At 41.0% G+C, this 144,179-nt stretch overlaps 2 protein-coding genes, 2 long non-coding RNA genes and 1 pseudogene across 5 annotated transcripts; 3 read left to right on the top strand and 2 right to left on the bottom strand.

The window, feature by feature from the left end:
• The first annotated feature begins 40,581 nt into the window (after window positions 1-40,581).
• LOC145435408 (uncharacterized) lies at window positions 40,582-43,670 on the top strand (annotated as a pseudogene).
• Window positions 43,671-82,437: 38,767 nt separating this feature from the next.
• LOC145436132 (fibrinogen-like protein A) lies at window positions 82,438-119,352 on the bottom strand. Of its 2 annotated transcripts, none has more exons than XM_080313419.1 (7): window positions 118,648-119,352; window positions 98,132-98,190; window positions 98,005-98,059; window positions 93,443-93,672; window positions 87,406-87,502; window positions 85,859-85,955; window positions 82,438-82,840 (listed from the first exon to the last, which is right to left on the bottom strand). In XM_080313419.1, exons 1-7 carry the CDS (start codon window positions 118,703-118,705, stop codon window positions 82,660-82,662), a joined length of 777 nt encoding a protein of 258 aa, XP_080169545.1. In that variant the 5' UTR covers window positions 118,706-119,352; the 3' UTR covers window positions 82,438-82,659. The 2 variants fall into 2 exon arrangements, with proteins under 2 accessions (XP_080169545.1, XP_080169544.1); XM_080313418.1 differs by lacking the exons at window positions 82,438-82,840; window positions 85,859-85,955; window positions 87,406-87,502; ... (1 more) ...; window positions 98,005-98,059; window positions 98,132-98,190 and adding exons at window positions 101,554-102,507; window positions 106,774-106,870; window positions 108,082-108,178; ... (1 more) ...; window positions 117,490-117,562; window positions 117,626-117,684 and having other exon boundaries at window positions 118,648-119,330.
• LOC145436140 (uncharacterized) lies at window positions 93,969-95,047 on the top strand. The gene is made up of 2 exons (XR_013914187.1): window positions 93,969-94,446; window positions 94,857-95,047. It is a non-coding gene; the product is annotated as an uncharacterized LOC145436140 (long non-coding RNA).
• A 5,535-nt stretch (window positions 119,353-124,887) lies between the features above and the next one.
• On the top strand, window positions 124,888-126,729 carry LOC145436137 (uncharacterized). The gene is made up of 2 exons (XR_013914185.1): window positions 124,888-125,927; window positions 126,614-126,729. It is a non-coding gene; the product is annotated as an uncharacterized LOC145436137 (long non-coding RNA).
• A 2,143-nt stretch (window positions 126,730-128,872) lies between these two features.
• On the bottom strand, window positions 128,873-140,917 carry LOC145436129 (FAS-associated factor 1-like). Its single transcript, XM_080313416.1, has 9 exons — window positions 140,798-140,917; window positions 139,051-139,209; window positions 138,104-138,245; window positions 135,426-135,562; window positions 135,275-135,363; window positions 134,065-134,145; window positions 133,011-133,163; window positions 129,557-129,712; window positions 128,873-128,979 (listed from the first exon to the last, which is right to left on the bottom strand). Exons 1-9 carry the CDS (start codon window positions 140,898-140,900, stop codon window positions 128,899-128,901), a joined length of 1,101 nt encoding a protein of 366 aa, XP_080169542.1. The 5' UTR covers window positions 140,901-140,917; the 3' UTR covers window positions 128,873-128,898.
• Window positions 140,918-144,179: the final 3,262 nt, after the last annotated feature.

Genomic DNA, 144,179 nt, shown 5'->3' with positions numbered 1-144,179 from the left:
ACGCACGCGAGGTACGTAGGCTGTGCATGTGCCGTGTGTAAACGCGGCATAATGATGAACGGGCTTGAAAGTAAACGAATGTTAGGTTCAGTTTATACAGTTTTATACTCGAAGCAGCAACATTAAAATGTCGGTTTCATATTTTGGATTCCGAAAAACATTTCACGGGTCGCTCAGAATCGCTCCGCGATCCGCATTTGGCCCGCGGGCCGCACTTTGCCCAGATGTGTTATTGAAAGAAGACATATGATATAGGCCTAAGTAACGGTGACTACTTTGACCATCTCGATCGTATATGTAGTAGGCTGTTCCTTGCCGCGCTTGTCTAAACCAAGTCGTCGTCAAATGAGTGGTTTTAAAACTGTTATTTCGCGAGAAACTTCCAGGTAACGTTTAACTATGAATTCAGTCAATCGATGAAGCAAGATGTGTATAGTTATTGTGGAGTTTACATATCCGGGCTATTGTGGAGTTTACATATCCGGGCTAACTTCTGCCTTTAGTTTCTAGGATTCTTTCAGGGATATGACTAAGATTCTACAATCAGTACACGTTGGCTTCTCAAAAAATGCGCCGATCAACTTCCATGAGTATGGTGTTCTTCTTGCTTATGACCCGAAGATCATCTCATTTTCTTATTAACGGATTCGCATGTATCCCAGGTGGCCGGCTACGAAGCACTTTTACGCTTTAGCGGCACTCAGGTGGCATTTACGTGCTTGTCCTCGTGACTATATTGTTAGACCATTTCCAGTTTTACTTATCAAGTCTAGTAGGCTACCTAACTTTTACACTTTGGATTTCGTGAAGAAAAAAATTGTTTTACCATATATTTGCAACCCAGTTATGGGTGAAATCCTAACGGAAACTGCATCAAATTGCTCTTGGATCATCGTAACCAGACATGGGGTGATTACTTCATGAATGTAATCGATTGCGATTACGATTACTTCTGAATGACGCGATTACGATTACGATTACGATTACAGCAAAATCAGGAAGTAGTCGATTACGATTACGATTACATTGGAAAAGTAATCACGATTACTCACGATTACATTTATTTTGTATCTTACAAGTTATATCGAATGACAACATATGGATTGCGCTGAAAAGGCCTAATGAGATAACAAACTTCCTTTAAAAAAAGATGCGTCATTTTCTTGTTACGCCATAATGTACCGATTGCCCATTTTTATAGAGGTCGACTTATCCCACCCAACAATTTGTATTCTTGCCAGGTCCATAACCGCCGCCCCCCAAATTTCCCAATAGGGTGGAGAGCGATATCGAAGGGGACTCAAAAGTATTTCGTAAACCAACATAAATTATAGAGTCTTTTCGAGAGATTTAATTAACTTGAAAATTCTCTCTGGATAGCTTGATTTTGAAATGCATACGTCTCCCCCTAAAAAAAGCATACATAATTTATAGTAGGGATGCATTTAAAACAAATGGTTGTTTAAAACATGTTTTAAAGGGTGTTTTGGAAACAGGGGCTTTAAAAGAAAAACTAAATTGTGTTTTTTAAGTTGTAACATTATGCCATAATTGTGTAAACACTTTCCAAAAAAACATGTTGTATGAGCCTACGGACAATTACCATCCGATTTGGCCGACGTACATCGATACGGAATGGATGGAACCCTCAAAATATTCTGTTAACAGTTATAGTCCAGATATTTCGTCAAAGGTGCTATATTTACCCTATATTTTCAATTGTCAATCTCAATCCACTAGGACATGCGACTTCAGTGTGCTACTAAAGACCTTGGCCGAAACTTTGCGTATGTGTCCATTGTCATTAGCCACGCTGGATGGACGTGACTAATAGTCCGGTCCTTCTAATCTGAGCCCATAATGCAAATGCCACCCGGGGCACCCACGGAGTAATAAAGACATAGACAATTTGTGTGTGCGTCTCACCAAAGTTTTTGCGCCACTTCAATATCTTTTGATTATATAACAGACCGGAGGATACGAATTAACAACATAAACTAAAGTAATTAAAACAAGATACCGAACGTTCTAAATATAAAGAACATGCTCCCAGCTCTACAGGTAAATCGGACAATCGGGGCTGAAAGAGGATTAGAAATTAATAGTAATATGATGCAATTACCAATAATATTGACGAAATTCAATCTTCAACTTGAAAATACCTCCCTATGGGGCCAAAGACCAACGTTTGGACTGGGGGACGAATTGCTGTTTAGGTCCAGATTTTAGCTACAACCCACGCTAACATGGTTTAGAAGCCCATGGCCATGGCGGCAGGTCCCAAGGTTGAGTAAGGAATTGTGAAATAACGATTGACGCCCGTTTCAAGTAGAGTCATATGAGAATAAGATGAAGCTGGGGCCCGATGACGCGAACATGAAATTCTGCCTTCAACTTCATAGAGATAATGTACTGCAAGCTGCCGTTACGAGAAACGGCAAACACGGTTATGATACATATCACCAGCTGTTGATTTTACTGCTTCGTTGTGAAAACCGTATTGTTTTATTTGGCGAGTACAAGATTTCAAATCTTTGTCCGGTGTACGTACTTACGTACTACACAGGCCTACTGCTCGCCAAGTAGCAACGGTCAAACTGCGTTTAACTAAGCATAGCCAAACATCAATACATAAGTTACTATTTTAAACGAGGCAGAATGGAGATTAATTATCGAGCAGCGAGGGAGTGGCGAGTGGAACGTGTTGAAACCTGATATACAGCACGGCGGGTGTTCTTACAATCACATTAATGTAGGCTACGTACATCGAATATCTATTTACTGTGGATACTTCTTACGCAATGACGAGCAAAGCTAATAGGCTACTTCTGACGTAATAATGAGCAATAGCATTTGGAAATCAGACGTGCGTGCTCTCACGAACCTGGAATCTCTTCCTCGTTCACGAATGTTCACTGTTCAGTTTATATCATGGCCCTTGTACAAATAAAAAGTAATCGTTCTTTCACTAAGAAATCGATTAGATATGGGAAGTAGTCGATTACGATTACGATTACTTCGGAATTTTTTCGAATGTAATCGATTACGATTACGATTACTTGGAAATGCTGTAATCGTCGTAATCGATTACGATTACTAATCGTAATCGCCCCATGTCTGATCGTAACTGAATGTATTTTCTGAAATAGCGTCCATTATAATTAGTGGCGTCTGTGTTCATTCTGCATTAGTCACCTGTATGTAGGTTGCATTCAAAATAAACGGTTTTTAAAACACTTTGTTTAAAACATGTTTTACACAGTGTTTATAAAAAAGGCCTTTTTAAAAAATAACAATTTTTTTAAGTTGTAAAATTATGACATAATTGTGTAAATATTTTACAAAAACATGTTGTACGAGCCTATACGGACAACGACCACCCGATATAGCCGACGTACACCATATGGGATGATTGGAAACTCAAAATAGTCAGTTCAACAGCAAGAGTATACATTTATTTCGTCAAAGGAGCTATTTTTACCCTGTATTTTAAATTGTCAATATCAACCCACTATGACGTCACAATTGAATATTTGTGGCGTCACGGCTTGAAAAAACCATAAAAATCATGTTTTAAATTAGGGCCTTGTTTTAAACCTGTTTCTTTTAAATTGATTTTTGTTTTAAGTGCAACCCTATCTGTATGCATCCTGCAATTTCTTCAAGAACTACGTTCAATTGCCCGCTAAAAGTATGAGACCACTGGAGAAAAGCTCATGTTTGAGATTATTTACTTGAATGCTTATCAGAAATTCCTGTTCAACATCCACCTAAAATATTTTCCTCGTATTGTAAATCGTTACTTACGCTTGTATTTGAGTATAAATGTATGGGTCACTTCTACTTGAGTAAATCATCCCAATGCTTTGGCCACCGCTGGCGCTCCATGATATATATTGAAATATATTGGCCTATACAAGAGGACTTATACAACGCCGTCACTCGTGATCAATACCACTTGCTTTAATTCAGTGGTTCTTAACCTTGCCCCCAGCGCCCCCCAGGGGGAGCTGGCAATTTTGAAGGGGGGCGGAAACGCTCAGGGGGCGGTATGGGGGGCACTGGAGAAAAATGGCTTCGCAGTAGATGATGTGGTGATAAGACATATCCTTAATGAGTATTCAGAGCAAATTAACACCGAAAACTTCGTTACATATAGCCTACAAAATAGGTTTAATTGACCATGGGCGCCTAAATGACTGACACCGCGGGTTCCTGTCTTGGCAATCCGAACCCCAGAAGACGAATTCCATCTAGCAGGGAAAAATTATATGTCAGTGAAGAAATACCAATCTGAAATCGTGTGCGTCTTTTAGTTTAGTACGATTGGGCGACAGGGATATTTCTGATGGGCAATATCCCCGTTGAGCGATTCTGTATTTTTGATATTGCGGACAGGGGGTCACGAAATAACATCATGCACTGAAGTCATACCAACGGGTTCGCCCGCCCGAATATGTTTAATTATTAGTAACGGGCCCTACAGTTTCCAAGAAACTTCACAATGTTCGCTTTAAGTTTTGATGAGTCTGCACACACTCAACAACTCACTGCGTTGACCCCTGGACAAAAGTGCGTATCGATTAAAAAAAGGTAATAACTTCGGATTTGCTGTGCGCAACGTAGATTTTCTGTGCGCAGACACCGTGTCAGCACTGCGCACGTGCGCAGCTTAGAGGCAACATTGCACCTCACTCAGATCTACCGGTAAATGTGTTTACGTGAGCAGAGAGAGGATAAAAATTAATCTCAATTAACATGCAATTCCCGATAATATTGACCAAATCAATCATTAATCAGTTAAATTTTTCGCGCTTCGCACGACTATCGAGGATAGCTGCCTCAGTAAATGGACACCCAATGTAGATACCTAACAGGCTTTCAGCAAATAGAGGACAGCCTAATGGGATTCTGGGAGTGAAGTCCCCCGGAAGCTTGGTTTATCACCCGATGGGGGCCCAGGACCAACGTTTTTTTGTTTGGGGGGGGGGGGGCTGACGAAGTGCTGTTACCAGGGCTTTGGAGCCGGAGCCGGAGCCCGGAGCCGGAGCCCCGGAGCCGTGCATTTTTGCCGGAGCTGGAGCCGGAGCCGGAGCTCTACATAAAATTAAGCCGGAGCCGGAGCTGGAGCTGGAGCCAGTTATTTGAGGGGTAGCTCCGGCTCCGACGTATTTCATAAGATGCTATTATCATCATCAGCACATTGCTGGCCAATTGTATACGGCTCGAAAATAATGATCACTATGTATTACGCGAAACGGGAGAGGGGATAAAAACGTGATTTCGTTGGACGTGTCCATATGACGAGCACGAGCCGAAAATTCTATCTTATAGTTGCTATGAATCGGATGAGCAAATACTCGTTCTTTCGTGATAGTTCTTTAATCGGGCCGCGAAATTGGACAGTGTTATTGAGTATGCAATTATGCATGCTAATTGAAATTCATTACTGCGCATCATCGTCATTCACTCCAGTAAGGATTTTCGAGCGTAAATAGGGGATGGCAGAAGAGTAGCCCAAAACCCCATGGTATTTTATGTTGGAGACAAATTACTGATTTGATACGCGATCTCCAATTTGTAATCATCTGTACCGTTAATTCATTCTTGATGTCTGCTTGATACTCTATTCCCGGATTATCGCGCACTTTGACTTGTAAATGTGTAATGTGCATATACCTACTGCATATTTTAATTGGTTTTAGGCATGGCGCAATGTGCATGGCACAGTGTTAAATTCGATTATTCGATTTGTTTCAACCGGAAAATATTATATTCAGATAAACTTGATCGGCACCGGATGGACTGGTAACGAGTGCACCAATATCGAACGTCAAACCATTGGCCATTTGGTACAAATCGAATTTCTATTGATCACGTCGTAATATCCGGCCATATTGCTCTTACTACAGTTACAGTTGAATAACAATCGCACATTTAAAAATTGAATTGAGCTGTATGGCTTAAAGTTAACGAGTAGGCCTACAGTGCCAGTGTTAAAACGCCGCATCTGAATTTTAATGCTGTGTACACAGCAATGGCACGGAGTAAAGTGCGTTCTAGTGCAACTATGATGTTATCGACAATTGACAAGTATTCATTATGTCGTCACAAGCCGGTACGGCGGCACCTATGTCTTCGTTGCTGCTTCCGATGTTACTGACGGCTGACAGACTCTAGATTGCTATAGATAACTAACCTACGGGTAAATTAGTAATCTATATAGACCAGGGGCGGCGCACCTTTTCGGCTAAAGGGCCACATGAAATTGACGAACGAGTGCGCTGCCCACTAGCCGCGCCAGGCGCGCAGAATTTTTAAAGTTATAATATTATTATTACTTGGGTATATCGAGGGTCGACTGTATACCGCCCGCTGGACACAGTTTGCAAGGACAGGACTATTCGGCATCTGGACATATCGATATCGAAGATTTCCGCTAATATACGACAATCATTTTGTGCCTACATTTAATCGCCGACGATCTTCCTGCAAGCGCAAACGCGAAAATACTTTCTCTCGAAATTACGAATATAGTTAGGCTCAATCGGCTAAATCAGGCGTTTTTCCATTTCCAGGTGGGGGTAGGCTACAAAGAAAGAAATCGTGTAACAATTAAACACGCGAAGCGTGAAGAAAAATATTACTACTATTTTAGTTTATTGTCATGTACGACGATTTACTAAAAATGTGACTGGACCCTGGATCTGCCAATGCGTCGAAACTGATATTTTAGTCATCAACATCCCAAGTGTCGCTGGCAGACTAATCATATTTTTGGTTGGCCTTCGAAGTTCACAATCTGAGCAATTCAATTCCGATGATATAACAGAATTTAGATAATATACTGCGAAATTAGCTCGCGGGCTATTCTAAACCTTCTCGCGGGCCATATATGGCCCGCAGGCCGCGAGTTGCCCACCCCTGACATAGACAGACAACTTCGATAGTTTTCAGAGCCGGAGCCGGAGCTGGAGCCGGAGCAGTGGTAATAATGCGGCTCCGGAGCTGGAGCCGGAGCTAATGTATGATAGAAGAAAGCTCCGGAGCCGGAGCTGGAGCAATGCAAATTTACGGCGGCTCCGAAGCCCTGGCTGTTACGGCCCTCGTAACGAATAATTGTACCTGCGGGCACGCCCGAATATGTTTAATTATTAATTACGTGCCCGTTATCTTCCTATACAACAGCTCACTCAGTTTATCGCGACTTATATATGTAATTACCACCTATTCATTCATGCATTATAGAAAATTTTGGTACCTAGGGCGATCAGGCCACACAAACTTTGCTGACCATCGAAATCACGATAGGGGGTTCGTGGGGGTGAAGCCCTCAGAAGTTCGGTTTACCACGCTATGGGTGCGCAAGGCAGTCGTTTTTAGGGGGTTGACGAAGTGCTGTTACGACCCTCCCTCTTACTGATTGTCTTCATTACATTCCTTACATTATGAAGTTGGGGGGCGCTGGAGCACGATAATATTTGAAAGGGGGCGCTGGACGAAAAAAGGTTAAGGACCACTGCTTTAATTGAAGCAAAAGCGCTTTCATCCAACATGATATCCAGATAACCTCCTCTTTCCGCGCTTATTTTCTCGCTCGTATCAATGAGTTATTGATCTCATCCAGCAGTCCATTCGCGTGTGCGTCATTCGTGTCGGCTAGGGAAATACAAGCAATTTCTATATAGCTATATACGGAGGGTTCACGTAGTCTTAACCACATCTCATACATAATATTGATTACATCGTTGCTGTAACGTAATGAGCTTGTTGTCAGATTATTCATGGTGTTGTGACCGTTTTGGCCATTTTACACCAGATGGCTATTCCTTTCTGTGATTCCTGGCATAGATAAACCTCTAACATTTCGGCCGTAATTCTAAAGACGGTAAAGAGCTTTTGAAGTAAAGGTCGTATGATAGGCCTACGTGCCACTTTTAGCCTTCACCGACTCTTGCGTTCAACAATTAAAAGACAGATGGAATCCTGATTCCTGATTGCGTTTGCGTTTTTTATCAGCGACCAACAAAAGATTTCAATGAGGCTATTGGTAGGGGAGACCGGGGACAATTGTAACACTTTTCGTATTTTCCAACATTACGTGTTTTTCTCGTGGAAATTTCACTTCCAAAGTTTTATATAAAGAAGCCAAAAACTCGATAGTTGATATGAAAACTAAATTGGAACTCAATCAACAATCAATCATGGAAATTTTGGGTCGCAAAAATCGCTGCTCAAATGTTACAATCGCCCCGTACCCAGGGGCAATTGTACCACCCTTGCGGGGCAATTGTAACAGTGGTATTTATAACTAAACACAAACTAAATGAACAACGAAAACGGAAGCACAAATTGTAATATTGCATGAAACTAAAGGAAGAGACGTTTGAACGCTTCCAGGCTACGCCCCATCGCATTTATGGCATCTGAATGCAATATCACCCTTCGTGTCTTGTTCAAGCTCAAAGTGTACAAGAGACACATTCATTCCATCATCTCCCTGCACATATTCGGCCTCTTCTACCAAGGTTCTGTTGTTCAGCGGGCATAATGGGTTGGTCATTCGGTCACCTGCAAAGGTGCGAAACCGACCTGGCTAACATATCTTGGTTGAATGGGCCGATGATAGTATAGTAAAACGAGGACGCAACATTGTGTGGCGTCAAAGCTATAATGACATTTATCTGTGCTGTAGAAAATTAACATAAATTGTTCACATCAAATATCAAAATGTAAGTGGGCCATGATCAAAGTCAGAGGACGAGAACTAAGCCATGACTATTGAAGTTCGACATACCAAAAGTCGATAAACATGAGAAAAGGTGGTTGAATCACGAAAATAACCGAACCGTCAGATTCACATCACCACTATTGTATGGCCGTTTCGACAGATGATCAATGATCATGTTAGAATTGGTATCGCAAGGCTGTATCTGTTCTGGTGAACTTCTGGCTGTTGCAAGATTATTCTGCAGTAGATGAATGGTAATACCAACATATGAACAAAGACATTCAGAATTGATAACATATTGTAACGGGGCAAAAGTAACAGAGTGTTACGATTGCCCCTGACACGCTCGACCGTGATTAGTGTCTCAGTATGGTACCTTCCCGGCGATGCAAGTCCTATTCTTTCTATTACCACGGTAGACTATGGTAACATTGTTCCAGCTACACAGATTACGTTGTAACTACTTACGGTACTATTCGTCTAGACCAAGGGTTCTCAGCCCTTTCTTGGCTGTGGCTCATTTTCGGGTTTGAAAATGTGCTGTGGCCCACCTCTTATCTTGGAGTCATAATCCTGTTCAATGCGTGGTAATCGACGGCACCGATATACCTATTTCTCTAAAATATACGCATTTTTCTCTTAATTTACACATGATATTCAAATGTAAACCTGCCGGCCCATTCAATCGCGCGAAGCGCGACGAAAAGTCGAATAAATATCCTCCAACAAACGATCAACGAAATAATCTTGGACCCCTTCGAGGTCCCGCAATCGGGGGGTTGGGTGAGATACGGCCCTGGTAGATCATAGGCTGAAGGTCCTGTGTATATTATGATCGTCCGCTGCTCCATTCGCATCGCGAAACACAATGATCAAATCCACGCATCCACTGTGTCATTGGGATTTTAGTTCCACTATTGTTGGGAATGATATAATCATTCTGGGTCAGCTTCAAACAATTCATTGGTGAATTGCGTACTACAGAGAAGTGGAGAAAGATTTTTTCAATGTGCATGCAAAAACACATCTTGTACCAACCCAACTGAAGTTGCGATGTTAGAATATTCAATCCGATGATGCAATCAATTGATGTGACTCTTACATTATGTACAATGATATCAGGGCGGACATTTTAAACCGACTCCGCTTCGCAAAATTCACAATCCATTACGATTCGTTGCGGTGGTGCAGTATACCTCCACCAGAAGTTGCTAATAATTTGCAAATATGGCTATTTTTATCTTACAATAATACGACTGGCCTAAGTACAGTATATCTATACATCAATTACACTTCATTCCGAGTTTATTGCACACCACTTTCAATGGCATACGACGTATGCCCCAGCCGCAGCCGGAATACTTGGCTACTTCAGCATTACCTTCCAGTTATTATATACTCGAAATTATTTTAGTTGCTGTTAGCCGTAGGTTGTCATAGCCAGTGGAAAAAGCCACCGTTTCTCTTTCCCGTTTTGGACTTGTACAATGTTCATTGTTCATGCTGACTCCATGCTTGTCACTACGTCTCATCTGAGTCGGATGAAAAGCTTTACGTAACCTACGTATAATTAGATAATATGAATATATTTTTAGCGATTAACATAACAAATATAACTGAACTTCTAATAATTCTAAAATTTTGTAAATAGCTTTGTGGCCCACCTCAAATGGTCCTGTGACCCACCAGTGGGCCATGGCCCACCCTTTGAGAACCCCTGGTCTAGACAAATTATTCCAGACCAGAAAATCTTTACTCGAGGGTCAAAAATTTCGTTTTTATGCAAATTATTCCGGGGTTTCGCATCGTAGCTCAACGTAACTCCAGGTATAATAGGAGAGATAACTACTGCATACGCACTTAAAATATCAAGCTGATTTCTCCATCCTACTAGCGGTGAGGTCGATTGTTACATTTGCCCCTAGTTACATTTGTCCCCGGTCTCCCCTACTCACTCCAGATGCCCTACCTCGCAGCAGGATAATAATCACCAGTCTGCCTAGTTTCAAATATTAACTTATATAGTGATGTTTGGTCATGCTTAGTTAAACGTAGTTTGGCCGTTACTGCTTGGTGAGCAGTAGGCTTATGCAAGAACGTACGTACACCGGACATTGATTTGCAATTTTGTACTCGTCAAACGAATCATTACGATGTCTACAGGGAAGCAATAAAAATCAAAATTTGCTGATATATCATAACCGAGCCGCTCTTTGCCGTTTCTTGTAACGGCAGCTCGCAGTATCTGTATCATGTAGAAAACAGAATTTTGTGTTCATTTTACCTTATTATCATATATGCTTGAAACGGGTGCCAACAGCAATACTTAGATTTTTGGAATCAGCGCGACAATTACATTTGATTAATAACAGTGATTATATATTCTAAGCTATTTACGATGAGTTGCGCTATCGCGGATGAGACTTGGCCCGTCTATGCCTCTTCTGTGTCTTACCTATAATGTCGCGTTTTATTTTCGAACAATAAATATGATAATTCTGTGATTTTGGCAATAAAAATAATCGAAATTTTGTCATTCATAAACATCGACAGAAAAATCACCAATAATCATTGAAGGTTTAGCAATTTTCCTTCACTCTTTTCTGACGACATCTGAGGCACTGCCTCACTTGCCTCCTCGAAGTCCATGCACGTCACTGACGCATCACACACTGCAGTGGGCATGTATGTACTGCTATAGTGACCATGTTTGGCTTTACCTACCTATGTGGACAGAAAAATGTGGCGCATACTACAAAGCCCATATTATATTGGTGCTGCCAATACGTCACTGGTTCTCAATTGTGACGTAACAGCTGATTGGTAGTTAGCAGCACATGTATGATTTTCTAGTAAATGTTTGCCAATAGAAGATTTTTGACTCATGGCCTGGTTATGTTCTAGAACAAGCGTCATAATTAGCGACATATATTGTTGCTGAACATAGTTATTCGAATTCTCGCATTATTGCTGACGATATTCCCCTGACGAGCGTCAGCCGAAAAGCTTCGGGAATAAATATGAATATTTTATTCAAATGTGTCATTATGGTTATTCGTGCTTCTATTGCAATGCTGTCGTTGCTAATGAAGATGATTTAAATATTTTGTCAGACTTATCCGTCCGCCATCATTCACCTCAAGTGAATACATTGATTTGGTCACAGATGGTATCGATTTATTGTTGATTCGCCATCGTTGATCGATAAGCAATGAGCATTCACAGAATACCGTAGTGCCTCTGTGAAAAATACCCTAGACAGGCAGAACAGCGTCGTTTTTAGGGTTCCAGCCTGTCTGATATATTACGGATAAGCCGGCATATCTGTAACGAAATTCACCCCGTCTGTCACGGCAAGATAGCGTAATGGTGTAGCACCTGGTTTCGGGGTCTGGGCTCAGACCGAGTCAGACCAAAGACCTGATCATGATCAGTAAAATAGGGAGATATGGCTTCCTCGCTTGACACTAAGAATTTCAGGAATAGCATGAATGGGTGGTGCAAGACTGAGAAAGCCGTACAAGTTTATATCTGTACCTTACTTGCCCAGCGGCATATGCCAATCATGCACTCATAGTATGCATATATGTACTAATCATGTGTATGCATATCATTAGCCGTTGGATATGCCGTAAAAAGTTAAGGACAAAATATAAAAGGTCCTCTTTCTAAGCAGGCGGCTGGAGAGAGACATACTGAATATGTGGCTAGAGAGCCTATCAGCTTTGAGTTTGTACCGCAATACAATATTTCCCTAGGACTGCAATATTGTAGTGTTGGGAACAAGTCACTACTTTTGAGTCACAAGTCATATTAAGTCACTGCACGTTTTTACGACAGTCACTTGTCTTTTGAAGGTGACTCGAGTCAAGTGAAGTCTAGTCAATTCGAGTCAAGTCAAGACAGGTCTGATTTTGACATATACGGCAATTTTGTTGCTATGCGAGGCGATTTGCAAATGATCTGTTTTCGCAGACAGTCGTTCACAAACACCAACGTTTAACGGTAAAAATTGATTACACCGCATGCAGCATGAGGTCAGCACATGGTGCACAGTAGGGCATTAATGCTTATGTTTTGATTAAAGTGATTAACCTTATTCTCTTTAAATTTTTATCTGTGATCTTGACCCACTATGTTAAAATTAATGGACTTTTCGCGGATCGGCAGTGGTCCGCGGGAGACAGTGGACCGCGTTACGGTTTTACTGGCATGTAAGACTTAGAGAACACGCAGACGACAGTTGTACCCAGCACAGCTCTACGAAACATATCATATTGATGTGAATTTTTTCGTTTGCGCGTCGCATTTTAATTTCTGTCAACTCGGGTCGGGAGGACAGGACTATATTCGGTGCCCACTGCCGACCATTTCGACGTGCAGCGACGGTTATTTTTGGAAAAGGTTTTGTCGCAGCACTTTCCCACTAGTAGGTAGGCCAAAACCTCATGTCTTGATGAGTGCCGACGCAGAAGGCGTTACCCTCGAAATGAATTTGACTTATAGGTCCGCACCTGGTCGTTGCACACCACTGCACTCAAGCATCCCTACGGGGTTCGACGTTGTATTCGAGTAAAACCAGTCGGACAAATCTTATCATGATTTCAATCCAATTTGTGCGATGCAAAGGTCGACTCATTTCCATGATCAAATCATATTTCTGCGTGGCTCGCTTGTTGGCCACTGTACCCTACACAGTAGTGACCTCGAACATGTAAAACTATTCACAGAAAATCGCGCGAAGCGCGAATAAATTATCTATTCATGTTTGTCGGCTTACCATGCACCAATCGTAATGTAACTGTTGTGAAAAATCGGTATCAATAATATTGAGAAATGCGTATGTATTGCTAAAGAATTTTTACCCTCTCTTTTTTCTCTCTGTCCAAGAAATCTTGTTGTGTTGACTAAAAATATAGGTATTCCCTTCATATTTTGCCACTACTTAGCAGCCTGCCGACCCTGGCGCAGAGCCACAACCGCCAAGTGGCTGCTACGCCACTGCATGCTACATGACGTAAAACTTCATGTGTCTTGGTGCGTCGTGGCGAGGTGTTGGTCGACACCGAAATCCCCATTTATATAAATCCTGCGTATTTTTTTTGTCGGGTTGAGGGTATCCAATAATCAAGATATATGCCAACAATAAAAATTGAACAAAGTTGCCTAAATTTAAAAACAACAACCTAATAAGTTATCTTCCATAACGAAATAATTTTTGGTCCCCTTCGAGCTCGTGCCCCCCAAATTAGGTGGCTTGAGGTGTGGCAGTTACGGTCCATATTAGTACATGTATTGATATCGATCCTCTTAACAACAGTCCATACGTCGCAATCCTAGTGGAAAAAGCTTATCGATAATTGCAGAGTCACGCATTCCCCCGACTATACTTACCGGTGTTACCAGCAGACTTATACGATCCAAACGTGATCATTAGCGATTTGTGGAATCAACTAACTGACAGTGGCCTCGGGATAGGTAGTAATTGATTTTGCTCAGTCGCAAACATGAGATCAACCCCATTGTTTTATCAAACGATATTATAATATGGCTTCGAACAATGATGGAAGAGTAGCTTTCGCCCTCTCGTAGTTCAAGGAATGCGATGAAGATAGTAGAAAGCTGTTGACCGTACTAATGTGCGTGTCAAGCAAACCATTCGACTACACGCCAGTCAGTCGTAGAGTGGACTGCAAACGTCTTGAAATGTGGAAGCTCATGGTTAATTACAGTATAGGATAAGGTGTAGTTTCGTGGGCATTGAAATTTAAAATCATGAATGTGAGGGAAGTATGAAACAATGATTCCCATTGCAAATCCCCAATAATGACTTTGAAGGTTTGCTGTAAGTTGGCATAACGTTGTACATCTTTTCGTGCAGTTCAGATTAATTTTGGCGTTGAATCAGGCATAGTTGAAATGTGAAAAATGTTTTGGTACAGGATATTACGATAATAATCATTACTAGGGCAATTTTGCAACTTTTTTACACCTTCCGGCAGCTTCCTAAATACTCGTAAGATAGGTAGAACGCTGTTTTAAACTGTTTGAAGGAATCTTATAGTGCAATTTTTCGCAACTTTTGTCCATTTTTTCATGCAACTTTTTGCAACATTTTGCAACTTTCTCGATTTTGTATGAAAGTATTTTCAATTTTGGTGGAATACACGGCCAAATTCGACTGAAACACCGTAAATCAGCACCGAAGTAACGCTTTTACGGGTATTTCGGGAGCTGAGCCGCACAATTGACCTTTTTTTAGTCTACCGAGCAAAATGTGGTCAAAATGCAACTTTTGCAACTTTTGTTAAAATTTTAAAAAAATGCCTATTTCTCAGGTTTTTAGTGCAACAAAAACTTGCCATAATCATTACCTATTCAAGTTTCCGCGCATGCTATCCACGGCTAATATTTCATTTCCAATTGCAGACCGGTAATATTGATTTCAACATGGATATTATTCCTTATGATGCGTGGATTGAAGTATTCAAAAACATCTCATTCGAAGAACGGATATGCCAACTGCAGCATGTATGCAAAGATTTTGAAAAAGTTTGTGGCGAAGCGGAATTGAACACCAGACTGGATTTCTCAGATTTGGTCTCCGTATCCGACCGGTTGTGTTTGGAGACAATAACGAAAGCTATGGACGCCGTTCGGTATCTGTCGTTTCGCGACTGTACTTGGTTTTCAATGACTGTATTCAAGGACATGCCCACGTTAAGTAACCTGGTAACGCTCGACCTGATTGGTATCGACCCCTCCAGTTACAACTTGTCACCTCTTCTCACAAAAACTCCTTTGCTTAAGAATCTGAGATTGGCAATGTCGGATTGCACGTTGTCTGATTTTGTAAGCCATAATTCAGAGTCAAAGATATTGCATTTGGATGTTCTCCACGTCAATTTGTTCTGCGGCGATCTGCTTACTCAGGAATTGAAAAATCGGTGTATTAACCGATTTGTGGAGCTTTGCTGCCATGGAACACCACGATCTGTTTCAATTGTTGAAAAGGGCTGTTCAGGATCAGATTCAGATTTAGACCTATATGTAGAGAGACCATTTCAAAGAAGTGCGAATACGATATATATCGACGACGATATATTTCAGGGTATGAACGGATTGAACGCGGAGAATGTTACGAAAATGATGAAACACAGCGGCTTGCATTGTATCGAAAACGATGGCAACAACGAATTGAATTTGAGTGAAATAAGATTTATATCTCTTCCTGATGACTGTGAGATGATCGACAATACCATTTGCGCCTGCGATGGGACATTATATCCTTCTTCCCTTCCCGCACTTGAATATCTGTCCGTGTGTCCATCCTCGGACGAAACTGCGTCCGGGTGCTACGCAGACACTATCGGTGGAATTCTGATGGAATGTGAAATGCCCCGATTAACCCATCTGGACTTGACGAAGGGCAGTGCCAATGGCGAAGTGGCACCTGCAAAATTTTACCAACGCCTGCATTCGTTCACCAATTTGGTGGAACTGAATGCATCATGTCTGGACCTCGACTTGTTTATGCTACTAGACGCTACGAAAGACCTGGGTCATTTACGGGCGTTGAGTATATGTGTCAATAATTCGATACTAAATCAAACAAAACCCTTGTCTTTGAGCTCTAACTGTGCTCCGCCTTACAGCGGTGATATTATAAGCACCAGATTATTCGTTGATCTGGTATTTGCCTTTCCTAATCTGGAAAAATTGGAATTGGAAAGTGACGATGACGTTGATGACGTTATCAGCAGTATCGATTTACTACCCATAGCTTCATTGTCCAAGCTTAGAAACTTTTCAATGTGTGGAATTCCTCTCAAAGATGTTCACAAATTCGAATTGATACTGCGTAATTTTGAAAGCCTGAAGTCGTTAGTGCTCGCGGATCTCGATCACGGACATGACTTTGATTTTTCAAAATTGATCAAGTCTTTACAATGGATTCCAAATCTTACTCATCTGCATCTGTCTCAGAAAAAGCCTGTACCTTTAAAAGTTTTGCGAGACCTTACTGCGTGCAAGAAATTGCGAAGTATCTTTATCGGTAACGTATTTACAGATGATATAGATGAGCGCCAAATCACCGTGGTTCTTGATGAAATTTTCGATATTCGCCAGAATATTTCGAAATTTTGTATCACAACGAAATCATTTAACGTTGCTGTTAGTCGTGCAGTTTCAAAGTACAAGCGCAGTGCACGATCAAAGGGCCGAAAGGTGAAAATGTTTTATGGCTCCAATGGCCATTACAATGACGTCGAAGGTTGGTACGATATGTACTTGACACAATCCCAAGTTGCGTGCTGTGATCCATTCGATATATTGGTTTAATTGTTGCAGTATCGAATGAACGATGTTTTATTGTCAGATGTCACCAACGGTATATGTTTTCCATTCTGGTACCATCGGCAGGCGGCTATGTAACCACGCCGTCTTATTTCAGTTTTACGTCTACTTCGTCCTGTGAGTAATTTCCAATTTGCTATACGATATGAATCAATATTAATGGCCCTTCAGCGCCAGAGTTCAGTGATGGAAGTGCGCATATACTGGTATTGTTGTTCACAGAATATGAGTGGGGGTATCGTGATGAAGTCACTGCCTTCATTAGCCTGTGATCCGTATGGCATTGGTTTGATTGTTGTACCGAATAAACGAGGTCATATTGTAATATATCATTGACGCTTGCGTGTTTTCGTTTGTGATACTTTCCGTGATATAACAGCAGGCCACATATAGCCACGCCAATGTACTTTAGCAAGTGTCCCATCATTTTTGCGATTTCTTCTTAATGCGTGATGTTTTACTTATTTTTTAAATGTGATAATTATAGTCCATGTCTAAATACAATTGTACCATTATGTACACTGTACACTACAGTGTATATGTGATTGAGGTGCGCACCGCACAAGCATGAACACTGAACAGGGTGCAGATCGCGGTTTATAATGAAAATGGGTCGTTTCGAAGTCACTGACTTTATCAATGCATATATGACGAATAAGCGTACCTGTCAGGGATCTATCATGCATTGGAAGTCACCTATTGGCCCATGACAAAATTCCAAACTAAACCAAGAGAGCTACGATTTTAAATGAGCATAGCATCTGTTAATTTTTATGCGATATTGTGTTTTCAAATTAACCAAACAATCAATCAAATAACGAATAGACTAAATATTCAGTGGCAGTTGTTGTGTGAAAGTTATGATCACACATTCAACGGCATGTACTGCGAGGACGATCAAGTTTCAAACGAGTATCGCACCAACACGTGCGAGGATCTGGAAGAGAGATGGGCTTGTACGATTGTTTTACCTGATTGTTTCTCTCGTACAAAATTGTGACTCTGACATATAGCATGTAGGCCTAGATCAGTGGTTCTCAACCTTTCTGTCTTCGCGGACCGCTTTTGTACCGTCACGGACCATGCGGACCCCTCAAGTTTCAGTTAAAATTTAGCTCAATTATCGTGCAACCGTCATCTGTCTTGTACAAATATCAACTCAAGGCTAGTGATAAACAGCCACAAAATGACCGTTCTTGAAAACAATATCATACTATATGTAGAAATATGGATAGACTTTTCTTATTTCGAAGGGACTCCTGCAGCTATATTTCTTAATATCTTGAAATATGTGGCCGTGTATTGAAAATTCATGCCTTCGATTTGATATGAACGAGTGCCGAAAATCCATTTCCACAAAGGTAGCTTGCGGCGAATGTAATATTAACAACTGACGCTTCCGATGACACCATTAGCAGCATCGCAACATATATGGTACCAATATCGAGAAACAGATTTTTCAATGAAGTTATCACTTCCAGACTAGTCATTTCTATATAGCATCTCATCTTCAAGATATTCTGGAATTGTGGTTATGTATATCACAGGAGAAAATGGATCCCGTGTTGAGGTTTTAATCCCTTTTTTGAGACAGACTATGGAATTTTTTTTTAACAAACCTCAGCAAAACATCTGTAAGCAGCAATATGTTTGTATCAGTAGGCTATCGGCAACTTGGAAATTAAAATGAGTTTACACCAGGGGTGTCAAACATACGGCCCGCCAGACGATTTTATCCGGCCCGCGAAGCCATTCCGAGTAGATTGAAAAATGCTCGCATCATCCAGCACATTTGTCACAAAAGTTGATTTGTTTGGAAGAAAATAAATCCGTTAAATATCCCCACAAGACAGCAAATGTCGAGTATGTTCGTAGGCCAAATTATAGTCACCAAACCACGGTGTTTTGGTTTCACACTTGTTACCACTAAAGGAACAAATCAGTAACACTGACACACAATTTCGAAAAGGCGAAAAAGCCACACTGAGTTGAGTTTTATGGAATAATGTGCCAAAAAGTAGGTATTCACACAAGTCAAAACAACAATGCCGGACCGTTATATAAAGTTTACAAGGATAATATATTATTAACACAAAAATATAATTCAAATATTAGTGCATGGTTGCGCTGCTGTATCATTTCTGACTTAAAAGGTCCCCGGAATCTAGAGAAACCCGAGTCGTGATTTAATAAGAATACAACAAATTCAAAAGTCCACGTTTATAGTTTAATCTTTTTAATTCCTCACAACGCATACACACGGCTAACACCAGATTACGACTTAAGCAAAGGGAGCATAGAAATAAGTGAACTTGTATCGTCGTTACCGCCACTGTTTTAGCAGCGGTTCATCCGTGTATTCAATCAGCTAATCATCATCGTCAATTCCATCGTTCGCGAATAGGGGTGTTGCTACTTGCTAGAATATAGCCCCTACGATCCGTGATACAATTGTAATATACTATTATCTATATATGCTTGATAATAAGGTGTTCAAGTGAAAAGCAAAGCGTGCGGCCCGCGAGCATTTGAAAGGTTTGAATCCAGCCTGAGACATAATTTGAGTTCGACACCCCTGGTTTACAGAGTAGGACATTTAATCTCATACGGCCATTCTGTTGATGTGCTTCATGAAACATTACCAGTTTGAAGCGAAACTGCTTCGAGATTTTCCTAATTTAAAAAAGTTACAAATTCGTTTCCAATCATTTTCAAATTTTGAGATCTCGCGGACCCCCTGAAAATGCTTCGCGGACCCCCGGTTGAGAACCACTGGCCTAGATGATACATATTGGGCTTTTAGTGAAAGTCTACCCGGCAATGCAGTGACTTTGCATGCACAATGAACCAAACAATTTTTTCGGGAGTAGGAGGGTTTAAGAAGGCGATTAAGAGGGCGTAAGGAGCTCATTGATACCGTTGCTCCGGCTTCAGTTCCAGCTTCTACTATCCAATGGGTAAGTAATGGGCAGTAAGAGCCATCTGTTGCAGCTACGATAATGTAACTGATCTGCTGTCAATTCTTCAGCAACGCGGTTACTTTAAAAGGCATACCAAAAAAAGGCAACAATTCTCAATATTGTGAGGGGTTGCTCTTAAATTATGGGATTCAGACAATGGTGGTGGAATAGCATCATATGAAATACATTGGAGATGGAGCTGCTTTTGAAACAACTGACTCCGGCTCCGACTCCAGCTCCGCTGCAAATGCACGGCTACGTGACTCAACCGTCAAAGCCCTGGTCTTAAGGGTTTCACGGAAGACTAATAAAAATCTAGGGTCGAATTCACAAAGCTGAATATTCAAATCGTAAATTTAAGGCTTCTCTGTGGATTAATGTAACGATTGGGATTTTCGATAGCTTTCTGCGGATTTTGGCATCCATAAATAAGAGCCCTATTATAAGTGGATTTTGCACAATGCCTAATAACATTTTTGTTTTGTCGCCGACATAATTCCGTCAGATTTCGTAACTTTTCGAAACGGACAGATATTTCACGATATATTGCAATCTATTCCTAGCTAGTTAAAGTGAACTATATTGGCAAAGTGTCGGCAACCCTTTTTATTGCTTTGATAAATATTATTGTGAGCCGTGTCTCTTCCAGTAAGTTTTGCGCGCCTAGCTAATCGATTGTTATTGAGGTATTGGTAATTTTGTCTCGATCGAATTTGCTTTCCAACATCGTTGTCAATTATGAATATATTGATGTCGGGACGTTCCAGCCGCGAGTGAACATTTTACTGTTTTTGTCACGTGAGCGAGCAAAATCATTTATTTGGATTTTACAAATTTATCTTCAATTCTGTGCGTTATCTTCAATCATTAATGCAGATCAAAAGTATTCTCGGACAACGTCGCAACTGGGCTCCGTGTAAACCCTTGAAACCGAGGCTCTGCACTAAAACTGCCTTAGGAACTCCTGGTCTACGTTTTATTTTTGACAAAAACCAACTTTTGCGAATAGCATAGCGACGAGGAGCCTAGATCAGAGCTGGGCGATTTATGGCTCGAGAAAAGTTGCTTGGAATTTAAAATATAGAATCTTATTTTGACTGGTAATGGACAAAAACCATATGCTGTATAAATATAACCGGAAATGAGATACGTTGAAGTAGGTTACCATGTTTCGGAAATCTGAAAACAGGACACTTTTTAAAAATTTCACACATGCAACATCGGAATTAAATCCTGAAAAAATAGTAAATTTTTCCCACGCCGTTGTCGGTTGACCAAAAAAAAAGGTCAACTTCCCGGCTCAGGTCCAGAAATGCCCGCCTGAGTGCTGCTTCAGTGCTGATTTACTGTATCTCAGTATAATTTTGCTCAGTATTTAAACAAAATTCACAAATTAGAGGATAAAATCTCAAAAAAGAGGACATTTGGGCGTCCTCCGAGGACACTTTCAAAAAAGTCAAAAAAGAGGACAAATCCTCTTAAAAGAGGACGTATGGTAACCCTACTTTGAAGTCTGTTCGCTTGTGTATCATGATTGCGTCACCTACGTGCGTCGTATACCACATCCAGAATGACGATAAAGGTAACACTGGCAAAGTCTGCAGTAACCATCGAAGCTATACATTAGGGCTGTTCAAAAATAATCTTTTTTCCTGAATCTTGCTGGTTACTTGATTAAATAGTTAGGTTGCCTTGAAAAACGACGCACACCAAATTTGAATTCATTCCAACCAATATTCGCGGATTTCGTAGAGTTTGAAAATTTTGAATTTGCCTAAAAATGCATAAAAAATATTTTTCAAATTTTTCTGCCAACCCCATGAAATTGTTGCGCTGTCTTCGAAAACGATGCAAAACAAATTTGACTCAATTCGAAGCCGTAGAAGTAGAGTTATTTCAGTTTTTCTTTGATAATTCTGGGATTATCCTTGATTGGTGGATCATCCCAGAATTATCATCAAAAAACTTGAATAACTCCGCTTCTGCAGCTTGGAATTGAGTCAAATTTGTTCTCCATCGTTTTGGAAGACAGCGCAACAATTTCATAAGATTGGAAGGAAAATTTGAAAAAAAATTTTTTTTGCATTTTTAGGCGACTTCAAAATTTTCAAACTCTACGAAATCCGCGAATGTTGGTTGGAACGAATTCAAATTTGGTGTGCGTCGTTTTTTAAGGCAACCTAACGATTTCATCAAGTAACCAGCAAGATTAAGGAAAAAAGGTTATTTTTGAACAGCCCTACTATACATGTCACTGTGTTATTTTTTGTAAATGAATCCTCGCGTTCACATTGACTAATATCAACATATCGGTTAAGAACCTTGAATGCATCCAATCTAATCAACTTGAGTAACGGTGGCTAATTCGACCTTCTCTGATCGTATATGTAGTATTCCTTGCCGCCACTGTCTTGACCAAGTCGTATTGACCATAGGAATGGTTTTGAAATCTTTGTGCGCGAATAACTTCAAGGTAACGTTTAATTATGATTTTAGTCAGTCGATAAAGCAAGATTCGTACTTAATGTGGAGTTTTCATATCCAGGCCAACCTCTGTCCTAGTTGTTTTTGTTGTTTATGTCCTAGTTGTTTGTGTTGTTTATTAAACAAAAAGAATGGCGCTTATCGCCTGACAGCCTTCTGCGCCACAGTCAGTAAACTTGTACGCGAATATTGTCGAAATAACTGAATAAAATGGATACACTCTGACCACAACAGACGGTTTCGCAAAAACATGATGGTAAGGCGATTACACAAAAACACCAATCAAATATCAGAATAGTACGATAAACTCAAGTTACGAATTGCGGTTCCGCGATAACACAAATTCAACAACAAAAGGAGTTATTTGAGGGTCAAGGAGTAAATCGGCAATACAAAAATTCATTTTCAACTGAGCACATTTATCTATAAGAAATTTCCGATGAAAAGCATATTTTGGACCACGGATTAAAAAGTGTTCGACGGTTTCGGGGTAGCGGCAGTAACTACAACAAGAAGATTCAACTATTCCTATTTTTAAAAAATGGACGTTTAATCGGCAATGTACAGATTTCAAACGGAAAATGATGCCATCTATAAGGCGGCTTCCACATGTAGAGGGAGTAACACAAACCGAGGTGTGCAAGGATTTATATTGAAGTCCTCTTTCGGATAGACGGTATTCCTGATCTCACAACGTCATGCACGGACGACGTATGATAGGACGAGCTCCTTGTTCCGAGAGTATCGGCAAATCCCGATAATTCAGCGAGGTGCCAGAGACAGTTTTCGTCAATCTGTCCGCTTTTTCATTGCCGTGAATGTCCTTAGTTGCCATGACTCTTCCATAGGTACATGATTGAGATTCTATACCAGGGGTGTCAAACTCAAATTGCGTCGCGGGCCGGATTCAAGCCTTCAAATCGCCCGGGGGCCGGATAGGTCGTTTGATTCCAAAATGTTACATCATGCTCTTGCTTTTCACTTGAATACCTTGAAGCATATATAGATAATACACGGATCATAGGGTTTTCAAAGTAGCAAGTCCCAACACCTTTGTTGGCGAACAATTAATTGGCACAATACCATGATTGTTAGGTTGCATTATTACTCACCTACGGTTGTAGTCTATACTTGAATACAGTTAAGAACCGCTCAGACAGTGGCGCTAACGACGATAAAAGTTGGTATATTCTATGCTGCCTTTGATATAGTCGTAATCTGGAGTTTGCGCTGCATATGCGTTGTGAGGAATACACGATATTTAATTGGAAACGCGAACGTTGGATTCTGGTTTATTGTTATTGAACCGCGAGTCGGGTTTTTCTTATATCTGGGGATCTATGGGGTCGAAAAGTGACACAGCAGTGCGACCATAGACATTTCAATTAGGCTATATATTTGTGTGATACTACGGCACTGTAGTCGGATGGTTATAATGGGGCCTATGGCCCTGGAAGTAGTTTGTGCAAAAATTCTCACCATATGTTACAAATTTGCTGGAAAATATAGGAATTTCTCAATCTACTCCGAATTGCTTCGCGGGTCGGATGCAGCCCGCGGGCCGTATGCTTGACACCCCTGTTCTATACAATCAATTCACGTTGCCTTCTCAAAAGTGCCGTTCCTAAATGCGCCGATCAACTGCCATGAATTTGGTGTTCCTATTACTCACGACCTGAAACTCATTAAATTGTCTTATTACCGGATTCACAAGTTCCCAAGGTGGTCAGCAACGAAGTACTTATACGCTTCATCATCATTGGTTGGTTCATCATTGGTTTGTAAGCAATTTTTATCAGTTCAATACACCACAAAAATGTGATACAGTGAAAAGATAGGAAGGTGTCGAAGCGACTTGGAGTAGTCTATGGAATCAGACACCCACCTTGGCCTAGGTGATGTAAAGAGGAGGCATGCAAACTAAATGAAAAGTAAAAGTAGATAATCCAGAAAAAAAGCAAGCGACAAAAATGGGGTGGCATGTCATGGAAGGCGAGATCAATAGGTCGTGGTCCGGTAATCTTCATACGTTTTACAATTTAGATCTTGCGAAGAAAGGAGTAGTTTTAACATATGTTTGCAGGGCTGATATTGGTGAAATTCTAATGCAAACTGTATCAAATTGTAACTGTGTCATCGTAACTGAATGTATTTCCGGACATAGCGCCCATTATAATTAGTAGCGTCATTAGTCATTCTACATAAATCTCAAGGATACATCTTGCAATTTCTTCAGTAACTACCTTCAATTAACCATTAAAAGTATGAGACCACTGGTGAAAAGCTTGAAAACAACATGAAATTCATGTTTATAACATCCACCTAAAATATTTTTTCTCGTTTTGGTTATCTTTGCTTCGGCTTGTCTTAGAGCAGGGGTGGACAAACTTTTGAGCTCACGGGCCGCACTCAACATTTAAATCCATTCGCGTGCCGCACTATATAACTTTGGGATTATAAACCAAAGCGCAATATTGGTATTTGGCTATATAGTGAGGACATGGAGATAATATATATGCTTATTTAAAACAAAACAAACAATACTTTGATGATATCGTACACGCGTCAGAAAAAGTGGCGAGATTTTATAGGCAGGTCGACCTCAACAACCAAGTTGTCAAAACTATAGTCTATACCAGTGGTTCTCAACCGGTGTGCCAATTGGACTGCTCAGGTGTGCCGCGAGCAAATGTGGTAAACTATGTCGAAGTATAACAAAAATCCCAATTTTGAGTGTGTCATTGTTGGTTTTTCTATTGGATTTACCCGATCAAGACACGCGATGCACAGTCCGACGCAGTGAACAGATATAAGGATGCCGAGGCGGCCGTAGTTACGGTATCTCAATCGAGTATTTCAATCTGGCATCCCCATTAGATAATGGATTGGGTCTTCCTCTAGGCTTTTTATTGTAAAGATGCTCTGAGCACAGCAACGTATAGGGGCAGATAATCTAATAAATTTCAACGCTTAGTAACTTGCTACTGCACTGCCATGAATCAAACTGGGGCCTCCACCGTCAATGGGTGTGATATGCTAGTTTGCCCACATAGTAGCATCAGTAGCATTTAGGACGGTGATAACTAAACTCGGGTAATTGGACCGTGATATTGAGGTGTGGTCGAAGTGTTCGCCTTTTACTTGTCTCCCATCAGAACCGTAGGCAGAACAGGGACATGACGCAGGTTGATAACCTTTTTATGTATCTATATGTAGTCGTATTCTTGCCATGTCTTCGTCATCGATGATCATTTTACACCATGCCGATAATACATATTTTGATTCCTGAGGTGCCAACTTATAGCACGGTACACTTTTTGCAAGACACTGCTTTTGCAGATCGCGGGACAAAACACCTAGGAAGGCATTCTCACCATCGAGAAATGAACTCATTTGAAAGTGATGTTCACGTTTAGAAATTAGAATCGCCAACATAACCATTCACATTGCGATTGTTAGGTAAAATGTAGGCTCCGCGCGCAATGCTATGTTGCAGGCGACAAATTCGAGAATTGAGAAGTAGAGTTGATCAAATTATATCAGTTACAAATTTCCCCGCCGCTGAGGTTTATTATCCCGATTTGTTGGAACTACAATTGAACTGCGGGTGGCTGCCGGTAAGACTATTGAGGTAGACTATCCTCACAGGTGCTATTACACGATCTGCGTGGAAATTCATTTAGCATCCATGTATATTGTATAATACACCTCTGTATTTGTTAGTAGCGATCGTGATGGACTCTTCGATGAGACGGTTAATTACATCGACAATGCGGTAGTGGGCAGACTTTATTGTCAAGTCAATCTCATGAATTTAAGCTGAACCTGAAGTTTAAACGAGATCTCAGCAGGCCAGTTATGTGGTAACAGAGGTAATTGCTGATAATTCAAAACCTCACACGGAAACGGAGAAAGCTCCTCTTCCGCCCCGTAATAAAATTGTAAAAAAATGTTTGGGTAGAACTGAAAACGATTCCCATGTCAAATGATACTATTCGTAGACGTATTTGTGAGATGTACGCATAGATAAAAAAAAAACTCAAGCAGAGAAACGCCTCCTTGAGTGCTCCGAGAAGGTAGCAGTACTTCGTCAGTGTTCACCTCTGTAAAACTATGGTTGCTGCTATACGCATTCTGGTAGTTTGCCTGTGCCGTAAGCCAAAAGAGTTCGGAACCACTGTGCTAGTGTGCCGCGAACTATTTTTAATTTTCAAAGTGTGCCGCGAGGTCAAAAAGGTTGAGAACCACTGGTCTATAGAGATGGAAGTCGGTTGTCCCAATTCTTAGAACAGGATTGAAATTGAAATCTGTGAGCAGCGTTCTGTTCATATATTTACTAAATCCACTATTGGTTCAATTCCAGGACACACAATGCTGATAGTATCATAACCATGTTAGCTTCAAACACACTTCTACTATGTGTAAATAAAACATGAATAAGCTATTTCTACGCATACAGATTACGAATCTACCTTAGACACGCCCGAATCGTTTTTTATAAGCTCATCACTGAAATAATTAAAACTGGAGTGGCCAATTTGAAATCACACTCGTGATGTCAATCTCATTTAGGATTTCTGTGATGTTTAGCAGTCGAAACCTTGCAAACTGCGTGGGCCTTGAGATCGGGCTGTCGCGCTAGAAATTGAACATAAAAAATGACATAGGAAGTATGTACCTTAGAAACGTGGTTCTCAAACTTTTTTTTAAGACACGCCCCCCCCCCCTTATGATAGTGAAAGATTTCGCGCCCCCTTATCGCCATATCACAAAACGCAACCAAGATGCTAGCAAACCTAACGGATAATTTGATGGCATGGAAGGTTGCGACTGTGGACACTGCTGTCATTTCTTCCAAAGGGCAAAGGCTCAAAGAAAATTCTTACCATGTTGAGCAGCCAGCATCACGATGATAAAATTGATGAAAGCTCTGGTGACGCCCGGAAATCAGATATAATAACATTTTATAATCACACCACAGGTGGCGTCGACGTGGCAGACAGAATGGTGGCAAACTATTCCTGTTCTCGCTATAGTCGGCGCTGGCCCCTGACGATCTTCTTTGGATCGATAAACTTGTCTGCATGCAACGGCTTTATATTATCTTTGCTGGCTAAAAAAGGTAACCGCGCGAAGAAACAAACACACAGAGAATTTGTAATGGAAATTGCACTGGCCCTAACAATGAAAAATGCAGTGTCCAGGCAATCAAATACTCACTTGCGCGTCCGCACAAGACTCGCGTCTAAAAGAATTTTTCCGGGAGTAGACAGTAAAATGCCACCAGCAAAACTCTCCAAAGCTGCACGTGGCAGATGCTGTCTTTGCGGTAGAGCACAAGACCAGAAAACAACCGGGAAATGTGGAAAATGTGGAGAATTTGTCTGCCAAGCACACTCTTTGAAAATAGTGACATGTCAAGAGTGTATGGAGCCGGAGGATTCGGATTGAATCTACTTTGTTGTTGTTTTCGTTGTTACTCTGTTGTATTGTTGTATTGTATTGTTGTTATTTCTTTGTTATTATAATTAATTGGTGGGGGGTGTTTGACCCCATATCGCCATTTGCGTATTGGTGTTACGCCTCAGCGGGAACTTTTAAATGGGTAGACAGTAGGGTTCAAAAAGGGAAGATACATTGTCATAACGTCATGCAAGAGGTTATTAGACAGCTGTATAGCGAAATTGGTAAGACAAAAAGCATATTAACTGATGGGGTCTAATCGACCCCACCAGAGCGATCGTGTAACGATATTCCACCTGAGCAGTCTAGGGTTAAAATGGCCCCCTCGACGAAACGGGCTTCCGACCACTGTCATTAACAGACAATAAACATTTTAACCACCAGGACTAAATTGTTAAGCAGCAATTTTACGGTCGGCGGTCATCATCATCAGAACACCCATTCCGTACCAATAATCTATATCTACTTGCTATAACTGTCGAACCGACGATGATTTCGGGGGTTCCAGCCACTCGATATCGTATACGTCGATTATATTGGGTGTAAATCGTCCGTATAGGCTCATACTTTATGTTTTTCGAAAGTATTTATACAATTATGGCAAATTATACAACGTTTAAAAATAAAACATTTTTTTAAATGACATTTGTTTAAAACATTGTTTTAAATGCAACCCAAGCTGCAGCGTTAGACCGGTCAAGGAATCATCTAGGGGCGGCAGAGGAAAAGGATAAATGCTGCTCTTCATCGTTAGCGACAAACATGCATATTGCACAAACATGCAAACACGCATCTTAGCGATTTGTGGGAATATATAATTACCACCCGCAGGCCTACTTTTATATAGGCTGTACCCTGCATCGCATATGCTTTTCGAAACATGTCCAAGTTTTCCGTTGTCGCGTGTCAGTCAGGTAGGTCTATATACAAACTAGCACTCTAACTGTTTTTTACGTTTATAGAGTCATAGCATATTCAAAACGGTGATGGATCAGTCGTAATTCAAATTCAGAAACTTCAAGTTTATAAATATGGATAGTATTGAGGCATGTGGCACTGATTGTTCCCCTCCGGATATGCTATCGCGGGAAACGTGGGCAAATATATTGGGATATGTACCGCTGAAGAAACGGCTGCAGCATGCGCAGTTTGTGTGTAAAATGTTTCACGATCTCTGCAACGATCCGGAATTAACGATAAAATTAAGTTTGACGGATTGCATCTTCTTGCCGGACAAGTTATGCGTACGGACAATAACGAACGCGAAGAATTTCGTTGAGTGTTTGTCCTTTCGAGATTGCACCTGGTTTTCCGAGTATGCGTACGAAAACGTACCTGGGTTGAATAAACTGATGACACTAGATTTAACTGGTGTCTACCTCACGGCAAGTCAGTTGATCGCTCTGTTCCGGAAAACTCCGGTTCTTCAAAGTCTGAATTTGACAATAACGCAAAATACATTGTTACAGCTCAACAGCTGCGAGATGAGTCAGATAATGCAATTGAAAATTCTTCACGTTGAGTTTTATCCCACGAAATACATGTCAGATGGAATGTCAACTCTGCACTCGGAGGTAGAGCTTCCGCGTCAGTTTGCCAAGTTTTGTTGTCAAAAAGAGCCATATGCGATTTCAATCCGTAAACGTTATCATCCGGTAGTCCATTGTTACTCCCATATCGATCTCGTATTTGGGAATATATTTCAAAGAAGCAAGTACACAATGTATTGTCACAGTTCTGCATGAATCGTGTGCAACCGACTTCGGCAATATCCTAATGGAGAGTGGGCTGCATTGCATTCAATTGGATGACGGTGAGAGATGTAAATTGAAGGAAATAAGATATCTATCTCTACCGAATCCTAGATTTAACGATACGTTAGACAGGCATTGCGTATGTGACGGGGCACTATTCCCGACGGCTTTGCCCCATCTTTGATATCTCTCGATGGCTGCCTTCATGGGCGATACTGTTATGCAGTGTTTCGCACACATCTACGCCGGGATACTTTTCGAATGTAAAATGCCGCAATTGACTCATCTTCACTTTAGTGGACGAATCCCTGAATATCAAAGCGTTCATGATGGGATTTATCAAAGGCTTGGATCATTCGTAAATTTGATGGAGCTCAATCTCGTAAGTCTTCGCTTAGACTTGTTCAAGCTCTTGGACTGCATAAAAGATTTGAATCATTTACGAGGCATGGCTATTTCAGTAAATGGTTCCATATTTAACCAAAGTAGACATCGATCTGAATCCTCCTGCTTCGGGAGAGCGGTGTCAAAAATTCGATTTTCAAGCACCACATTTTTCAACAAATTAGTAACCACTTTTCCTAATCTAAAAAAGTTGGAACTGCAGCGCGACAACAATTTTCATGGTCGTATCAAGATAAAGGATTTGATCCCCTTTTCGTCATTGTCACAACTAGAGCACTTAGTCTTTAGTGAACTTGAACTGACAAATAGTTTTCATTTCAAGGAAATATGTCGTAATTCTTCCAATGTCAAGTCACTCATATTGCTTGCTGATCCATTTGCAATATGGGTCTGGAATTGTGCGACCTTCGCCAGATATTTTTGCTTAATGGAAAGTCTTACCAACGTTGAACTGAGACATCCGAAGCTACCAATTTGTAAAACTTTGAAGCACCTGCGCCATTGCAAGCTATTGAGGAAAATAGTCCTCATTAGCGAGATGACAGATTTTTCTGACATTCCAAACATATGCATTGTGAGTAAAATGAATAAGGTGTTTGACGAAGTTTTTGGTGGGTGCAAGGAACTTTGTGTCCTTCGTATCTACTCTGAATTTATAAATGACACCGTTCGGATTGCTGTTTCAAATTATGAACGGGATATGCGAGCGAAGGGGCGGAGTGTTGTCTTATCGTATACACGCAACAATTGCGATTTTATCAAAAATCTCTTCTCCGGGATTTCACCATTATCCAATGTTGCTACCTGCAGTCCGTTCGATTAATTTGTAGGGTAGTGATTTCTTATTCTTTTTATATGATGCTCGAAACCGTCTCCAATTGATTAAGTTTGTATAGCTAATTTATCTCAGATGATTAATCGCATATCACATGTCAATACATTAAATACAGATATTGCATACGAAATGAAATCGAAGATTAGAAAACCGAGCTCGATGCCTAAATAACCACGTTGTTGCGAAATAAAGATTCAGAACGGACATTGGACTACGTAATTTTGACCTCATCATTTGCAGAAGAAACATGCTGGACTCGCTGTTAGAATACTGCATAGTTTTAAACAAATATTTTTTATTATCGCGCATGGGTACTGTAATGTTTCGATTCGTTGGCACATTGAGGATGAAATACGGTATTGACAGTATATGGAGAAGTATGACCAGTATCAACTAGTAGCAACCGCTCGAAAGTCATCTTGACTTTCACTTACAGCTCTTGTGTCGACATGACAGTGCGAGGATTTTCGTGTCGTGATTCGGCCCAGGACAGCGTCTATATCAGTGTGGTGATATCTACAATCATCGACTAGAGATTACCCATCTCAGTGTGTCATGATGCGGTAATGTCCTGCATGCGCCGAAATGCCTATTTTTATAAGTCAGGACTATTTTTGGACAAGGAGGGGTAGCCGTTAGGATTGTCCAAAATCTGAAAGTATTCAAAATGCTGCGTTTTAAAACATTATTTTGTAGATTATTGATAAAAACAAGAATGATGCCGTAAGATGATAATAAAAGAGGCGTGTTCCTTTCACGGATAGCCGTTTGGTAATTGCTGTTCAAGAGTGGGTGGCCCACCTATGGAATGACAAGTAGACTATCAAACAAGAAATCAGGGTTCGTGATTGACCATTCGGCTATACTTCAATGATTACGACAAAAGCGGCCACTTGATTAGATTTTTTGTTATATTCACAACATTATCTCTTATCGTCTATAAGGTGATTTGCGCACAGCACAGCAATTGCATTGCCATCGTGTCTTTTGCGATCTTTTTGTCACATTACGGACGATTTCCATGCTCACGCTCGCCCACCATCGGTCATTCTCGGTTTTCATGCGTCCGTATCTTGAGTCTTTGCTGCCGAATTTTGGCTCAGCTCAGTTCCACTCTAGGTTTTTTCATACACTGCAATCGCAGCGAGGTTAGCGATGAGAAGGCCAGATAAACTGCCGACACTCGACACATAGAAGTTGGTCCGAACCAGGTCCGAAGCGGCCAAATGATTTGGTGCTTCTATTTTTTACGTAGCCAACCGGCGGCCGTAGAACGAAAATTCTGTATCCGTCGACACGTAATTCAATTGGTATCTGTTGGCGGCTGTCAATATGCAAATTGAACTTACGATTTGACTTATTTAGACGTGAAATTTTCATCGCGCTATGCGCGATTGCATACGACTTGATTTTCGGTTTAAAATCAATCGGAATACCGACTTGACATCGTGTACTCCACATGCAACAAAGGAAGTTGTTTCTGGTAAGTTTGTGCGACTACAATATATTTCGACTATACTAGGGTTACCATATTTCCGTGGCTCACATTCTAGACACTATTTAGCGCCTATATCAGATAATAAAATGATTGACAATATAACGCCACACTATAGCAAAGTTATGCCGTCAATAGTATTCAGAAGTGGATTCTTGAACATGGGTCGTGAATTTACGATGGTTACTAGGCTATTGGTCCAACTTAGTTGGGCCATCTCTAAGTTGAGCTCTGACGATTGCTAGGGTTGGTATTCTCATTTGATCTGCAGCAGACTTCTGCTCGGGTCGAATGTGTTTGACGACCCTGCTATACAATTAGGTTCGTGCAGTGATGTTGTAAACAGGGCATGTTATGGTATGGTATGGGATGGGTGATTTCCATACTCTATACCCGCCACACTTTCAATTTTCCATACCGTGGCAACATACTTCCATACCATATTTGACACGTTTTCCATACTTTCGCAGTTGCCCAGCCTCTCAGATAATGCTCTATTTTAATGTGTGGAATTTTTTCCGGCGTATATATTCTAATTACTTATTATCCAATTAAACAGCTGGGGTGCCCCAATGCCATCCCCAATTTATTTGTGTCGTATGTTAGCCATGTTGGTTGCCTAATCTTCGACGTCGGTACGAAAAATATATGCTAGATTATTTGTGAATCACATCAAAAGCTCATGCCACATGCCAAACTAGTGTGGCAACGTACCGCTAGAAGCAATATGAAGCTACCCTCTACAAAGTTACATGAAACAAGAGACAGAGCCTCAGCAGTCCCGTGGCTACTCACTGGCCACGGATTATGTTGGAGCCAGTCACAAATGCTCCGTAACCGGTCATGAAAGTCGCTATTCTATGGCCGGCAAATGAAATATCGGAATGGCCGGCCATAGAAAATTCATTCTCATTGCCGGCCATAACCAAATAGAATGACCAGCCGAATTATACCAACTGAGCATTGATGATCATTAATGTCCGTGACCCAATCGTGGTCAAACATATGATCTGCTCATTCATGTACGGTTATGGGCTTACAGTCCGCAGCGATAGGTGAGAGCGAGGATGTTTTGGCCCTCTTATCAGCAAAATACCAGACAAAATATAATACAACCAAAAATGTTGGGAAAATTAGAAGCGGCTTCGAAATGAAGATATCAATCAAATAATAGGCCTACATTAAAAACGGGCATGCGCGCTAAATGACAGAACACCACAGAGCTTACCAAACATTTTGTAGCTGGTATTCAAAATGTTTTTAATACTTTGCCGGACTTTTGTATCTGCCCTAATTCACCCCCAAGCGTATAAGTTTATTCTGTCACGAATGGTATCGATTTACTATTGATTCGCCATGTTTGTTCATTTCAGCATCTGTGAAAAATACAAACAACAGAACAGCCAGAACAGAGTCGTTTCCGAGGTTTCATAGTGTCAGATATAACGCGCATAACCCGATGTGACTTATAAGGAATTCACCCGTTCTGTCCCGGCAAGATAGCTTGATGCTGGAGCGCTCGGCTTCGTGGGTTCGATCCTCGGTCGGGTGAGACCAAAGACTTAAAAGTAGGGCAAGTTTCTGTATAGCAAAAGTTGCAAAATCCTGCCTTATCCTACTTATGAATAAAGATGGTATTTCTGTCATCTGCTACAGGCTTGGGAGAGGCTCAATAAATGGTTGGTTGGAAAAGATACCCCACAGTAAAGTTTTCCCGCCAGGACTGTATTTTCGACGCACACACAAGATATCTGGAGGTGGTTAAAGTAGCAGAGGTATACTCATGTATACTCATTACTCAATTACAACTGGAAGTAGCATGTCCAATCACTATCAACACTACTTAAAGGGGTTGTAGAAAATCAAGTATGTAATTTCATATAGCGGTTTTTTCCATGGGTTCCATATACTTTCAGAAGTCAACAGAGCGTGAGACCATATTCGCGACTTACACAGAATAATCAATATTGATCAATAATCGTCGTGCTACATTATCATCTACCTACTCACACTATGTACATGCGACATACAAGACACAATGCCATGTAATGAACAGATAGGATGATATCGAACGACACGTTGCGGTCTCTTGATCTGGCAACCACCTCGGCCTACGGCCCTACGCCCCCCCGCCCCCCTTGGGAGGCGTGAAAGCATCTGAAGGGCGGCGCGAAGCTCCGGTAAACTGAAAAAAAAATGCCGCGCTTGGGGCGATTTACCTCTGTGTCATAGTTATAGCTCTGTGTATAGTCTAGGGCAGGGGCGGGCAAAATGCGGCCCGCGACGGGATTTTGTGCGGCCCGCTGATATTTTGCGGTCTTACGTGATGAAGTGGCCCTCGTCGCCGTCTACAGGCATTTAGGCGCAAACATTTTCGACCATCAACATTAGCAAGACAAAGCGACGTTCCAATACCAATGATGTCCACCGCATTGGCGTAGCCAGGGGCGAATGGGGCCATGCCATACCCAATTTTTTAGAGAATATTCGTAATATCTATAAATAGTAGAGTATTTTCGGGCAGATGGATTCAAACTAAAAAAAATTCGCGCGCTTGGCGCGATTTAGAGTCTCTGCGTACGTGTCTTGATTGTGAGAATACAGTATCATATATACAGCAGAATCGCCCGAGGCCGTTGGGTCGCAGGAGTTTTGAATAAAATAACTAATAAGAATGAACCCGCTCGAAGTGAATCTGCGTCAATATCCTTATGGCATGATAAATGTTCAAAATTATAATTACGTGCCGTAAATTTTCGAGTATTTTTTTATCACATTCAAATCACCGACTTGGGCTCGCCCGCCTAATACCAGATATACTTCGCATCTGCTAGAATGTGTGCGTCTCCTAATTGTAGGTACAAAGGGTAGGATGGACGGATCTGTGGCGCGTCCCCACTGGTGGAATTCCCCCAAACTCATAAAAAAATCCAGGAATCCGGCCCGCCTTATCTTTATGTTCCCCTATCCGGCCCGCCGGGTGGAGAAGTTGCCCGCCCCTGGTCTAGGGTTACAATATTTTGGAAATCTGAAAAAAAGACACTTTTTCAGAATTTTCAGACATGCAAAACTGGTGGAAAATCCTTAAATGATGGTAAATTTTGCACACTAAAAAAAAGGTCAAGTTTCACACTCCGCGCCCAAAATACAGTGTTTCCTGTAGATTATGAGGTGTTTGACTAAAAAAAAGGTAATCTCCGGCTCATCTCCCGAAGTACCCGCCTGAGCGCAACTTCAGTGCTGATTTACGGGATCTCAGTCGATTTTGGCAGTAAATGTGACCAGAATTCTCAAAAAAGAGGACAAACGGGCGTCCTCCGGAGACGCTGTCAAAAAAAGTCAAAAAGGAGGACAAATCCTCTTAAAAAAGAGAACGTATGGTAACCCTAGTATAGCCTTAAAATACATATCGGATAATTCTCTCTTCAACAGTTAAAACCGTCCATACCATCAAACTATCTGTTAGGATTGCTAACATTCTGGTTTCATTGTGTGGTATGGCGATAAGGGGGACACGAAGCATTTCACTGTCATAAAGCGGGGCGTGTCTAAAAAAAAGTTGGAGAACCACTCGGCTAAACTAAATCTTAATATTTCAAAAATGGACGAACGGAAAATAAACCGGTGCTGAACCATTTCCTACACCATGGTGAGAGGTTGTTTAAATTTATGCCTAGTACTGAAGCTTTCTGCAACAATTGCAAAAAGAAATTCAAGTTTCCAATCTAATTTTCATCAATCTTGATCACGCATTTGTAGAGATGTTATCCTAATCTTACATCCAATCTTAGCCAAATTTACGGGGGTCAGATACTTTCCTCACCCTAATGTTCGTCAAATGCAATCTAACAGTTTTTGAGCGAGTGAAAATGTAAATGCGAACCAAAATTTCGTAATTCGTAGTTATCAGGAGCTTTACTTTTGCATTTATTTTGATTTGACACACCCACTGTTGTCAAAGAGCACCTCTCTTCCGAATCAATTACACGTTTAACAGTAGTTGTAATTGTAATCAAATACATGTTTAACAGTTATTGCAATTATAATTTGATAATTTCAGCATTTAGTAATTGTAATTGTAATTGTAATGTAATTGAAACATACACGAGAGTAATTTTAATTGCAATTGTAAGTAAACTGAATTAATGTAATTGATCCAACTCTGATCAACACCAGTGCTTTTCAACTTCAAGCGTGGTACGCACTTGTGCGGATGAAAAATTGCAACGCGGATGACAATTGTGACGTTTTCTGACGTGGAATAATTAAAATATTCCTAATAGAAAATTTAAGTGCACTGGCTGCCTAACTTTTGTCGTTGCGAACATTTCTAAAAACTTGTTTGACTTATCACGCTCCTAGCTTTTCCAATAAGTTTTTCTCGCACCAGCCGTATTGAGTTAATATTTGCGCACAATTATTGTGTCATAATCTAAAGTCGGGTTCAGAAGCGGGAGTAGTGCTAGGCGTACACTCAATCAGTAAGTCTGAGCTTGTAACACGTAGGTAAAATGACGTAAAATAGAATTCTGCTTTCTTCTAACAGTCATCATAATTTCGTAATAACCGTTTGAATGACACAAGGCACGAAGATTGTAATGGCTCGATATCAACTAGCACAGTAACGGTAATAAAACGTTACGTCACTGTTTTAATGCTCTGCGATGTACCAAGTGTACAATGTACAATGTACAATTGTACATGCAATGGCATGGAGTAAATTGCGTTCTCGTGCAGACATGTCGTCATCGATAGACGATATAAAGTCCTTATCACGTCAAAGGACTTTGCATATCCCCACAACATGATGGTTTCGACGGTTACAACCGAACCATAGTTGCCGGTTGCCGGCATCCTTTATTCTTTCCTCTGCCGCCCCTAGAGGATTCCTTGACCGGTAGAATGCTGCAGCCAGAGTTGCATTTAAAACAATGTTTCAAACAAATGCCATTTAATTTTATTTTCAAACGTTGTATAATTATACCATAGTAGTGTAAATACTTTCGAAACACATGTAGTAGGAGCCTAAACCAGTGGTTCTCAAACTTTTCCAGATACGGCCCCACTTTATGATGGTGAAAATGTTCGCATCCCCCCTTGTCGCATATCACAAAATGCAACCATAATACTGGCAATCCCAACGGCTAGTTTGATGGCATGGAAGGTTATGACAGTTGATGAGATAATTCTCAAATACGAAATTCCGACCATAAACAGACCAATAAGCATGATATATAGGTACATCGCGCCCCCTTTGGATGTTCTCACGCCCACCAGTTTGAGAACCATTCCCATTCAATATGACGTCACAATTAAATATTTGTGACGTCATGACAAAACAACAATAAAAAATGTTTTAAACAAGGGCCCTGTCTTAAACATGTTTGTTGTAAATTTAATTTTGTTTTAAATGAAACGCTATACAGCTAAAGCACTGCGGCTGCGATAACGACAAAAACTTTTGCATCTAATAAAAGTGCCTGCCTATCAGCTATACCAAGGTCTGTCATGATCGATTTGCCCAGGCAGACTTAAATAAAGAAGCGTCGAGACCAATTGCACTATTTATCATTCTCATTCTGAATAGAATAACTGGACCGAACATGTTCGATCGTATATAATTCAAACCGTTAACTATAATTATAATTAGTTCACCGAAAATTTCGTGTGAGTCGGTGCATTAAACCAGGTTATTGCATCGGCATCGTGATGCAATAGAATCGAAGACCAGTCTAACTTTAGGGCACCGGAAATCATGCAATGCCTTTGACTGCGTATCTGCTGTTTGTTTTTGTTAATTTTTCTATATATTCATTGGCGTGTTGGGCCTTCCAGTAATACAGTGCCATGCAATGCAAAGTATATTGCGACCCCTATCAGCAAGATGGTCGCTATGCTGCGGGAATGACCAATGCAGTCAGAAAAAGAGCAGGCTCACAGCAGAAACAATACGTTGATAAGCGAACAAGAAATGGTGAGCGTAACATAGAATGAAACTTGATATTTAATTATTTATGGATTAACGACGGAAGATTAATTGTATAAGCTTACTTGTCGCCTCAGGTTGGCTAGTCAGTCTTGGCGACATATCATGGTATTCAAAACAGAAAGTACCATCATTTATCTGGATATCGAAACCCACTGGACATACACATTACGAAGCGTAAGTTATCACTACGGTAGTATTGTGACTTTATTCGTTTGGCGACTTTGGGATTGGAAAATTATCACATGAGTGATCCCATCTCGATTCGCTGACTTCATCGATGGTTCACAAACATTTTGTCTAATCGTCATCTGTATCAGGTTACTGACACATCTTCGCTGTACTCAGGTGGGCTTCGTCTACTTGTGTCACTTCCGCAAGGAGTTATGTTTGCATACTACTTCTGCCTACCCTAGCAGGCCTGGTTGAGCTTAACATTAAGTAAATTTTCTATCAACACCCATCGTATAAACAAAGTGAACTTATCAAGATATAAAACAGTACCAACTAAATATATTTAACGCAACGTTTTACTATTTTCGCCTCCTATCGCCAACATTTTTCTCCGCCTGCCTCACAGCTGCTCCCAGCCTACATAATCTCGGTCATGGGTTACTTCATTACATACTACGCATGAATAGCTACACCACATCCAGTGGCGTGGTCACGGAGCAAACAAAATTTCCGAACTACACCCTACCCGGATTTTGGGGAAGTCAAAAATATTGGTCTCTTCCAAATTTTTACTGGCTTCACCATATTACACCCTGGCTATTCGAATGCCCAGCAATATCCTTTTAATTTTGACAGCCGCTAAGTCAGTGATATTTCGCAGGTATTAATAGCCTCAGAGGAAATCTAATATTGATCGCCGATAAAAACGAAAACGCAATCCGGCATTAACCATGAATAACCAGTCAACAGCATGCTCATAGAGTTACCCCAACCATGTAATCATTATCAATCGTGATATGAGGATAACAATACGTAACAGAATCCGTAGAAAATATAGTTAAGCTTGATATTTTTATTGATGTTGTCTATTATTTGACTTGATTCTGAAAACGTCATTATTTTGCCACTACCTTCGATCATTACCTCTCTGCATAGCTATACAAAACTTGCTTGTATTTCACTAGTCGCCGCGAATGACGCACAGGCGAATGTACCATTGGATGAAATCAATAAGTCATTGATACCATCGAGAAAACAAGCGAGAAAAAAGGAGGTCATCTGGATATCATGTTGGACGACAGAGCTTGTGCTCTACTTTAGGCAATTCTCATTGATTAGGAGTGACGATGTCGTATAAATCATCTCCTGTATGTATTTCAATGTATGTCATGGAGCGCCAGTGGTGGCGAAAGTATTCAGCAGTGGGACTCAAGCAAAAGTGACACGTACATTTATATTCCAATACATGTAAAAATAACGATATCCAAGAAGAGTAAACAGATTTTAAGTGGATGTTGAACATGAATTCCTGATATGAATTCAAGTAAATCATTTCCAACACTACCTTTTCGCCAGTGCTCTCATACTTTTAGATAGGGTTACAATTTATCTTGAAATCCGAAAAGAAGAGGACATTTTCAACAATTCTGAAATGTCTAGTACTGGTTATTATGAACAATGAACGTCTTTCGACAATAGTACTGTGTCGACTAAAAAAGGTCATCTTTGCGATCTTTACTACCGAAATACCCGTCGCGCCATATTTTTCATTGATTGTCTTGGCAACTCTGTCGTTCGCTGTGTCGCAGTCGAGTTTTTTATTGCATTTTATTACTTTATCTAGAAAAATAGGACAAATTTCAAAAGAGAGTACATTTAGACGTACTCCGGAGAAACTTTCAATTTATTGAAAAAAGAGGACAAATCCTCTTAAAAGAGGACATATGTTAACCCTACTTTTAGCGGTTAACTGAACGTAGTTACTGATGAAATTGCAAGATGCATCCAGATGACTACTGTAGAATGACTAATGACGCAACTAATTGTAATGGGCGCTATTTCTGAAAATACATTTAGTAACGATGATACCGTGATTATGTGATACAGTTTGCATTCGAATTTCATCATCACAGAGCTGCAAATATATGTTATTGTGGCGACACCATGCGGCACCACTACTGTGGTCATCGAAGCGTACAGTGCTTTCTCTTATTTTCATGTCGCTTTATATATAAAGCCGTTTGTTTGTGCATTGGTCAGTTCGCCGAAGTGCTTCTTACAATAGACTTGTTATCCGTTCAACTGGTGACCCAGCGAGCCAGAAAATTTTGTGTAGTTCACGAAGCAAGATGAATCTCGACAATCATGCAGGTTTAGATACACCAGCGGAGAACGCAGTAGCTATCAAGCTTCCTTCATTTTGTCCGACACAGCCGCGCACCTGGTTTTGCCAGGCCGAGGCCCAATTCCAGATTCGAGGAATCAAAACAGACAGTACAAAAGCTCTATACTACGTGGTCTCCGCATTAGACCAGGACACAGCAAGTCGACTAATCGACATTTTAGAACGTCTTCCACACGAGAACCAATACGCAGCAATAAAGCAATGCCTTTTTACACTTACGACATTTCACAAGAGCACGCAGCGCGACTAATCAGCATTCCGCGTTCGGGCAATCGCAAGCCTTCCGCACTCATGGACGAGATGCTCTCTTTACTAGGTGATCATCAACCGTGTTTACTATTCGAACACCTCTTCTTGCAGCATATGCGCGAGGATATTCGCCTCGCACTCGTCGAGCATAATATCACAAATCCTAGGGAGTTGGCCAAGGGAGCTGACTTGATATGGCACGCACGTAGCACGGACGCAGAATTTGCGATTAACATCCAAAAGCGCTTGAGACAAGTTAATACAGGTAGCAGCAGTACTTCTGCGGAGATGTGCTACTATCACCATACTTTCGGCGACAAAGCACGCAAATGGGCCGGATGCGGCCCGCCATACGATTTTATCCGGCCCGCATAGCAATTCTGAGTACATTGAAAAAAGATTATATTATCCGTCACATGCACATTAATGAACCAAATTACATCGTCCGTTATGACAGTTAAATATCTTGTATTCATCACAACGCATACGCAGGGATAACGCCAGATTTTTACTAACGCAGGGGTGGCCAACCTTTTTGCCATTCACGGCCGCACTTCGACCACTCGTGAGCCTACGGCCGTATTCCAGGGCATAGTCGTAATGAACGAGCTGGACGTCAAATAACCAGGTTAAAGTGTCTATGTCCATTTCTGGTGCACTCCGGACTAATCTATTTAATGATAGACTTACTATACGCACCAAAACCGCGAGTGGTCACTGGTAATGTTAAGAAAGGAAGTGCTCATAGTCGCGCGAAGCGCTGAAAAAAATTCAGATTCACCAACGAATTTCGTCATTGATATTACCATGAAACCTTTATCCTTTCTCATCCCGTGTGATCAGATTCAATGGTATAGAGTTGATGTAGGGGTGTTTTCGAAAATTTAAAGCAAGTTATAAATTATGATGCATCTTCGGGTGGGCCAATTGGTAATAATCACTTTGTAGCATGCTGTTATTTTCTTGACGTCCCATCAGGATTGTTAGTATAGTGAGAAGCACACGATTCCGAGCCGATATTTCCATGTGAGGTGCATCATTTTCACTGATGTTTGCATGTGTATTGTGGGGCTCTGATTGCAAAGGGTGCTACTATATTAAAATCGAAAAACGTAGTTGCATTGAATCGCGCCCAGCGCGAAGAAAATTTCAAGATTATTTAAAATCTTTCAAGAATTCGGGATTCAATTCGTGAATTCGAATTGCATGTCGACGGCCGCAGGTTGGCCACCCCTGGACCAGAGCAAACGGAGCACTGAAATATGACTACTTGTTTCGCCGGCAATGCCATTGTTTTAGCGCTTCTTAATTGTATTCAACCGGACAAACATCGTATTTTCGACAATTTCATTGCTCGCAAATAATGGCGTTGTGAATCGCTAGAATGAAACCCCTATGGTCCGTGTACTATCTATATATGCTTGATAATAAAGTATTCCAGCGAGAAGCAATGGCACGAGACAACATTTTGGATTCCGTTGACTGGTCCGGCCAGCGAGCGATTTCATGACTTCGATCCGACCCGCGATGCAATTTCAGTTTGACACCTCTGAACTAGGTATTATCAGCCAGAGTTGATGGGATGTATGGAATTGTTTTTTTTCACCACCAGTCACAAGAAGAACAACATATCGAAATAAAAACACACAACAAAAGTTATTTCATTTAATGCGATGGCTGCATTTGTTTACTTTCCACTAGCTTGTCGATGCGTGGCATACGTTTGCTTACAGCGCATCGAAAGTCATGTATGGGCGCAACAAGGCGGTTTCGTTTCTTCGACTTGATAGTCACCAGGGATGAAAATCCTTGCTCGAATTCCCACGTATAAGGGAAAATTATTAGCTGGGGAATAGCGTGAGACGACGGCTTCAAAAAACTCAAAATCAGCCTCACTTTAACTACTTACTCCGTTCGGTCGAAAAACCTGAACTACTTACTACCTTCGGTCGAAAAAAGCAGAATCTACGCGTACCACCTGGAAGACCTTCGCGTACCACTATTGGTACGCGTACCACAGGTTGGGAACCACTGGTATACAAAGATCAGGGAATAAACCTTCGATCCACACTCCTGACTCACTTTTCCCTTTTTAGGTGTACCTCCTCATCTCGATATCTCCGGTATGTTCAATTAGACACAGGCACAAAAAACTTTATTTATGCGATCACATAAAACATAACAAGAGTGAAATCACGTAAAGTGGGTAACCATGTGTTTACCTACGTTGCATTTATGCGCGAAAATCCCACACGAATATTTTTCACACAGATCCCACACGAATATTTTTCGAGTCCTATGTGGGAAGCGATATGCATTTGTAAAGTACTTTTACGAGTGAACGCTTACGCGTGAACGCCTTGCCGCAGATCTGACATTCGTGGTTTATCGCGCCCAAGGTGTTGTTCGATATGCATTTTGAGGTTCCATTTTCTGGCGAAATGACAACCACATATCTCGCAGCCGTGATTCTTGATACCAGCATACAGTCGCAGGTGCTCGTTGAGACGAACGACCTGACCTCTGTTGGCGAATCTTCTCTCACATATCCAGCATTCTTGGAGAGTAACCTCGGCGTTTTCCATTATTAACCACGTAACGATATTTCTGAAATGATAACAGGATAAGTATAAACACATTCTACACTGTCGAAGTCTGAACGAGCGAGATAAGGCTGGTCTTCTCGATCTACGCAATAATATAATTACCCTAACCGCTTAGGTTTGTTATTTACCTACATCATCATCATCATCATTATAGCAGTAAAACAATACTCAACACAATTTATCTACATCATCATTATAGCAGTAAAACAATACTCAACACACTCGCTATCATTGATGAGTATAGTTGGCTTCTAGTCTACAGTTCGATACGTTCAATTCCGACTCAAATAAATGATTATGATCGATTTGATTTCACGCAACAATTTATACCCCGAAGCTTTCTATATACTTTTTTCACAAATCATCAAGGTCAGCTGTCAATATAATCCTCAAGGGTGAAACACACCCAACACCTCGAGCTAGTGCTAAAGCAGACCTGCGATTGGTAACCCGACAAGGTGCGAGAAAGTATTCTGGTCTCGAAGGCGGTGCTTGATTATTACAGTAGATATTCACAGTCTCGCCGCGTTCATGTAGATTCGATTTGAGGTCTATGCCGAACGAATAATCCTGTTGTGGTTAAATATGTTTGTTCGTGTATTGGATCTACAAGTCGTTGAACCTACAGCATTAAAATTATCCAACGGTTATGGGGTAAACAAGCCAATGTTATTTTTTCGCGGAGGTACAACGTGGTGTAAACAAGTTTGAATATTAATCGTTGATTCATAGAGTCAGACAGAGTGAATATCCGGATCCGGTTACACACTTTCTCGTGTCATAGCCGGTAATTTTGATGCAGATCGGGTGACATACCAATAAGACACATTGCAATGACTCTGAGTCTGTAAATAGACACACAAACACGGAACCGTAACATGGGTATTCGCACGACTACCATCGACAGAGAAAGTGAACTGTACAGCATATACCAACAGAGCGTTCACATGTAGTCGAATATGCGAACCGTGCACAATCATATACCCAGATTTTTGTTGGATGTGTACAAATCCGATAAATCGATACATTTCTTTCCTTTTGACGTCAATAATACAAGCGTCAATCATATTCATCGCTCGAATGTGAGGCTCGTCAGGTGTAAAATCCATGTCAAATAGGTGTATGAATGTATTTTAGCGATTATGAATCATTGACGCCAAAATGAATATCCTCGTCTGTACGCCGCCTCGGTATCGAGATGATCTACATTACATGAACCAAACCAAGACCAGACACTACCGAACAGCTGAAAGTTGTATCTGCGACTAATTTGTGAAATTCAGTTCGCGATAGTTTTTAACCAACAGCGCTTTCCGAAAAATCATCCTGAAACACAGTCGACTGATCTCTAAAACCTGTAGAAATAAAAAACAGACCGATGCTATATCACCAAGTACTAAACCAACCCCCCTCAAGACGTAGCACATTCGGTAAGTGATGGAAATAACCCTGTAGTTCGAACTACAGGTGGAGACACGAATCGGGTTAGTTGAATGGAAAATCGCACTTCTACAGAAAATAATCATGCTAACTATTTTCCAGGTTCAATACGACAGCATTAGCAAACTCCGCGACTTTGTTGACTGCTGATAATTCGACAATATCGACCCTCAGAAAGAAAAGAGTGAATTCATACTCGATCATGCTAACAATTCGAGGAAGATGCAATAAAACGATAAGAAAACCCGGTTACATCCGTACTAATCTTAATTTATAAGACTTACTTGATAACTCTGTATAGCAGTGGTTCCCAACCGGAGGGGAATTCCCCCCCTTGGGGAATTCCCTCCTTGAGGGAATATTGAAATCTTTAGGGGGGAATCTGGCTTAGGCATTGTATCGGAAGAAGGCACTGGATTCACAAGGTTTTTTGATTTTGCTCAAGTAAAAATTAGTTCTTTAAAATAGTATGTTTCTTCGGCGGATTTCAAGCTAGGTGTTATGTTTAAATGCTTTCCGTAGATATTACAGCCCCTGATAAAGTGAGGCTCACGAGACGATTTCGTTAGGTCCGCGACAGCCTCTCGACCAAATTACTGTAGGTCCGTGACAGCCTCTCGACCAAATTACTACTAAGCAGGATCACATCAAGTCAAATTCAGCACAAGGGTGCTAGTGAAATTGTTTAACTCTTTAAGCCAATATATGAGCTAACGTGAAAAAATTAATCAATTCAACTCAAGTTCATAGCAAGCGGACTTGATGATTTATTTTTCATCAGCGGCCACCCGACCGGCCAAAAACAGGTCAAATGTGACTGTTTGTTTGTATGGGGCTGTTTGTTTGTATGGGGTATTCATGGTGTTTGACGACTACTATGGTCATTTACACCAGGCCGAGGGGGGCACGAGACGAAAAAGGTTGGGAACCACTGCTGTATAGTAACTATTCTACACTAACAAGTTTGAAAACTATTCTCAACCTGATAAATTGAATGATACGCAAACTAAAATAATTGAGAATTTCCAAATGTTGCTCTCTATATGAAGAAGGGTGCTTGGGCTCGCTCAAATATCGGTAAACTTCTTCGCAATACATTCGGGGCTTTTGATAATATTCAACTTATTTCTGTGGGCAGGCAGCTGGCCGTGTCTTAATCCGACTACTATTCACACCAATAATTTTTTTCTTAAGTCGCCAAAGGTTTGCAATATATTTACCTCTTCTTCGCAACATTCAGCTGTATGAGTTTCATTCCAACGACTATTCACACCAATAAATTCCTTCCCAAGTCACCGAACGTTCGCAATATATTTACCAGTTTCCGCACAACGTTCAGCTGTACGTGAGCTTTAATCCGACGACTAATTGACACTCCGGTAACACTGAACACACGACGCTTACCCTAGTATCAACCATTTTCACTTCGAGGTCCACCGTTACCTGAGTAAAAACACCATTTTCACTTCATGATCGGACAGTGACAATTCGACAATTCATATACCAACTACAACTATCGGCCTGTTGGTGTCGTTAATCGCTATATCTTCTTATTAATCCATAAAATATCGCCGGGGTTCGACTGTCGCCACCGCAGTATGGATGCAGTATAGGCAGAGTTACATTTGTAAACTCGAGTTTCATACATCAAGCCCGTCAACTTTGCCGCGCATTGCGCCGTTTCAAACTCATGAAACTTATTACACAGAATTTGAAATTGCCTCAACGGATCGGTGATCCGCTAAATGAGTACTATACTCATTGAGTAGTGTTTGACGACGGATTTCCGTTTTTGCCGTTACCCTACCAGTTTACCAGGGCTGGATATTGGTACAGGTGTTACACTTGACTGCCAGGAGACAACGAGACTAGACTCACTAGAGCAGTGGTTCTCAACCTTTTTATCTTCGCGGACCCCTTTCGAAACGTCAGGGACCCCGCGGACCCCCACGAAGTTTTACTTGAAATTTAGCTCAATCATCAATCATTGTGCAATCGCCATCTCTGTCTTGTGCAAATGATACTGCAGGCATAGTGATAAACAGTAACAAAATGACTTTTCTTGAAAATAAGATCATACTATTCATCTAGAAAAGTGGTTCCCAACCTGTGGTACGCGAGTAGATTCTGCTTTTTTCGACCGAAGGGAGTAGGTAAGTAGTGTGTATTAAAGCTGTTCATAGCCACCAATGAGCGAGCGCCACGTGTACAGCCACGCCCACTTTCTAATTTGAATATTCCCGCTTAATTTTTTTAATTTACTTTTAATACTCGTCAATGGGTTACGAGAACGGACCCTCGCCTAGAATTGAACCGAGGACCTCACGACTCAGATATGAAAACGCGCCTTCTCCTGGAATCGAGCCGAGAACCTTATGTCTTATAGACCAAAACTGTAACCAAAACTGTAACCATTACACTATCTCACTCGCTGAGATCCACCGTCTGTACTGAAGCTTTTAAAGGCGAATGAAAACGGCTCCTTTCCCTGGAGGACCCTATGACTTGTAGAACAGAACCGTAACCATTACACTATCGCGTTCGCTGCCGATCCCTGTCTGTATTGAAGCTTTTAAAAGGTTGTCTAATGAGGCACAAGCATTGAAAACACATTTGTTATTGTCACCATATATTTTCCGGGATATCAACATGATAATGCTCCCTATAATGTTCCTCATCGGAGGCGCTAAATGGCTCCGACGCAATGTCTGGCCTTAAGAAGACTTCGAGACCGCCGACTTGATTGTACACGACTGGGCTAATTTCCGCAGCCCTTTCAGACGATCTGCGCGAGGCATGATACTCCCTATAGGCTCGCAGTGTTGCATCATCCGATGGAGGTTCTGTTTTTATCCTCACAGCAGAAAAATCCGCTACGCCAGCGCCCGACGAATGAGGTTCTGTTTTATCCTCACAGCAAAAAAATCCGCTTCGCCGGCGCTCGACTCCTCCTCGGCTTCACCCCTCTCAACCTTCATTCCGTTATCTTCGCGAATGATAACCGGAACCTCACTCGCGTCCTCCTCCATCTGCTGGTTCGTACTTGTCTCGGCAGCCCCCTCTTTGCGAGTTTCTGTTATCCCCCGCTCGAGCATAGCGGCTCAACATCTTAAAATTGCATCTTTGTTACGTCTGTATCTCTGCTTCATGAACTCACGATCGTTAGCTCTAGATCTATCTTTTTTCTTCAAACCGTAGGGTTTATAATCTCTCTGGACACAGTCCCACATGCCCGGCGTATCCAGCATACCGTCGTCATATTTGCAGAGCATCTCCGCAAGACGGTCATTGCTAAAATCTTTCCGTGCCTTTCTGGCGGCACCGGGTCTCTTCCTTGTCTTTCTCCCTCTATTCTCCATATTATAGTTTTAAATTACGAATCCTGTAATAGAGATTATTACGATTTAAAATTCGTAACTTATAACACAATTATTCTATCAGTCCGAACAGCTACGAGTTCTCGATGCAACTTCTCAGTGCGGAATGGATATTAATATAAAATATATCTCGTTTTGAAAGATACAAACCGATTATGAGCTACTGATGCATGAACATTTGCAACATCGTATCAGCGGCGTACCATTTCAATGTGCATGGTCGTTAAATAGGGGAGAGAGTATTCATACGATAATTATTCTGCCCCGGTATATATACCTCTGATTATATCTTCGCTGATTCGAAGCGCACATTTGATTTTGTAATTATTAAAATTACTGTCCGTGATTAACCAACTCTAGGAATATACCGTTAGCTTATAATTGCGATTACAATCAGACTTATTTCAGTAAATGATGGCTATTTATAATACTTTCGATTGAATTTTTGGAGAGAGTGATGCCTGGTGCCCATACTAATATCATTATAAGTTGCATTACCTCGCGCGCGGCGCGAAGAACAATTTTGAATAGCATAAATCTGCTTGAAGAAAATACTGTTTGTTGATTTACGAAAAACTATTGAGCCTGCTTCAAGCCTTCAAAATTCCGGACATTTGGGCATATTTTAGAAATTCCTCCCGGACCCAGATTTTTCAGTGAAATTCCGGACATGTCCGGGAAATTCTGGATGTATGGCAACCCTAGCCTAGTCGAGGTGAAATTGCCTTGTCTAGACAATCGTGCTACCACCGAGGGTCGTTTACAGTCTTTCGCATTCGCGGCGAAGGCCGTGGTTTTAACCGACCACGCCAACTCGAATAATATTTTGACAATATCGAGAGAAGGAGCGTCTCGGAGTCGAACCAAGCACCTTGTCGTGCTACCTTGCTCATTGCCCACTACCATAGCTTCATTATGTGTTGGTACGTCGTGGCGCGGTAATCGCTGACGACGAAATGCCCATTTCTATAAATTATGCGTGTTTCTCAGAGAAGGGCATCCAATAAGCAAGAATTAGTGACACTAATTCGCCCAAAGCACGTACGTAAATTGGGAACTGTTGGAAAAAGTTTCAAAAAATACGCTGTGATCTATGTTCGTTTGCAAAATAATTTTGGGCTCTTTTGAAGCTTGGCCCTCTCGAGCGGTTTGGGGTGCCCAGTGACGGTCCTGCACAAAATGAATGAATCGAAAGTGAATGATAGCGTAAACTGCGCTGTTTATTTAGCGCTTGCCTGTCGTCAAATGACACGTCTTGAACTTTAAGTCAAATCGAATATGTTTCCAGCCCTAATGTTACCTCAAGAAATTCTGAATCATTTTAAAATCTCATGTTCTATTTATTTTTATCAATGGACAAGCCTTCAACATTGCATCCTGAAATTAAGGTATAAAATTGTAATATACCTGGCGGACCGGCAGGAATGACATCGCGGACCGGCACTGGTCCGCGGACCGGCGGTTCAGAACCACTGGTGTAGATTATGATATCAGTGCCAACTGTGCTATAGTGTAGATCAGTGGTTCTTAACCTTGCCCCCAGCGCCCCCCAGGGGGCGCTGGCGATTTTGAAGGGGGACGGAAACGCTCAGGGGGCGATATGGGGGGCGCTGGGCTCAGGGGGGCGGTAGGGGGGGGCGCTGGAGAAAAATGACTTCGCAGTAGATGATGTGGTGATAGGACAAATCCTTAATGAGTATTCAGAGCAAATTAACACCGAAAACTTCGTTACATATAGCCTTCAAAATACATATAGGTTTAATTGTCCATGGGCGCCTAAATGACTGGCACCGAATGTTCCTGTCTTGGCAATCTGAACCACAGAAGACGAATTCAATCTGGCAGGGAAAAGTTATATGTCAGTGAAGAAATACCAATCTGAAATCGTGTGCATCTTGTAGTTTAGTACGATTGGGCGACGGGGATATTCCTGCTGGGCGATATCCCCATTGAGCGATTCTACATTTTTTGATATTGCAGACAGGGGGTCACGAAAAAACATCATGCAACGAAATCATACCAACGGGTTCGCCCGCCCGAATATGTTTAATTATTAGTAACGGGCCCTACAGTTTCCAAGAAACCTCACAATGTTCGCTTTAAGTTTTGATGAGTCTGCGCACACTCAACAACTCACTGCGCTGACCCTTGGACAACAGTGCGACGTAACGACTAAAAGGTAATAACTTCGGATTTGTTGTGCGTAACGTAGATTTTCTGTGCGCAGAGACCGTGTCAGCACTGCGCACGTGCGCAGCTTAGCGGGAACATTGCACCTCACTCAGCTCTACCGGTTAATGTGTTTACGTGAGCAGAGACAGGATAAAAATTAATCTCAATTTACATGCAATTCCCGATGATATTGACCAATTCAATCATTAATTAATGAAATTTTGCGCGCTTCGCGCGACTAGGCGAGAATAGCTGCCTCAGTAAATGGACGCCCAATGTATAGATACCTAATAGGCTATCAGCAAATAGCGGACAGCCTAATGGGGGTCTGAGAGCAAAGCCCCCGGAAGTTCGGTTTATCACCCGATGGGGGCCCAGGACCAACGTTTTTTTGGGGGGGGGCTGACGAAGTGCTGCTACGGCCCTGATAACGAATAATTGTACCTGCGGGCACGCCCGAATATGTTTAATTATTAATTTCGTGCCCTTTATTTTCCTATACAACAGCTCAATCAGTGCTACTGGTAAATCTGATTACGTGGGCTGAGAGGATAAAAAGATTATAGCGACTTATATATGTAATTACCACCTATTCATTCATGCATTATAGAAAATTTTGGTACCTAGGGCGACCAGGCCACACAAACTTTGCTGACCATCGAAATCACGATATGGGGTTCGTGGGGCATCAGAAGTTCGGCTTATCACGCTATGGGTGCGCAAGGCAATCGTTTTTAGGGGGGTTGACGAAGTGCTCTTACGGCCCTCCCTCTTACTCATTGTCTTTATTACATTCCTTACAAAATGATGTTGGGGGGGGCGCTGGAGCACGATAATTTTTGAAAGGGGGCGCTGGAGGAAAGGTTACGAACCACTGGTGTAGATTATGATATCAGTGCCAACTGTGCTATACAGAGTGATGACAGCTATTTATGGTACGCATTCAATAGACCCTTTACACCTTTGACACGAACCAATCAGTAAACGAAGAACAAGGAGGGGCAAGCTCACTATGAGCTCTTATGGAAAAGGGTTGAAATATGAAGGTTTCTAGCAAAATTACATTGAATTGTGGATGGCTGGCCTTAATGAATAGTAATAGCGTAGAGTTAGTATGTAGTTGCGTCGTTTTAGTCTAGGATGAACATGAATGGTGGCAAGTAAGCATCAGCGTCCTATGTCTAAATGTATGAATTTTGGACAACTTTTCCGATTAAGCGACGATTGTTGTATACTAGACTACACAGGATTGTGGTAATGCATATTTTGACGATTTCATAGGCTCCAGTTCTCGGGCAAAATTTTCAAGCATATCTCATTTTCAGAAATATATGCTATAAAATATAATAATAATAATAATAATAATATTGGAGTATTTGGTTGTATTAAGAATTAATTCATAATAATTAATTATTACTTTAAATTAACCTAACTTCTGAACTGACGCACCACTGCTGTGGATGCCTGCGAAACGATCTGGATATATTGCACCTGGACGTACCCGCCGTGGGACCAAGCGGATGACCCCAGAGGACTCCTCAACTCCGACCACACAGGAACACCAAAGAGAAGATATTTCTCAACATGGCGCCTGTGCAACACCGAACTGTGGCTCACAAAAAAGCTCTGCTGCAAAAGAAAAAAAGAAGAGACACAGATGGAGTAAAGAAGAGTATAAAGAAATAATGAGATGTTACTTCTTAGCCAAACTTGAAAACTCGGCAGGAGTAACCGAAGGAACTTTTCAAAAATGGAAAGAGAGAACAAACAACTCTCCAACCATGACTGCCAATACCCTGGCAACCATGAGACGCTGTGTAATGAAAAAATTATCAGAACAAGAACTCGCAGAAATCGAGAGCGAAATTTGTAACAAAAACACAGAAAACTCTGAGGCACTAGAACTTCAATTCGGCCAAGATGACCTGTATCCGCAACAACCACTTGAAGACCTGAACATCCCAGAGGTAGAATCACAAAACACCGTCGGGCACTCGAATGAACCAACATCACCTAACGTTGATGACATGGACACGGAATTAGAATTGGAGATCAAAAATCAAATTATCGACCGAATGAACTCCACATTGGATATAAATGACAGAGTGAATTTACCTGACCTACAAATTACAAAGAAACTGAAAACTGATATTGCAGTAGCGAACAAAATTTTGACAGAAACCATACTACCTGCAATAAATGACAAAAAAGGAGAAAGACCACAATGTCCCTTAACGACAATCAACAACCTCATTTACAGCACTGCGGCAGTTATCTCGGAAAGGCACTGCAAAATACCAAGACCTGTCAACAAAAAAAGGGGAAGCCACACGCCAGCTTGGCAACGCAGAATTGAAAACAAAATCGCTAAACTAAGGTGTGATGTTGCGATACTCTCAGAACTAAAAAAAGGAAATGTTTCCCGCAAAGTAAAAAATAAAGTAAAAAAAATAGAACTGGAGCACCAAACAAAACTGCAGTCAAGAGAAAAAGTGACAATGTTGCAAGAGGAATTAAAAATGAGAATATGCGCCAAAGCACAACGATTGAAACGATATAAAAAACGAGAAACACAATATCGCCAAAACTTGTTATTTACTCGCAAACCTGGCCAATTTTTCCGAATGATGAAACAAAAGTCAAACCACAAAATTACCAGCAGCAAAATTCCAGCCACTGCAGATCTGGAATCATTTTGGAAAGAAATATGGGAAACCGAAAAATTGCACAACTCAAATGCAACTTGGATACAAGACCTCCACACTGACCACCTACAAACACCAGAACAACAATGGTCAGAAATCACAAAACAAGAAATCAAGGAGGCCCTAAAAAGTTCACTGAATTGGAAAGCAGCTGGTCCTGACCAGATCAAAAACTTTTGGCTAAAAAAACTAACTGCAACACATAATTACCTAGCGGCGATCTACAATGAGCTTTTATCCTCAACCAACTCGCACGAGATCCCAGCCTGGTTCACACAAGGGATCACCTATCTTATTCCAAAAAATGAAAACACCGGGGACCCCAAGAACTACAGGCCGATAACATGCCTGACAACCATGTACAAAACACTGACCAAAATCCTGGCAAAACGAAGTTACAAACACCTAGAAAACCTCCTTCCGCCTGAGCAGAAAGGATGCAAGGAAGGTGCCCTTGGCTGTAAGGACCACCTGCTCCTTGACAAAACCATTCTTGAAAACTGCAAGAGGAGACACACTAACCTCAGCATGGCATGGATAGACTACAAAAAAGCTTTCGATTCGGTCCCTCACACATGGATACTGAAAACAATGCGTATGTACAAAATGAATCCGATTATCATCAGATTTATTGAAGATTCAATGAAAAATTGGCATACCAAACTGTTGATCAAACATGACCAAGGCGAAACAGAAACCTGTACAATTCAGATACGGAATGGTATCTTTCAAGGCGACTCATTCTCACCACTTCTATTCTGCCTCAGTTTAGCTCCACTTAGTGAGTTGCTGAGAAAAAATGAAACAGGATATGTGATGAAAAAAGCAGCAAACTCTGAAGGTCAAAAGATTCATCACCTTTTTTGTTCATGGATGATCTGAAACTGTACGCGAAATCCGATGCAGACCTGAATAACCAAATGAAAATTGTTCATGAGTTTTCGGAAGATATAAAAATGAAATTTGGTTTGGATAAATGCTCAAAACTTACCATACGACGTGGACGAGTCACCAGCACTGGCGACATGAGCTTCAAACTGGGTGAAACCATAACAGAATTGAATGCCGAAGATCACTATAAATATCTAGGGATCTGTGAAAGCGACAACATTAAACATGCTGCAATGAAATCAAGTCTGAAAGTCTGAAAAAGGAATACATTAGAGGCTCAAGTCAATTCTCAAAACTGAACTCAATTCCAAAAACAAAATCAATGCCATAAACAGTCTTGCAGTGCCTGTCTTGAGATATAGCTTTGGTGTGGTGAACTGGCGCAAAGATGAAATTAAAAAATTGGAGACAAAGACGAGAAAATTGATGACAATGCACCACATGCATCACCCAAAATCTGATACACAAAGACTGTACATCCCCAGAAAAAAAGGTGGTCGAGGACTACAAGAAATTGAACAAACTTTCAAAACAGAAATCATCGGCTTGTCACAGTACATCAACAACAGCGAAAACATTTACTGCATACTCATTGCACAGGAAGACAAACAGCGCAAAACAAAATCTCTGAGCTATCGTCACGACAAGTACGTCAGAGAAGTCAACATGGAAACAGCTAACCTGTACACTGCTGAAAACACTGTTGCCAAACCCACAACAATAGCAAAAGCAGCACGAGTCCAGTACAAAAATGCAATGCTCAAAATGAGAGAAACGATATGGGAATCGATGCCTCTTCATGGACAGCACAAGAAGTTAACTTCACAGCCCCATGTAGACGAGCTTTCATGGACCTGGCTATCCAGCTCTGGCCTGAAACCGGCAAGCGAAGGATTCATTTTCGCAGCACAAGACCAATCGCTTCCTACAAAATACTATCGCAAAAGAATTCTGAAGCAAAACACGGACGGCAAATGCAGAATATGCCACAACCAAAATGAAACTGTAGCACATCTCATGTCCGGCTGTGGTGCACTTGCAGCTACCGAATACACATGGAGACACAATAGGATTGGTCACTACATTCATCTTGAATTATGCAAACATTTTAACATCACCACTTCGACAAAAAATTGGTATGATTACAGCCCAGCACCAGTGACAGAAAACGAACAAGTAAAAATTCTGTGGGATGTACCAGTTATAACTGACCGCGAAATCAGGAGCAACCGCCCGGATATAATCGTCAAACTAAAAAAGAAAAGAGAATGCTTATTCATTGAACTGGCTGTCCCAGCTGATCACAACCTACTGCAAAAAGAATCAGAAAAATACTCGAAATACGCAGACCTCAAATGGAATGTGAGAAAATGTGGCGATGCAAAATAAACATTGTACCGATAGTCATTGGTGCTACAGGGGTCGTGAGCAAAAAACTCATGAGGCATATCAAACAAATTCCGGGTAACGTTCGATTCGACATGATCCAGAAAATCACATTATTGGGCACTGTGCACATTCTTCGGAAGGCCTTGAATGCACCACTGGACTAAAATTACACTTGTGAATCACAGCATAATTTCTGTAATTTCGATTCTTCATCTTCAATCATCTCTACCTCTGCTCTGTAACCCTTGCCAATTCTTCATCTGCTGCAATTCTGTAATCTGACTTCTCCGTGTATTGCATAGGAATAACAATTTGTGTGTATTACTGAAATTTTAAAAATTTACTCCAATCTCGCCATTTTCCTTTGGGGGCAGGTTGCTCCCCGGATTATGTGTGTATCTACCAGTTTTACTGTGAATAAAGAATATAATAATAATATAATAATTTATAGAGCGCCGAATATAACAATTTGTCATTACTACACTAGGGCGCTGTACATAAAAGGCAATAAAATATAAAAGTAAACGATATGTATAAAAGACGAAGTCCATAGTTGTAGGGCGGAAAAACACTACTCTAGTTCGAACGCTCGTGTGAATAAAACGGTCTTGATTTTGCGTTTGAAAACATATAGCGAGTCACATAGTCTGATAGAAATTGGAAGATTGTTCCACAGAATGGCGGCCGGGGAAGAAAAGGTTCTCACACCGTAGGTCGATGTTCTGACTCTTGGAACTGACAAGAGCATTTGGGACTGTGAACGTAGCGCTCTTCCGGGATTATACATTGTCACTAGCTCACGAAGATACGTTGGTGCACTTCCCTCCATGCATTTGAAGACGTACAGAAGAAGCTTGTATTCAGACCTAAATTTCACGGGTAACCAATGAAGGGATCTAAGAATCGGCGTTACGTGATCACGCTTCCTTGACCGAGTTACCAAACGAGCAGCGATGTTTTGTATCTTTTGTAGCTTGTCGATGCAATTTTGGTTTACCCCGTAAAGCAGAGCATTTCCATAGTCCACGTCGGCCTAGGCGAGGCTTATGAATGACGTCGAAATTCGGTGGAAGCATCTCCTGTATTGATTGGTTATCTGTTGCAGATCCAAGCCAAGTTTCAGTCAACGCCAACATATCAGTGTCTTGAGAGAGGATAAGCTCGTGAATCGAAGTGAGCTTGTTGTTGATAGAGCGGCAGTTCAAGCTTATCATCGAGGTCGTCTTCTGTTCTACACTCTTTTGGCACTCTTGATTTGCACTTGATATGTATTAGATCATGGTAGGTACGAGTACGGCGCACACGATCTTGCGTTCGGTGGTTGGTGACACGAACCTTGATGTGTCGAGGAGATTTACGTCCAGATCGTCTTCCGCGTGAGGTTGGATGAATCCTGTTGATGTGTAGGATCTTCACACGCTTCCACGTTTCTTTGCTTATTTTCAGAAACGGCATCGAGTTGCATACATCTAGTAGTTGCTGTCTATCTCTATCATTCTTTCAAGCTATCCTTGGACTATGCAGTTTGCTTGAATACTTATTTCGTCGGCGTGCAGCTAAAATAAAAGCGCTTCCGTGCAATGAAGTCTTGATTAGGCTCGGAGCTCCGCGATGGACGTCCGCACTGCTCAACGACTGATCACGACTATAAAATATAGCTGCTGCCACACATTACAATTTTGGTATATTGATTGAAACTGGATTTTATCGAATTTTTGGATTTGAATGGAACAGCATTTTCTTCTAACACCGCGGAGAAAGCTACGAACTATTTCATGGAGCGCTACATACAAGACTTAGAGATACAGATTAAGGAGACAATCAACTCTTCGTGGAAGCAATAGTCTAGTGAGCAGCCAATGTTATCGCAACTTGCGGAAAAGTGAGATACCACATTCAATGGAAATACACGTTCTCAGAAAATGCATTATTGCAGGGGTCGGCAACCTTTTGCTAGTCGCGGGTCAAATGTCGAGTGTACAACTCGTTGGCGGGCCGGACTTTTCATACTATTATTCCTACCCACTTCAGTATCTTACGCCACCATGCTGCGAACTCACTCATACCATTGACAAAAAGAGCAAAATGGATTCACAATTGAACAACACAGCATCAATGTGACACTTGATGATGCTTTCTTTTTGAAAGTTTTTCAATATCCGGGACCAAGTCGGATGAAGCAAGAACAAGAACATTCTCCAAATGGGCGTCGGATATGCGGGATCTTAGTTTGCTTTTCGTGAATTTCATTGTTGAAAACAATTGTTCACATGTGTACGTACTACCAAACATCGATGCCATTTCTTTTGCATGGTTCGTCAAGCTGTGATAAAGACCACTTTCAAGGAGGTAATTTTTGTAAAAGACAAGTAGCGAGATTCCTTTTGTTTGAAATGTTTTCTTCAATTCGTCACTGCATTGCATTTCAATAAGGTCCATTTGAAATTTTGTATTGACGTCCACATCAAACGGAGTACTGAACAGCCTGAGTTTACTTTCCAGCGAACGAATGTCGGAAAAGCGTGAGGAAAATTCAGTAATTAAATTTCCTATCATAGTGACAAAGGCAGCGTTGCAAGTAGGTTTACTTTCTTCCAGTGTTGGAAAGTGAGCATAATTTTGTTTCTCCAATTGACATTCCCAGAGTCGAAGTTTTATTTCGAATGCCAGTATGTGCCTCCACATCTCATGTATCAGTTGTTTCTTTCCCTGAAGTTGTAAATTCAATTTGTTCAGATGTGACGTTAAATCCACTAAGAAAGCAAGCTTAGACAACCATTCCGGATCACGAAATCCTGAGGCGTCAATGTTTTTCTGTTCAAGAAAAATTGCTATTTCATCCCTCATCTCATACACTCTTGCAAGCGTAGCTCCTCGACTTAGCCAGCGAACATCGCAGAAATACAGGAGATCGCCATATCGATTTTCTGCTTCTAGCAATATCTGTCGAAACTGTCGGTGACTCAGTTTGTGGGACAAAATCATGTTTACAGCTTTCACCACTGTGTCCATAACACTCTTCAGGTTTGTTGTCTTGGCGCACAATGCCTCCTTTAAGATTCCATCTTCCAAGTGTTTTTGAAGCAGAGCAACGGCACCTTTGATTTTTCCAATCATTGCAGGAGCTCCGTCGGTTGTTACCGACACCAATTTCGACAGATCGAGGTTCATACTATGTATGCGCTGCAACAATGCCTTCAGAATATCTGCTCCTGCTGTAGTGCCATTTGTAAGAACTAACTCGACGAAATCTTCAAAAATATCGAAATCTGCGCTGACTCCACGAACGAACACCGCAAGCTGAGCTGTGTCCGTTGTATCAGTGCTCTCATCAATAGCAATTGAAAAATATTGAAATTCTTTCACGCAATCTTGTTGGTTAGTTTTTACATCCTGTGACATTTCTTCGATCCGTCGGGTGACAGTTCTTGCAGAAAGAATAATTTGTTTTCTCCGGACATACGACTTCAACAAGGCCCATCACACACAAGGCCCATCACACACTCTTTTTACGTAATCACCATCAGTGAAAGGTTTCATGTATTTTGCAATTACTTTGGCGACCGCATAGCTTGCCTATAGGTGTTTTGCTTTTGAAATATATTACACTGATTTTGTAAGCAGAGCTTGAGACGATTTATTTTGTCTTTTCTCGATTGGCCTCTCTGTACTCCTAAAACTTCGAATGCTTCGTCTCATAATGACGCTCAATATTAAATTCCTTGTTTACAGCAACGGATTCGTTGCGAATTAAGCACGTTGGTTTACCAAAGTGTAGTATGGAAAAGTACTTATCCGTCCACTCTTCATTAAAACTTCTGCACTCATCATCAACCTTTCGCCGTTTCGCTAACATACTAAATTCCTGAATTAAAAAAAAGTTCAGGAATATGCTCGTGTGCAAGTCGCAATGTAAGCACATGTTATCTCAACCCTGATATACTCGGAAAGGAAAAGTGAGGAGATAACGAGGCAGTATGATCCACACATGCAACAGCTGGCCGGCGCCCGATGTCAACTACAAAATACCTTTCCTGGGTTTGCAGGTTGGGTTTTCAGGTTTTTATAGACTTCTCCTCGCCATCTGATCCGCGCTAGCGGTGTCCTTAAAAAGCCTAGAAGTAGGCTGCTACACAACCAAAATAGAGAATCTTGGCCTGTATTAAATGACTATCGCAGTCGAAAAACATCACGAATATACTACATACAGCTACTACTCCGAAAAGAACCATTAATGACATGCATGATAAAATGTAATTTACAAGCTGCGTACACTTGGGATAAACAAAGTGCATTTAGTATAGACCTGTTCTGAAGCATAAGCCTGCGTATTTACTGTGATAGCTAGTCATAATGTAATTCGGATGCGGTATCTAGTACACCCCATCAAAGTGGTTAAACCCTTTTAAAAAGATGGCACACCATTGGGTGTACAATACATCAGGTTGAAGAGCACTGTTCTTGGCAGCTATAGTTCACACTTAATAGACAATCTCGTACTACACTGTAGGTAGGACATGCCGAGTGTCGACACACTGCTAGAGAACCTAGACAGGTTACGCCCCAATTTTATGCCGTAACAATAGAGAATAGACTAAAGTATACCGTACGTACATTGTCACAATGCTACAATTTTGCTACATCGTACTAAAACGGGAAGTTGGCAGCACAATAAGAGACGGCGGGCCGCATTCCTATAATAACTAATTATGATGTCTCGGGCCGGTCGATTTCGCTTGGCGGGCCGGATCCAGCCCGCGGGCCGTAGGTTGCCGACCCTTGCATTATTGATTCGTCTTGCACTTGTGAGATATGGTAAGTAAGGAAGAAATTTTTTTAGAGACTCCTGCAACAGATATGGTAACCATGATTTATTTTCACATTAGGTTCTGATATATGCTTTCATGCATATGCATTGATTAAGACAATCCAGCACCTGAAGCTACAAGGACTGAAAGACATGTACATTGTGATTTGCATCAGCATCAGCATTAGTGAGCGCGATCGTGATTACCAAGCCATCTCTCGACCGTACTTACAACCGATCAACTCCTGCCTCAAGGTAGATTTTGGTGTATCTGGTGTCTTCAGTTCCATTGCATTCCATCAAACACGAATAATCCTTGAAGATTTGCACCTGGAGAACTGTTAATTCAACAAATTGAGCATCTGAATGAGCTTCAACAATGCACACCACTGGAATATAGTATGAAGACATGCACTGTTGGTACACACTGACCATGGCGCCGTAGCATGCTATTAGGCATTACGGTATCCACAATAGAAATGAATTTGCACAATTGCCGAATATGTTTCGTCGCTCATTTTTAATTTTTAATCTTGAATTATAGTAAGCAATTAGTCCACTCCATATTTGGTTAGTTGAATGAATAGTATGACACCGGACGAAATTTTATACTCCTTGATTCTCCGATCAGCTGTTAAATATGAATACGGTGTCTGGCCATCTTTCTTGTTGTGGAACAGTCTGGCCCCGGCATTTGACGGTGTGTCAAATCATGTGCAGGAATATTTAAATTTAGATTCAATTTCTTGATTTCAGACTCAATGTGAATCCCTTTTCTGCCATGATAGCATTTCCTGGTTCACCATAGCTGAATTCCATCATTTTCTTCAATTTCTTATCGAATCCACCGATGATGCTCCCTGTGAATAGTTCCTGCACAAAAGTAAGTGCACCACAATCCATCAATCCTTTCAAGGTTGTATGTGATTTATAGACAGACAATAAATAATCATTCTAGTTTTGAGAATTTATGAATGAATGCAAATAGTGAATTTTTAAGAACCACATCTCTACATGGCTAAATCGAAATTCAGTGAGGCAGTTTACATACGGTTGGCCTAATGGTTTAATACTATGCTTACAGCAATAATATAAATTTGCCGTCAATAATATAAATTTGCCGTCAATAGTATAAGTCGGGCAATTCAGAAAGAATTTAATGTAGTCCAGTATAAAATTTCAGCTTCTCTGCATCTTTTGACATTACAATACTCCCTGAGAACTGAACTTGTCTAGCAATAATTGTCCGTCATTTTTTTCATTTTCCTGGACGAGTTTCCTGTTTTGTGCTTCTACATCTTGCAGGAATTTGATTTTCTTGCGTTTTGTTCATCGACGTCCTCTTTCTGCAGCTTCATGAAAAGATATCCATCAAGCCCGCACAAAATATATAATATGTTCATTTTACAGAGCAACACTGCTGTGCAGGCTTCTATCAAGGCGTACTCGTGCTCCGGCTCATGCAACGTAGCACCACTACCAATTTCAACTAGCCATCTCATCATTGAATATATTGCTCTCAAAAATTTCAATCCATTACACTCCATCCAGCAACAACACTGCAGCGGAATAATACGAGACACACACCAAGTCGATTGTGGCATCAAGTTTGACTGTATTTCAGATTGGACTTACTTTGAAACGCAAAATTTGTTCCATCTAAATTATGTCACGATTCAATATTTTTGGTGCAATAACAGCAGATGGCTACAAAGAAGTCTACATGCCTTTATCCAGATTTTCCATTTTTCCATGCATGTTATCGGCTCTGGGAAAGGTGCGTGCAAGCCCACACCAGGAACAGTCTGGTTAGCCATCTCCAAGTTTCACAGGCTATTAGCACAGTGTTTATCCGCCATTTATCCTGATTGATTCAATACATGAGCATGAACAAAAAATGAGGATTTCAGCAGGGAACGGATCATGTTGCCTAACGTATATTATATTATTATGATCATTGAATATGCAGACAAGTGTCCAGTGTAACACAGACTATTGACTGTACCATATACGATCCCATAAATAACGCATATAGCACCGAGCCCACATATCCTCACTGAAGATTCCTCTAATACATGCTATTCGGTATGGCAATCCTATAGTATACGACTAAGGATAATACATTATTACAGGAATAATTGCTTCTTCCGAAAAGTTGTCAGAAATCCATTCATTTGGACATACCGTGCTGATGCGTGCTTGCGACCATTCATGTTCATTGTAGGTTAGAACTCTGCCAATACATATTAGCTCTACGTTATTACCGTTCACCAAAGCCAGCTATTCCGAACTCAGTGTAATTTTGCCAAAAACCTCAATTTTTCAACCCTTTCCCATAAGAGCTCATAGTGAGCTTGCCCCCAGGCGCGTATCCAGAGCGCAAAAAAGGGGGGGTTTTGCGTTACGAAATTGACTATTGTGACGTTTTTTTTTTTTTTTTGGTATGCAGTCTTGTCTTGTTAATGTTCAATTGTTCATGGTCGAAAATGTTTACTTCCAAATATATATGTAAGCCCGCACAGAACAAGTCGTTTCATGACGGTTTTACTCTGGTTGGAAAACGTGGATCCATTCTTTGGATTTCACTTTGACGGTAGAAACTCTCTGCGAGCCGAATCCGGTCCGTGGTCTGTATGTTGCCCATCTCTGCGCTAGCTGCTGGACGTGATATCTTCATAAAATATGTGTTTCTTCATTTTGGTGCCATAAATGCTGCGATAACACCAAAAGTATCGTCGGAAGCGTTATGCGTTAATATTGCATTAGCCTCCATCTTTGCGGCAATGGTATTCGGCACTCCTCGTTCATATCAAAACGAAGACGCGGATTTTCGGGACACGACCATGCCTTTCGACGTCGTGAGGTCACATACATGACTATGTACCAGAACTGATGATCTGACATATATATTACGACCGTCATACCCTTGCAGTGGCGGGTGTTCATATGCATCACGAATTTTAATGCAACCATTGTCTTCAGCTCTACGAGCCGCGACCGGTAATTCAATTACTCATCGTCTATCACACGAGGTCAGCCAGGTGTTGGCTGTCACGGTAGATGATCCCGTAAAATCCAGAATCCTCTCCTCATTTGATAAGAGAATGTCTTCACTCGCGGTAAATCAGTACATATATTACGTTTCTACTGTGCTGCCACCAAGTGATAAATTATTACTTCTAATGACATATTTATTCAGTGATATGCATATCGAGATCTGTACTTCTCGCGTACATTGAGCTGTAGCATCCCAGAATTATCAAAGAAAAACTGATTGATAATTACGATTCATCGACCCTGTGCTTCTTCTTTTTTTTTCTTTTTGAAGAATCTTCGGGATGTACGTTTTGAAGTGTTGGATTCTCCAGATAGTTTCGTATTAGTGCATTAGAGCTGCCTGGTGCAACATCGACATACGACATACACAAAAGGACGAAATTACATTGTACATTAATTGACTTTCAACAACGCGATGTATGTCACTGTCACGTCCATAGGAACTAAAGACAGTCTAGTCTGCGCACTGCGCATCAATTGAAACCGTGTCGCGAAAATACGGAAATAAATCATATGTTTCCTCGCGTAGTGGAAGAAGATCGACGACAAGGCCGTCAATCAATCCTGTAGCACCCATCTGACGCATTACCGCCACGTTGCTTTTCAACGATGTTATTGCGATGGTACGAGTGACATCCGTTCGCACTGTGGACGGAATAGCGCATCCGTGCCAATTTCATTGGTACTTGGGTTGGCATATCGGCGTACCTGTGCGGGTTGACATATCGGCGTATCTGTGCAAGTGCAAAAGTCACAGGAATTAGACATACCAGCTCCATAGTTCTACTCTACTACATCTACAACTATCAAATATTATATATAATACTACGACTTCTATTTACTATCGTCATAATAACGAGTAGCAGACTCGCATTGATTAATGTAGGCGATCGGTTAGGTCACTACAACTGGCGTTCGATATTTCGCCTTCAGCTCAGTCGCAGCCTGCGGGATTGACGGGACGTTATTGCTGGATACTCGTGCGGCCATGGATAGACTTTCCCTCTGTATAACACCGTACATAAATTACTGCCACCCATCTACGGTGGCTGCTCACCTATGCACATACTTGACTACTCACCAATGTCACCATCAAGAACCTGTTGCACTGGGTGACGGCCCGTCTGCCTATCTTTTTGTCACCGGAGTACATGTACAAAGTGTTCATATCCTTGTCCTGGAGTAACAGGGCCATACCCGGAACACTGCATCTGAACGACCAGAAGTGTGATCTTATTCGCTTACTTGCTATATTATATCTTTGTATAGCTGGCAACTCATGGTCTAATGACCCAGTCACGTTCGCCGACGTAGCTGACATGTTATCACTGAGGATTACTACTCACACTGTCGACCACACATCTATAAGAGGCTAGCTACATACATACAGGTATGCATCGTGCGAGACTGATTGCGTGCTCGGCGTCGTCAGAATTCATCATACTCATTGCACTTGCTGATTGCACGATACTATCCATCATAGATTGACTACGTCCGTTCATGTCATCTGTAATGTAAGACGCTATAACAAGATTTTTAAGGTTACTAATAGTTTGATTAAGATGTAGGAAGCTGATGATATATACGTATGCTATGCAGTACCCGTACCGTCTGTCACGCAAACATAACATATCAAATTGTATTGTATTTTTTGTTCGTACGCCTATTTATGTCGTCAACACCAAAGGCGCGACGCGACCATCGACCCTAGTGCCGATATTTCACGTGCTTCTTGAACAGCTATTTCCTAATAGTCCAGTAGTGTGATTATTTTGGAACGACTGCCTATGGCCGTCACATTTAGTGTCATCATGAGGCATCGACAAGCTACCCATCATGAGCCATCGACAAGCTACATCGGTTAATGTCTGTAACACGACGTAACCACCCCCCCCCCCCCAAGGAATTTTATATACGTTGACAGTCAGATATGCAATCAATCAGGTTTATTAATATTTTGTTCGTTTCAAAACATCACAAGACTGCGATACAATGAAAAAAGATAGGGAGGTGTTGAAACAACTTGGGAGTAGCAATAAAGATCAGACACCCACCTTAGCCTAGCTAGGCGAAGTAAATAAGAGGCATGCACACTGAATGAAAAAGTAATGCAGAGAAAATAAGACGCAAGCGGCAAATGAGGTGGCATGTGGCGGAGGGCGAGGTCGACGTTAGGTCGTGGTCCGGTAATCCTAAAGACTGGCTAGTATTGATTTAGAAGAAATTGCTTGTATTTCGACTTGAATGCGGACATGCTCGACGACTTTCGGATCGCCGGCGAGATGCTGTTCCACAATTGGGGTCTGGCATACTTGATAGAGCAATGCGTTTTCTTGTATTCAGTCCTGATCATATATGGTGGTTGTTCTTCGTTGATGCGCGTGTGCTGTACTTGTGCGCTTTTGTCTCCGAGGTGAAGTAGTCGTTGCAATTTGAGGGACATTGACCGCAATGGAACTGATACATAAACTTGGCAATTTCTAGCTTCCTAGCTTCCTCATATCTTTTTTTTAGTTTAGAACACCAAATCTCTTGAGAAGCGAGAAGCGAATTATCAGTTGCATATCCAGGCCCCCGTCGGGCGTTGGCAATGATACGGATGATCCGCTGTTGAAGTTTTAGCAGTGGATCAATTGTATTCTTGCAGGCAGCACCCCAGCAAAGAATTCCGTATTGTAACTGTGATAGGAATAAAGTGTTGAAGAGTATCAACATCACGCTGACTGGCATGATAGGAATAGAGTGTTGAAGAACATCACGCTGACTGGCAGAGTGTAGCTAAGGCTAAATAGACCACATACCTTCCTCGATAGTTGTGGTTTGAGTGATTCTATGTGACTCTTCCCAGGACATGTCCGAATCCAGTAAAACACCAAGGTATTTGGCAATTTTAGTTATTTGGGATTTCTTATCGTTTACACTAAGGCTATTATGGGACCGTCCACTCATGCACTTCGGGCATTTGATCACGGGTGACGGCATTCAAGCTTGCGGTAGTAGGTGGATATCGTCAGTGAAGAGTGTGGTATTCAATGATGAGGTTTCAAAGATATCATTGACATATGAAGTAAAAAGTACAGGTCCAAGAACATAGGCTTGCGGAACACCACGGGTAACAAGGTGGGGGAGGACAAAGTGTTGGATATCGAAACCATTTGATATCTCCCAGTCATCTTTTCATGAGCTCAAGTTGTGGACCCCGGAACCCGTATCGCGCCAATTTTGAGAGAAGAATACTGTATCGACGCAGTCGAACGCTTTTTTTAGATCCAGAAAAATGCTACATCCCACACTTCGTTTATCCGAGATGTCATAGAACTGGCCATTGTTACCAGGGCATGCGAGGTTTGATGCTTTTTGCGGAAGCCGAATTGTTGTGGAGAAATGATAGACATCTTGACGAGGAACGAAGATAGACGGGAGTAGTATAGATCGGTCAACCGGTGGCAGGGCTCTTATGGGTGCGGCGGTGATTCGTATTGAAACTCGTGGTGGTGATTCGTACTTTCAGACCCCCCTCTCGCAGGTGATTCGTAATGGGTTCTTATGGGCGCGTTGGTGTGTCGTATTGAAAACTCGCGTTGGTGACCCCACCCTTTTCGAGTCCCTATCGCTGATGACCTGCCTTCTCGTCGGTGATACCACCCTTCTAGGTATACTACGTCGTGTCGAGGACCTGCCATTCTTGTTTGGTAGTGAACTAACCGTTGTGGGTATATAGGCTGCGGCGGTGAAGTGGTGTTGAATCTCAAGTGACGTCATTACTTGATTATATATTCTAAATTATTAAATATGACCGATTCGAGTTAATCCTAACGTTTACGGTGAGTGCGACACCAATATATCGTTATTCATATGGCTGCGGCGGCATGTCGTACTTTCAGGCAGGGCATGGTATGGTATGGTATGGTATGGAAGTAGGGTATGGTATGGATCGATATTTTGGTATGGAATATGGAACAGTGCAAGTATGGTATGGAATGGAAGATTGTAATCTATGGTATGGAACGACATTTCCATACTTCCATACTTCGGTATTTTATACATTTTATCGTAATGTGTGCAAGCATCATGATGCGTTGTTCGCAGTTCACGGAATACGATTGCTTTTGTTATCAGTGAACTATTGAACGCTGTGTAGGCACAAATACACGATTGTGCAACGGTTTTAGGAGCACTTGGAAATACATGATTTTGTGATGCAATAATGACAAAGTATAATGTTGATCCGGTATTCTACTGAGTCTAGACTAGGGCTGGGCATAATGATTCGAGTACTCGAATCTGAATCGAGTAATAATTTTAATGATTCGAGTCGAGTAGTAAACGACGATTTTTCGAGTAGTAAGATAATACGCTTCTCGCCACTGAAAGTTACCTCATCAACGAGATTTATAGTATCGATACCAATTTTCACTGTTGAGGCCTTGAAACCCTGATTGGCGGTATCGTAGCAAACGAAAAATATAGTACAAAGCTACGAAGGTTACTGGACATAGCACATTTCGGAAGACATGATTATCCCACAACATTGTCACCAAGTGGAATGAAATCGGTATGGTCTGAAAAATACCAAAGTATCATTTATGAGATGGATAACAGGCAATATATTCTTTGCGGTGGCATAAACGGTGCATATTTGAACTTTAATGTATTACATTCCGTTATGACGTCATTATGGGTGATACTCGATTACTCGACTCGACTCGAAGCATATTACGTGATTCAGAATCGAATCACTTAGGTACTCGATTTTGCCCAGCCCTAGTCTAGACATGACGTCGCCGAGTATAGTCTATCATGTGACGCAATAATTGGTAAGTAGGCTACTCCAACTACCTCACTCGCAAACGATCAACAGTAGACTGGCATATACGTTGTTCATGAAATATTTGCTCGTGGTTTTGAAATGCCATATAACAGTAAAGTCAATATAAGGCAATTTTGGAACATTGATCCATCTTCAACCGTTGGTACTTGTAAGCTATGCTTAAGCAAGAAAAAGAAATCGGAAACGAAACCGGAAAGACGAACACTTGTTTCGGTCAAGACAACTGTATATCCTCATTGGAATAATATGCGAAAGCATATATTCAATTGTCACCAGGCTAAATACTCGGAAGCGTTGAGATCGCTAGAGTCATCTACTGAGTCTGCTGGCACCATGGAGTCATTTTTCAAGAAACAGAAACTGGATGATAATGGAGGGGAAAACATGACGATGATTGGTGTTGTCTTGAAGTTGAATGTTCAGAAATTGAAGGAATACGTTCGTCAAATATGTACCGTCGATGGACTTCCATTCAATACATTTGAAAAATCCGGCATGTCGCAAATCTTTAATCCTATTGTGCAACAGCTGAGGGAATCAGGTCAGCCTATTTCGCTAACGTCTCATCAAGTCCGCGACATCGTTTTAGAGGGAGCTGTCAAATTAAAGCAAAGAATCAAACAGGAGATTAGTGGTAGAATGTTGTGTTTAAAATTTGATATGGCCACAGGATTAGGAAGAAGTTTCTTAGGGTTGAACGTACAATATGGAGACTCTACGGGCATACAGATCAGGACCTTAGCTGTGAGGGAGGTACTGACTGCCAGCACAGGCGCGGAATTATCAAAGTTGATAGTGAACATTCTGCAGGACGACTTCGACATTACCTTGACCCAAATTTATACAATAACCACTGACAATGGTTCAAATGCACTGTTAGCCGGAAGACTCATTAGTACTGCATGTGTAGAATCAAGGGTTGAAGTACAGGAAGAAAATAGAGACGATCAAGATGACGAAAAGATTGAGGGACTTCTCCAATCGAGCACCGCGGAGTTTCTGATGTCGACATATGGAGTACATCAGATTCGCTGTGCTGCACATACGTTGGCTCTCGCAGTCAATGATTGTATCGGCCAGAATGCACCCGAGTCTACCAAATGTCTTCTACAGCGTGCACGATCTGTGGTGTGCACTGTGCACTCTTCGCACAAACAACATACGGAAGGAGTTGAAGCGACAGAATTTGCCTATGGCCATACTAGATGGTGAAACTCGTTGGGGATCAACCTACGACATGCTTGAACGTCTCATGCAACTCTCCACATTTTGCAAGGATAATGAGATGCTTATCGAACGACTGAAATTACTGGAAGATGAATGGGGAAGTTTGGAGGAATTGGTCGAGTCATTAGCGCCTGCACGCGAACTTACAATAAAACTTCAAAACAGTTCCTTGACACCTGGTCAAACTATCGGCCACTGGCAGTTGACAATGTTATCATTGGGCAAACGTTCTACACCATTAGCAGCAACGTTAGCAGAGCGTATGTCAGCAAGAGGAAGATTCCTATTAACTCCGCCTATACTGGCGGCAACCTATTTAGATCCAGAGTACCGGGTACTTCTGAATGAAGACCAAAGAAAGTTGGCAAAAACTGAGCTTGAAGCTATGTATAGAAAGATTCAGTTACTAAATGGCCAGGATTTCGATTTAGATGGAGGGATCAGCTCCGAAAGTGCTGTGACAGACTTCGGAAGCGACATCGATACGCAGTCACTGTCTCCTATGCAGTTAATGCTGTTATCAAAGGAAAAAGAGATGTCGACTCAGGCTGCTAGCTCTGGGTCGAAACGTATCAGCTCAAGTATCGACTCTGTTGATGGAAAATCGTACAAGCATGTCGAATGTCCGTTCAAATATTGGTCCCAACAAGACAGCAAAATATTGTCGCAGCTTGCTTGGACTGCTCTCGCAGTCCCGACTACACAGGTTTCCGTTGAAAGACTTTTTAGTGGCGTTAGTGGCGTTTTTAGTGGCGTGGCGTTCATTTTGAATGATTTGCGCAACTCCTTGAGTGACGACAGCTTACAAGCAATCATGCTGCAACGTACTAATAGCTTGATGTGATTGATAATTGCATTTATTCTGAAACATTGCCCGTCACATTTACATTTCAAGATATCTTATTAGTCAATGTCTTTTTGAGAGTGAAATCTGTTACCGTACTCCGAAATTAGAATGACCGCATTGTAAATAGTGTATTGGACTGTGGTCACGTTGATCCACCTATCTATACGGTACTGAAGAATGATATTCATCGTCATAATCGATTTCTGTAACAACGTGATCAAATGATCGGTGTTCCCTTGATGCCTGTTCGGTGTTAATATTCTTGCGGTGATGGTGTGATTTCAAGTGCTTCATTTTTGATTTTGGGAACGAATTATACAAATGAATCATCAAAAAAATCATTTTTCAAACGCTCTCGCATTAGGATTATAGATCAGGAAGTGGGGTAGATATAGTATGAACTTCTAGCCACGATAACCCCAAACAAATTCTAATAATCACGCAGATCACTGCAGTATTGATCGCCTGCAGCTGGAATATTATGTGGGTGAGCCTATATTATAAACTATTGTGCAAATATTTACTTCAAACTGGCATGTGCCTCATGCAAATGTATCGGTAATGCGATGATATTCTTGTGGAGGGTCCTAGATAACAATCCGCTGACTATTTGATTTTGCTCGTGGAAGCTGTAGATCAGGGCCGGCCAACCCGTGGCCCGCGAGGTAATTTCCGAAATTAGTAATATTATGAAAAATGGATTGCACAGATTGTGAACTTGCAAGGCCAACCAAAAATTTGATTAGTCTGGCCGCAACAGTTGAGATGTGATGACTAAAATATCAGTTCAGACGCATTGGCAGATCCATGAGCAAGTAAAATTTTGGTAAATCTTCGTACACTACAATGAAGCAGAATAATTTTGCGATAGATTTATCAAAAGTAAAAATTTTCTACACGCTTCGCGCAACATGTTGTCATTCGATTTCTTGCTTTTAATATTGTTACCCCTTTCTGAAAATGAAAGAACGCCTAATGTATCAGATTGAGTCTAACTATATTCGCGATTAAAAGACAAAGTGTCGTTCAACATATGCGACCTTGCGTTTGCGCTCGCAGAAAGACCGTCGACTATGAAACCCAGGCTAAAAATGATTGGCGCATGTTGGTCGAAGCTTTCGATATCGATATGTCCAGGCGCCGAATAGTCCATTCCTTGCAAACTGAGCCCAGTGATATACAGCAGGCCCGCAATATAGTCAAGTGACAATATTATTGACCTATGAATTTTCGCGCTTGGCGCGGCTAGTGGCCCGCGCAATAGTTCATCAATCAAATGTGGCCCTTCGGCTGAAAAGGTTGGCCACCCCTGCTGTAGATGTACACGACACGTCAACACCTCACCACCGTGAACTAAACCTCACCAAACAGACTCTGTGAAACTATTACTGGGAATTAGATTCGTATCATGGCTGGTTAGTAATAATTACACCCGAAATATCAATAATGCATGGGCTGGAAAAGGTACCATACTTGTGATATTGAAGTATTTGAAAGTATGGAATATGTATCAAGTATAGTATGGAATATGTATCAAGTATGGTATGGAACAATGTTGGTATGGTATGGAAAATTGCAAGTATGGTATGGAGGGAGTAAGGCAAGTATGGAGTATGGAAAATCCTTGTTCCATACCATACCATTTGCAAACGCTCTGCACGTGTATTTTCGTTGTCAAATCTGATAAATCTGAGCATCAACTTGAAGCGGTCACGAGAAATAGCTGCACTTATAAGAGGCAAAGCATCTACTTTCCACATATCGTCCAGATCAGGGGTTCTCAAAGGGTGGGCCATGGCCCACTGGTGGGCCACAGAGAATTTTGAGGTAGGCCACAGAGCTATTTAGAAAATTTCAGAATTTATGTAAGTTTAGTTATATTTCTTATGTTATTCGCTAAAAATATATTCGTATTATCTAATTATGCGTAGGCTACATAAGGCTTTTCATCCGACTCTGATTAGACGTAGTGGCACGTATGAAGTCAGCATGCACAATTTGAAAACGTTAGGGAGAAACGGTGGCTCTTTCTACTGGCTATGACAACCTACGGCTAAAAGCAACTAAAATAATTCCAAGCCTATAATAACTGGAAGATAATGCTGAAGTAACCAAGTATTCCAGCAGGGTCATATGTCGTATGCCGCTGAAAGGGGCATGCAATGAACTCGCAATGAAGTGCAATTGATGTACAGATTTACTGTTCCTCGGTAGGCCGTATTATTGTAGGCTAAACATAGCCACAATTGCAAATTATTAGCAACTTCTGGCGGAGGTATACTGCACCACCGCAACGAATCTTACACACAAAATGGTCTCGCGGGCCGCATGAGGCCCGCGTGTTTGAGACCTCTGGTCTATTTTCACTTTGTCAAGTAGAAGTAGTTCAATCCTCCAATCAGGAAGTTAGCTGAGGAATTTCGGGGATGTTTTCACGGAGTATCAACATTTAATTTTCATAAAAGTTGAGTAAAGCCCAGAATTTTCGTCGCAATTCGCGCGCAGTGGATACGGAGTAGCCAGTATAATTTCGCGATAGTATCGGTGAATATAATATAGGTAGTGGGTTGGCGTGGTTACGTACACACCACATTGTCGCCCGTCGTGCGTATGAAATATTTCATCCTAGTATATATGGCTCATTATAACGTTTGAAACTGATGTTTCGCAATCTAGGTTTACTTATCATATCGTAATCTAGCATGTCCATGGCGTGTCCTAATCTGGAAAAGTGGACTCTGACTTGTGAGCTGTTCCAGCATACCACCCTTGAAACTTTCTTGACTAACAGACATGAAATAGATTTTCCGCTTTTAGAGGTAGTATTTATATTTCACTTTCAATTCCCAGTATCGTATACTTTGAGTTCTAATTAATATCAGTTCTTTTGTCCGTATAACATACATGTTGAAGGATAAAAACAAGTGTAGTAATGCCATTCATTTCTGGAAATAAAGCTACACAATATGGCATTATTATGGTCCACCATATTTTCTATTAACGTTTACTAATCGCGCAATGTATGTACACCGTGTCCTACACAACTTCTCCGTATTGCTTTTCGACCAAACTACGGGCCTTATAATATGAGGGAGAGCGCCATACTATGCATGATATTTCCTAAAACGTGCTGTACGAGATACAGAAGATCAGTATCACATTTCCATATCAATACTATCATTTTCATCCCATGATGCAGACGAATGCTTATGCTGTCGAAAATAGGATACCTCCTGGTATACATCAATATGAATCAAGCTCGGCACCTTTCGCATAGCCCAATTTGCAACTTTTGACAATCCATGTGAACGAATTAGGATAGTTTTCACAACTATTTACTTACTTTATATGGGTAGCGCTCTAAAAGTCTAAGCATCACTGATGGTTTACGGATATTGAACTGCTATGGATTTGGAGCTAAGATTGAGCTAATAAGTCGAACACGCGGTATCGCGACTCTATTTGCTCTTATCGTTTACTAGCCAGTTGGAAATGAAGAAAACAGAATGTAAGTTGGAGCAGCGTAAAATACGGCGATGGGCTATCATGAGGCCCCCGAAGACTCCAGTCAACTGTCTTGAAGTTTACTTTCAAAGCCAGAAGCAGAAGCATTAATAGAATAAGATTTGGATTTTGCGATCTTCGTCGAGCTGGAGACACTGGGACCTTTTTGTCATAATCTTAAAACGATATCCGTCAGCAATGTTCTCGGTTCGTTTGTGCTGATAGAATCTGTTTCGCAAAAAAATTCAGATGATGCTTAAAGGACTTGAAAAGCACTGTTCTATACGATCACGTGACTTAATACACCGTATTGATCGTTAATCGCGCAATGAACGTATTTACTTAACGATACCGAGTAAACATGAACAAAATATATAAAGAATCAAATATTATCATGAATTGTCGATTTTAATTTTGTATTATCATTCGCACCCGATGCTTGTCTAAACGAACATAAGCAGTAATAAGGAGTACTTATTTTATCAAATTTATTGTGACATTTTCTAAGTTTGTTTGCGAATGTTCGTCTACAAACAAGTTATGAAATATTCGTAAGTTCATTTACCATATATACTGTTTCATAAAAAGACATAACTTTTTATTACGTATAGGGTTACCATACGTCCTCTTTTTTGACTTTTTTGAAAGTCTTTTCGAAGTACAAAACTTCAATATTGCAGTAAACAACGACCTAACACCGACCTCGCCCTCCGCCACATGTCACGCCATTTTGTCGCTTGCGTCTTATATTCTCTGCATTACTTTTCATTCAGTGTGCATGCCTCTTATTTACTTCGCCTAGGCTAAGGTGGGTGTCTGATCTTAATGGCTAATCCAAGTTGTTTCGACACCTTCCTATCTTTTCATTGTATCGCAGTCTTGTGATATTTTGAAACGATGAAAATAATAATAAACCTGATTGATTGATTGATTGATTGAAACACCCAGAGTGTGCAAAACATTACAATATGAATCAGTTTTCCATAGTTGCTCGTGGTCGTTCTCTTTTTCATTTAAAGGTCCTTGAATCAACCATTATAAAGCTGCAAAAGTCGATCCTCTGCCGCCAGAAGTAACATCTCTACACGCTGGGAATCTTCCATTAGTGTTGTTTTGTCATTCGGCTGTTTTACAGCTGATTTTGTGTGTGCTGTACCGTAACCGTGCGCTGTTTACTGCAGTTCGTGACTTGTGTACTTGTCATTATTACGTCACAACGATAAAATTCTTTCTATATTCCTAACTTGGTTAACCTCATTTACTGGCGTTCACTGCTGAAGAGAGCCAGTCGAAAAGCTTCCAGTGGAATAAATTTAACAATATGAACGTATTGTTTGCTGCAATATTTTTTGAAAGTGTTCTCGGAGGACGCTTTTCTGTCCTCTTTTTGAGATTTTGTCCACCTTTTTGCGAATTTTGGTCATATTTATAGCACAATTCGACTGAAATGCCGTGAATAAGCACCGAAGTGACGCTCCGGCGGGTATATCGAAATCAGAGTTGAAAGTTGACCTTTCTTATAGTCGACAACCTGACAATATGGAGGGAAAACTGTATTTTGGGCGCTAAGCGAGAGAGATGACCTTTTTTTACAGTCAACCGACCACAATACGGGAGAAATTTACCATTTATTGAGAATTCTCCTCCGGTTTAGCAAGTCCGTCAATTATGAAAAAGTGTCCTCTTTTCAGATTTCCAAAGTATGGTAACCCTATCTTACGCAATGAAAACATAAGTTTCCATATTTTTAAAGCGGGCTGTGAAATACTTCCGAAACCAAAAGTTTTCATTGCTATTGAATGGCCGATTCACATTATAAAATCGACGAGATAACTGCTGCTCCAACAAGTAATTGTGTAGTTTGACTTAAACAATCTATCAGACACGGAAATTGGGCGGCGTTCAATCATTAGTACACACCGCAGCCATAAGACAGGATTTAGTCTAGTCAGTTCGTAGATAAGTCAACAGGGCGTTGCAGCACATAAGGATGGCGGAAGGATATGTATCAAGACTTTATGCGGACGGAGTTGTGTTGGGTGTGAAGAGCTTGGTTGTGGCACTTCCTCGACCGTCAAGCGGTTCACTGGTAGAGGTTTGGCAAATGAATATGCCGCTAAGATCATTCCGACTAAGGAGCCCAAGCGCAAATCCACTGAAGAAAGTGTACTGGAAACCCTCGATTACCGAAACGTTGTGAAAGTTTACGCACGTATTGCTGATCCAAGTAGAGTTATTCTAGTGTTTGAAGTATTGAATAAACGCGAACTCTACCAATACGTTATTAGGGTTCATAATGATATACACTGCGAATGGGATGCGAGGAACTATATGCGCGATGTCTTCCGAGCAGTGGCGTAGCAGCCACTTGGCGGTTCTGGCTCTGCGCCAGGGGCGGCAGGCTCGACGGGGGCGGCAAAATGAGGCTGCACACTTGCACAGTGTACACAGCCGGCTAAAAGCAGCGTACTTGGTAGTCCTATAGCTGGCGTCCCGTGAGTTGAATTCAATCAAACTGGTCTCAATCGAAAGCTATAGTGTTGCGCTGATTCCGAAAACACGAATTATTGTGTTAACTTGGTAATGGAACCACTCGGAAATAGCCGCCATGGCCGGTTGTTCCTAACAATCGCAACACAATGACCAAAGTCCCAATTTATTCACTAGCGCTTTTAAAAGCACTCATGACGGCGAGGTGGACTTTTTGGAGTTACCTGCGGAAATTTATAGATTTAAGACGCTGGTGCGGAGCAGTAAAACAACGTTTGATCGTAGTGCAACAGCGTTTGATGTTTTACAGTGGTTAGTTAATGCGAAGCTACTTGATTCGACACCATATTTATGCAGGTGTCTGTAACTTTACCTGACCATTGGTGTTTCAATTGCGAGCTGTGAGAGGAGCTTTTCAAAGCTCAAACTGATTAGGTCGTATTTACGTTCTGCCATGAATGATGATCGGCTATCAGCTCCATACAATCTGTCTATAGAAGAGGACTACGTTCAAAAACTTGAATTTGAGGATATTATCGCTGATTTTGTTTCGGCGAAAGCCCGAAATGTTATGTTTTAAGGCGGCCATTGATTTTCTATTTGCACAATATTAATATTATTATTATGAATTCAAGGCATTTCAATGACGCTTGTTAGGCCTTGTGTATCACGACATAGAAATTATACAGTTCAGTGTCATTGTCTTTTTAAGTATCGTTGATATTTGCGTCTTTCTTCAAGCGCTTCGCGATCGTTCACTTTCGTTTCACTGTTTCACTCTTCATTTCACTCTCCCATGCATTCAACTTCTGGTCTAGGATGCCAACTTTGTGCAGCGTGGCTTACTGTGTTCCTGGGTCTTTTCAAGACACTGTTAGTACAGCGGGATCAGCGATGAAGAGCCCAGATAAACCTCCGACACATAGAAACCAGCCTGAACAAGGGTTCGGACTAACCACCATTGGTGTCGCAGCGCAGTTGATTTACACACTGCGCCACTCGCCTCCCCTATGTGCACAATGCATTCGTTCGCTATTGCTTGTCTTTATTATTTTTGGCCTTATTAACGTTGAGACGGTGACGCTGGAACGCGGCGTATTATTTGTAATTATTTATATTGACAAGATTGCTTGAACAGGAATCTATGTCGAAATTTGCTGCGGTCTACTTAGGGGGCGGCATTTTAATCGAGAGCCAGGGGCGCTCCGAGGACTGGAGTATTGCCACGAAAAGAATGTAATTCACAGAGACTTGCAGCCTCCGAATCTGTGTGTTAATTATAAGCCTGGCACCGCAGTTGTGGTGAAACTTATTGACTTTGGTTTGGCGGTTAACACGAATGGAAGAGATCGACTCTGGTACGGATCATGCGGCGTGCCTGGTTACATCGCGCCGGAAGTGAGACGTGGCGATAGTTACGAAACACCAGTTGACCTGTTTGCATGCGGATGCATCCTTTTCAATCTGCTATACGGTTGCGATCCTTACAATAATGCCACCAGTGATACGTTTTCGTTCCCGAGTCTGCTCAGGACATCTCAAAACCGGCTAAAGACATGGTCGGAAAACTGTTGAATTCCAAACAGGAACTACGCTATACGGCGGCACAGGCGATGGGTCATTCATTTCTAAAACGCGATAAGAGTGCTGCTCCATGCAACCCTCGCACCGCCGCAGTCACAAGATTGATAGAATTCACAGAAAAGAAAATCTGGAAAACAGTGGTTGGTGGTGATGACTCCGGCGATGTTCCTGGTAAACCCGCTGCGAGCCGGCGCTTGATACCAAAGAAAGTGTCTGCAGCTCGGGATACAATCGCCTGTCAAGCGACCCAGAAATACGACTTCATGCGATCGCGATTTTGAAAGGGAAGACTTGAAGTGGTCACAGGGGAGCAAATTCGGCATATGCTACAATCTTAGACAGGTGGTAATTGGCGGACGTTGCGTCTTTGAATTGATGAATGAATCGCATTGCTGAATATAATCATGAATACCTCGCGTTCGATATGAAAAGTCTTTGTGATTTCCGGTCTCGAACATTAAAGCAAACGTTATTGTTGCCGTAGTTTTAGCAGTTTGACGTGCTCTTGGACTACTATTATCCTTACTACGATCGGGAGGGTATTCGATATTGTCATACATGTGAGTGAATAAGTCAGATTTTGTTACAGAATCATTTTCTCAGACCAGGTTCAATTTATTGAACTCCGTAGTAGCGCAGGGTACAACGATCCGAGTACTGATTTTATTAATTCGATAGAAGTATAAAAAAAAGGCAAAATTCCCCAATTGTAAAGACGCCTGCTCTCCTACCGCATCCATCAATCAGCTCCGTAAAAAAACATTCAATCCCATCCCGACAGTTTGAGACAAAGCATAGACACCTAGACAGTATATTCTCGACACATATTGAGTTGCCACTGATGTCATATGATAGAAAAGATGGGGATGTATACTCGCTATACCAGTGTACTCGCATGTACGTGCATGTGGATTGTTGTCATTTTCAAGCGTTTGTTCCACAGATTAGTTTGCTATCAATTATGATTTGCTCCTAATAGTGATGATGAATGTATAAATGCTTCCTCCTCATGTGTTGTACAGGGATGACAAAAATTATTTACAACCAGTCGTCAAAAAACTTCACTTGTTTATTTATTTTGCACGGCAGTGGCGCTTGCCGGCTATTGAGGTCATGTGCGCCACGTATTGGTCATTATCTTCGATTGTCGTAATCTTTCAAACTACTTTCGCACTCTTTCAGCATTAGTCTCTCTCGTTTTTCATACGCCCGTATCTTCGTCTTTACTGCCGAGTTTTTGTCTCGGCTCACCGTCACTCTGGAATGCACTGAAATGGCAGTGCGGTTAGCGATGAGGAGCCCGGATAAACCTGCAACACATAAAAGATAGGTGGAACTGTTGTTCGAATCCATTTTCATTAGTGTCGTGGTGATGGCGGCTTAGCCAACTGCTCCACGTGCTTGTGCTTCCCAGCTTACACATTCAAGTCAAAAGATTCGCGTCATCAGAGCGGTTATAGATCTTGCTACACTTTCTTGCAAGGTCATTGCTCTGCATGCCTTCTGCTGGTTTCATCTTCCGATATAGTAAGGCTTCTTGAACGGCATCTCACAAGAGCCTTGAACGAAAGTATAGTCTCTGGAGTTATGAAAGGGAATATCGACTTTGTCATCATTTATAATGAGCAAATAATTAGGGTTAACATATTTTGGGATCCGGAAAGGGAGACACTTCTTGCAAACTACAAAAGTTCGATTACCGGATCAGAAAAGTTCCTATTGTAGTACTTTTACAGGAAATTATGTTGATAAAAACAAGGTACTTTTTCAGTCCTACTCTCGAAAGTCCCGCCTTAACATCCATATCGCAGATCATTTATGGCGGTTTGTAGTTGTGCGTGTCCATTAGCCTCGCTCTCTCTGTGTACTAAGGCCTTGCGGCCTCTAGTCATCCTGGTCCTTATCGGATGTTCATTGGTGTGACAAATAAATGAATCGATCTATCTATGTCAAAGCGCTAGATGAGGACAAATCTCCAAAATGAGGTCATTTAGGCATCCTGGGAGGACATTTTTGATTTCCTGAAAAAAGGGTAACATACAATAATCCACGATCAATAACCGGTGTTCAAACACTTTAAGTATCATACAATAAAAACCTGCCACAATATATAAATTAAAAATTAAGTAGCTTGAATTCGTAAACTGTACAGTAGTAGAAGTGGAAATAGTTAAAATAAAAGCATCACAAACAGAGCTGTGGAGTCGGTAAATTTTCCACCGACTCCGACTCCAAAGTCTTTAAACGTACCGACTCCGACTGCAGCTCCGATTCCGACTCCAATTGTACTACAAATTTACTTCGAAAATTATATGCCACAGTGACGGTAGAAAGAATTTCGTATAATCATCAAAAGCATGCAAACATACTGTTGACGATGGCATGCAAAATTGTTTCCTTGTGGGACATCTAAATCTCGAAATATTCACTGTGCAATTTTCATGTGAGTATTCATTTCGAAAAGTTATAGTTTTTATACCACAAACAAGCCACGGATACTCGAATATGTATGATTCATTCAAACATGATATATGTCCCGTCCTGTAAAACTAAAATGTGGATGACACAATAGAAGTGCAGGACCGAAACAGCACTTCGTCAGCGTCCCCCAAAGCGTTGGTATTCGACCTTCGTAGGGTGATTAACCATACTTATGGGTGCTTTGCTCCAGATCCCCCATCAGGCTATAGTTTTGCCCACTACTTATCAGTGAGATTTGTTGCGCTGCTCAGCGAGAAAGCTTCCATCTCCTAACCACGTGAAGTGCGAAAAAAATTCATAAATCATGATTGCATCGCATCGTTCAATTTTATCGGGAATTGCATATAGATTGCTATCAATTTTTTATCCTCTCTCTTCTCACGTAATCAGATTTATGAGTGGAAACGGGTGTGATGTCTTGGAAAAACCAGGTCAATAAAGAATAATCAAACATAGTTGGACAGAGCAGTTGGTATTATTTTATTTCGTGACCTCATGTCTGCGATGGTAAAAGATATTGAAATCGCCCAAACGTACTAAATTAAAGGGATTTCAAATTGGTATTTATTCACTGGCATTTGTCTTGTGGGGTTCAGAATGCCAAGACAGGAACATTCGTCGCCTGCGTTTTAGCGCATATGGACAATGTATAGGCCGATATATCGAAGTTTTCGGTCTGTATAAGGGCAGTCCTTTTCGGTTTCCTCGCTGTCGGTCGTTCTGACACACTTCTCCAAGTCGCATGTTACATGGCGTAAAACTTGATATATCCTGGTCCGTCGTGGCGCGATAATTGCCTACGCCGAAATGCCCATTTCTACAAATCATGCGTATGATTTCTTGGGTGAAGGGTACCCTATGATGAAGATATTTGGCAACGTTAAATCGCGCAAGGGGCGAAAATGTTTCGCAAAAGCTGCATCAATTAAAAAAACTCTATAATTTATAATAATTCACGAAATTATTTTAGGGCTTCTTCGAGCCCTCCTCCCTCTAATTGGGGTTTTTGGGTGCAGCCGTTACGGTCCTGGCTCTATAGTTAGTCAATGCTAGTGCATGAGTCAACAACTAATGCAGAGATGTACAAATTATCTCACTACACACTATACTGGTGATAAGCACACGCTCTCTAATAATTAATAAACGGTGATCAGAAAGGAAATTCAGGGAGCGGTCAAATAGCATATAGCATATTCGCACTCTTTCCTAAACATTTGTTAGACCCAAGCAGCTGAGCTACTCAGAAGAAATATTTGTGATTTTTTCAAGTGGTATGCAAGTTATATTTTGCATCAATTTTACAAGTGACGCTGTTACTTACGAATTCCAAAAATTGCACCAATTTCTGACTCGGTCAGTAGTCTTGTGTTGGTCGCGATTAGGTTGAAATTTTCTTTCTCTAACGCAATTTGCAATAAATGTCCAATTCCATCAATATGGTTACTAATAACAATGGTTATTAATCTTAGTAATCATTAGTAATTTTAAGAGATGTTGGAAAGCAATCGTTTTCATATTTAAGAAATTGGAGTCGGAGTCGGAGTCGGAGTCAGGAGCATTTTAACAAACTCCGACTCCGACTCCAAGGCGTTCTAAAAATAGACTCCGACTCCATTAAGGGAAATGAGTGAAACTCCGACTCCGACTCCACAGCCCTGTCACCAATTAAGTGATCAGTGCCTGCCAAGTTCTCCGACATAGGAGAAATGCACGGCCGCATACCACCAATGAATTTTCACCTTTGATCATATCAATGTTTGAGTCATAATAATACATCAATCATAAGCTCACCGGTGTAATCAATTTCCGAAATAAGATTTGTACTTTGCCATACTCTTCTAGATATTGAAATGGTAGCGCTAGAAAACACGGTGACTTCGAACGATCAGTAAACACTAAAAAGCTTTTCATTCATATCCATCTCGAGATATTGTGCTACATACAAACAAACAATATGAGGGCGCAGTTTAATCGACTTTACCGCATAACAGGCCGGCGTATAGCATATACCGCGCGAGAAGTTGTTACAGTGGTTCGCGAAATTTCATCTCAGTGGAAACAAGATGCACAGATCCCTTCTGCCCTGATTGCCTTTGCCATTCCAAACTCTCGAAGGGACGGTTAAGATTGGTGCGAACGCACCGCTGGAACCACCAACCACCACCGTAATAGTCAGCGGCGCAATTTTTGATCATATGGAGAGGCATCGTTGTCATTATCTCGCGTTGAAAATTGCTGGTTGTTGAGTGATTTAAATGGCTTTTTTGGGTTGTCCAGTGTATTGGTGCTGTTACCAGAATATCCAGCCAACCGCAACCGGTATTTGTCGCTACTGGTCCCGACCGCGAAAGAGCTAAAATGAGATAAAAACAACAACAAGTGAATTGCAATGAAGAAGTCGGCTATGATCATGGAAAAACACATGTATAAATTTACACATGGTAGCCTACTCACTTAAGGCGGGACTAGGATGTATATTAGCGAATGCGAGGAGGGAGTAGAATGTTTCTCGGATGGGGTGTACTGAGCTGCACCAGATCCGCACAACAATGGACCGATAACTAGCTATCACAATAAATACGTAAGTTTATGCCTCAGAACAGGTTGAAGGGATTTGGGATGTCGTAAAATGTTCATATAAACTGTACGCAACTGGTAAATGGTTCCTTTTGGAGTAGAGCAGGGTGGAGTTAGCGTTATCTGTCTCTGATGATTCTCGAGGAAACAACTGCGATAGTCTTGGCCAGTGGTTCCCAACGTGAGCGATATCGCCCCCAGGGGTAGATTTGGCGGTCTAGGGGGGTGAAAATGACGAAGGGGGCGACAGGGGGGCGAAAATGGACAAAGGGGGCGACGGACGGGCGAAAATAGCGAAGGGGGCGATAGGAGGGCGATGACGCGTCAAAACGACTGACCTTTTTTTTTAGTCAACCCACGGAAATTTAGTTACAAAAGTGTGTCAAATTAGGCATCGAAAATTTGACCTTCTTTTTAGTCAACCCGCCGGTGATTACAGTTTGTATGCCCAATTTTCGGTACACAAAATTTGGAGGGCGATGATCGGTGTTCACCTTGAAAAGGGGGCGATGGGTCGAAAAAGGTTGGGAACCACTGGCCTAGACATTTTGAATAGGTAGGCTACTTCCGTCCCGATACTTATAAATAGTGCAGTGCAGATAATTGCAGGGGCGTTGGCAGGTGGTCTCGGGGGTCGAGTTCGAGAAGAACTGTCTAATATGGTGGTCCGGTATAACCTCGAGCACTGATCAGTATTTAAGATTTCCTAGACGCAGCAGCCTTGTTTCGATTAGGACAGGGGTGGCCAACATAGGATGTACAGCTGAATAAAACCGTGGGAAAATAATCATGCGGCCGTCCACACATATTCAAGTTAGCATGTGTTGGCGGTCGTCAATTACATTTGAGTTGCCGCATTAGTTGCCAAATCTTGAGATATTTCAATTCAAATTGAAAATTCTCTTCCATCTTAGCTTGATTTAGGGTGCCTTGGATTTTCGTTTTTGATATACTAGTGTCATGTCAATGTGAACCGCACAGTCTCGGGGAAAAGAGTATTAATTTCAACCCGTGTATAAATCGAGTACAACATTTTAATCCAACTTATGCATGCACGTATTAACGTAGGAAGGTAGGCCTAAACACGTGGGCACGTAAAATTTATGACTGCGATATAATTCTGAGTTGGGTTCTGTTTCGTCAGCCACCCTTTTTGAACCTTTGGGTGTGAATATTCCAGTTTGAGAATCTCTGATACGGACCGTGGCGACTCTATACTGGAATGCGACCCCTGGATTAAGCTTACTATAAATTATCGTTGTATTATGTCGTCAGGGGTGTGCGAGTATTGAGTAAACGTTAAAAAAGTGTGTACCAAATCGAAAAGGTTGAAGGGCACTGCCCCAAACTACCTTCTACTGTACGAAATCTAAGTCTAGAAAGTAGGTAATCAGTATTAGTGCATTACTCTCAAAACATGATCGCTTGAGTAAGTTGTGCAAGTAGGCAAAACCAATGTCAGTACCATAAAGAAGTAGAGCTATACGTCGTTACTACTGACAGCCTATGCAAACGACGGGCCGTCTCAGATTCAAACAAGTAAACCATCACCCACGTATGTAGTTACAGGAAAGTCGTGGATTCTGTTTGATGCGTTGACTGAATTTTCATCGTGTTTTCATCTCATTTCTCCAGATGATTGGATACTTTTGATATGGCACGGGTTAGCATGCTCGAAACAACCTATTTCAAGAAAGGAAATGAAAGGAAAGGACGCAGTATATTTTTGTCCTTGATGTTTTTGCGGCATATACACCTACTCATGATACACATACACACGATCTGCGCATATGCATACCATGAGTGAATGATGTGCATATGCCGCTGGACAAGGAAGTGCAGATATAGCCTATACGGCTTTCTAAGTCATGCACCACCCCTCCATGCTATCCCAGTAATGCATGAGCGCCAAGCAGGGAAGCCATGGATACCAGTGGTACAAATCAGGTCTTTGGTCTGACCCAGCCAGGAATCGAACCCGCGACCTACCGATCAAGAAGCCGGGCGCTTAACCATTACGCTACCTTGTCGGTAAAGAGTCCGGGAGGCCGGTGCCTATAACTATAGCCTTTCCGTGTGTGTTTGGACTCGATTTGACATGGTCATTGGTCACGAATGCGCATATAGGGCCAATATCCTCAGTTTATGTGCAAGGGTTTGAGACCATATTTTGAAGTACCAAAAGACGGCACTTTGTACAAGTCACGAAAGATGAAATAGTGAGGAAATATTACTGCTAATACTGATGGGTTGAATAAAAAAGGTCATTTTCCGACTCGACTCGCTAAAGACCTATAATTGGTTGGCGTTGATCTTTTTTTTTAGTCGCCGACCTTGCCGTCGAAATTCATATTTCACGTCTTATGCCACTATTATAGTTATCTCTCCACGATCGCATCACTTTCAAAGCTATCAAGGATGGCGAATTGCGAAACAGGAGGAGATTTGGGTGCCATCAATAAATCATTGTCCTGAATGAGGACATATGGTAACCCTTCGCCTACTACGAGGTAGCAGATTTCAGAAGGTGATCTGAATATTCCAACAATCCGAGAGTTCTTTTAGGTACTGTGTTACTAGAATTATTGTAAGCCATATACAATTCATGATCTGCGCTGTGACAGAAGTATTTCTGATCGCAAACTCTCTAAGCATTGAATTATCAACATTAGTAAATTATCAGATGGAAGATGTGCACTAAGCAAAGCCGCTTGGTCAAATAAAACCGTATAAATCAACTGCTGAAAGGAAAGTAATGTACGCAATCTATGTGGATCACGGAAAACATCTTTACCTGTACTTTGCGCTGTAATATTTTCCGTTTATGTCTACAAAGTCGATTCTCAATTCGTGATTTCCCATATTAGTGATTCGGTAGATAGATTCCAGTCCTTCAAAATATGAACACAATCTTTTGGACTCAATTTGAGTAAGCTATATTGAAAGCAGCGTTATACGGGAAAGATAAAGGAATTAAAAGTCAGGGTACGAACACCTGCGTAGCCGTTATTCCTAATGTAGGTGCACTAGCAGGTACAATATTATCGCTCGAAAGCGCAAAGGTGAAATATAACGGTTAAACTATAGATAACTAACCTACGGATAGATACGCAACACCCGTAGTCAGGCTTGCTTGCCCGGAGGGAATTACTGCTCAGCAATCTGAACGCAACATAATTGCTAATCCCATATCTGACGACCCGCGTGCTCAAATTCAATAAAGTTGATCTTATATGAAAGCTACTGTCGCACTGATTCCGAAAACATACATTTAAATCTAATCAGGGCAATGAAACCCCCTTGAAATACACCTCAAAGTCTGAAAATTGGCATTGTTCCGAACAATTGCAACCACGCAAGGGCCATTGTTATGGTCATTGTGATGCGTCGCCGCGATTGTTTAGAACAATGCCAATTTTCAGACTTTGAGGTGTATTTCAAGGAGGTTCCATTGCGCTGATTGGATTTTAATGTATATTTTCGGAATCAGTGCGACAGTAGCTTTCAAATAAGATCAATTTTATTGAATTTAAGCTCGCGGGTCGTCAGATATGAGATTGGCAATTATGTTGCGTTCAGATTGCTGAGTAGGGCTCTTCAAAAATGACTTTTTTTCTCAAATCGTACTGGCTACTTGATAAAATTGTTAGTTTACCTAATTTAAGCCTACACACAAAATTTGGATCAATTCCAGCCAGTAACCGCTTTGCTACAGGAGAAGAAAGTTTATATTTATTATATAAAAATCAATAACGAAAAATTTGAAAATTTTCTGTTCACCCCATGAAAGTGTTAGGCTGTCTATAGAAACGATGCTCACCAAATTTGGTTCAATTCCAACCAGTGGAAGCGGAGTTATTGCCGTCGAAAAATTTCGATTTGAATAAAATAGTATTTACGGTGACCGATTCTTTGTTTATTTATTATAATTGTGCTCACCGTAAATACTATTTTATTCAAATCCAAATTTTTCGACGGCAATAACTCCGCTTCCACTGGTTGGAATTGAACCAAATTTGGTGAGCATCGTTTCTATAGACAGCCTAACACTTTCATGGAGTGAACAGAAAAATTTCAAATTTTTCGTTATTTATTTTTATATAATAAATATAAACTTACTTCTCCTGTAGCAAAGCGGTTACTGGCTGGAATTGAACCAAATTTTGTGTGTAGGCTTAAATTAGGTAACCTAACAATTTTATCAAGTAGCCAGTACGATTTGAGAAAAAAAGTCATTTTTGAAGAGCCCTATTGCTGAGCAGTAATTTCCACCGGGCAAGCAAGCGTGACGACGAGTGTTGCGTATCTATCCGTAGGTTAGTCATCTATAGTTAAACGCACCGAGCCAAAATTCTCTTGTTGATTCCCCGAAGCCCTTGACGTAATCATTCCAAGTGCGATCAAAATTTGTAGATCCATTAAGACGTCGCTGAAACACCTGTATTTATTCGCAAAATACAGATATTGAGAAAATGAAACGATAACTGTTTGGAAGTTTTTGAGTATGGCTAGTAACTTAAGTGTTAGAGGAATATGACAGGGGAGGCGGAGTAATGACTATATGCAGCACCGTAACTGCCGCACCCCAAACCCCCCAATTGGGGGGGGGCCGAGCTCGAAGGGGGCCCAAAATTATTTCGTGAATTAGCATAAATCATAAAGTATTTTTTCAAAATTTTTCAAAATTTTTCAAAATTTTTTCGCGCTGCGCGCGAATTCTAGAAGCCGTTTATCTTTATTATTCGGTACTAGGCCATTACCGCGCTACGACCCACCAAGACCTACAATCAAGTTTTAGGCCATATAACATGCGACTCCAAGAAGTGTGCCAGAACGATCGGCAGCGAGAAAACCTTGGCCGAAAAGGTCTATGGTCTATGCCCTTATGCTGAACGAAGACGGCGTTTTATATATAAAATACACATAGGTTTAATTGTACATAGGCGCCTAAATGACTGACGCCGAATGTTCCTGTCTTTGCAATCTGAACCTCACAAGACAAATACCATCCCGATGGGAAAAAACTTATGCCAGTGAAGAAATACCAATTTGAAATCGTGTGCGTCTCTTAGTTTAGAAGCCTACGTTTGGGCGATTCTATATGGTTTGATATAGCAGACTGGAAATCACGAAATAACATCATGTAACGAAGTCATACCAACGGATCCGCCCGCCAGAAGATGTTTAATTATTATTTACGGGCCATCCGAGATCCTCGTCTAAAGGAAACATCTACTTACCCCCACCCAATAGCAACCTAACTAAGAGATCTATCGACTACTCGGGACCTATCATCTGGAATGCATTACCACCACATATCCGTGAATTGCCTTATAATAGATTCAAAAAAGCCCTACTTGACCACCTCTTGTCGTTACACTAACACTGTTGCCCTACCTCGCCCAGACATTGCTTCATTGATCATTTGCTACCATTGTTTGATTTTTTTGCTATTTTCCTTTCTTAACTAAACATTTTTTACAGCCAGACTGTTCAGAGTCAAGTGTACCTGTTTGATGCTGGTGTGATCAGACTAGATGACCTTCACGGTCTTATCGATCATTCCTATCTAATACCGAATACTGTGCACGCATATTTTCTGTACCACCATCACTGCCGTTTGTTATGTATTTTGGTTCGATGAAAATAAAGACTCTCTCTCTCTCTCTCATCCCGTTTTCAAGACACTTCACTCAGCTCTACCGGTAAATCTAATTACGTGAGTAGAGAGGAAAATAAATCGATATCATAATATATATGCAATCGCCTATCTGATTGACCGATTTTATCATAAATTATCGAAAATTTTCGCGCTTCGCGCTGGCTCACAATACAGTACAGTTGATTTCGTGACAAACGCGAACAACGTGATGGGGGGGTCGTTTTATCACCCTATGGGAGCCTAAGACACATGTTTTTGGGGGCCTGACGAGGTGCTGTTTCGTTCCTGCCAACGGGTATACGCCTGAAGATGTTTAATTATTAATGAAGTGGTCCTACCTTTTCAAACACACCTCACTCAGCTCTACCGGCAACTCTGATAACGTGAGCAGAGAGAAGATAAAAATTGATAACAATATAGGCAATTCCCGATCATACTGACCGATTCAATCATGAATTCTAGAAATTTTTGCGCGCTTCGCGCGCTTAGGCGACAAATGCTGATCCACCAAAAAAACCCCAATGATAATGCTAAATAGCGGTAAACAGTGTATCGCCGGAGGGGGGTCTGGGGGGCGAAGCCCCCCATAAGTTAGGTCTATAACCCTATGGGGGGCCCAAGACCAAAGTTTTGGGGGGGGCCTGACGAAGTGCTGTTACGGCCCTGACTATATGTACTCCGAATGTCAAATGATAATGCGACTGCGTGTAGTTGAGCAAATCTCATCAGTTACCATGTGGTTACGCAGCCAGCAACGAAATGTATTTCTACTCCCTTACAGCATATTGGTTTTCATTTGAATCTACGCAATGGTTGAAATATGCTTTTGATAACGGGCACACGAAAAGTCTTCGAGTCAATGAATTAAACCACAATGAATATAATATTAAAATAAAATTCAAGTTTTAGATGTGTGTGTGTGTATGTGACACAAGCAGCACCGTAACTGCCGCACCCCAAACCCCCAAATTGGGGGGGGGGCGGGCTCGAAGGGGACCCAAAATTATTTCGTGAATTAGCATAAATCGTAGAGTATTTTTTGACATTTCATGCAATTTTTTTCGCGCTGCGCGCGAATTCAAGTAGCCATTTATCTTTAATATTGGGTATTGGGCTCTTACCGCACCACGACCCACCAAGACATACAATCAAGTTCTAAGCCAGGGGTCGCCAACTCAAAACGGGTCGCGGGCCACTTTTCAAATTTCGCAGCAGCCGCGGGCCACATGAATTCAATATCGGTATAAACTAGGCAACCGTCGTTTTAAAAACTCTACGTGAGTACAACGCCGTGCTACTTAATTTAGGCCATGGGCATAGGGACCACAAAAGAAGTAACATTTTATCAAAGGAATACAAATACAACAAAAAATAATTATCATTAATTTCATTTTATTTGAAGTCTGAGCTGTGCACGATACTGGAAACGCTTTTCAGCGAATAAGGATTCGATATTGGGGCTAGAGAGATACGGTACTAGCTGAAAGACCATCTCCACGTAAAGCTTGATCTTGTGGGGAAGCCCTAAGCCAGTGGTTCTCAAACATTTTTAGACACGCCCCCCTTAATGATACTCAAAACTTTCGCTCCCCCCTTATCGTCGTATCACAAAATGCAACCAGAATGCTAGCAATCCCAACGGATAGTTTGATGGCATTGAAGGTTATGACTGTTGATATACACAAAATACACGGACCATACACAAAATAAAATTTGATGTAAATCGCGCTTCAGTTGACCGCAGCTCCGCGCCCTCTTCAGATGCTTTCACGCCCCCACAAGAGGGGCGCGCGCCCCAGTGAACAACTGCCGTCTGCCGTTTTATAGGCGTCTCGATCTTGGCAGTGTTCTAGCCATTGCACGTCAAGGCAATATGCTCATGCTCAGCCCATTCATTTCAGCAGATTATTCTTCCTCGATGGAATGCAGTTGCCACCTCCAAAGCCGTTTCAGCTAGTGACGAATAGTGATGTTGGGCACAAGAGAATAGCTTAGTTCGAAACAACAACAACAACAACAACAACAATAATACTTGAAACTGCATTTCAGAATGGTTTTATCAGCTTTCTTCTGAAATCTCAAATCACGTCGCGGGCCGCGTGTTGGTGACCCCTGTTTTAGGCCGTATAACATGCAGCGAGAAAACCTTGGTCAAAAAGGTCTATGCCCTTATGCTGACCGAAGACTTCTTTATATAAACAACTTACATGTCGGTTTAATTGTCCATAGGCGCATAAATGACTGGCGCCGAATGTTCCTGTCTTTGCAATCTGAACCTCACAAGACAAATAGTCCTACCATCCCGCTGGGAAAAATTTTACGCCAGTGAAGAAATACCAAGTTGAAATCGTGTGCGTCTCTTAGTTTAGAAGCCTACGTTTGGGCGATTCCATATTTTTTGATATAGCAGACTGGAAGTCACGAAATAACCTCATGTAACGAAGTCATGTCAACTGGTCCGCCCGCCCGAAGATGTTTAATTATTATTTGCGGGCCCTCCCGTTTTCAAGACACTTTACTCAGCTCTACCGGTAAATCTAATTACGTGAGTAGAGAGAACAATAAATTGATAGTATAATATATATGCAATCGCCGATCTGATTGACCGATTTTATCAAAAATTATCAAAATTTTTACGCGCATCGCGCTGACTCACAATAAAGATGATTTCGTGACAAACGCGAAAAACGTGATGGAGGGGTCGTTTCATCACCCTATGGGAGCCCAAGACCCACGTTTTGGGGGCCTGACGAGGTGCTGTTTCGTTCCTGCCAACGGGTATACGCCCAAAGATGTTTAATTATTATTTAGTGGTCCTACCTTTCCAAAGACACCTCACTCAGCTGTGATTACGTGAGCAGAGAGAAGATAAAAATTGATAACAATATATATGCAATTCCCGATCATACTGACCGATTCGGCCATGAATTTTAGAAATCTCCCGCGCTGCGCGCGCTTATTCGAAAAAAGCTTGCTCATTGAACAAACTCCCAACGAATACGCTAAATTGCGGTAAACAGGGCATCGCTGGAGGGGGGTCTGGGGGGCGTAGCCCCCCAGAAGTTCGTTCTGTAACCCTATGGGTGGGGCCAAGACCAAAGTTTTTGGGGGGGCTGACGAAGTGCTGATACGGCCCTGGACACAAGCATAAATGCATATATCGAGTCGATTAGCGTACTTTGATCATAATCCCGACCAAATTCATTCAACAATATCTTTCTCAATTATATGCACATTTACATAGAAAGATACATGCCGTGAACGAAAATTGCTACTATCATGTGTGAATGAACCCGCCCTTGTACTAGACTTGTACTACATTGAATAGCTTGAACAACTCCAATTGTATTTCAATGAGACCCAGAACTCTGGCATCGTATATTGTGCGATGCCGCAGAATTTTACCATCCACCTAGTTTATATACTCTGCGAGAATTCTGATTGTCTTTGACCAGGGGCGGGCAACTTCTCCATCCGGCGGGCCGGATATGGGAACATGAACATGAGGCGGGCCGGATTCCAGAATTTTTTAATGAGTTTAGGGTAACTCCGCCCACGGGAACGCGCCACAGATCCGCCCATCCTACCATGCACTACCCTTTGTACATACAATTCAGAGACGCACACATTCCTGCAGTTGGGCGATCGACTCACGGGCGAGCCCAAATCGGTGATATGAATGTGAATAAAAATCAGAGTATATACGGCTCCCAATCGCGCGAAGCGCGAAAATTTTTTGCATAAATGTATGAATTTAATCAATGATATTGTTGAGTGTATTAGCAGATGGTTTCTTCGAAAATTTACAACACCTATAATTATAATTTTGAACATTGATCATGGCATAAGAATATACATTCATGAGCTTATCGCATATTATTTACTTTGAGCGAGTTCATTTTTATTAATTACTTTGTTGAAAACTCCTGCAACCCAACGGCCTCGGGCTATCCTAGTGTATTTATGATAATGTATTCTCATAATCAAGACACGCACGCAGAGACACTGAACCGCTCGAAGCGCGCGGCGATTTTTTTTAGTTTGAATCCATCTGCCCAAAAATATTCCACTATTTTAAATATTACGAATATTCTAGAAAAATTTGGGAATGGTATGTTCCCTTTCGCCCCTGGCTACGTCAATGCGGTGAACATCAGCTGCATTTGAAGGTCGCTTTGTCTTGCTAATGTTCATGCTTCAGAATGTTTGCGCCTAAATGCCTGTAGACGGCGACGCGGGCCTCATCATCACGTACGACCGAAATCTGTCGGCGGGCCGCACAAAATCCCGTCACGGGCCGGATCCGGCCCGCGGGCCGTATGTTGCCCGGCCCATGTCTTTGACTAACGAATAGAGTTTTCCAATCTACAACAATACATGCGCATTGTGCATTGTGTATGATTCATTTTGGAGCCGCATTTTTGTGTGAAGGGAGTGCCATTTATTGTGTAATAATCATGGTCATATTGTGTCAGTCATCGTTACATTGAGATTGGATGTGTATTTAAGTTGTAATAATCGTATAAGGAAATTGGCATTTAGAATGTCGTCTGTTGTTTTATGGCTGAGAATACGCAATATCGGAAAAACGTAATTCAATCACGGAGACATGTGATTCATCTACAATGTATTATATGAGAGCTCACAATACGGCGTGGCCGTGTACGCAAAATACAAAATTCACTTCAAGATCCTTCTGCTAAATTAGATACTCACGATCCAGCGTCCTCCATCAGTTTTCGTGTCACAATACAACTCTTTCCTACCGACTCCTGGCACATTGTACTGGTAAACACCTCCTGTCGCATTTGACGATCCGGCAGGATCGAACGAAACGTTGCGGCAAATGTCATGAGTTGGGTTGGGCGTGATCACATCGCTCTCGTCACGTTTAGGGATATCCTGACGAGATGATATGGGAATCACAGGAGCCGACGGTTGGTCATCTGTTATACTATTCGGTATAAAATTCAAGCAAGCTACGATAAACGCATATCTCCGGGTCCCGATCTGTTTTGCTTCTATTTGAAACCAACTTTTCTTCCATACCGGTGGTTATGAACGTGTTGATCACGTAGACTATATGCTTGAGCCGCAACCGAACCAGATCGAATATTCAGTGGATATATTATTTCGTGAATGTCTTGCGAAGAAAATAGTCGATATCTCCTCCATATAATTTCTCTATTTCGGTGTTCACTTTAGGTCGGGTGGAGAAACTATATAAAATAAGTAGACTTAAAGGTCAACTGCATCTTATAGACAACTTCGCCTAATCATGTTCAGAATTTTTTTTCATACCGAAATTGCCGACTTTCCGTATTTCAAACTAATCGGAAATTACCGTAATTTGGACTGAAAGTCCCAATATTGGTATGTTTACAGAAAAAGCGAAATGTTCATTGTGACGTCATGTAGTTGACATCTCTTCTGGCCGCTGCGGATGTATGCTATAGGGCTGGTGCTTTTGCAGTAGCAGGGCGATTATATTAGTTAGTTATCGCGGAGGTTTCGCTTGTAATGGATTCACCAAGTGAGTGCGATTACTCAGATGACGAATGTAAGTATGCTTTTTGCCCTTGCTTACGAAAGTAATGTTTAAACTGAACAGTGAACACGTATCAATTGTTGATGAGCTCAATCCCGTATCAACGGAACTCCTTGCTGCTCCGAAAACGAGGGGTCGTTTGAGTATGATTATTGATGAATAACCTAAGGAGGTTAGTAATATATAGTATGATCAATTGATCAGCCTAGCTTGTTCAGCTGAAGCCGCTTGTCTATACCAATTGAAATACACCGGTATGTGTAATTTGGTGGAGTACCCTACCTCTTTTCAGTTATTAATCTTGGTATTATCAATTACAGGATAGAGGATGGAGGTTATTGCCAACTTATGCAAACTATTAGTGGGAGAGCAACTAACGAATTAATAGTGCATCACAGCATTACCAGGATTTCATTCAGTAGATAAATCAAAGAGATGTCTCACTATAGATATCAACAGGAATATTGTCATATAATTATACCATCTAGTTCGATGCATGAGCGAATGAGTCTCATTCACATGAAACGTTGAGTCGGGTGCCAAGTAATTACCCGTCAGTAACACAACAATTATGCTTTTCAGGAAGCTGAGAAAAACTGTGTATGGAAGTTTTGTTTGCTGGCCATTGGGATTCTGCAACACAAACCAACGAGAAATCCTGTCTGTACATCCGATGAAAATTCACATCTAGTATTTTCAAAGGATTTCAATTTTGCAATGCTTCGCGAAGGAATAATTGTATTGAAAATAATAAATGCAACATAACCAATCCATCAACACTACTACTGTGTCAGGGAGAGAAATATAGTTTTGTGTCCAACAATAGCTTTTTTTGTCCAGCAATGGCTTCAACTAATTTTCACGATGTCGCTAGTTGAATGAGGAAGTCATCGCAATAGACTTGGTCGACTCCGCCGTATCTGGTCTTGCTGGAATACATGCATCAACTTCTTCATTGCAGGAATCTAAAGCAGGTGTAAAAACATTGCAGAGTTTTATAATAAAGTCGAATCAAAGGCAGTATACCAAATGCTGTTCCGAAGTATCATAAAAATGAAGGATTGCCAACTGCATCCTACCTAACTTTTAGACTGCTATGGTGATAGTGATACTTTTTCATCTTTTACTGAGCTGTCGATATCTTGAGAGATTTAGTCACTGATATCTGACAGTCTTCATTCAGTAACTTAAGTAACTAATATGATTATATGACTACACATGTACACAAACAGAAGTTTATTTTCAAAAGTAATAGCAACTCTTCCATTAAAATGAGGTCTGCGACATAACCATTATAGATCATGAAGTCAGCAGGTTACAGACTCCTATTAACTAATGCCTTTATACATCTTTTTTCTTGATTGATTTTTAAGTGGCTTTATTTCAGACTACGTACGCTTCTACTCAAAGTTTTTCAAGGAATACTTATTTCAGTTATTTGCCTATATACAGTCCATCCTCAAGATTACCGGACACGACTGATCTATCGATCTCGCTTGCCATGACATGCCGCCCTAGTTCTTGTCGCTTTCTTTTTCTATACTATCTTCTTTACTTTCATTCACTGTGCATGCCTCCTCTTTACATCGCCTAGGCCAAGGTGGGTGTCAGATTCCATAGACTACCCCTTGTCGCTTCGACATCTTCCTGTCTTTTCATTGAATCGCATTTTTTGTGGTGTATTGAACTGATAAAATTGCTTATAAACCAATGATGATGATGATGATGATGATTGCACATGCACATGAGTGTAAACAATAACTACTTTGATGACTACCGTACCACAGTCAAAACTACTATAAACGGTTAGTTACACTCTTACAATACTAGCTAACACAGTACATTTTCACTTACCGATTTTAGACACTTTGCATAGCTTTAGAAGTGCGTTCCTCTGCCATTACCACAATTTCACTGGTGCGTGAAAATAAAGTATGAACGGCACTACTGCAGTACGTCAGCACTACGTGTGAGAGTTTCCGTGGTCAGCAGTCAACTTTATTGCGCGTTGCGTATCTCGGATACGTCATTGAAAATGTATCTGCCTTTGGTTGTCTATAAGTCCGCACTTTTGGTCTTAGCGGCGTCCGGTCGCCTGACGGTATACGGATGGATTTTGGCAGCGATGTAAAGACATTGTAGGCACAGAATATTGCGTATTAGAGCAACCATACGCGACATAACATCTGCTCTATCTATCACCTCCTTCACAGCCTTCATGATCTCACTCAATGACTCAAATCCACAGCAAATCTAAGCAATGAATCCCACCTAACAGCCAACAGGAATAACAAGGATTTTTGTTGTGTCAACTACTCGACGTCATTTCACGGCTGGATGATTTCGGGTCCGTTTTTCGGAATTTCGTTTTGTAATTCAAATTACTTGAAAACTATCACGTAATTTTCATTTCCATTATTTTTTACTTACTCCTAACCACATAACGTACGAAATAAGACGAAGTCATTTTTTAGATTCAGTTGACCTTTAAGACACGTAGAAACGCTTTTGCGACAGTACACCTTGATCATGAAAAATGTTATGAAATATCTAATAGGAGGGTAGAGTAGAGTGTAGTGCGAAGTTACTGTTCGATTGGATGAGGTAAACGCAATATCACTGTAACGTTTTCCAACAAGCTAAATTCATCCCTTTGGGCCACAGTTGTAAAATGTAGTCATAGAAGCGAAGAAAGTATGCAATTCCTGATCGAAACCATACCAATATTATGCTCGCTAAGGGTAGGCTACACATCGTTATTCAGTTTTTCTAGCATCAATCGCCAATTTCAATAATGTTAGGATTCGTAAGCTTGCAAATTCGCTGGAAGGAGTTCGTGACTATAAATTGGCCTAAAATAACTGAAGTATGCGTGGCGCACAGAATAAAAGTGTCCTGGGGTATAAGTTCCAATGACATCACACTAACTGAATCAGTGACATTCTGTAATGAAGCGTGTTCCATACAATTGCTTGGCATACCATCATTTCAAATGCATTTCTTCCGGTGAGTGATGATTGGGTGGCGAGATGGTAATGAAAGTCTGATCTGGATCGAGAGAGAGAGAAGGGGGTAGGCCTATTCGTTTTTGGCCTGCACCATCGAGATGTCGGGACGACGGAGATGCGATACGGCCGTAAGGTCACCTAGTCAGCAACCCCGTTTTTACTTCTCCATGCTATCCGTGGATGCTTAGCGCCTAGCAGGATAGCCGCGGATACCAGTTTTCGAGTCTTTGGTCTGACCCGTCTGGGGATCTTACCCAGGACCTATATCGATCAGCATTACACTATCTCGCTCGGAGCTCAAAAAGGTTTGAGAACCCGTTGCTGTATCTGATAAAAATATGATGGTGGCTATCGGTTTTCGATGAAACTGGTTTGAGCTTCAATAATCGTCTTGAATGGGAGACAGCTGTTTTGGTGCTTCGGCTCAAATTGAAAGTAAGCAACTGTATCGATGGTTTTGAATTGTTAAGCATGATATAGCAAGAATAGGACTACATATTAAAAAACAAAAACAACAAGTAGACATGTGCAGGTGACACGATAGCATACGGTACTTTAGCATTTGAGACGTGAGCATGTGGGTAAAGGTTAGTGTTCTGTTCTCGGTTACGGTTAGTACTATTAAGTCTTATGATAACCTGACGCTTGTCAATATTTAATATGCGGGAAAATCTGGCAATCAGATAAACAATATCTTATCGCCACTGGGGCTACATAATTACCCGCTTTTAGCGCAGTCTGAATCTCTCGCGTCGCGTCGGTGATGCTCCTTTTTCTCTATTTCAAAAGAACAACTATTTCTACGTAACCGTGACATAGATTTTCAAAATAGCGATTATTGTTGCTCACCCCGCAATCTCCCTTTGTGATCCATTTTCCACCAGCAAAGCGTTTGACGCAGAATTGTGCTTTAAGCGATATCATGATTAGTTCAACAATTCAATGAATTAGGACCGCGCAAGGTGTGTTTTAGTATCAACGAAAAAAATTGCTCATTTCACGATCCGTACTTTCCATCAGAAAATAGAACGCATATCACTGGAGCGGTGGTTCTCAATCTTTACAATCCTGCGGAACACTTCCGTTAATCTCCACGCCTTCGTGGAGCGCCAGATTGTTGATAAGTCATGAAACTAAAAATCTTAGAGAATAAAAGTCTAATATAAGTGCCACTGTTATTGTGGCTACGTGGGAAGAACGTCGAAGCGTTTGGAGTAACGCATAAATCAGCATGTTCTTAGATTTATTAGAACACGCGCATCACGCTCGGTGAAAGGCTTACTTTTGACTCATCCCCTCAAGATTGATGCATAACAAATCAAAGGCCATAAATTCTGCAATTGGCAAACATTTGTTGGATAATCCTGCTTTTGCATAAAATTATCGAAACGAAAGATTTCGTGTGGTTGGGACGGGCCGTTCACACTTTCATTTGTGTGCCTCGAAGTCGACTTTTATCAAAATACACCAGCCGAGGCTGCGTCAACAAAAAGAGCTCGTGTACCATCTAAAAATAGTACATTGAACGCTCTCGTATTCGCAATTTCATGCTGGTGACGTCATATGTTGTGATACGATTGTCGGTATACGTTGTTCTTTTGAATTCTCTACTAGTTGCTGACGATTACCCCTGACGAGTGTCAGCCCAACATATGCGGGCTCATTCCAATATGAATAGCCTATACCAGGGGTTCTCAGCCCTTTCTAGGGCGTGGCCCATTTTCCGGTTTAAAAATGTGCTGTGGCCCACCTGATCTCTTGGAGTCAAAATATTGTTTAATGCGTGGTCATGGACAGCGCCGATATGCCTATTCCTCTAAAATATGCGCATGTTTCTCTAACTGATGATATTTAAGTATCGATCTCCCGGAGTATGAAATCGCGCCAAGCGCGAAAAAAATTTCAAGTTGAATAAATATCCTTCAGCAAACGACCAACGAAACAATCTTGGGCCCCTTCGAGCTCCCCAAATTGGGGATGTGGGTGAGGCAGTTACGGCCCTGGTCATAAGCTAAAACTCCTAAGTAGATTATTTTCGTCCGCTGCTCCATTCGCGTCGCGAAACACAATGATCAGATCCCCGCGCGGTGTAATTGGGACTTTAGTGATACTATTGAGGGGAATCATTCTGGGCCGGCATCGAACAATTCATTGGTGAATGGGGTACTACAGAGAAGTGGAGAAAGATTTTTCAATATGCATGATGTACTTTGTATGTCTTGTTTCAAAACAACTGAAGTTGCGATGTCAGAACATTCAATCCAATGATACAATCAATTCCCGTGACTCTTTCAGTATGTACAATGTACATTGATTTCCAGGCCGGACATTTTAAATCAACTTCAAAGATTAATGCGCTCCGATAAATCTTCAATCCATTAAGATTCGTTGTTGCGGTGGTGCAGTATATACCTCCTCCAGAAGTTGCTAATAACGTGCAATTATGACTATGATTAGCTTGCAATAATACGGCCTGCCGAATTACGGTAAATCTGTACATCAATTGCACTTCATTGCGAGCTCATTGCATACCCCTTTCAACGGCATACGGCATATGACCCTACCGGAATACTTGGTTACTTCAGCATTCTCTTCCAGTTATTATACGCTTGAAATTATTTTAGTTGCTGTTAGCCATAGGTTGTCAGACCAGAACGTTTTCGACTTGTACATGCTGACTTCATGCGTGCCACTACGTCTAATCAGAGTCGGATGAAAAGCTCTATGTAGCTTACGTATAATTTGATAATACGAATATATTTTTAGCGAATAACATAAGAAATATAACTAAACTTACATTAATTCTGAAATTTTCTGAATGGCTCTGTGGCCCACCTCAAAATGCTCTTTGGCCCACCAGTGGGCCATGGCCCACCCTTTGAGAACCCCTGGCCTATACTATTCAATCCTAATCTAATATAATATATATTATTGCTGCACATCATGAACTGTACATCAACTGGGTGTTAAAAGAACAAAACCGTTAAAATGTAATTTTCAAGCCGAACTAAAACATTTTGATGAATATTTAGTGCGGATCCGTGTTACTTATACTGTTCCTTTCAGATATACCAGTTCAGTTATGCGAAGCTTCACCTTGAAAAGCGTCGTCGTATTGTTAGTTCGAAACGTAATCGTTTGATACCGATAGTTTAATTACAACTGAGCTTACAAACAATATGATTGGCATTTCAGAAAGAAGGGTCTCGATTACGAACCATAACCTCCACTGCGTACGCCACTACACACGCTGTTCCACTACAGCAGTGGCAATTCGACTATACTAATCGGGCCTAATTGACTGCAACCAATGATGGTCAAGACGGGCGCAACATCACAAATCACTTGTATTAGTTGAGTGCGTGTTATGATGTCGAGAGAACACCTGAGACCTGAACACATGTATAAGAAATGGAGATGAGTCAGTTGTCGTAGGTGCATAAATCGTAATGCAATTTATCCACTAAAGCTGTGGTTCCCAACCTTTTTCGGCTAACCGCCCCCTTTATCAGTCTCGACACAAATTTTCGCCTCCCATTTTTACATATCCGAAAAAGAACACATATAATCGGTGAATTTATTCCTCTAACTCTGATCACTGATGAATTTACTAAAAAAGCCATTTTTCCGAGGTGGTAGGTCCTCGGAAAAACGGTTTCCTCGTCTACTTTTCCGAGGAGTTGGCAATTTATTTCCCGTCATATGCAAAATAGGACGTATTCACTTGCATTTTTGACCGTATTAATTTAATATATCTCACTGGACGTTGTAACATTTGCGCCCCATATCGCCCCCTTTGGTATTTTCGGCTCATTGTTTGTCAAACTCGCCCACGTGGGGAACCCCTGCACCAAAGCCCTTTCTGTGATAGATACGAATTTAGCATTTGCGATAGTAGTTCAACAATACGATCCGATATATCGATCAGCAGGAATTTCGAGTTTATTTCCATGTCTGTAGCAAGGACCATTTCCAACACCGTAATGTGGTTTTCAGTCATATCGAAATTCAATACACCCTCCTGGACATCTAGTCACTGTTCCAATCACTATCAATAGCGCGAAGTAGATTATGCGCATATTGCACCGTCCCAAGTAAGATTTCGTTTGCTGCCGCACTCTTAACCCTACTGTATAAACACTACAATACGGTGAATGGATTCCGGATATCACTCCATATCCTATTCTCTTTATCTCACTGCGCAATAGACTTCTTATGATTCCATGTGTGGAACCCGAGGTTTTCAGAATGTTCTGTATTTGCCGTTTGAAATTTATGCTGCGCTTGGTATGACTGAAATGTACTGGCTTAAAACACGGAGAAAACGGTATCTCTCAAAATCCTAGCTAGAACGAAAGTGGTCTCTGAAATCACGAAATGCAATATCAGCTTTGCCTCTGTCTTCATGTTAATTGAATTATTATTCATCGATGTCGTAACACAACAAAAACTTGTCAAAATAAACGAGGTAGTAAGTAACTATAGCTTGAATTCGTAAACTGTATAGTATAGTAGAAGTTGAAATAGTCTAACTAAAAATGTCCCAACTTAGTGATCTTAGTGCCTGCTGAGATCTCCGACATAGCAAAAATACGCGTCTTCACCTTGCATGATATCAATGTTTGGGTCATTATAATCCGTCAATTACGCATACAGACGATCGGCGTAATCGATTACTGGAAATATAATTGCACTTTACCATACTCTTCCATATATTTAAATGATAGCGCTAGAAAACACGGCGGCCTCGAACGATCCCGAGGTTAACAGTCTTTCCATTCATTTCCATTTCGAGGGAATTACTGTACATTTGTACTGCGTATACAAACAAACAATTAGATGGGTGCAGTTTATTCGACTTTATCGCATCGGAGACGGGCATAGGCCACGCAAGAAGTCGTTACAGTGCTTCGCGAAATTTCATCTCTGTGGAAATAAGATGGACAAATTTCTTTTCCCCCGATTGCATTTTCCATTCCAAGTCCTCGAAGGGGCGGTTGAGATTGGTGCGAACGCACCGCTGGAACCACCAACCACCACTATGCAGGGCGGCACAATTTCTATCATATACAGAGGCATCGTTGTCAGCATCTCGCGTTGAAAATTGCTGGTTGTTGAGAGATTTTACGGGCTTATCTGGGTTCGTCAATGTATTGGTGCTGTTACCGGAATATCCAGCCAAATGCAACCGGTATTTGTCACTACTATTTCCGACTCCGAAAGAGCTAAAATGAGAATCTCAAATGAATTGCAAGAAAACAGTCGGGTATGATCATGTGAATTCACAAGTGGGCTACACATTTACATGGTACCCAAGTAAGGCATGACTATGAATATTTGCGAAGGCCAGGAGGCAGTAGAGTTGAATGTTTTGGAAAACCAGTCCAGAGGTGGTCAAATTAGTCTTTACAACTAACACAAAATGAATAATGGCGCTACAAATAGGTGCAATCCTCGAGAATATTTCAGTTACCAAGGTTTAGAGGTTATTTGGCTCAGATGGTACGGCAATTCCACTCGAGTATATTGTATAGGTTCTTTGAACATACCCCAAAGGCAAAACTACCTTTTACAGTACGAAATCCAAAGTCAAAGATGTGGATAGTTTTGGCTAAAACAAATCATCAGTAGAAGTGAAGTAGTCTAAAACATTATCACTTGAGTAAGTAGTGCAATTATAGGCAAAACCTAGTCAAGTACTTCGAAAAAGTAGAACTACGTCGTTACCGACCACCTCTGCAAACGACGTGCCGTCTCAGATCCAAGCGAGTAATCCATTGTCCGCCTATAGACAAGCCGTGTACTGACTGGAGTCGGAGTTTGAGTTTGTGAAAATGACCCTGACTTCGACTCCGACCCTAACTTCTTTATCATGAAAGGTATCTTTAAATTACTGATAATAACTATAATAGGATTTTTATGTACCATCAATCACTGTTATTTGTAACGATACAGATCAGGGGTGGTCAAATTGCTCCTGGCAGGCCAAATGTGGCCCGCGAGAAGTTTTTGTGTGGCCTGCGAGGTAATTCTCGAAATTAGATATAATAATCAGGTAAAATTTCATGGCCAACCAAAATTTGATTAGCCTGACCGCGAAATTTGATGATGACTAAAACATCAGTTTCGACGCATTGGCGCCACCAGGCTCAGTCACATTCATCGCAGATCTTCGTATATGAGCATAAAGTAGAATATTCCGTAGCAGATTTATTTGACTTGACATTTTTCTTAGAACTTCGCATGATTTATCATCACATTTCTTGCATTAAGTATTGGAACCCTTTCTTTGAATTATTATTATTATGCGTAATTTACAGAATTGAGTCCAACTGTACTCGCAATTAGGATATAACGTGTCGTCCAACATGCGACTTGTGCGCTCGAAGCGACATCATCGGCTATGAAACATTTGCACAAAATGACCGAGGCATGCTCACTGCAACCGTCGATATTGCTATGTCTAAAACCCAAAATAATCCTGTCCTTGCCAAATGAGCCCATTGCTATACAACAGCGATCCCCAATATATGCAAGTAACATATTTATTTACCGAATTCATTCATTACCTTGGAAAATATTCCGTGCTTCGCGCGACCAGGGCATGACTGCACTCCGTACAGATGCACACGGAGTTTTCATTTTCAATGTTAGCTAATTCGGTTCGTTCCTATCGGACGACTAAAAAAAGGTCATCAACATTCAATTTGCCCGCGCAATGGCTCGTAAATCTCATGTTGCCCTTCAGTCTAACTAAAAGGTTGGCCACCCTGACAAAGAGAGAATTGGATATTATTTGCAAATTACGATTCAGTTGCATGGAGGAAGAAGGAAGCAATATGCATCTTGGCGATGCAGTCACAAATTAATGCATTTTTTGGAATTATACCGTGATAGTGTAACAGAGTAAATATATCGTCAGGCTTCTCACTTGACAAAATTAAAAATATTTTTAGTGTAGCTTAGCTGCTTAAGTTGGACAAATGATTAAGAAAGACTGCAACTCCTAGTCCTTGATTACTTGACTAAGTGCATGTAGACTGGACATATGCTATTTGACAACTTACTAAATTTCGTTATTATTAGTAGTGAGAGTGTCGTGTGCTTGTAATCAGTATAGTGTGTGATGAGAAAATTAGTAGGATGCATATCTATAATAGTTGCTTACTCATACATAAGAGCAACACTTCGATTGTTTAGTCTACACTTTAATTATACAGGATGCACTATATGCCGTGATTGAATGATACATACATATTAGGGTAGAGAGTCCATGTTATAAAAACTGATAAAATATGAAAAAGTAAGGATATTTAGAAAGGCAATCTTTCATGCATAGTGAATATTTCGAGCTGTGCCACAATGAAAAAATTTTGCATGTTTATGTTTAATGGCTATATGATAGTCATTTAACCGTCACTGTGACATATCGGCTAATTTTCAAAGTAAATTGACAATACTGTTGGAGTCGGGGTTGCAGTCGGAGTCGGCGTCGGAGTCGGTGCATTTAAAGACTCAGGACTCGCAGTCGGTGTCGGTCCATTGAAAATGTATGGAGTGGGAGTCGGAGTTGGAGTCGGTAGTAAAATTTACCGACTCCACAGCCCTGACTGCAACTGCGCCCATTACCGAATAACCATTGAGAGTTTACTGAACTAGATCAGCGCCTACTAAGAGATGGCGGAGTTCAAAAGGTCATCTGCATATTGAAAGCATACGCGAGTTCTGCATATTTGTGTGTTACAAGGATAATGACAAGCGCGTGGTGCAGTGTGCTAATCGTCACCTTCACGACACCAATGGTTGCTGGTTCGAGTCTCGGCTCAGCCATGTTTCTATGCGTCGGAGGCTTATATGGGCTTCTCATCGCCGATCCCCGCTGTAAATACAGCGCCTTCAAAAAGTCCAGAAGTTATAGAGAGCCGAACTCTAGAAGGATGGCAGCACCAGCTGCAGTGACCATTATCACCCAAGTGCGCGGAAAAAGACCTCGACACGAACTTATGAAATTACTGTGCGGGCGTAAATGACCCGAGTGTTTACAAGCGCTAATTGTATTATTAAACAACAACAATAACAACAACAAACTATATACAATTCATGATCTGCGTTCTGACATTTTTGGTGCTTACAAACTGTCCAAACCAATGGTTCTCAACCTTTTTGTCTTCACTGACCCCGTTTGCACCGTCGTGGATCCCCGCGGATCCTCTCTACACACAAGTGGCCAAAACTGATTATCTTGATGTTCTTTTGTTTCCTGTTTTGTTAAGCCCTTTTATTTAGTTGAAAGTCGATATATATATATATATCTACACACACAAGTTTTAGTTCAAATTTAGCTCTATTATCGTACAACCGTCATATGTCTTGTGCAAATATTAAATGTAGTTTAGTGACAACCAGCAACAAAATGGCTTTTCTTGAAAATGACACCATACTATTTATGCAGAAACTGGGTAGACTTTTATTATTTCAAAGCGAGTTCTACAGCTGCACTCACATCTTAGCAGAATTGGGTGTTCAGATACCACTGATTGTACCATGTGCCACGTTGTAGAATCTGCAGAGCTCGATATTATCGATTGCGCGAAGTACGCCACCATGGAAAATATACCATACTAACTATCAATTATATATTACCTTTGCTGTGGGAATTCATAGCGAAGACTAAGAGACAGTAATAAATGTTCAGTTGACTGTATTTAATTATCGCAATATCTATTTGATCACCAACTGTTCAATCGTGACGCAAAAGGCCATAGTTGTTATATGTGTGACTGAAATTGTTTTTACATATAATAACAATAATGCAACAACTGCATTTCTAGAAGTAGCCTACGAGGTCGTGTCTGGAAAATTCACACCTTCGATTTGATATGAACGAGTTCCGAATATCGCAACATATATGGCGCCAAATTTGAGAAGCAAATTTTTAATGAACATATAACGTCCAGCATAGTCATTTCTATCTAGTAGCCCATCTTGAATTTAATATGGAATGGTGGTTATGTATATCACAAGAGAAATGGATTTTCGCAGACATTTCGAATTCACTCTGATTGATCTTACTACTCCAACTAATTTCCACAAACCACAACAAAGCATCTCTAAACCGAAATATGTTTGTATCAGTAGGCAATTTGGGCAATTAAAATGAATGTTGCGCAATTGTTTTGTTGATGTCAGTCATGGAGTTGTAGCAGTAATGAGGCGAAACTGCCTAATGATTACCATAATTTTAATAAATGAAGAAAGAAAAGGTTATCCGCCATTTTTTAAATTCAGAGACTTCGCGGGCCCCCTCAAAATGCTTCGCGGACCCCCGGTTGAGAACCACTGGTCTAAGCATTGAAAATATTCAACATTAGCAAATCAAAAGAATGAAGTTCTGCACTTTGCGAAACCTCGCGTCAAATAAACCGTCTAAATCTGATGCTCAAACCAAAGTATTTTATGCAATCTATGTGGATCACGGAAAACATCTTTACCTGTACTTTGCGATGTAATATGTTCCGTTTATGTCTACAAAGTCGATTCTCAGTTCGTGATTTCCCATATTAGTGATTCTGTGTATAGTTTCCAGTCCTTGAAAATATGAATACAATAGTTCGGACTCAATTCGATATTGACAGGATCTTTATACCGCAAAGATAAAGGAATTATAATACACGGCGAGATGAACACCTGACTAGCCACAGGGCTTTCTATCTCATTAAATTTCCGTACATTGAAATAGTGACGTCATTCACATGACCATATCAAATGCATATATGACGTCACGTTCTCGGTCAAACATTTTGTTCCCTACCCCATAAACTTCTATCTTGGCTGTTCGCCGAATAGTGGAATGTATTGATATGCTCATATGTGATCTAGATAAATTTTTCGGATTCGAAAGTCCCATTATAACGGGCGAAAGAGCTATATTTGGTGATTTCTGCAGTGACATGTTCCCATTATCTTAAATCCACGACATGCTCGTCACCGCTTGTAGTTCCCGACGACAAAATGCAGTCTTCGAATGCAAAACGTTTATCGCTGTTAACACATGAATTCATAAAAATATCCCACAGGCAGAGGTTGTTTGTACTTATGTAGAAGCTGAAGCTACGTCACAAATTTCAACTCACGTACAAGTAGAAGACTGATTTCAAAGTAAGTACTATATACCTTGTCTGGCATACAAAACTAAAAACTGCTAAATATCAGTTCAATTATTCTCAACTCTTAACAATAATAGTAGAGTGCAATTAGGACAAACCTATTTCAGTATTCGGAAGAAGTAAAAGTACTTCTCTACTGACCTACAATCATGTTAAATGCGGGATATCACCCGACCATTTATATATTGCAGAAATTTCAATTTCCTCAGTGAAAGACCAGTTTTTGAATGGCAGAAGGTCACAAATATCGATGTGAAGGCGAATCGTGATCGGATAGCAAGCGACAATTTTTAGACTCACTCTACGGGTTACGTATATTTTGGATGACCTGAAATTCGGGCTCTTAAATTTCATGGGGTAGGACTCACGATTCTGAGTTTTATTAGCGTCATAGATGAGGTGCATCAGAATTTGTGGAATCTCCTCGCTTTGAAATGACTATTCTTAGATGAATTATATTCCGGAGCTAGTGACCTGTTACGGTTTACTTTCACTCCAAGTAAATTTCTGAATTTCCAGCCAGATAATTTACCAACCACATTGGTAAATGAAGTCATCCCTAATGTAGGTGCACTAGCATGTAAAATATTATCGTTTGATCTCACAAAGGTTAAATATAACGGTTAAACGCACCGAGCCAAAATTCTCCTGTTAATTCTCCGAAGCCCTTGACGTACTGATTCCAAGTGCGATCGAAATTAGTAGACCCATTGATACGTCGTTGAAACACCTGTGTTTATTCGCAAAATATATTTTTAGAAAATGGTGAAATAAATGTTTGGAAGATTTTTGCATGGCTATATAGCAACTAAAGTGTCGGAGGAAAAAGCTCTAGCTACTACATGCGATTCGGATTAGTGGTTATCTGTACTCAGAATGTCAACCGATCATGTGACGGCGTATAGGTAATCAAATCTCATATGTTACCATGTGGTCAATGTCACTCATCTCGTCATCGGAAAATGAAGATGTACGCACTTACAGAACTCTCGTTAAAAACTATGAATGTGTGCTAGGCAGTCAGTAATGAAATACATAGGCCTAGTCCTATACTTCAAATTGGGTTCATTTGAATCTCCGCACATATTCTTGTAATACGCTTTTAAGTTTACCTATTGACAAGGGCCAGACGAAAAGTCTTCGAGCTAATGAATGTGACCACAATGAATGTAATATTGAAAGTGATATTCCAGTTTTAGATGTAGAAAGTAGTATTAGGATAGATTCGCATCATTGCCGTGAGTGAAATCGCAATTACAGTTAGGTAGTATAGTTCGGTGCCCGTCCACAGGCGTAGCAAAATATTCATGGGGCGGACCAGTACGAAAAGGTATAATAGGGTGTATCACAAAAATGCCCCACCAAAGCCAGGGCTTTGGAGCAGTCGTAAATTTAAATTGCTCCAGCTCCGGCTCCGGCGCTTTCTTCCATCATACATTAGCTCCGGCTCCAGCTCCGGAGCCGCATTATTACCACTGTTCTGGCTCCAGCTCCAGCTCCGGCTCTGAAATTATCGAATGGGCCTGTCTATATCAGGGGTGGCCAACCCGCGGGCCAAATGTGGCCCGTGAGAGGGTTTTGCGTGGCCCGCGAGGTAATTTCCTATAATATTATCAAAAATGAATTGCTCAGATTGTGAACTTGCAATGCCAACAAAAAATTAAAAGTCTGGCTGCGACACTTGGGATGTTGATGACTGAAATATCAGTTCCGACGCATTGGCAGATCCAGAGTCCAGTCACATTCTCAGTAAATCGTCGTGCATTACAATAAACTAAAATAGTAGTGAAATTTTTCTTCACGCTTTGCGTGTTTAATTGTCACACAATTTCTTGCTTGGTAGCCTACCCCCTACTGAAAATGAAAAAAACAACGCCTAATTTACCCGATTGAGTCTAACTGTATTCGCTATTACGGGAGAAAGTCTTTCCGCTTTTGCGCTCGCATAAAGATCGTCGACGGTGAAATGTAGGCACAAAATGATTGTCGCATAGTATCGGAGACCTTCGATATCGATGTGGCCAGACGCCGAATAGTCGTGTCTTTGCAAACTGAGCCTAGCGGGCGGTATACAGTAGACCCGCAATATACTCAAGTAATAATATTATTGACCTAGTTTATTTATAAACTTTGAAAATTTTACCCGCTAGGCGCGGCTAGTGGACCGCGCACTCGTTCGTCAATTGCATGTGCCCCTTCAGCCGAAAAGGTTGGCCACTCCTGGTCTATATAGATTACTAATCTACCCATAGGTTAGTTATTTATAGTAATCTAGAGTCTGTCAGCCGTCAGTAACATCCGATGTAGCAACGAAGACATAGGTGCCGCCGTGCCGGCTTGTGACGTCATAATGAATACTTGTCAATTGTCGATAACATCATAGTTGCACTAGAACGCACTTTACTCTATGCCAGTGCTTTTCAACCTTTCTGAGCCCCATTCGCACTTTTTTGTAAAATAAATTTCATTCGCACAAACTAATCGACAATTGTTATACAGAATGAAGATGAAGATACTTAACAACGTTTTGTTCAGGTGTGCAGCAAATTGGCTACTATGTAGCTTAACCTATCAATCATGTGTCTCATTAAAAAGGCAATTTTTTCTCTTGTTTTGATTTCAACTATTTTACTAAAACCCATCTCAGCCAAACAAGTTGTTGGGTTTTGTACAAGAACGTCTACTAGTGCTTGGATGGTCAGGGCTTAAAGTCTGTTCTGCACTCCTATCCGAAATACAGCGTTTTATTCGCGAGTGAAAAATGCTTGCTGGCCAAAATCGTTTTTGAGGGCGGACACAAAGGTCCCGGAGGCTCCAGTTTGTCGAAAGCGTGAAAAGCCCACATGTTTGTACTGAGGCTTTTGCCTTATGTCTTGGAACATAAGGTGCAAAACGCTCAAGGAGAGTAGGCAAATTAAAGCTCTCTACCTTATGATACGTTGCTTCAACTTCTGCCTCGCGAGCAGGGCCGTAACAGCACTTCGTCAGGCCCCCCCAAAACTTTGGTCTTGGGCCCCCCATAGTGTTATAGATCTAACGTCTGGGGGGCTTCGCCCCCCAGACCCCCCTTCGGCGATACACTGTTTACCACTATTCATCATATTCATTGGGAGTTTCTTTAGTGAGTCAGCTTTTGTCGCCTAAGCGCGCGACGCGCGCAAAATTTCTAGAATTCATGATTTCATCGGTCAGTATGATCGGGAATTGCATACATTGTTATCAATTTTTATCTTCTCTCTGCTCACGTAATCAGATTTGCCGGTAGAGCTGAGTGAGGTGTGTTTAAAAAGGTAGGACCACTCAATAATAATTAAACATCTTCGGGCGTATACCCGTTGGCAGGAACAAGACAGCACCTCGTCAGGCCCCCAAAAACGTGGGTCTTGGGCTCCCATAGGGTGATAAAACGACCCCCTCCATCACGTTGTTCGCGTTTGTCACGAAATTACCCGTACTGTATAGTGAGCCAGCGCGAAGCGCGAAAATTTTCGATAATTTATTATAAAATCGGTCAATCAGATCGGCGACTGCATATATAATATGCTATCAATATATTGTCCTCTCTACTCACGTAATCAGATTTGCCGGTAGAGCTGAGTGAGGTGTGTTTGAAAAGGTAGGACCACTCAATAATAATTAAACATCTTCGGGCGTATACCCGTTGACAGGAACGAAACAGCACCTCGTCAGGCCCCCAAAACGTGGGTGTTGGGCTCCCATAGGGTAATAAAACGACCCGGCCCCATCACGTTGTTCGCGTTTGTCACGAAATTACCCGTACGGTATTGAGAACCAGCGCTAAGCGCGAAAATTTTCGATAATTTATGATAAAATCGGTAAATCAGATCGGCGACTGCATATATAATATGCTATCAATTTATTGTCCTCTCTACTCACGTAATTAGATTTACCGGTAGAGCTGAGTGAAGTGTCTTGAAAACGAGAGGGCCCGTAAATAATGATTAAACATCTTCGGGCGGGCGGAACCGTTGATATGACTTCGTTACATGATGTTATTTCGTGACTTCAAGTCTGCTATATCAAAAAATATAGAACCGCCCAAACGTAGGCTTCTAAACTAAGAGAAGCACACGATTTAAAATTGGTATTTCTGCACTGGCATAAAATTTTTCCCAGCGGGATGGTATTTGTCTTGTGAGGTTCAGATTGCAAAGACAGAAACATTCGGCGCCAGTCATTTAGGCGCCTATGGACAATTTAACCTATATGTATTTTGTATATATAGCGAAGTCTTTGATCTGCATAAGGGCATAGACCTTTTCGGCCAAGCTTTTCTCGCTGCCAATCGTTCTGGCACACTTTTTGGAGTCGCATGTTATATGGCCTAAAACTTGATTTTATGTCTTGGTTGGTCGTGGCACGGTAATGGCCCAATACCCAACAGGAATGATAAACGGCTACGTGAATTCGCGCGCAGCGCGAAAAAATTTTGAAAAATTGCATAAATTTTCAAAAAATACTCTATGATTTTGGCTAATTCACGAAATAATTTTGGGCCCCCGTCGAGCTCGGGCCCCCCCCAATTGGGGGGTTTGGGGTGCGGCAGTTACGGTGCTGCTCGCGAGCAAATGAGAAGAGCAAACAAACTCACGACACTGTGTGTTTTGCTCTTCAGCTCAATCTAACTGGAGAATTCATAACAGCTACTTAATAACGGTACAGCAACTATTATACTACCACCAAAATTTGAGATTTTGTGGCATCTCGCGAACCAAGCTTCACCCATGCAAAGGAGTTCATTTTTAAGATTACATTGTATGCTACGATTTTACGGACATGTATGACATACAGAACGCCCACACCATAAATCTACCCAACACAGCTCTACAAAACATGTCTGACGCATGGGATTTCAAATTAGGGCAAATTCCTCTGCGTTTCGCAATTGTACCACTGTCTACTCATGATTGCAAGAACGAGACTATTCCGTGCCCTAAACCTAGCATATCCGTATCGAAAAGTTTGGCCATCCCGCATCAGTCATTTTTAGACCAAGGTTTTGTCGCCTCTTATATTTTTGACACCGCATTTTATCGGCGGTTTATTGGCCAAAACTTTACGTCTTCATATGCCCCGACGCAGAAGGGGTTGGCCTCGAAATGAATGAATCTCATAAGCCAGAACTCGCTTGTTGCACACCCCCACTCTAGTTCATCCCAACCGTTCTCAACCATGTTTTCCAGAAAAACCAGTCGGACAAATCTTATCATGAATTCTCATGATAAAGCCATATTATCTGCGTGTCTCGCTTATTGGCTACAGTACCCAACACAGTGACCTCGGATATGTAAGAAACTCGCAGGTTTTTTTGGAATAAATTCAACAAATATTACACAGATGTTAACAGATAGCTCTGACACCGTGTCGACCCAAAACTATACCCTTTGCGGTTTATACTTTATTAGCCTTGAAGAGGTAAAAATTGGCGTTATCGTAACTTGCAAATGTGAGTCTGTAATGATGGTATTTACTACTATCCGCATCCCTCGCGCTAATCGAACAGTTATTACGAAAATATGATGATTGTTAAGCGAAAGAAAGCAGAAAGTGAATTTGACGTCATTTCTACAGCCTTTTGCAGCCTGTCGCGGGCTGATATGCTGTATGTCTGCCACTACACCAGCTTCCAAACCAGGCTTTTGGTTACGTAATAATTATCGTGGGAAAATATTAATTCACTACGGCTTGTTATAGCTACGATTAGTGGTACGTCGTAAGTTGAACAAGTTTTTACAATTGCGTCGCCTCTGCAAAAGTTAAACCGACATTAAATTTCCTATTAGGTTCATTTGAATTATTCCACGCCAGAAAAATTAACAATTATTCACGATTTTCATTCGCACTTGATCCGGATTTTCATTCGCACTGCTCGCACCACCTCCTTCATTCGAACCGTCACACAGGTTGAAAAGCGCTGCTCTATGCCATTGCTGTGCACAGCATTAAAATACAGGCCTGCTGTTCAATTATGATAAACCAGCAGATGTGGTTGTTGCATATATAATAGCATCTTATGTCTTACGTCGGAGCCGGAGCTACTCCTCATATAACGGGCTCCAGCTCCGGCTCTGGCTCCAGCTCCGATGAAAATGCACGGCTCCGGCTCCGGGCTCCGGCTCCAGCTCCAAAGCCCTGACCAAAGCAGAAGGTCATAAATTGGAGTCTGCGGACTAGTTTTGCGGGGTCCATGACTGGTCAAAAATTGTCTTGGATGTCGTGGAGTTCAACATGCTGAGTATGCTGGATTCACAGCCTAATCGTGTGTTGACCAATCCAGAGATTGAAAAGTAGATTTATCTCCCGTCAAAAAATAGGGTTCTCGAGTATATTCAAAGGATTTCGAAATCGTTGAATCCCTAATCCGTGGATTTAGTACAATGACTAGGCATTTCCCTGTTGTCGCCAGAGGTGGTCAAAATAGTCAAGAAAGCTACTCAAGTAGAAGTAGAAGTAGCGATGAAAAAATCTACTCAAGTACGAGTAGAAGTACTTTTTCATAAGCCACATAAAACTACTTGAAGTAGAAGTTGAATTGTCTGACTTTAAATCTACTCAAGTAAGTAAGCAGTTTTGAAAACAGTCCTAATTCGTTCGCATGAACTGTCAAAAGCTGCGAATTGAGCTATGCGGGAGGGGCAGAGAGCTTGAATCGTATTGATGCATCCCAGGAGGTATCAATTTTCGACAGAATAAGCATTCTTTCGCCTCATGGAATGCAGATTATAGTATTGAAATGAAAATGCGATACTAAACCTTTGTTTGCTAGAATACCCCTTTTTCGAGGATAGCATGGCATGGCGCTCTACCTCATATTATAAGACCCCAAGTTCAGGCAAAGAGCAATACGTACAAGTTATATCGGAACCGTTTCATCAATTTGCGCGATTAGTATACGTTCATAACAAATATTATGAATCGTAAAAGTAATATTTAGTGAAGCTTTATTTTCGGAAAATAAAGGCATTACTATACACTTGCATTCATGCTTCAAAGTGTATGTTCTGCAGACAAAAGAACTGAAAGTAATTAGAACTCGAAGTATATGATACTCAGAATTGAAAGTGAAATACAAATACAAAAACAAAAAGCCGAAAATATATTCTATGTCTTTTGTCCCTAAAGCTTCAAATGTGATCTGCTAAAACAGGTGTAACGTACCAAAAACCCGGATTTTCCAGATTAGCGGGACACGTCATGGGCTGCTAGATTACGACATGATAGGTAATTGCTAGATTGCAAAACAGTATAGTTTCAAACGTTATGGTGGGCCATATTCACTGTGATGAAATATTTGATATAGGCAACAATGCGGTGTGAGCGGAACCAAGCAATCCGCTACCTAAATTATATTCACGGATACTTTCGTGAAAACATATTTGTCACCCAATAACTACTGTGCGCGAAGCGCCACAAAATTTCTGGGCTTTATTTTACTTTTATGAATATTAAATGTTGGTTCTCCGAGAAAACAGCCTCGACATTCCTCAGGCTATCCTTCGTATTGGGGTATCAAACTACTTCTACTTGACAAACTGTAAATGGCGAAAAGTAAGTAAGTAGATCACAAAATAATACGAAGTAGAAGTAGAAGTAGAGAAAATCTGATCTACTTGAGTAAGTACCAGAAGTATAGGAAAACTACTCGAGTACTTCCAAAAAGTAGAAGTACTTCGTTACTGACCACCTCTGGTTGTCGCCGATATGTTTCTATCAGCTTCGATCACTTTCCTAAACATTTCTTTGTCGGGAGGATGTTGGTTTCATTCTGTATTGAAAATTGAAGCCCCTCTTAGGTAGGAAAGGCCGTCAGCCAAAAGTGTCTGCCGGCCTTTTCAATCGCTATGTGTGCGTATGTGTGTGTGTATGTGAAACATGCATATATCGAGTCGATTAGTGGGCTTCGGTATCGCAGCAGCAGTCAGTCGCAGTTGGTCATTTTTTCTCGAGCATATTCACTCCCTAATATCATTCTTACTTGTGCACATATTTACATACATAGATTCATGCCTAGAGTGAAATTGCTATTTTCACGTGTGATTGAGTAGAAATTTAAGTCATCCTTCCTTGTACTAAACTTGTAGCACAATGAATAGTTTGGTCACTTCTGATTGTATGTCAATAAGACAAAGAGCGCGGCATCGCATCGCTAGATCGTATTGACTGATGCCGCAAAAATTTCCCATTCACCGACTCCACTCTGCGCAAGTTCTGGTTGTTTATGACGAACGAATATAGGCTTTTCCAATCGACAACTACATGTGCATGATTCATTTTGGAACCGCGCATTTGTATATAGGGACAAGGGAGCACCATTTGTCGTATCAAAATCATGATCATGTTTTTACAGTCGTATTGTTATATTGACCTTGTGTATTTAAGTTGGAATAAGCATATAAGGACTTTGGCATTTAGAATTTCGTCAGTTGTTTTATGGCTGGGAATATGTATCATTTAAAACAAAAATCAGTCACGAAGTCACGTGTTTGCTCTACAACGCATAATAGACAGCTCAAGTCACAACACGACGTGGCTGTGTACTCAAAATACAAAATACTCTTCAATATCCTCGTGCTTTATTAGCTATACTCACTATCCAGTTTCCGCCATCGGTTTTCGTGTCACAATACAATTCTTTCATGCCGACTCCTGGCACTTTGTACTCGTAAACGCCTCCAGTGGCATTTGACGATCCGGCAGGATCGAACGAAACGTTGCGGCAAATGTCGTGCTTTGGGTTGGCAGTGATCACGTCGCTCTCGTCGCGTTTAGGGAGATCACGACGAGATGATATGGGAATCACAGGAGCCAATGATTGTTCATCTGATATATTATTCGGTTTTAGAAATCAAAGCAAGCCACGACCAACTCGAATCGCCGGTTCGTGGTCTGTCGTGCTTCAATTTGAAATCTTATGCCGGTGGTTATCACCCACGTTGGTAACGTAGCGTATATATTTGAGTCGCAAACTCACCAAAACGATCATTCAATGTATGTAATATTTGTGGGATGGCTTGCAAAACTTCATTATGTTGTTCTCTGTATAATTTATCTATTTCCGCGTGCAATATGACGGGTATGCCTACTATGGCAAATAAATGAGACGCTTAGAAGCGTTGTTACGGAAGCTGGCTAGATTTGTATCTGGAAAGCTCTAACTTGCGCGGGTAATTGACGGCTATAGAGCATACGAGGAGAGAGTTAGTGTTCGATTAGAGGATGATAAAACGATATCACAATAATGTTTCCCAACTATAGCGGGCTATTCGCTATTTCCATATAGGCTATAGCTGATAAAGGTAGTCGCAGAAAAAAAGAACTTATGAAAGTCCTTATCCAACCATACCAACTTTATGCACGCTAATGGCACATATTGGTATTTAGTTTTTGTAACATCAATCGCCTATTTCAGTGATTTTGGGGTTCGTAAGCTTGAAAATTCGCTGAAAAGAGTTCGTGACTGTAAAAAGGCTAGGAGTACAATTTTTCCGTGCGTTGAAAATGCTATAAGGGAGAAATTACAGTGACATCAACCTCACTGAATCAATTACATTTTGCAATAAATCATGCTTCGTGCAATTGCTTAGCGCACAGCTGGTTTTCTGTACCTTCTCTGTTTCACAAATGCCCGTAAACACGCAGCATACTATCATTTCAAATGCATTTTTTCATGGCGTGATGATTGGGTCGCGTGATATTAATAAAACTCAGATCTGGATCTAGCTCAAAAAAATTTGAGAATATGTTGCTATACGAGATAAAAATATGATGGATTTGACTTGTGAAGCATGGTCACAGCAAGTATGGGAGCACATATTCGATGATAAAACCAACCTGCAGACATGTGCAAGTGACACGATAACATACGAAACTCTAGCATTTGACACTTCAACATATGGGCAAAGGTTAGGGTTCGGTTCTCGATTACGGTTAGTACTATGAAGTCGTATGATAATCTGTCGCTTGGCATTATTTCGTATGCGGGAAAGTCTGGCAATCGGGTGAAAAAATATTCTATCGCACCTGGAGCCACATAATTTCCCGCTTTTGACGCAGTCTGAATCTCTCGCGTCGCGTCGGCGATGGTCCTTTTTCTCTATTTCGAAAGTACAATGATTCTATGTAACCGTGTCATAGATAAGTGATTATTATTCCTCACCCCACAATCTCCTTTTGTGATCCATTTCCCACCAACAAAGCGTTTGATGCAGAATTGTGCTATAAGCGACAATATGATTAGTTCAACAATTTTATCAATTACGACCGCGCAAGGTGTCTTTTTAGTATCAAAGAAAAAATTTGCCCATTTCACGATCCTTACTTTCCATCAGGAATTGGAACGCATAGCACTAGAGCGGTGGTTCGCAACCTTCATGAGCCTGCGCAACACTTTCGTTAATCTGTACGCCTTCGCGGAGCCCCAAATTTTCGATAAGTCATGAAACCAAAAATCTTTGAGAATACAAAACTAATATTTGACTATATCACTGGTGCACATCATGAACTGTGCATCAACTGGGTGTTAAAAGAACAAAACCATTAAAATATAATTTTCACACCGAACTAAAACATCATAATTATTATATATTGCGGAACCGTGATACTTCTACTGTTCCTTTCAGATAAACCAGTTAAGTAATGCGAAGTATCACCTTAAAAAGCGTCGTCGTATTGTTAGGTCGAAACGCCAATAGTTTGATCACCACTTAGCTTATAAAAGTATTGGTGTTACGATGGGCCTTTCTGAAGGAAGTGTCTCGATTTCGAATCACAACCTACACTGCGTACGCCAATACACACGACGTACCACTATAGCAGTCACAATTTCACTACTTTTCGGGCTTAATTGCCTGCAACCAATGATGGTCAAGACGGACGTATCATCACAAATCACATGTATGATTCAAGTGCGTGTCGTGATCTCGAGAGAATACATGAGACCAGAACACTGGTTAAGAATTAGAAATGAATCAGTTGTTGTATGTGCATTAATTGCAATTCAATTTATCCACCAAAGCCTTTTTCCATTACATATACGAATTTGGCAATTGCGTTTGTAGTTCAACAATACGGTCCGATACAGTTCAGCGGAAGTTTCGATTTTATTTCTATTTCTGTAGCAGGGACCACTTCCAACACCGTAATGTGGTTTCCGGTCATATCGAAAGTCATAGCCCCCACCTGAACATCTAGTCGCTGTTCCAATCACTAGCAAGAGCGTGAGGTAGATTATGCGCATATTGTATCGTCTCAAGTAAGCTTACTCTTGCTTCCGCACTCTAGCCCTGGTGTATACACACTGCAATACGGTGATTGGATTCCGGATGTAACTCCATATCCTATTCTCGTTATCTCACTGATAGACTGCTTATGATTCCATGTGTGGATCCCGAGGCTTTCAGAATGTTCTGTATTTGCCGTTTGGAATTTATGTTGTGCGTGATATGAGCGGAACACCGCATGTTGCTTATAGAGAGTTGGCTGAGACGGTGGCTGAATACGGTACTGGCAAACTGGCATATTGTGGGGGTTTGATGGTAACGGTATTGACGAAGGAAAATTGCAGAAATCATGTAATGGTTCGATGGTGAATAATATCCAGCAATATTTCTCCTTATATGTAAAGTATTCAAAATATTCTGTTCACGACCACACACTATACATGCAATTCGTTATTGGAATTAAATAAATTTATTGCATACAGGGATATCTAAGCAATGATTCAGCCGCAAGGACCCCTACTTCGCGGGCAAATTCTACATACTATCGGAAAGTCACTGGCATGACTTTGATATTCACAATAAAAGTCGAGCGGCTTGTTAGTTTGCCATGCAACAGCATGAAATACACTAAAACTTTACGGAGAAACGATAATCTCTAAAACGAAGTACAATTGAATAGCATATTCATATTAAAATGAACCCGAATATTTTCGGCTGACACTCGTCAGGGGTAATCGTCAGCAACTAGTAGAGAATTCGAAAGAACAGCGTATATCAACAATCGTAGCACAAAATATGACGTCACCAGCACGAAATGTCGAATACGAGAGCTCTCGTATTCGACATTTCGTGCTGGTGACGTCATATTTTGTGCTACGATTGTTGATATACGCTGTTCTTTCGAATTCTCTACTAGTTGCTGACGATTACCCCTGACGAGTGTCAGCCGAAAATATTCGGGTTCATTTTAATATGAATATGCTATTCAATTGTATATTGAAGTTCTGTACCTCAAAGAAGCTGTTTAAAACGAAGTAATATTTCATAAAAATAATTCATGCAATATACATTAATTTTGCTTCAAACATACGAAGTGCCGTTACACAAAGAGAGCTGCATGCGGCTTGCGAACCGAGGATTGCCTAGGGTTACTACCATACGTCCTCTTTTGGGAGGATTTGGCGTCCTTTTTGGGGTTTTTGAAAATGTGCTCCTAGGACGCCTAAATGTCCTCCTTTTTGGCGATTCGTTCTCCTTCACAGCTTTTACAGCTACAATAATGGATATTATACAGATTCGACTGGAAGCGGGCATAAATGACGCTAAAATACAGACGTTCGAGCGGGTCATTCGTGAGTCGATGGCAAGTGATGACCTTTTCTTTTTAGTCAACACAAAAAATTTTTCAGCACAAATAGCATAATCGGCTGTTTTCAGTCTTCATCAATTTACTTTTCTGATTTGGTAAACGTTTCCTCCTTTCCCGATTCTAAAATATGGTAATCCTAGGTTTGCCGAAACCTGCTTTAACGAGTGACCATCCTCTCAACACAAACACACGGCGCCAATTCCTAGTGATACCAAGACCTGGTTACGAACCGCTACTCTGGTCCATGTGCAGGTTTATGTATATGGAACTTGAGATTTCGAAACACTTCCCTGCCAGATTTTGTTACAATTTCTCTGCTGACAAACTGGGTGATTATGATTAAGTTACTGCTGGCTATTCCGCTGGACAGCATCTTTTAACCCCGGATGTCGTCCTCGCCACCTCATCCGCGACAGCGGTGTTTTACAAAAGCCTAGAGGTGGGCTGTGCTATAAGTCGGCAGTTACGGAAAAATAAGAATAATATAGGCTTGGTGTAAATGACCATAGAAGTCGACAAACACCACGAATACCCCAAAAACAAAACAAAACAAACAAACCCTGGGATGTCAGACTTCGGCCGCGGGCCTTATAGCTGTTGCCCGCAAGATGATCTCATCCGGCCCGCGAACAATACCGAGTAAATCGAAGAATGCGTAAATTATCCAGCACATTTCTAAAACATGGTGAGATTTTTAGTATGAAATACTTTCAATAAAATTTTCCCTGAAGACGGCAAATGTCGAGCATATCTATAAGCCGTATTATAACAGTCCGACTAGTTTCACCCTACTCACCATGAGGAAAGAGTGAATTCATTCAGAGTTCTATGGAAAGTTTACCAAAAGGTAGTTTTTCACAGACACGAAATCTCCAGTGCGAAACCATTATATGCATAGGTTACACGATGAATATAATATTTACACAAAAATATAAGTCAAATATTCGTGGTCGTAATGCGGCATCACTTTTTACTTAAAGGTCCCCGGCCTCCGGAGAAACTCATATCGCGATTTATTGATAATGAACTAAATTCCAACGTCTGCATTTACGGTTAAACTCTTGGATTTTTCACGACGCATAGGCTACGCAGTACGCATGGCCAACGCCGAAATGCGACTAAAACAATGGGAGCATAGACCTTTGCCAATCTAAATCGCCGTAAGTCACTGTTTTAGCGATTAAAAATGCATTGAACCGGCAAAACACCGTATTTTAGCCAATTCGGTGGTTTGCGAATAACCATGTTGCTAGGAACCCCCATCGAACCGTAATATATTATAATGTTAAATATTAAAGTGTTCAAATGCAAGACGTGGCTATGGATTTCGAGGTAACATTTGGGATAATTTGACTGGTGCGGTCTGCGAGCGACCTAAAGGTTTGACGCCGGCCCGCGACGCAAGTTGAGTTTGACATCCTTGTTTTAAGCCATCCTGAATGCGCTAATCATTACTTAGGCCGTAAATTTTCTATTGTTTTTCGTGGCCTTTCTCTTTTTCATTTGAAGGTCCTGTAATCTACGATCTTAAAGCTGCGAAAGCCGATTCTTTGTCGCCAGAAAGTACGCTTCTACACTCTTGTAATATTTCATAAATGTTCTTTGTTGTTGTTCTCAGTTTCAACCAAATATGTACTCGCTGACGTTAGTTATGCATCGTTACTGCCGTATCTTGCCTGTCTACTAGTTGTTTGTTTTGTTATTATTACATCTAAAGACAAAATAGTTCACACATTTCGAGATTGATTCACCCTATTACTGGCTGACGCTACTGATGAGAGTCAGTTGAAAAGCTTTTAGCGAATAAATTAACAAAATGAAGTTATTTTTACGCGTTATTGTGAAGTTCCGTGCACTAAATGGTTTTTTAAAATAAATAATGCTCGCAGAAACCCAAGTCGTCCACAGATAACAGCAGAGCTTTTAACTATCAAGACTTTGATCCTCCCAACTCTCTCATCAACGCCAATAATCTCGATGCCATCAAACTATCCGTTGCATTCTGTGATATGACCATGAGTGGGACGCGAAATCTTTCACTATCATAAAGTGCCTAAAATATGCCCAGAAGGTTTTGCGGACTTCGATTGGAAATCCAGACCGGTTCAGGAAACGATTGCCGCAACACAAGCTATTTACTCGGAGCCCCTTTTCATCAATAAGGTAAAAGACGAATTACTGCTTCAACACGCGCTTTCTCGTTGTGATCATTAGGGCAAGTTTTTGTTGCACTACAATCGCGAAAAAGTTGCACTTCATTTTAACAAAAATTGCAGTACAAAGTGGAATTTATAATGTTTGTTGAACTATTCGGGCATGAGATGCTCGTTAATTAACCTGGTTCCTGCATGGCTGTCAAATTTGTTACTTGCTATTTCATGGACGGTCTAGCGAGACCGCCAAAAATTACATTTTTACCGGACACTGCATGAAAATTACGCCATGCGGGAATAATTTCCCAAAAAAGTGATAACCCCCTAGGTCTGCAAAGTTGATCGAAGGCATTGCAGAAAAACTCATTCGTAACATTGTAACAAAATCCCTGCCTGGAATATATCCAGGAAACGTGGTACAATCTTCATGCGCCTCTCGGGTTTCATTTACATCTAAACGTGACGCAAGTTTCCACACATTCTGCTGCACTTGCTGCTAGCACTCTTATTATGACTTCACAGAAGAGGTCGTCAGCTACAAAGTGATTTTTGCCACAGTTACGTTATACTGAAGCCTGTACGAATCACTCTAATGTACTATACGTGTACTCCTATTGAACAGTTTTAGACAAAACTACGTCTTTTTCATGATATGTATTCTTAAAAGCAGAAAATAGTTTGGGAGTAAGTTAGCATCACCTTCATCGGTGAAATTCTGACTGCATGAACAATCAGTGATGAGCGGAGTCTGCTTTTCGAGACTCCGAGTCCCTCCGACAACTTTGGTCTCTGAGGCAAAGTCCCTCCGACTCCGGGGATCTCAATCCCAGACTCCGAGATAACCCGGAGAATCTTGTCCAGTCCCCGAAATATATTCAGATCATTGTCGAAGAATCCCAATCGATGTTTTCGATAGCCTGTCTGATATTCATACCAGTTTTTTTAGTATCCGTGAATTGCCGAACAGTCGCAACATTACTTCTGAGAGTCAAGTTCTCTCCAACAAAATGGACAGTCAAGCTAATAGAACTGCGACCCTTTAGATCGGTCCACATATCTGTAGTGATGCCAGCCAGCCCATAACACTTGATAGCAACTCTTAGTTCCTCTGACAGCTTCTGCTTCAAAGATGAAGCCTCCTCATCGAACTTACGTTTCACCGTAAATCTGGATGGCAAAACGTCTTCTGCACAACACCACGGCAAACCGGCACTTCTTCGGTATTCTCCACCCGGCGATCAGTGTTCCCCATGATCACCTTCTCCTTTGATTACTCGCTTACTTGCATTTCAACTGCGATCAATTCTTCTTACAAGCTTCGATATGTCTTCGAAGATGCGACGTACCACTTGTCAACTTGTGATGCTTTAGCTGAGCATTGCAATTTTGACATCTCGCAAACCCAGTATACTGGCCGTTATTATCATGCAACATCAGAGTGAAATCCTTCCACACGTCACTCTTTTTCTGCGTCTTAGTGAGTAACTCACTTGACGTCGACGGTGCTTCAGCCATTATATTAAAACGACGAAGGAAGACCAGTCAGTTCGAACTAACTACCACTAACACTACTGAAATCGACGATCACATCACAGGTTTCAGTAAATTAAGTTCCGCATCGCCATGAAACAGTTGATGGAACTGCACTGCACTAAACATACATGATGCATCACTGACGCACCGATCGACGCTCCTTGAAGTTGACTAAATGACTAGTGACTTCCAATTTTGAAGCTGATACATGATATCTGGAATTTGGAGTCTGAGACAGACCAGCAGCAGAAACTTGATTGCGGTGCTGATTTTTCATATCACATCAAAGTCATTTCTCAATCAAACCAAACATTGCATGACGAAAATTCAGAAGAGTTCTGGATGACTGACTACGTCAATCAATATTGAAGGAAGCGTAGTTGAGTTGATGCGAGCAGAGCAAAGCAGACGGTTGTAATTATTTAGTGTGGCTGTTCAGAAATTCGGAATATTCTGTTTTTACAGGGTAAGATCAGCTTACCTTAGTGATTTATGTATTGTTGAAATCTTTAAAGCGGGCTTAGATGCTGGTATGCCTCTGTGAGCGGATCTTACTAGCGAAAATTCGTCGCAATGTCATTAAATCATGTAACACATTGCATAAGTTATTATTGTTTCCATCCAGATACTTGCTTGTTGTATGTATATTTCTCACAGATATAAAGGTAATATTGATGTAACACTTATTATCGATATCTCTCACTGCAAATTGCAAGTACGATGAAAGTTGCGAAAAGTTATCACAAAAGTGGTATCGGATATTATCTTGTTTCAACTGATACCAACGTTGGGAATACATTTTCACAAAATGGACCTATTACTATATTGAATGTCATCAGGATAATGGGATATATTCCGTTATGATCATCAACTTGCTGGAAGAATCAGGGTAGCCAAAGGCTGTACCAAAGGGAAGCCCCGCTGTATGTTGCTGATTGTAAATGTTTCGCACAATTACTGGGGTAGCATGAAAATTAGTCACGAAACAAATACGCAAGGAGGAATATGATGTGACTATAGAAGACTGCAATGACAGCAACGTGGAAGATTCTGGAGATCTTATCTCATAATATGGTGACATTCAGCAGTGGATTCAAAGAGAGAGAGAGAGAGAGAGTCTTTATTTTTATCGAACCAAAATACATAACAAACGGCAGTGATGATGGTACAGAAAATATGCGTGCACAGTATTCGGTATTAGATAGGAATGATCGATAAGACCGTGAAGGTCATCTAGTCTGATCACACCAGCATCAAACAGGTACACTTGACTCTGAACAGTCTGGCTGTAAAGAAATGTTTAGTTAAAGGAAAATAGAAAAAATTAAACAATGGTGGCAAATGATCAATGAAGCAATGTCTGGGCGAGGTAGGGCAACAGTGTTAGTGTAACGACAAGAGGTGATCAAGTAGGGCTTTTTTGAATCTATTATAAGGCAATTCACGGATATGTGGTGGTAATGCATTCCAGATGATAGGTCCCGAGTAGTCGATAGATCTCTTAGTGAGGTTGCTATTGGGTGGGGGTAAGTAGATGTTTCCTTTAGACGAGGATCTCGTGTAATGGGAATGGACATGTTTAGCAGGTATGAAAAAGTCATCAAACACAGGAGGCAGACTATTGGAAAAATATTTGTGAACAACTTTTGATACTTCGAAGCGATATAGTTCATCAACTCGCAAAATTCGATGCTTACGGTAGTAAGGCGATAAATTGGTACGTAAAGGTACAGATGAGATCAGCCGTATCGCACGGTTTTGCAGGGTTCGAATTCTGCACAAAAATGTTGTGCATGCATTTCCCCATACTACGATTCCATATTGCAGATGAGAGTGAAAAAGAGAGAAGTAGATGGTTCGTAGCACTGATCTGGAAACCAAAGATTGGAGACGGGTCATTATTCCCACACACCGAGCTAGTTTTGATATTGTGCATTCAATATGCTGCTTCCAAGACAATTTGGAATCAATGGTGACGCCGAGATATTTTGCTGAGTCACATATTGAGATTTGTTTATGATTGATGTTCACAGTGAAATTATGACTGGCATTATTTAAAACGAGCATCTCGGTCTTATCTGCATTCAAACTTAGTTTGTTTGCTTGGAGCCATCTCGACACTTTTGGGAGTTCCATATTCACAGATGCATGCAAACCATCGACAGTGTTGGAGGTTATGAAGAGGTGAGTATCATCAGCAAATAGCGTTGTGCGGAATAAAGATGCATTAACAATGTCGTTAATATAAATGAGGAAAAAAGTCGGTCCAAGGACTGAGCCTTGTGGCACTCCACAAGTTATATCTCTGGTAGTCTTTCTTAATGACCCCAGTTTAACAAATTGTTTGCGGTTTGCCAGGTAGCTTTCAAGTAGAGTTGCTGCAATACCCCTGATTCCATAGTGTTCTAGCTTGTATCTTAAGATTCTGTGGTTAACTGTGTCGAAAGCTTTGCGGAGATCGATAAAAATGCTGCAGCCACTTTCTTTTTGCTTGATGGTTTTGTAATAGTCCGTTACAATTGATAGTATTGCATGGTTGGTGTTGTGGTTGGATCTGAATCCATGCTGAGTCGGAGACAGTACTGCATTCAATTCAAAAAAGTTCTTTAGTCGGCAGTCAATCAGTTTCTCAAAAACCGTGGCAAGATTTGGCAAAACAGATATTGGTCGGTAGTTAGAAATTAGCTTTTTACAGCCTTTCTTAAACACTGGCATTACTCTGGCAGTTTTCAGTGCATCTGGGAAAATGCCTAGACGTATCGACTCATTAAAGAAAATGCATATAACATCACCAATAATATTAAAGACTAGCTTCAGAAAGTGAGTTGGGATGAGATCGGGTCCTACTGCTTTGTTACTTTTCATTTCAGATAATACGATCGCAACTTCTCCTTTACTTGTCGGCTCAAGAAAAATGGATTTCTGAGGGCCAGGACTCAAGTACGAGAGAAAGTCATCGGAGGAGTCTGGTATTGAAGCTGCAAGATCCGGACCAATGTTGCAAAAATACTGATTGAACTTTTCTGCTACTGCAAGCTGGTCTTTGATGATGCTGCCATTCTCGAGTAGCTCGATGTCATCAGCACTCTTGGGAGCATTACCTTTAGTTAGGTTGATAATTTCTCCAATGGTTTTCCATGTGTTCTTGGGATCTTTGGAGCACTCTTCAAATCTTTTTTGGAAGTATGCTTTTTTGGCATTTTCTTTCATATGCGTCACTTGGTTTGCATATTTTTTGTACACTTTTTTGCCTTCGATGGTGCCTGCATCTCATTGCAGGGAGAAAATGATGCGCTGCGAACGATATTGGGTGTCTTCAAGTTTGTGAACTACAGACACTGCTCAGCGGAAATGCCTTGCTAGATCACTAGGTTACTCTCCAGTCCCCAATTGCAGTGCAGATGGCTGATTTTTATGCACTTGTCAATCATTTTTGCATGTTACCGGTCTCCGGTCATATTACAACTTTACAAGGTGTCAACTGTCTGTGTTTTGGTTTGTAATCAATAGTGTCTTCTGGTCAAAGCTATCGAAAGATATCGGGGGCAAAACTCACAATACTCCGTAAAACTCCGGAAAAATATCTGTTGTAAACTCCGACTCCACTCCGGGTATCACAAAATTGGCAAAACTCCGCTCCGAATCCACTCCGACTCCGCTCCGGTGCTCATCACTGTGAACATAGGTGCGGAGCATGGACCGGAGCCGGATAGGATATCCGGTCGGATATTTTTCAATCATGGCCGGAGCCGGATCAGTAATTTTTGATCTGGCTAGAATCATTATTGATAAGCATGACTTTTGTAACGAAATAACTACCAACCGACCGCACGCAAGTAACGGCCAAGTAAGTGCGAAAATAACCGAGCCATATTTAAGAATTCACGGAACCACCATTCCAAGTATGGTGGAGCATGAACCGGAGCCGGATTGGATATCCGGCCGGACTTTTTCATTTTTAGCCGGAGAAGGATCGGAGCCGGAACCCGATCTGAGCCGGATCAGAGAATTAAAAAACAGGATCGAAGTCGAACGAGAGAATTTGTCGATCCGCTCCGCCCTAATGAGCATACAGTCACAGATTGCACTTTTTGTAGTGTCATCAATCATATTGTGCCGGTATTAAATATGCACATTGGTAGCAGCCACCTCAGATTTACTGCTAAACGTGTGCGACCACTGCGGATCAGACCCTCGCTTTAAAACTACTCAGCTGAGTATTTTTCTGGGCGTTCAATTTCTACTGTTATTTGTATTACTTCTACTCGCGTAGCAACGAGAACTAATGAGAAGTAGGACCACTTCTGTCCTTTCAGCGCTTCACTGTTGTCCATACCTAAGAAAATGTTACGTATTTGCTTTCAATCCGTGTGGAACCCCAGTGAATTCCCATTCTTTGCTCAATGAACTATCTATTTGATGAATATTCAGTGTTCACATTCCCCGCGCGGCATGAATGAGCACTATCCTTGACCGTTTTTTAAATATTTGCGGCTAAATACTGAAATGGTCAGGTTGGCAAAAAAACGTCCCACGCCGAATTTGGATCAATTCTGACTAGTACGTGTGAAGCTACAGCTATCATTATTTTGTTTCAAATTCTACTGTCAACTCCATCAAATTGTCAAGCTGTTCAAAATAACGATACGTAGCAATTTCTGCCTACTTCCAACCGGTAGAAGCGAAGTTATTTCAGTTCAAACTCTTCGCCTTGCAAAAAAACAACATTGACGGTGGATAATCCCATAGTTATGAATGAAAAACTCAAATAACTTCGCTTCTGCAGGTTTGAATTGAGTCAAAAAAGTTTAACGTAGTTTTTGAAGACAACTTGACAACTGAATGAAATTTGAATTTGTTTTTCAATTTTTCCATATTAAATTCAAAGTGTCCGAAGTCCTGTAGCTGCGCATCTATTAGTTGGAAATTTGGTATGCAGCGTTTTTGAGCCAACTTGACAGTTTTATCAAATAGCTGCAAATATGTTTTTAATTTATTTTTAAACAGCCCTAATGCGCATCGGCATACTTGTCAACGGCTAGTGGGTGGGTCATGCCACATCATATGATTGACCCGCAATGAAAGCGCGTTAGTATCTCCAACGTGACTGGATCAGTATTCAATGACACTTATTAAAAGCTGCAAAGTATATTTTTCATTTCTCCTCGATTATTAACGTCTCTTGCTGTGCCAGTCCGAAGGCGCTCAGTGGTCTGGTCGGGGTCATACTTGATATCTAACGAAAGGAAAGAAACATATTAAGCCATATGTTATCTAGTAACATGCGCCATGTTCTTCCTGGCCAGCCACGGATTTATTGTAGGATGGGAACAAAGCAACTTACATATCACAACTGGTCCGTAACGAAATACTTTTACTTTTCATGACTATTCAAATAGCTTTCTGCTGTGCTGCCGTACCCACTTCCACTTCCACTTTACAGCATTTTAGATGATACCACCTCCAGTAGACACTTTGTATTTATAAATTGTAGTAGTTTAAGTAAAAAGTAGTTTTATAGCATGTTTTCATCACTCTTGCGAGTGAAATTGTAATATCTACTTGGTGAATTATCCTCCAATATCTAGATTCTAGATGACTGGACATACTTTCGAAGATTACCGCTTAAACTATATGACCACGTATCGAAATCTACTTCTTGAAACTACTTATTTGAATAGTATTCATACGTTAATTTACTATACTTCCACTTGAATGAGTTTTGATAAGTCTTGCAAATGTTCATGCTATCCTATATAAGGTGCCGCAATTGTCAATACTACATGCCAATACTAAATATAAAAAGTCCATACCTCTCTGCTTGGACAAAGAGCTAATATTCGGTATTTCGATTGCGGAAATCCTTCAGACGCTGTAAAGTTCAGAATGTCTTGGAGCTTATTAGCAGGAGAGAAGCTGCGCATTAGGTATCCGTCCCCTGTAGGCTTGCGAAATCGCAATTTTTTGCTCTGTAAAAGTATAATATTTGTTTCAACTTTTCACTTAGAATTAGAGAATTATTATATCAAGAGACCATCCTCGTTGTAAAATTACCCCAGTAGCATTGAGGTATAACAGAGAATCACGAACTAGAATTCAGGATAATGGGATTATGTAATTCATTCGAGGGCTATTCAACCGAGTATATCGTACACCCCAGGGTGTACCAAAATTTTATAAAGGTGTACCACTCAGATGGGCTGTACTGGGGTGTACCAGATCTGCAGTAAAATGGACTAATGACTAGCTATAACAATACATAGGCAAGTTTATACATCAGAACATGTTGATGGGGTGTGCAATATCGTGCAATGTTTAATTATTCATATCAGCTGCACGCAGCTTGTATATTACATTCCATTTGTGGTGTAATCGGAAAATGTTTCTCCTAATGATTTCACCGTTGGTAATTGACTTCCCTTCGGAGTAGAACAGGATGGAGTTGACATATGTCCAGCTTGCAATATCTGTCTATAATGATTCTCGAGGAAACCGCCGCCAGAGCTCAGACATTTTGAATTGGTACTTCCTGCGAGATGTTTATAAATAGCGCAGTGTACATAATTGCAGAGACATAGCCTCAATGTCGGTGGGGGTGGTGGGGGTGGGTCGAGTTCGAAAACTACTTTGGTTCGGTAACCTCGAGCCCTGATTAGTATTTAGCATTTCCAATCCGTTGCAGTCTTGCTCATCCTTATTTCAACAGGCCAGGGGTGGCCAAACTGCAGACGTATGGTCGCAAGCAGCCGTAAATCGATAATTATGCGGTCATATTCACATAGAGTTTGTCGGCGGCCGGTAATACGCAATTTGAACTAACGAATTGGTTCCCAAATATATGTGAGATTTTATTTAAACTTGAAAATTTTATTCTCGGTTGAAGGGGATGATTCAGGGTACTGGAAATTTTTTTCGTTTTTAATATAATAGTGTAATCTGAACCCCACCGTACGAGTAGGCAACGAACCGCAAAGGAAAATGTTGCACCTCATAATGAAATACCAAGTCTGGTCATCTGGTACGTTTGGGCAATTGCAATATATATTTAGACTATGCCTACAATACCGATTGGAGGTAGAAAAGTAATAACATGCAACAAAGTGATTATTAGAAACCTGAAAATGTAATAATATCAATAATTTTGTGCCCGAAATTTTCGAATACCATAAGCTCTACCGATTAATCTGATCACGTGGACTGAGAAAGGATAAATATTTGACAATGAAAGAACCAATATTATCGACGAAACTATTTGTCCAGGTGGAGAAATCTTTCGCGCCTGCGCTCTAGAAAAGGAATCCCGATAACTTTTTCTAGCATTTACACGTGATTTTGGTGCATATATAGTAACCCTGCGGGGTGTTTTGCATCTACACTTATAAACTTTTATACGCAAGGTATATCTCTAAAAAATCAGTGATGGCACAGAACACCACAACGACTCGCCGCGCTGCGAAGTTCCCAGTAGCCAATTTAACATGTCCAGGATGGGCCATGACGATTCTCCGCCGGAATGCGGCCTTATATGTAATCAAAGTACGACCGTGAATAGGAAAAAGGTTGAACACCCCTTGAATTTCGCTTAGCCTACTATACGGAATCAGTGTGTTATGTGGTCAGGGGGTGTACGAGTTTCGACTAAACGTTAAAAGGGTGTGCCACGACGAAAAAGGTTGAAGAGCACTGATCTGTTCAATTGCAGGAGCAACTCTTGGGAAAAAATGCTGCTTATCATCAAATATTCCACGAGAAACTCGTAAGGTTGAAGATGATTGGGATACGTTCTGTTTCATGAAACAAAACACTATTTCTTCAGATAAATTTATAAATAAATATTATTCCGGGACATTATGTATTCTCTAATTGCATTTCGTTCTTCGACGTATGCATTGCACGCAGGGAGTGACTTTACGTTTTTATAATTCAACCGCTTCCCTTGAGATGCTTGGATGTATCGATTCGATATTCGATGCTGCTATTAAACGTTTTTTGCAACTTGAAACACACCCTGGCTTTGTAACACTAGAGCAGTGGTTCTCAACCGGGGGTCCGTGAAGCATTTTCAGGGGGTCCGCGAAGCCTCAAATTAGTTGATAACCTAATTTGTATTTTTATGTTCGGAAAATCACGAGGCTATTTCGCTTCATTACTAGTAAAACTCCAGAGCTTACATCAACAGAATGACCGTCTGTGATGAAATATCCTACTGGGCAGACTCACTTTAATTGCTAAATTGCCAATTGCCTACTGATACAAACGGTTTGCTGTTTAGAGATGTTTTGTTGGGGATTGTGGAGGGAAAAAGTTGGATGAGTAAGGTTAATCGAGGTAACTTCGAAATGTTTACAAAAATCTTTGTGCCCTCCTGCGATATACATAATCATTTTCTCTGTAATACCTTCAAGATAAGCTCCTAGATAGAACTGACCAGGCTTGACGTTATATGTTCATTTAAAAATTTGTTTGTCAATTTTGGTGCCATATTTGTTGCGATCATACTCAAATGTGTCGTCGGAAGCGTTACGAGTTATTATTACATTGGTCTATATTTGTGGAAATAGATTGTCGGCACTCGCTCATATCAAATCGAAGGCGCGGATTTTCAAGACACGGCCGCGTATTTCAAGAAATGCAGTTGCAGAATCCGCTTTGACATAATAGAAGTGAAACTAATTTCTACATGAATAGCATGATCGTATTTTCAAGAAAACTCATTTTGTTGCTGTTTATCACTACGCCTACAGTTATCATTTGCACAAGACACATGACGAATGCGCGATCATTGAAATAAATTTGAAAAAAACTTCGTCGGGGTCCGCGGGGTGCGTGACCGTCCGAAAGGGGTCCGTGAAGACAAAAAGGTTGAGAACCACTGCACTAGAGACTGGCATTATTTTCCTCTCCTCGATGCCGCAAATAGGTACATGTTTGATATCTCGAGAAGTCATTCGTGCTATTATGACGTCACAATTCATGTCTCTCGAATACTCGTTTTGGAATCAAATCTGCCAGATACTCGATTTAACTGGCAGTCACAATATATTCAAAATGTCCGTCTGACATGTAGTTTTCCATCATTCCAAATGCACTTAAAATTTGATTCGCCTCATACCTGCGTCGATCATTCATATCGTCCGTGTCTTATGAAAACCTATAACTGGGCCGTGCTACAAGTCGGTGAATACGGAATAAAAATAAAGAGAATCGGCCCGGTGCAAAATGACTAATGCAGTCGAAACACCATAAATATCAAACAAACAAGCAAACCTGCTTCGACGATGTTGGTTCCTTTGGCAACATTTTTCTGTATTTTAGTTTGTCTTTATCCTGCTTCCTGTTCTCCATTTTCAGATTTCCAATTCGCACCCCGCAGTCTGAAATGCGTTTCAACTCCGTTTCTTTCTCGAGCCTTTGCTTTTCCTGGGATTGGAGCATACATTGCAATTACCTCTTTTGGGGTGTCGTTATGTAATAAGAAGCTTCGCCGCTCTATAGCTGTACTAGCTTTAGTGCTGACTTGGGATGAGAATATTCGAACCCCAGTTGATTCCAAAATAAAATTTCTTGAATGGATTCGAATGATAACCTTGCCACATTTTTATTTTCCAAAATTCACAGTTGGATATCAGTCATTAGAAACGAAATTAACTAGTAGTTAAATAGGGAGATTTAAATAGCTCTTGCTCGTGTATCATAATCATATAGTAGACATAGATCCTCTGTAACCTAACAGCAAAACTAACACTTTGAATGGAACTTAGAAGAAATTTTATCTGCTGAGCGGGTGCAGCAATGACATCATTGTAATCACTATGTTTGCATCTGCTATCACTTCAAGTTGAAAATTATGCCTGAGCGTGCAATCACCGTTCGCAAGCCAATTGACAGAATTAGTCGTCGCAATTGATAACTGATAATCAAAACCACTCTTTCCCAATTTCAAAATATACCAATTTTCCGCATCATGTTTATTCCTGTTGATTTGCTCGGATTTATCGGATTCAGCATTCGAAATGCTTGATTCGATTTGAACTATCGGATTCGAGAATTGATTCGAATCACTGATTCTTTTTTCCTATCCGTGATGTGCTCCTAACGTTTAGTGTGCGGAGGCAGATTGTCGCATGGTCGTACGCAACTGCATGTTTCTAAGGTGGAAAAATGCATTTTATAATTTTACATCTAAAAATATATTACCTATCGCTCAGTCTACCATAGCTTGTTTTTACACCAATATCTCCGCTGAGCAATGGTAGTCAGTGGAAGTTTCTGATTGGCTGTCCTGGCTTTTTCACAAGCCAATAATACATCGTCATCTTACCTTTTCTCTATCTGCTCGCAATGACTCTTCGTATTCGGCTTTTTGCAGATCGAGAATACTCTGCCTTATCGCGCGTTGGCTCTGGAAGTAGCCTACAGTCATTATCGTGATTTTCGAACTACTATTGCTTACATATCAAATCTGCAGATGTGACAAACGAACTACTTCTTCTTTTTCGGGGTACTTAAGTAGGATTTTGCCTATACTTGCTCTTCTTGCTCAAGTGGTGTTTTTTTTACTACTTCCATTTCTGGTAAAACAGTTTGTAGGCAAACGTACTTACGTTTTATACATTGACTGTTTAAATGTGGAAAGCAGTTATGCGATATGTTTGCATCACTTTTGTGAATTGAATGGTCATCGGAACCGTCCGCGTGGAATAGTCGGCGCATCACTATGACTGAATTTAGTATATATTCCATCATCGTATATATTATAGTATTTTGCGGTACTCGTGAGGATTCATCTAGTAGTGTTGAAAGTCGCCATATCCGATGTAACATATGTACTTCTGAGTTGGGAAATTACCTGAGTAGTTTGAAACAAGTTATATTATATTTCCACAACTGTACAGTACATGTGTATTGACATGTCTCGAATATCCCTAAGTTTTAACATTACTCGCAACGCAGCGGAGATCTTCCAGGCTCAATTTGACGTTTACGGCCCATGGATTTACCGGCTGTCAGAGCCCGAACTCTTGCTTACACAATATCAATAGATCCATCTACATTTTGCATTTTAACAAGCTGGACGCAATGATCGCGTTAGAAAGGCATAAAGGGTTTTCATACAATCACAAAATGTGACAAAAATTATTCTCCGTGTGCGATTGCGATGAATCGATACTCTATGGATAGTGGACTTTGCTCTCGTATGAACATTTTGAAAATTTATCTTGCTTACTATACCGTTAATTAGTATGCTAGCCTATGCGGCAATGTCATAATTATTCTAATAAGTTTATTGATACTCCGACGCAGGCCGTGAAGACTGTTGCAAGTTTTCAGACATGATGCATTTACTGTGGTTTTGTCAGATGCAGAGAATGGCAAGTTATATAATAAATATAATTAATATCGCCATAATCCTCGCGTAACCCCACTAAATCACTAGGCCCAAAACCACTGCATTTATTGGAAGGTCATTAATCACCACTCGGCATTACTTGATAAGCCATTAACCATCGGAATGTGATTTTAGAAGTCACCTCATTTTCCCTCGTGACCTTCCGTTCTTGCTGTGCATAGTCCGCCTCCAGAGTCAGTGTCTCAATAAAGTCACCCCTCGTCGTATTTCCTTATCAAGAAATATCATAATTTTATTGCTCACGGTCTACGAATGGGGTGATATTCGCCTACCTTCGAATCTTTTCTGTACGCGACACCTACTATTCCGACACCGGACAATCAATAGCATAGGGTAGCGGTCTTTGTGAGCTCGAGAGACGTCGTAAATTGTGCTTCGGTCCAGTATAGTTGCGGCACTGGTCAGGAATCTTCGAATACGATCGATAAGATAAACCTTACTGATATTTCTCGTATATTTGGAATCTGCTTTTTGTTAACATTGGGGGTGAATGGGTAGCTAATAATTCATATGTAGTCGGGTCTAGGACATATATCTGAAACCTTGTAATCGAATCTATTCAATTGATGGAAATTGATATAGTGAAGAATTGTGAAAGAAAACTCATCGCGTAAGCAGGACTGTGGTCACGTATTGTGTTGAGATTGGTATTACTAGAACTACAGGAACTTCGAACTACCTAGAACTACCAATTGGCTTTTTTGACACATGTTGAATTTTTCCGCTTAAATGCATTCAGGGAAGGTAAAAATCAACACACAGATCAAGAAACGGTGTCCGAAATCGTAGTTTATCACGCTCACAGGTACTTGCAATATTTTAGACACACTTTAATGCAAGACTTATAGCAGATCTCCGTTTTTTAGTGCAGCATATCAGTTTCGTTCTGGTGCGTTTTTTGAAAATTTAGAGTAGGTTCCAGATCCTCTTTAGCCACATCACCATTCTTGGTCGTTGCTGACATATCACAAAGCTCATCAGCTAAGATTTGCACAATGCAATCTCTCGACCGATCCTCGATTTTTAAAATTTTCTAGTATCGGCCTTTTGGCAAGCGGAAGATCAATTACATTCCAAGAAAACATGCACCGACCATCGACGACTTGCTGGTACCCTTATGGAATACTGGCTTACAGCTTGGTCAATATTACCCCCCCCCCCTCCCCCTGGTTTTGTTTTGTTATGTTATAAAATTTAACCGTCACTGATTTCAAGTAGGCTATGTGTTGTATCTGAAGGAAACAGTTGCCGTCGGTTGAAGTGAGCTCAATATATACGTGTACACACAAACTTCGATCTCTGCACTGTCATCTTGCCGTTACGCTTATCGGCGAATTGATAGTTTTGAAAAGTGTGGCTATATGAAGCTGCTTCTTCCTTCTAGGGCTGGGAATAGGGTTGCATTTAAGACAAATATCAATTTAAAACAAACATGTATATAACAAGGCCCTAATTTAAAATATGTTTTTTATTGTTTTTTATGTTTTTTAAAAGTCATGACGTCACGGATATTCAGTTATGACGTCATAGTGGATTTACATTGACAATTGAAAATATAGGGTAGCATAGCTCCCTTGACGCACTATATGTACTATTGCTGTTGAACCAACTCTTTCGAGGGTTGCAACCATCCCATATCGATATACGTCAGCTACTTCGGGTGGTAATTGTCCGTAGGCTCAGACAACATGTTTTGTGTAAAGTATTTACACAATTATGGCATAATTTTGCCACTTAAAAAAAAACACCGTTTCTTTTTTTTGGCTTTTTATGAAACACTGTATAAACATGTTTTGAATTAAGTGAATTAAAACACCGTTTGTTTTAAATGTAACCCTACCTGGGAAGCTTCCAGCAATTTTTGACAGTACAGCGCCAACTGGGACTTATTTTTCATAAGCATAGCCTATATAGTCACATTCACGTATCATTGTTTCAAGATGAGTTTCATCAGATTATTTACATTAGTATGCTTGGCGAATGTATAGATTATAAACAAGGTGTCCCGTCTTATCCTTGCCTAAATATGGGACGCCCTTGTACAAGTACTTGATAGCAGCAGCATCCACCATCTGACATTTTATCTCTAGTTTTTCTGGCGCGTTCACCATATAACAAATAAAAACAAATTAATCTTTATCGAGTCTTACGCCTTTTTTACTCTTTATGTCAATAGAAAGTTCATGACTTCCATAAACTTGATCCTCGAGATTGTCTGGCCAAACATAATACCCTCATGCACTCGGTCCTCATATGCATTCAATTCAGATCCAGCCGCCTACCCCGAAGCTACACCTCGCACACTATGAGCAAAGGCCCTTCGTTATGGTACAACCCAAGTATATTAATGTAACCAATACAGATGTCGGCTTGGTCTAGTTGTACGTTCCAATTGTCATGTCCTGTAACACGGTAAGCTTCGGAAAAATAATATTACAGAGTTTTGATCCCTCGGAAGGTGGAAGATGCACTGCCTTCCATGACAAGGGATGTCGTTGCTAACACATTTAGACCATGCCGATATTAACAAAGTTCAGTTGTTTCAAACGACTTTTCTGGGTTTGACAGATACATAACCAGTGTCAAGAATATGAAATTGCGATGCCTTGCGGTAGAAAAACTGTAATGCGACAAAAAAACCTCTTGGTAGTTATAGGTAGTTATGTGTATAACTTCTTTATTTGTACTGGACGAGTGATGAAAATCATAGGTAAGGTGGCCTGCATAGAATAAATAAAAGTCAAATACATTAAGCCTACCAGCGCAGGATTTGACGGAATGCCAGCTCTTCAAAAATGAAAATGAGTAAAAAAAGCTACTTGGTAGTTCTAGTGTTAAAACTACATTTCGATATATAGTCGGACTTTATAGGTAGGCCTATAGGCCTATAGGCGTATCTTCCACGAAAATGGGATCAACGTGGTTCACTTCCAGGTCGACGATTTTTTACCTCTGCCGATTGGTTTCATCGGTGAAGTCCCAGCCGAAAACCATGTAATCTCGTGAAAAGATGTCCACTGCCATTTCCGAACAAAGCAGTTGAATACTGAATCGGTCGCCATTCACAGACCCGTCGTGGTGTAGGTAGATCGCTGAAAATAGTGGAAACAGTCGGAATATAATAGTCGATAGCATATGTTATTGGTTCTAAACTTATGGAGGGCAGTCGCTCATAATGCATTCACTGCACCACACATGAAAGAAAGTATAGGTGCCAAATAGAGACTTAACGACTTTGATAAGACACATTTGACAATACCGTCTTAACGCATTTGATGATAACGACTGATGTACACGGGATAGAGACATTGACGGACATCCGCTCATAACATATCACCTTCACAGTATTTTAGCTGTCGGACCGTACTCTTAGTCTACAGGAGAATTCATTAAGGTTTTGAACTAGAGGCGCAGATATAGGCCTAGGCTAGTGCCATAAAAAAACATCTCAGTCGTATCATAAAACTCGGAAATTCAATTAATTCGATATCTATTAGCAATGAAGACAATTTTTAATCACTACACAGCAACATCATAAAATTTCATGGCATTAGATTTATCCTAGTAATTAACCAACAGGAAAGGGGCACCGCGCTTTAAACATGATATGGTCTCAATTGAATTTGATAGTGTGAAAAATTCGTCACCAGCGGCCATTATCGCAAGAAAATCACCTTATTCTAACTGCAGCTAAAAGTTTTCCCGAAATGTACCATTCTACTGGATCTCTGTGATGTCGATATCACTCATACGTCGTCGCTTCTTAACTATTTGCGAAACTTGGTGCTTGATTACTTTACTTCTCGCAATATTCAGGCGCTTTCACCCGAGGCATAGAAATGAGTCGTACCATTACGCCACTCCTTATGCAAAAGACGCAGTGTGACTCCTACTTACCTAATAACTTTTCATCCTCGAGGTGTCGTCCGCCAGCGCACCAGACAGCGTTTTCCAGAGATCCGATTAGGAATTTGGGACAATTGGGGCCGAATCGAGAGCGGAATTCTCTTTTGAAATGAGTGGTTGCTTGCTCGTCGTCCTTAGGATCTGACGGCACTGAAAAACGAGGGGATTGGGTTTGTGAAATAGCATTTAAAGAGCAGTAAATATGAATGATATGACTTAGTTCACTATGAGGCCCAGCCTACGTTGCTTTCACTACTCTTTATCGTTGTACTTATAGGGCTGGGCAAGATCGAATAGCTGGATGAATCGATTCAATTCGTGTAAGCTGCACTGTAAACGAAAATGATCTATTCGCTGATTTTCACCCTGACGTAATCGGTAATCGGAATTTTGAGGTACCAAATCATACTTTCACAATGTGTTTTAACACTAAGGCTGTTCAAAAATAACTTTATTTTTCTCATTTCGCCGGCTTTATTACACCATTATAGTAGAAAAGTGGGGATTTATTCCATAAAAATGAATATAACAGTTTGTCATATTTCACTGGCTGCCCCATGGAATTGTTATTTTGTCTGAAATCGATGCAGAACGAATTTGGCTCAACTTCAATCAGTATAAAAGCGAAGTTATTTGGAGTACAAAATTTCAGATTTGGAAATATCGTAATTACGATGGCAAATTCTTTCATTAATCAGTATAGATTAATACACCGCAAATAGCATATGACTTAAAATCTGAAATTCTGAACATCAATAACTTCCATTCTACGGCTTGGAATTGAGCCCATTTGTTTTTGCGTGTCTTTTAAGACGACCTAACAAGTTTATGGGGTATCGCAGTAAAATTCTTAAAAAACTTTATATTTCTATTAAATATATAAATAAAGCCAAAATTTTGTACTGTAACTTCGCTTCCACTGGTTGTAATTGGTGCAGGGTTTACGTAACCTAACAATTTTATCAAGTTTGCAATAATATTTGAAAACAAAGTTATATTTGAACAGTCCTATGTCGCACCCTTCAAATGTTTTAAAGTCAACTACGCCAATTCCTATGGAGATATATCGCTGGAATCGTGGTAGGATTGTTTTATTTGATCATTCTAACCCATAAGTGTGTGGAAGCACAATTTGGTATACCTGAAAGGTACGATTTCCCGATTTACGGTATATTACCAAAATCTGATTTCCCAACCTATTTTTCACATATGGCTGAGGTAATAACATTAACATAGTGACTGTACCAAAGTTTCAATATGTGTCTGTTGTGGTCACAAGGAAATTTCGTATTTTTGGAGCATGTAGCTTTCGCAGCGCTCAATGAACATCGTGATGGTCGATTATACCAATGAAAGTCGGCCCGAATCCTGGTTCTGACAAGCTTCTATGTGTCGGAGCGACTTACATACTTTGAAAGGGCACAATTCATGCATCGGACAGACCACATAGATTATAGAGAGGCCAGAAAACGGATAGTCAGTCGTCGGTGCATATATGATATATCTTTGATGTGTTCGGACTGTGCTGTCACTCGAAAATCGTGTTATGGCGTGTGCCGAGAACGCGTTGTTTCTCGGATCGAACATCATGTCTGTAGTACCATGAATACACCAATATTGCACTCCAAGTGCGCTTCCACTTTTATCACGCATTCTCAGTGTGTTTGTGGTGGTAAAATGAGCTCGGATCAACTTGCAATTTTAATGCAATATTGCGACTCGCTATATGCAAACTCACTCAGCCCTTTACGTGCTAGCAGCTCCACGCGCCTGCTCTTTCGAGGGGTGCCGCCGCTGGGACGACCAGCTATTTTCAAGTTATTCTTCCTTTTCCCAAGCATCCTGTCGTGAAGTTCCTCAGCGTAGTAGACAGAATCAGTAATTAGCCCAAACTGAGTGAAAGCTGCTCATTGTGACGTAACAGGGAGCCAGTAAAGTTCGTCGTCCAAAACATCTAAACTTGGAAGAACGTTTTATAACTCTTGGAGTCGGAAACCCAGCTGCTCCGAAGTAGCATCGGGCTCTTTCGTGCCCGCGCCATGGCTCTTCGTAGGTTCGAAACGAAGCCTCCAAGAATATTATTTCCCCTTGTTGGTATTTATTTTTATCAGTATTGTTATTGTTCGATAGGACCGTTATAAAACATTTTTTTCCAAATGTCATGCAGAATTAGACGGCCTAAACCAGCGGTGCTCTGATGTGTCGATTGGGCTGCTCCGGGCTACAGCGAGTTATTTTGACGTAATAAAGAATCAGGAGTAATTTCTCAGTCGTCATAATAATTATAAAAACAAAAGCCCTCGTGAGCGGGTGAAAATAATATGGAGATTCGAATTCTTTTCTATGATTTATGCATAATACGTTGTCTACAATGGTGTTGAATTGGTTACATCATAGCCACGCGAGAAGCGGTGATCGCACCATTCTCAGAATTGGTTTCCATAGTATATTAAAATTGCCTCTTTCTCAGCGGATGAGAATTTGGATCGCTACGAGAAGTTCAAAATCATAGATATAAGTTATGATTTGATAATTTAGCGTAGTGAAGCTCAAAAATAGTATATGGTGTTACCAGCACTGGTGACAAGCTTCACACACAAATATCCCTTTGTAACGTCGTTCGTTGGACGCCGGTACCGTCGGCACCGCAATATGCAGCCCGTGGTTGTAAGACTAAGGTACTTCGTAATATCAACTGACAACTATGTGGCGAGATAGCGTAGTGGTATAATCCGCGGCTGCAACACCAATGGGTGCGGGTTCGAGTCCGACCGAGGTTGCCTTCAGAATTCAGATACGCAAGTGTTGGAGATTTACCTAGGCTCCTCCTCGCCACCTCATCCGCGTCAGCGGTGTCTTACAAAAAGCCGTTCTGTAAATCGGCAGTTACGGAAAATAATTAACAATATCGGTCTGGTGTAAATGAGCATAGTAGTCGCCAAACACCATGAATACCACAAAACAAACAGACATATTCTATAGAAAATTTAGTCTTTCTCTCGACCGCGTCAATGAATCGCTATAATCATACTCTTCGTGGCATTTAATGGCTGCATTTTGAAAACCATGGCTTTCTGGGTAAAATGGATGTTTCCTAAATGTTTTTCACGCGTTAAACACTAATTCGCAACCAATTCGTATTTACAGCGAATTGTCTCTTAATTTTTTTTTTCATGTGTTTTATTGTGTATACTTCAGTCAAAATGGCAGCCCTGTTGAGTACCACTGAGGTATTGCGATACTATGAATCAGACATTGGCCCCAATTATTAGCAGATAGAGCATGTTGATAGATGTTTCTATGTGTATTGTGGATGTTTCGAAGGTGAACAGAAGGTCATTGAATTAATTGATATCGCTATGTTCGTACTCACTGCAATCTCCCACCAGTCTTGTTGGCTACAAAGCTTAATAGTATTGTTTAAATGAGTTTGTACTTCTGTTGATGCAGGTCTTAAATCGGTATATCGAGCCCAGCTATATGTTGCGATAGTTCAATATGCCAGTGATATATGCTAAACATGTGTTTCTAACTTAGACCAGCAACTGCTCTATCATCATTTTCCCCACGATATACGACTATGGTAAGCATGCATTCGAGCCATGAAGAGAAGTAGCGATATTTCCAAAAGATTATCCCGGCATTTAACGGCTTGATGATATTCGTTCTTGCATTCGGTAATTAATCCAGCTTAATCTGAAATGAACTTTCATACCAAAAACATTGAGATCACCCTGTACTTCGACGGCAGAAGCTCATAGACACTGGCACGCAGATGTCATTTTGCCGCTTGCTTATCTAGTAGAATATAAATGATCTGGTTCTGTCTGTGCACTGCGATATTCATATTATATGATTCCTTCTCGTGAGTTTGTAAGGTTTGGAAGACTGTTGTTTTTCGCGACTGCATTGTGGTGCAATAGTAACAAACTACCAATATCGCAAGTTGTAAATGTAATTCATGGTTTGGAGGCCTACACTCGTACAGTACAGTTTGTTGTACAGTGACTCATACTTATTAAATTATAAGATATTAGGTAATATTTATTTGGAATCATTAAGTATACATTTTGGTATATGGATTGTATGCAACGACTGTACCAAGAAGGATTTGATAGTAAGGGACGAATGAGAGAAGTCTATATGTAAATTCAGTTATTCATCGGCCCTATTTTCGTAATTTCAGAGCTCCGGCCAGCTATATAAGTAGAATCTGTTTATATATTCGAAAATAATATTAGTTTTGTTGATCAGACAATTTTAAGAGCTGTTTATTCGCTTTACTCTACCAGCGATAATCAGGACGGACACCTTTGTGCTATATTTTGTATGATTATCGGTATTGATATTACCTCATACCATGACAACAATAAATGACCTGCTCGTGATCTTGGCCTAAGCACCTAAAAGTATAGCTAGCGAGATTCCCACGGCCAGATTTAAAATGCAAAAGTGATTCCCCGTGGTGAAAAGGCATATGGGTGACCTGATGACTTTTCGCGCCGGTACTTCGTAACTGGATTTGATATAGCAGACTTGATATGATTATCTTTGCGATTGAAACATCATTCCAACTAAAAAAAGTCTTTACTGCCTCCGAAATAGTGCTAGGAATTATCCATCATTTCAGTCATATGACATGTTTGAAGGATGGTAAACCTGAAAGGGCATTCTTGTATTTATTAAAATGAGACTGATGAGTTGGCATTTCTCGCGTTCATTTGCCGAATGGAATTTAGATAACCAAATCGGTTCAAACTAAATACTAACAACACGCATATAGAAAAGTCATCCCAAACGCTACAGACGAAATGTAAGCCAAATAACATGCTTAACTTTGTGAGGTATATTTTGGATGGCGTGCTAGGAACATCTGAGGTTTCGCAGGTCCCATAGCGAAAAGAAAGTATCGAGACTATATTTTCAGGTAATGAAATTCATCGTGACGACCATATATCAGTGCTTTCTAAAATGTGGATCGCGATTTATTTGTGGGTAGCTAAGCTATTTCCAATGGAACTCAAATGTTACGCTTTTCTATTGAACATGTCATGTAGGAATGCGTCTAGTTGTTATTGAATTATATGATATGATCACAATTTTATAGGAGTACTGACGAC

Source organism: Botryllus schlosseri, chromosome 3 (genome assembly GCF_051294905.1).
Source record: "Botryllus schlosseri isolate E-star chromosome 3, Bs_hap1, whole genome shotgun sequence".
Lineage (NCBI taxonomy): Eukaryota > Metazoa > Chordata > Ascidiacea > Stolidobranchia > Styelidae > Botryllus > Botryllus schlosseri.
Note: the sequence above shows the minus strand (reverse complement) of the source record. Positions and strands in the feature narration are given on the sequence as shown.

Bases quoted from the DNA above. Each gene is read 5' to 3' on its own strand.
- LOC145436132 (XM_080313418.1), bottom strand. From the start codon at position 118,705: ATGCGCATAATCTACCTCACGCTCTTGCTAGTGATTGGAACAGCGACT. The intron at 117,685-118,647 runs GTGGGGGCTATG...TGTCGCTTATAG, and splicing joins AACAGCGACTAGATGTTCAG to CACAATTCTGCATCAAACGC. The intron at 117,563-117,625 runs GTGAGGAATAAT...CTTTCGAAATAG, and splicing joins TCACAAAAGGAGATTGTGGG to AGAAAAAGGACCATCGCCGA.
- LOC145436129 (XM_080313416.1), bottom strand. From the start codon at position 140,900: ATGCTTGGGAAAAGGAAGAATAACTTGAAAATAGCTGGTCGTCCCAGC. The intron at 139,210-140,797 runs GTGAGTTTGCAT...CTCGTTTTTCAG, and splicing joins GCTAGCACGTAAAGGGCTGA to TGCCGTCAGATCCTAAGGAC. The intron at 138,246-139,050 runs GTAAGTAGGAGT...CACTATTTTCAG, and splicing joins CGAGGATGAAAAGTTATTAG to CGATCTACCTACACCACGAC.